Consider the following 135,153-nt stretch of genomic DNA (forward strand, 5'->3'; position numbering starts at 1 on the left):
GCCTGTAGTCCCAGCTACTCGAGAGGCTGAGGCAGAAGGATCGCTTGAACCCAGGAGTTTGAGGTTGCTGTGAGCTAGGCTGACGCCACGGCACCCACTCTAACCGGGGCAACAAAGTGAGACTCTGTCTCAAAATAAATAAAATAAAATGAAATATTAGTATTGAACTCGTTAGCATTAGCTAATATTTTTTGCTTTTTATTCCTTGGTTTAAAATCTGTAAGGAACAGAAATGGGATGATTGATTTTTGGGTCCCTTTACTACCCGCCTGGGGGTAGGTGCTGCTCAGCGGTACCTGTGACCGTGTTTTGACTCAGAGGTTATTACTCAGGGAGACCCTTTTGTGTTTTAGTAGATGACTCAGAAGGAAAGGCTGTGGCCACAAACCATCCCTACACACACACACACACACACACACACACACGCCCTGTGCTCCCGAGAGGGGCACCATTATATTCTTCCTTTATTGGCTGTCCTTGTATAATACAAATCTGCAAGTTTAGATACAAAAAAAATCTGGAAATAAAAGATAGAAAAGTACCCAGCAGGCACCCCTTCCCCTTCTTCCCGGACCCCTCCCCAGGGGGCACCACGTGAGGTAACTGAGCATCTTCTTCCCCTCCCCCACCTCCTGGGCCCCCAACTCGGACCCTGCCCCCCCTGAGACGTGGGCCCCAGAGTGGGGGAGGCGATGGGGGTGAGCACAGCATTGGCAGTGAACGCAGCAGTGGGCAGAGGGGAGCCCTTAGCTTGTGCTGTGTATGGGGGGAGGAGACGATCAGACTTGGGGTGGGCACGCGTGTGGGGGCCAGGAGAGCCCCTAAATAGGCATCCCTCCTCCATCCTGCCCAACACTGGAAGGTGGAAGGTCAACAACAGAAACTGGGAAATGTGGCGTGAGCCGAGGGCATTCAGAGGGACTGTGGCCCTCCCCTGGGTCTGGGGTGGGAGAGGGCATTGCCAGCCGAAGTCCGGCAGTGAAATGGCTCCCTTAGCCAGGCTGGGTGCGTCCCTGAATTCCATCCCGTTGCAACCAGGGCGTCACAATGTTGGTTCTGTAGTGTTGGGGGTAGCTGAGAGAAGGGGTGTTGAGGGGGTGCTGAGAGGCAGAGCCCCAGGGAGCAGGAGTAGGGGAGAGGTTGTGCCTCCACTCCCAGGCATGGGGCACCTGGAGATGATGGGGTGGACAGGGCAGCTCGCGCTACAGTTCAATCTCGAAGGTCTTCTGCAGGTCGCCAGAAAAGGGATTGGAAGGCTTCTCTACAGCAGGTTTGCCTTCTAACGCTGCCCACTGGGCCTCAAAGGGGTCCAACTCAGGGGCCGGGGCGGGTGCTGGCTCTGGGGGCCAGGGGGCCCCGTTGGGGCGTGGGTGGGCCTGGCCCCCAGGGGCACTGGGTGCAGCAGGGGGCAGGAAGGCCCCAGCTTTCCCAAGCAGGGTGGCAGGCTGAGGCTGGAGCTGGGCGGCTGAGCAGAAGGCGTTGGCCACCATCTGCGAGGGTGTGATGCCCACCACGGGCACCCGGGGCATGGGCGGGTAGCCCAAGCCTGGGTAGGCGGGCACGAAAGGGGGCTGCATGTGTGGGGGCGGCAGGAACACGGCCACCTGGGCAGGTGCCGTGTCAAAGGGCCCCACGGGGGCGGGGAAAGGCTGTAGGGCAGGGGGCATGGTGGGCACTGGGGGCACCGAGGCTGCTTGCTGCTGCTGCTGCTGCTGCTGCTGCTGGGCCTTGGCCACCTGGGACACCTCCTCCAGCCATCGCTCAGCCTCCGAAGGTGTCCGCTTGTGCCCGGGCTGGAAGGCAGTTGCAGGGGGCACAGAGGGCTCCCCCCAGGCAGAAGTCCCTGGAGAGAGGAGAGGGGCAGGTGAGGGGCCAGGGCTTCAGTGAAAGCAGCGTGGGCTGGGATCAGGAAGGCGTGGGGATTGGAACACAGACTCGAGGGCCAGGCCGCCTGCCTCTGCATCCCTGTTCTGCTCCTTGCTAGCTGTGTTGACTTTGGGCAAGTGACTTAACCATCCGGGACCACGTAATGTGACACTCTAAGGCCCTATGATGAAAAAGGCTAAGTAGGGCCTGGCGCGGTGGCTCATGCCTGTAATCCTAGCACTCTGGGAGGCCAAGTCAGGTGGATTACTCGAGATCAGGAGTTCGAAATCAGCACTGAGCAAGAGCGAGACCCCATCTCTACTATAAATAGAAAGAAATTAATTGGCCAACTAATATATATAGAAAAAATTAGCCGAGCATGGTGGCACATGCCTGTAGTCCCAGCTACTTGGGAGGCTGAGGCAGGAGGATCGCTTGAGCCCAGGAGTTTGAGGTTGCTGTGAGCTAGGCTGACGCCATGGCACTCACTCTAGCCTGGGCAACAAAGCGAGACTCTGTCTCAAAAAAAAAAAAAAAAAAAAGAAAGAAAGAAAGAAAGAAAAGGCTAAGTAGGACTGACATCCACCCAGTCCCACTGCACTCCTGACTGGTCAGTGCCAAACTTGGCAGCAAATATTTTGAATATTACACTTGATTCTAATACTTTCAGAATGTGTTGTTTTAGGAAGCCAAGATTCTAAGAGTGCATGGATCCTTCTCAGAGTGTATTAGTCTAACACACTGAGAAAGTTCAACAGTTCTAAGTATTGTTTTCTAGGATTCTAGAGTTCTACATTTACATTGTTTGACACTCTGAGGTGCTCCTGTGGTTCTAGGATAAGCCCCCGGCTCTAAGAAGATCCATGGTTCTAAAGTGATGAAATGTTTCTAAAATGATCTCTTGGCTCTAAGGTGATCCCATAATTCTAGGATAAACTGATGCCTGTGAAATGGCCCCATGTTTCTAAGATGTTCCATGGTTCTAGGATGATCCCAGGGTTCTAAGACAATCGAAGGTTCTGAGGGAATCCCTGGGCTGGGTGTGGTGGCTCAGGCTTATAATCCTACCTAGCACTCTGGGAGGCTGAGGTGGGAGGATCATTTGAAGTCAGGATTTCAAGACCAGCCTCAAGAAGAATGAGACCCATGTCTTTACTAAAAATAAAAAGAAATTAGCCAGACAACTAAAAACAGAAAAAATTAGCTGGGCACAGTGGTGCATGCCTATAGTCCCAGCTACTCAGGAGGCTGAGGCAGGAGGATTGCTTGAGTCCAGGAGTTTGAGGTTGCTGTGAGCTAGGCTGATGCCACAGCACTCTAGCCCAGGTGACAGAATGAGACTGTCTCAAAAAAAAAATAATAAGGTAATCCCATGGCTCTAAAATGATCCATGGTTCTAAACTGATCCCAAGATTCTAAGCCTGTGGAATCCCAAGATTAACCCTGAACGGAGAAGGGGAACTCGGGAGGGGCACTGCAGGTGTCTGCCCGGTGGAAGGGCGGGGTTCACCTGTTGTGGCAGATGGTGGCCCTGCTGCTGGTGCGCCAGCACTGGCAAAGGACGAGCTGATCTGTGTGCACAGAGCATTGATGCCATCGCTGTCACTGGTACCAGGAGGCTCCATCTCAGGCACTGGGAAGGCAGGGAAGGATGGAGGTCAGAAACAGGCCAGGGCCCTGCCCCTTACCCCTGCACCCTCAGGTGGCCCTCTCTTACGACCATGGTCCTTTCCGTCCCATAGTGCAGTAGTGCAGGCCAGCAGGTCCACCCTATAGGAACTAAGTGGCCATGGCCACAAAAATAACTGTCCCTATGTTTGTGTGACATCTGAGTGGTACAACAGCCAAGTTGGTGTGTGACATTTGATGGCTGAAATCCAGGTGTGTGGCATCCTGACGTGTGATTCCCAAGTGCGAGTGAATCCGCCCGTGGGACGCACCAGTGTGTTTGCAAGTATGCGTGACTCTGCGTGTATGGCTTCCAAGTTGGTGTGAATCTGAGTGTGTGACTTCTGAGTGTGTGTGACACGTGCGTGAGGGTGTGACATCCGTGTGAGTCTGGGAAATTTCTGTGTAAATAGCCAACCAGATCCACGCGAGTGTGCAGCTGGTCGCAGGAGTATGAGGTTTCCAAATAAAGCCTGGGGAGCCTGCCACCTCTCAGGGAGTGCCTGCGCAGTCCCGGGTGTGTGCGGCCCTCAGTGTCAGGCTGCATGAGGACAGCGAGTGTGAAGGGGTGTGACGGCCACGAGACGCTGCAGGCGTGCAGCGCGTGTGCGTCACTCTCGGCAAGCACTGGCATCTGCTCAGCAGTTACCTTTTAGAGCAGCTCTGCCTCCTGGATATAGACCAACACCCTCCCACACCAATCCCCGAGGCCAGGAGGGGTGGGTGTCACAGATCTGGCAAATAGAAGCAGGAAGGTGGCCAGACCACATGGCTTCACGGGCTGCTGGGAGGAAGACGGCCCTTCTGCCTGTCTGCCCCAGGCAAAAACTTGGTACTGGGCCACCTCTCTCTTCTCCCTTTCCCTCGGCAGATGTTACTTTTAGGTTGTAACCACTCTCCTATCCTTGGCCTGTGGCAGGCATTAGTAATCAAACGTGATGCTTTTTCCTCCACTGAGCTCTTTGCTCACTCTACCCCTCACCTGGCCAGACCTCATGGCCAAATGCCAGAAGGGACAGGTCCTTGTAATTCTATCTTCCCTCCAAGCACAGCAGGACAGTTATACCACCTCTCTCCTAACATTACCTGTAGCAGACATTGCTAATCAATCATTATCTGCCACCTCCTTCCTCCATACGATGGGTACTGTCTCTGCCCAACGCTGTGCCCACAGCTGACGTCACTGACCCATCTCTATGCTCCCTGACCCCTGGATCTCTGTGTGCACTTGTGCCCTTCACTTCATGTTTCCACTGACCAAATTCTGGGAGTCTCCCCTTTGGGCAAAACATTGCACTCCTGCTGCTCTCTCTTCTCCCTTGCCCGTGGCAAACTTTGCTAATTAAGCGTGAGGTGCGCCCCCTCTCCTTTTCTTGCTCATGGCAGACACTGTTAAAAGATCATGATGAATGTCATCCCTAGGCAGATATCATTAATCCCTCACAATACTTTCCTCTGAGCCTGAGGAATACACCTGTGTCTTCACCTGGCCAGATCTCAGGGCTCTACTGGCCTAATGCTTGCAGGGAGTATTAACCTAGCGTGCTGGAGTCTACTCCTGAGCAAAAACAGGCAGCTGTGCTGCTTCTCGTCTTTCCCACACTCAAGGCAGACTTCTTTACCCACAGCAGACTTTGCTAACCCATCATGATGTGTGCCATCTTTCTCCTTTTCCCTCACCACAGCAGACATTGCTAATGGATCATGACTTGTGATGCCTGTCTGCCACCCCAGACCCAGACCAGACATGGCTAATCAAACATGTTTCGTGCCTCCTCTCTCCTCTCCCTTCCCATGGCAGACAGTGCTAATCAATCAGCGTGTCCCACCGCTCCTCTATCCCTTGCCCACATCAGGCAGCGCTACTTGATTCTGACTGACACCACTTCCCACTGGGCCCAGGGCTCACCTGTGCCCTTCACCTGGAAGTCAGTGCGCCGCTGCAGCGTGGACGGCAGCTCATTCAGCCGGAGGCTCAGCTGCCGTTTGAAAGGCGAGTTCTTCTGGCTCAGCGCTGGGAACCCGCGGAAGGAGCCCTGGCGAACCAGCTGCTCCAGAGGGGCATGGCGCCGGGGGATGGCAGCTGCAGTGGTGCCTGCAGCCACCGGGGTGCCGGCCTCACCCTTCTCACCAGGGGATGTGGTGGCTGGTGTCGGGGACACGTGCCCCGGCTGGGCAGGGCCGGGAGCCGCAGTGGGAGCAGCAGCTGCCTCTGCTGGAGACATGGGGGAGACGGGGTTAGACAGCTCACCTTGGCACTCGAGGCCTCTTGGTCACTCCCCAAGGCTGCCAATTATGTCCTGCCCTCCAGACAAGCTGGTCAGAGCCCTGACGCAGCCCTCACCCCCACCCGAGCCAAGATCACCTTCGCTAGGAGGCCCTTGGGAAATTGTCCCCCCGCCTGACCCTCTGTGTTGCCCTAGCTTTCTGCCCTGATCCGACTTGCTCTGCTGCTGTCCCATTCTTCCCCCTGAGACCCTCTGTCTCCCTTTCTGATCATTTGACAAATACTTACTTGGTGCATGAGCAATGTGTCACGCATTGCTCCAGGTGCTTTGCAAGTATCAACTCATTCAATCCACACAACCACCCAGGAGGCTGATTCTATTCCTATTTTACAGATGTGGAAACTGAGGCCCAGCAAAGGTCAGTGATTTGCCCATGTCACACTGCTAGCAAGGGGCAGCTGACTCGAGTCTGTGTGCCAAACAACCGCCCTGACCTGTCTCTCCCTCTAGCGTGGTCTCCCCCGATCATGCTCTTTCTCTGCTCTCTGCTCCCTCTCTGTCTCCCTACCTCTCACAATCCTGCCCGCCTCGGGTACCTCCTCCCTTCCTCCAGCTGTTCCCAGTCATTGCAGACCTGGGCTGGCACGCTTCATCCTCTGAGAGGCTTTCCAGATTGTTCTAGTCCCTCAGCCTGGGATTCCCCCCACTGGACTGTCCTCCTAGTAGGAAACCTGGCCTCCCCACTCAGCACAAGAGGCAGGTTCTTTAAGGGCAGGGCACCCCGCCACCCCCAATCCACACACACACCCCCAACCCATCATCCAGGGTGAGGCCAGGAAGAACCCACCCAGGCCTGGCCCAGAGCAATGGAAAAACAGCCCAGGACAGGTTGGGACCAGGAAACCACCTCTGTCCCCACCTCACTCTGTGACCTCAGGAAGTCCCCTCCCCTCTCCGGGCTCCAGCTTCCCAACTAGAAACCTGAAATAAACATCCCTATGCTACCTGCCAAGGCCTCTGAGTCAGTTCAGGTAGTGAATGTTAAATGCTTTGGAATCCAACAAAGTGTGGTAAACAACTTTTGGAAAGCGCATTGCTCCCTGACTCCTACACCGGGAAGAGCCTGGAGTTAAAATGCAGCGCCTGGAGACTGATCTAGCGCATCCACGTGTTGGGCAAATCAGACCTCACTTTGTAAACCTGTGTTTGGCTGTGCAAATAATAGTGCTTTCTGTACTGCAAAGCCCCTGGAAATTAGACTATCCTTTGAAAACAGCAAAACCCTTTGAAACTCGTGCTTTGCATGTGACAGCATTCTTTATAAATTCTGATATCCTTTGTAAACAGCAAAGAAATATGTGTCAGTTGTGAAGGACTGCATAATCAATCGGGGTGTTCTTTATAAACAATAACACATCATAAACTCTATCATTCCCCTTGTCAACTTCACTCTGTAATTGACTTTGTCCATGGTAAAATTCTTTACAAATTCTAAAGAAAATGTAAACAGCAAAATACTTCAGAAACTGCGAAGAACTTTGTAAAGAGGTTTGTAGGCCGGGTGCGGTGGCTCATGCCTATAATCCTAGCACTCTGGGTGGCCAAGGCGGGAGGATTGCTCAAGGTCAGGAGTTTGAGACCAGCCTGAGCAAGAGCAAGACCCCGTCTCTACTATAAATAGAAAGAAATTAATTGGCTAACTATATATATATATATATATATATATATATATATATATATATATATATAATTAGCCGGGCATGGTGGCACATGCCTGTAGTCCCAGCTACTCAGGAGGCTGAGGCAGGAGGATTGCTTGAGCCCAGGAGTTTGAACTTGCTGTGAGCTAAGCTGACGCCGTGGCACTCTAGCCTGGGCAACAGAAGTGAGACTCTGTCTCAAAAAAAAAAAAAAAAAAAAAGAGGTTTGTAAATGGTCATGTAATTTACAAATAAAAAACCTACTTTGTAAACTCTAATATCCTAGTAAGTTATAAAAACTTAGGTTTTCCTAACTTTTTATTTAGAAATATTTTAAATTTACAGAAAAATCGTAATAATGGAACAATGAACAAACACGTTCTCTTAATCTGTGGTCCCTGTTGTTAACATTTATCCTATTTGCATGCTCATTTGCTCGCTCTCTATTTTTTTTCTATACCATCAAGCTTGTAGCCTTCACTATGTGCCTCCTAAGAACAAGGATATTCTCCTACAGCATAATTTATCCACAGTATAATTTCTCACTGGGGACATATAACAAAGATAAGTACTATTATCCAATCAACATTCTATATTTCGATTTTCCTAATTGTCCGATTCATGTCCTTTATAGATATTCTTTTATTTTCTTCTTACAATGCAGGATCCAATTCAGGATCACACATTGCATCTATTAATACTTGTCCAGTTTCTTTAGTCTCCTTTAATCTGGCTCAGTTCCCAATGGTAAATTCTTTGTAAACTCTAAGCATTATTTTCTAAAATTTTTAAAACTGGAATCCACAGTAAAAAAAAAAAAGTAAAAATTAAATCACATTGTAATTCAACACATACATACAATTATATTTTTAAAAAATCACATTGTTTGAGAACTTACAAAGTATTTACCATTTACCTAGAATGTTCGAGTTTTACCAGGTATTTTTTAAACTTTCTGATCACAGTAAGATATACTTTTTACATGGCAACACCTTACATAGACATACACGTATGCTCAAATAAACGTATCATTAAACTATATTTAACATGTACTATATTCAATGTACTTTGATATATCTTCTCTTTCTTTCTCTCTCTCTCTTTCTCTCTTTTTTTTTAAGAGATGGGATCTTGCTCTGTTGCCCAGGCTAGAGTGCAGTGGCGCAGTTGTAGCTAACAACAGCCTCTAACTCCTGGGCAAAAGCGATCCTCCTACCTCAGCCTCCCGAGTAGCTGGGACTACAGGAGAACTACCATGCCCATTAATTTTTAAAGTCTTTGTAGAGAGGGGGTCTGTCTATGTTGCTCAGGCTGGTCTTCAACTCCTGGTCTCAAGTCATCCTCCTGCCTCTCAGCCCCCCAAGTAGCTACGATTACGGGCACCAGCCACCAGCCTGTATTTCTACTTCATTTTTTAAAATGCCAGGCACAATCCAGCAAACTAACCTCAGAGGCCTTGATACACATCTTGAAAAGCTCTGGGAGCCCCCGAATGTGGCGGAGAGTAAACTGCTTGGAGCCCCCACCTGATTTGTTGCCCAAAGAACTCCTTAAACTGACATATACTTTGTGAACTGTAACCAAACTTGGGGGTTGCTGCCCTGCCTGGTAAACTGAGCTCCTTGGACCTCTGCAGCTCTCCCCCAAAACTGGGTTCCCGGCCCCACCTCTCCCGACTCTGCCCGGCCGGCCCTGGGCAGCACCCACCTTTCTTCTTGTCCGCGGCCTCGCGCTCGGCGGGCCGCCCGCCCCCCGACAGGCGGAAGGAGCCTTCGCGGGCGAAGCTGGTGCGGCTGGCGTCGAAGGCAGCCGTGACCCCACATTCCTTCTCGCGGCGCTGTTTCCGCTCCAGGCAGGCGGCGAAAGCACAGCCCACGGCGTGGCTCAGCCTCTCACCCTGGGGAGGGGGGTTGGGGCGGGGGTCAGAGGCGCGTCTCTGGGGACCCGACGCCAGGGGCGCTGGGTGGCCCCAGATGCGTCCCTTCACTTCTCTGGGCGCCAGTGCTCCAGGAAGAGCTGCGAACGACAGCCCCGAGCGAAAGAAGCAGGGAGCAAACGAGTGCCTGCTGCACAGCTCCACTTACCTGAAATTCTAGAAGAGGCAAAGTAATCTATAGTGAAAAAAGTCAGAACAGTGGTCGCTTCTTGGGGGGCAGGGGGGGGACCATTACTGGAAAGGGGCATAAGGGGACATCTGTGCTGCTGGCAATGTTCTAAATCTTGATAAGAGTTTGGTTACACACGTCTTGTGTTGTCAAAATGCATCTGACGTACACCGAAGGTTATGCAGTAGCATTGCTACGCACCGAATGTTCGAGTCTCCCCCTGCCTGTTCCTACGGTGAAGCCCTAATCCTACGGTGATGGGGTTTGGGAGGTGGGGCCTTTGGGAGATCATTAGGGTTATGTTAGGTCATGAGGTGGGGTCCTCATGATGGGATTAATGTCCTTATAAAGGAGAGAGAGATAGGAGGTGTCTCCCCTCCCCTCCCCATGGGAGGCTCCAGCAGGAAGGCACCCGCCCATCTGCAAACCACGAAGGGAGAACCTGCACCCTGAACTGGACCATGCTGGCACCTGATCTCAGGCTGCCAGCCTCTGGAATGGTGAGAAAGAAATGATTGTCATTTAAGCCACCCAGTCTACAGTATTTGGCTACAGCAGCCTGAACAAAGATATGCACGTATTTCACTTCAAAAGAAAAAGATCTGGAAACAAATATGAATTCTACTTAGTGGTGTGCATGCTGAAGTGTTGAGGGGGAGGTAGTCTGATGTCTGCAACTTTGAAATGCATAAAGAAAAATCAGATGGGTAGATAGGTGAAAAAGTAAGCACAGGGCAATGCTAACCGTGGGGTCTGGTTGGGGGTGTACAGGTAACTGGGTACTGTATGAGTCTTTCAACTTTGCAGCATGCTTGAGAAAGCTTTATGACGATGTTGGAGTAGAAAACAACAGCCCTTGTTTCTTGAGTGCTTCCTTGGGAGCCCCCAAGGCCAGCCAGCTTGGGATTGATGCTGGCTTCCCAGTTCCTAACTGTATGTTCTCAAAAATGTCACTGTCAATGTCTCAGGCACTGTCACAGTGCTTGAGTCTCCTCACCTGTAAAGTGAGGTTCTCAAGAATACATACTTTACAGGGTTGTAGCAATAATCAGGTGAACTACGATAGGCAAGGCATACGCATAGAGCCACACACAGGAATTACCACGTACGTGTCAGTGGAAATCTGTCCAGTCCTGGGCTGAGCCCTGACTGGCATCCTCTCACAGAATCCTCGCAGCAGTGCCAAGAGATGGACGCTCTTATGAACCCATTTTACAGGTGAAGAAACTGAGGTTCAGGTGACACATCAACACACCTATTATAACAAGTGACAGCTGGGATTCAGAGATGTATCTGACTTCTGTTTCCCAACCAAGTTGCTCAGCTACCACTTAAAGTTAAACTTGAGGACAAAAATCCTCCACAAAATATTGGCAAATCAAACCTAGCAGCGTATTAAAAGGACTATGTACCATGACCAAGTAAGATTTATCCCAGGAATGCAAGGTTGGTTCAACATATGAAAAACAGCCAGTGTAATAGGGGAAAACATTAATAGGAAAAAAAACCACATGAAGGGGAAAAAAATAACTATATCAATTGGTGCAGAAAAAGCATTTAACAAAGTCCAATACCCTTTTATGATAAAAACACTCAACAAACTAGGAATAGAAGACAACTTCCTTAACCTGATAAGGGACTTTTATGAAAACCCCACAACTAACATCATAATCAATGGGGAAAAAATGAAAACTTTCCCCCTACGATCAGAAACAAGACAAGGATATTCATTTTCCTCACTTCTTTTCAATGTTGTACAAGAAATTTTAGCCAGAATAATTAGACGAGAAAAAGAAATAAAAGGCATCCAAATTGGAAATAGAGAAGTAAAAAAAAAATTTTCACCTCAAAAAGAAAGAAAAAGTTAAAGTTGAGGAATCCTGGGAATTCTACTGCTTTAATGCTTAAAACTTCCTACTTCCCCAGAAGTGAGGAGGAATTCACCCAACATCACACTGTTTACTCAGAGGATGGTCCTGTTCTTTTTCAGCTTTGATTTTCTTCTCCAGATGGTTTACAAATTATAGCAACTATTCCTATTTGTTGAACACTTATTACAGGACTCTGTTTACAACTCTCTGTGGACGATCACAATGAACGCTTCCCCACAAACTTGTGTGAAGCCACTACTATTCCCAGAGAGGAGAAGCTCGGGTCCCACAGTGGTATACTTTGACACTGCATCTACACTAGCCAACTACTAACCATTTGGCAGTGTTTTTTCCAAAATTAGCCACAACTAATTTCTGGCCCCACAGGTTCTTCTAGAACCTCGTGACTCTCCCATTAGTGGTGGAGTCTATGTCCTCTGCCCTTAGCCAGGGAAGACCTGGGAAGATCTCTGTGACTGCCTGGACAAATAAAGTACCACGGAAGCCATGCTGTCTGACTTCCAAGACTAAGTCCAAAATGCCAACAATATAGCTCCTCCTGGCTTGTGAGTGTGTTTGCTCTCTCTTATACTCACATGCTCATGCTCACACTCACTCTCTCTCTCTGTCCACTCGCTTTGGACCCCTGAGCTATCCTGAAGCCTCCATGCTGGAAAGACCCTGTGGAGAGGTCCTGAGACTACAGGAAGAAAGAGAGTGTCCAGCTATCCTCCTGGTGTTACAGCTGCAGACACCATCTGATGGCAACAGCATGAGAGAACCTGGAGCCAGAACCGCCCAGCTGAGCCCTTCCCAAATTCCTAACCCACAGAAACTATGAGAGATAAGAAATGACTATAACTTTAAGCCACAAAGTTTTGGAGCAATTTGTTACGCAGCAAGAGATTACTGATATGACTACTATCCGCTATGCCATGCTCAGGAAACAGAAGTTGCTACGGGTTCTGGGGTTCCTAATACCTCCACGCCAGCCTCTGGCAGGTACTAATCAACAGTGACTAACGGGCTGGGCGTGGTGGCTCATGCCTGTAATCCTAGCACTCTGGGAAGCCGAGGCAAGCAGATTGCTCCAGATCAGGAGTTCTAAACCAGCCTGAGCAAGAGCAAGATCCCGTCTCTACTATAAATAGAAAGAAATTAATTGGCCAACTAATATACATAGAAAAAATGAGCCAGGCATGGTGGCACATGCCTGTAGTCCCAGCTACTCGGGAGGCTGAGGCAGGAGGATTGCTTGAGCCCAGGAGTTTGAGGTTGCTGTGAGCTAGGCTGACACCACGGCACTCACTCTAGCCTGGGCAACAAAGCGAGACTGTCTTAAAAAAATAGTGACTAACCAACACTGCCATTCTCAAATTTATTTTCCACGTCTGCTATCTGGTTTCTGTTCTGAATTGTGTGCGTGGGGAGGTTGGGGATACTGATTAGTTTTGGAGGCTCAGAGCTATTTGGAGTGGAGATTTCTGAAAAATGAAGGGGAAGACGGGAAATGCTTGAGTAGAGGCTGTTAGGGCCTGTGATGGACAGGTCTTATTTGTTCTGGCCAGCATCCAGTCCTCCCGCTTTTGATAACAGCACCCCAGTTTCCCTGTGGGGAATTCCTCTTCAACACTGTATAAGTCAGTCTGGGTGCTCCACCCTGCTCTGGCCAACGGGAAGACACTGACTCAAGCTAGGCTAATCCCATACCCTCTGGCTGGAATTTGAACCCAGAGTGTTGCAGAATTTCTTCTGCAGCAGTGCCCTAAAGAAACTGCCCAGCTGTGCAGTGTGCAAGGCTGCTGTGCTCTCTGCCCTTTCTGAGACTCAATGGTCCCATCTGTCCTTCAATTTTGTGAGATCCCTCAGGTCCTTCCATTAATCTCATTCTGGGTTTAAGTTAGCCAGATTAATTTCTATTGCTAGTAATCAAACACTGGCTAATGTCGGGAACAGAGACTATGGCTTCCTGCCAGTGTTTTGTGGAGTCTGAGGTCAGGGACCAGAGCACAGGGCAGAATAAAGCCTACATTTTCCACCATCTTTTGCAACCAGGAATGTCCATGTGACTAGGTTCTGGCCAATAGGATGTAAATAAATGGCTATGTGCCTCCTGAAGAGGAAAGGATATGCCCTTCTCCATGCCTCCCTACTTGGCGTTGGCTGGAATGGAGACGTGAAGGCTGGAGCATACGTATCCATCTTGAATCATAGAGTGGAAGCCCTACTCTGGAGGAGCAAAAAGTTGAAAGGAACTGCAGCTCCTGATGAACAGAGGTGCCACACCAATGCCACACCAACTGCCTTAGGTTTCCTTCACATGAAACAGAGACAAACTTCTATTTCACTGAAACCGCTGGTATGGGGGGTGGTTCTGACACAAGCCTCAGTACCTTAACTGCACGAATGCTTCTCAGAAGATGGTCCATATGTCACTTTCATCAGATTCTCAGAGGGGCCCCTGATTCCCCTAAGTTATTAAGAACCACAGGCAAAATGAATTGAGGCTGAAGGAACAGTGGGTGCTGTGTGGGGTGTTGTTTGAGAAGGACCCCAGGGAGCCTTCGGGGGTCAGGATATTTAATTTGACTTGGGTGGGTTTTTTTTTTTGAGACAGAATCTCATTTGTTGCCCAGGCTAGAATGAGTGCCGTGGCGTCAGCCTAGCTCACAGCAACCTCAAACTCCTGGGCTCAAGCAATCCCTCTGCCTCAGTCTCCCGAGTAGCTGGGACTGACTATAGGCATGCGCCACCATGCCCGGCTAATTTTTTGTATATATGTTTTTTTTTGTTTGTTTTTTTTTTTTTTTTTTTTTTTTGAGACAAAGTCTCGCTTTCTTGCCTAGGCTAGAGTGAGTGCCGTGGCGTCAGCCTAGCTCACAGCAACCTCAAACTCCTGGGCTCAAGCGATCCTCCTGCCTCAGCCTCCCGAGTAGCTGGGACTACAGGCACAAGCCACCATGCCCGGCTGATTTTTATATATATATATATATTAGTTGGCCAATTAATTTCTTTCTATTTTTATGGTAGAGACGGGGTCTCGCTCAGGCTGGTTTTGAACTCCTGACCTTGAACAATCCGCCCGCCTCGGCCTCCCAGAGTGCTAGGATTACAGGTGTATATATGTTTTTAGTTGGTCAATTAATTTCTTTCTATGTTTAGGAGAGATAGGGTCTCACTCAGGCTGGTTTCGAACTCCTGACCTCGAGCAATCCTCCCGCCTTGGCCTCCCAGAGTGCTAGGATTACAGGCATGAGCCACCGCGCCCGGCCGACCTGGGTGGGGTTTTTACTTATGCGAAAATCCATGGCGCTGCACCCTGACAGTCTGTATGTTCCTGTCTGCTGTCGCCACTGCTGCATGATTCAGATGTGCTAGGCATTGTTCTAAACACCCTGTATTAACCCACTCAAGTCTCACAATAATTGTCTGAGTTAGGAACTTCGAGTACACCCCCATCTCCAGATGAGGAAACTGGGCACAGAGAGGTGAGTGACTTGCCTGGATCCACACAGCCTGCGGGGTGGGGCTGGGACACCAAGGCAGAGCTGGGATGGGAGAGAAGGGCTGGCCGGCTGTGGCAATACTCACAGAGTCCTTGAGCGCCAGGAAACAGTGGCAGATCCAGCGGCGGGTAGTCCCGTCCCGACAGATGTAGGAGAAGGCTTTGTCCAGGTTGCGGTCAGGAGCACAGAAGGAGACCTTCTCGATGGTCTGGTCCACCAGCAGGTCCTAGAAGTGGACAGGGAGGCCAGGAGAGGAGCATGAACTGTCTTTCATGTATTCATTCAACATTCCCTTAGTGTCTGGTGAAATCCGGTCCTGCATGGGGTGGGGACCCGGGAGTCATGGAGACGGGCATGGTCCCTCCTGCAGGGAGCTCCCAGTTCTCCGGGGAAGTCAGACCCATCATGAGTTGGAGACTACCCAGAGTCACAGCTGGGCTGTAATGGGGGAGGCGTGGACAGAGGACTCGGGACCAGGATGGAGGGACACAGGCGGAGGGGTCAGGGCTGGGATGGAGAAAGCCAACATGGGTGCAGTCAGGCAAAGCTTCCCAAAGGTTAAATTAGGCAAAAAGGCAGGGAACAGTATCTCAGGCTGAGGGAACCGCCTGCAAATATGGTGATCCTGTTCTGTCATTAACCCAGCTCCCAGCATTCCTGGCACCTCCTGGGGCAGTCTCTGGGCAGGGGACTCAGTGGTGGGCAAACAGATATCCAGATCCCGGCCTTGGGGCGCTTCCATCTGGCTGTGCGGAACGACCAAAAACATGGAACAACTAACATTCCATGATCTGAGTGCTTACCATGTGCCAGGCACCATCTTAAGCCATTTGCACCTACTTTCCCATGTAATGGTAGGGGCTGTTATTGTTCCCCTATTTTAGATGACATAACAAGGCCCAGATCTTATGCCCAGGGTCCCCCAAGCTGGGATCAGGCAGCTGCTCCAGTCTGTTCTCACCCACCATCCATACTAGCTCACAAACCACCACAGCACTCGGTCTCCAACTGTGAATGAAATGAGCACATGGCATAGTCTAGACGGTCCCTGAGGGAGGGATATCCCAGACGGGGTGGGAAGCTGTCCTTGGTCCCAATTCAAGCAGAGCGAAGAGAGGGGCCCCCTGGGGTCCAGCTCCACCCCCATTGGCCTCCTACCTTGGTCTTGTCATCCACCACTCGGAGCCCATCGGCCGACACCCACAGGACAGACTTCACGGACTTTCGGCCCATCTGGGGTGAGAGATGGGGACAGAGGGACCTGGTCAGGTCGGGGCTGCCTTGTCCTCTCTGTCCTCGCCCCTCCCTCGCTCCGGCCTCACTCACCGCCTTCAGCTTCTTCACAGCCTCTTCACACACGTGCATCCCTCGGGACTCCTCCACCTCCACGTGGCCCAGGTACTTGGGTGAGGGACGGGAGGATATGAAACAGCACAGTAACCAACAACCCCAGTGTCCACCGAGCATGTGCCACGTGTCGGACAATAATCTAAGCACCTAGTATGTATTCATTTATTCTGTACCTCAACTCTGCAAGGGGGACACCCCCATTCCTAGTACCCATGTGCAGATGAGAAGACTAAAGCGTGGCATGTCGCAGCAGTTTTTGTCTGGCTATATCCCTGGGCCTTAACACTGCACTCTGGTCCTTCTGAACGCCAGTGTTTGCAAGTCTGTGCCTGAGGACTGGCCCCAGGCCACCAAAAGCTGCTCTGCTCACCCTAAAGCAGGGAGGAGCGTGGGCCAGCGCCCTGCAATGACTGGCGGGAGGGGGGTACTCCAGCCCCAGCCCCCTCACCTATAGAGGGATGACTCCCCCGTGGGAAGCTCAGCTGCCCACAGCAGCAGTTTTGTAACACACCCTCTGTTGGCTGCCTTCCCTTCCTCACTCCCACTAGCGCTTCCTGCGCCTCCCTAAGGAGCCCCTCACACTCAGGGTCTGCTTCCGGAGGAAGGGACAGTAAGGTGGAGGGGCTGTGATCACCGCCAGCTGTTGCCCAGCCAGGAAGAGCTGAGCTCCACAGCCCTTGCCCCGAATCCTGCTGTCTCCCTCCCATCGTAGGGTGGTGTTTGTCTAGACCTGAAAGCCCCTGACAGTAGAGCGCTTTGCAAATGCCACACAATTCATGTGACCTCCCAGCAGAGGGTTCACCATTGGAAACTGTGAACCCCCATACAATAGGGTGACCCTTGACATGATGTCCCCTATGTAGTAATAGTTTCCTGGTACAGAGAATGTCTTGGTTTTAATACCAAGTTCGAAGGAGCCCCCACAGGCTGCAGGTCTTTGAGAACGTGAAGTCTCTTGCCATAGCAATCTTGCGGAGAGCCGACCGCCACCGTGCGCCCCGCCCACTCACCCTGACCGGGAAGCTGCACGTGCCCTTGCGCACCGCGTCCTCGTCCGCCTGCCACTGGTGCGGGCGCGACGCCTCCGGCACGTACGCTGGCTTCCTCCGCCGCAGGCTCTGCCGTAACTTGTTCATGGTGCCCGCCCCGTCTGGTGACACAGGACAGGGGTGGGGGTCAAGGGCGGAAGTCAGAAGGTATGGAGCTCAACGGGAAGGGACACCGTGCTTGGGGAGGTTAGGGTCAGATAACATGAGCGTGGGGTCACTGGGTCAGAGGACATGGGATCAGCAGCTGGACTGAGGGACACAGGGAAAGGAGACAGCACGTGGCAGGGGAACGGGAGAGTTGGGCAGTGGGGATTCAGAAACGTGGGGCTAAGGGGCGTGGAGGTCTGCGGTGGCGGGTTATGGATCGCAGGATTTCGGGGCTTGGGGGCTGGGGATGTGATGGCCAAGAGCCACACGGATCCAAAGGATGCCAAGTCGGGCATTGGAGGGCATGGGGGTTAGAGTGCACAGGGGTCAGAGGTCACCAGGTCAGGAGTTTAGGGGCATGAGGGTCAGGCAATGAGGGGATCAGAGGGCACAGAAGCTGGGAACTGCATGGGTCATGGTGCATGGGGGGGGTGTGAGTGTGAGGGATGGTGGCTTGTCTCTGTCACTTTGTGACAACTGTGTCTAGTCTGATGCCAGGCTTGTGTGTCCGTACACCGTGATGCATCTGTGAGAGTGTGCAAGAACACGAGGTCGTTGTCTTTGGGAGTGTTGTCTGTGACCGTGTGACTGTCGTCAGTGCTGAGTGTTCTTTGTGAGGCTGTGCAGAAGTGTAGCCCTTTGTGAGAGGCTGGCACCACAGGTGCCGTCTGGGAGGCTGTGTCTGTGTGTGAAAGTGCGGCTGTTGCCTGGGAACGTGTGGGTCTGTGTGTGTCGTCTGGTGGGGTGTGTGCAAGAACGGGTCTCTTGAGAGTGTGTATCTGGTGGGCACCTGCGATCACCTGTGTGAGTCTGGGTGTTGTCTGGGAATGGGTCTCTGTATTTGTGTGCGTGGATCGATCCATCCACATGAACATGCAGGTGCGTGTGCATGTTGGCGTGAATGAACCTCTACTTACGCACATCTTTAAGGGTGTCTGTCACTGGGTTAATAAGTGTGTGTAGGGCTGGACAAGGTGGCTCACGCCTGTAATCCTAGCGCTCTGGGAGGCCGAGGCGGGTGGATTGCTCAAGGTCAGGAGTTCAAAACCAGCCTGAGCAAGAGCGAGACCCCATCTCTACTATAAATAGAAAGAAATTAATTGGCCAACTAATATATATAGACAAAATCAGCCGAGCATGGTGGCGCATGCCTGTAATCCCAGCTACCCGGGAGGCTGAGGCAGGAGTATCGCTTGAGCCCAGGAGTTTGAGGTTGCTGTGAGCTAGGCTGACGCTACGGCACTCACTCTAGCCTGGGCAACAAAGTGAGACTCTGTCTCAAAAAAATAAAAAATAAAATAAGTGTGTGTGGATCTGAAAGAGATCGTCATCCGTGTGTGTGTCCGCAGACGTGCGAGGGTCTGAGTGTGTGTGACCCTGCGTCTGTGAGCGTGAGGCTGGCGGGGGTACGGTGTCTGGGAACCAGCAGGGTTGGCGGTCGCTGAGGGTGCGGGGAGATGTTTGAGGACATGCACTCATGAACATCATGAAGCTGGGGTAGCTGTGGGTACATTTCCCCTGGTCATGCTAAGCACACCCTCCTACCCACTCAGCCCCTGCCATGTCCCAAGCTGGCCACTAACCTGGCTCCGTCCTGGAGGTTTCAAGGGGCCCCGGGGCCCCACAAGGGGCTGGGGGCAGATGCTGCTCAGGCCTCCTGGGTCCGCCCTGCCCAAGGGAGGGAGGAGAAGTTGAGAAGTTTGTTTGGGGTGGGGCTCCATCCCCTACCACACTACACCTTTGGACTTCAGCCAGCCCCCTCCATCCAGGCTCCCAGATGAGAGCCCTAGTTGCCATGGCAACTGTTACCAAGGAGATCAGCCACCTGGTTCCAAGGGCCCAGAAATGAGTAGGTGTGTTGGGGGGAAATTTGTTTGGGATGTGCTGGCCTCAAGAGACCCTCAGTACCAAGGGGATGGTGTGAGGACAGTGGCCTTGCTCTCTAGACACATGTCCAGGGCTATAGAATACAGTCACCTATATGTAGCCAACTCATGTCTACAGCTGTCCCTAGCACCTGGTTAAAGCTCTTCACTCTTGGTTACACACAGACACTATCACTACATACCTCAGATTGCACAGAGACACAGAAATGGTCACAAACACAGAAAGCTGCCACTATAAACATCTGGCCACATGTTCACGTTCACAGACACACACAGTCTGTACTACAGACATTTGCCCACATACTTGTAAGAGTGTCCCAGCCCGCTGTGGCCCCACCACACACCTGGTCACACCAGCTACTAATATTTGGTCACTTCCATTTTCTTAGCCACATACAAAGAACTGGGCCCAGCCACACACACCAGAGCAACAAGAGTACAACCACACCCCATGACAATCGTGTTTCCTCAGGCACCCACCCAAGGTACCCACGTCACAGGCCCACCCAGACAGAATCACACCCAATAATGCCAATAATGACACAATCATAGCTACACACACTCGCCACATGTATCTCCACTGTCGCACACTGACATCATGGTACTAGATGACACAGGCGGACCACAGACCACACACAGCCACAGCTGCACGTGGACCTTCAGCCTCAAGTGCATCAGTCACACCAGCACAGCTTTCATGGGGTCATATGCTGTCACACGTTCCCAGTCGTACATACTCACATTTGGTTGCAGCACCAGTGAGTCTCCGGTGACAGCCACACTTACAAGGACAGTCTTCAATACACACTCACTGAGATACTGATGGCCGTAGCCCTGTGCATCATACACACACAAGGCACAGCATGTCACCACCCAGAAACCACGATCCCCAAGGACGGCTACCCTCAGACATATCCAGAAACATTCCAGAAGTGGTCCTGCAAGCACAGTCTCACAGCACCAGTGCGCACATTCCCCAGCCATCTATGCTGGTCATAATATCGTCACCACGTGTCCCCCACACAGCCGTACCATGTCACACCATCACAGAGAAACATACGTTTTTTTCTTCATGCAGATACACAAGTCACATAGGCAAGTATGTGGCCACATATAATCACAGCCCTGTGTGGACAGGTGCACAAAGTCACAGCCCCACCTACACACAGAATATCTCACACACCGAGACATAAGCACACAGTTTTAATTTTCCATATCACAAGGACACAGTTGGGTGTATACACACAAATGCTGTAGCCCAGACATGCCATTTAGTGCCGGGTTTATAAGAAGACCTGGTCCCTGACAAAGCCACGTGTGCAACCAGGGTCCAGTCCTCTCAGCACCAAATCACACAAGTTCAAACACAGGTAATCCAGCACATACACACACAGACAAAAACAGCCACACTCTCACAGACTATGACACAGATATAGGCACAGTCACCCAGGGTCACACACAGGAATATGGAAGCCACAGTCACATACACACCCCCACAAACACACACAGTTACCTGGCATCAGCACACATAGACATGTCCATAGCTTGAGTGACACACAATTAAATAACCCCTTAAAGTAGCCAGTGTTTCGGACACCAACTCAAATTTATAACCCAAATCACACATACAAGACTATAAATACACAGAATCACTTGGTATTACACACGACACAGCTAGATATAAAGTCATTTATACAACCTCAGTCACACACACAGACATGGTTAAGCATATACAACCTCTGTCATACACAACCCCAGTCCCATAGATGTAACTTCAGATACAATGGCAGTCACACACTCAGAGCTGCAGACAGTTGTATGTCACTCATATATATGAAATCAGTTATAGATACAACCACAAACATTCTCAGTCACTGGGAGAGTCACACGCAGACGTGGAGTCATAGACACAATTCCACTTACACACACAGTCACAACTCCGCCTACACCCTGTCAGTCACACACATGCCCAACCCCAGACTCAACACATATACTGTCACATATCCAGTTATAGTTACCAAAGCACACAAACAGGTCACAAAAGACAATCACAGACATAACCACACAGTCACAACCATGCAGACTAAAAAGTACAGGGGACTGCACAGTGAGCGGCTGTCATACACACATACAGTCACACAAATACTGAGGTCACACACAAACACAATCACAGACACCACCACATACAACCACAAGCACGCACACAGACACACGACACAGGATTCCTCACAGTCACCAGCTGCAGCGCATGCACACATGAACACAGCCAGTCACAAACACAGGGTCACACTCCTAGCCACCTCCCGATCACTTGCTTTCCCCCTTCCCCCCAGGTACCACACACAAAGCCGCTAACACCACGGATGCTGCACGCTGCACGGCTGCACGGGGTCCCTGGGGAGCCGCCCCCAGCCGGGCCTGGATCCTGGAGCTTGGGGGGCCAGGGCTGGGAGGGGGAGGTGGCGCATTGTCTGCGGGTGGGGCCTCTCTCTCGGACAGCTGAGCAGCCCTGGGGACAAAGGGGGTGGCCTAGGGACCTGTGCCCTGGGACCCTTGACCAAGCCTGGGGTGGGGGGGACAGGAGGTTGCCTTAAATTCTTATTTTATTCAGGCTGGGGTTGGATAGAGTCCCAGGCACGGGGACCTTGTTTTGAGAAGGGGCTATACCTGGGACGCCGCCCAAGGTTTGGGGGGGTGGAATGCTGTGCCCAGGATGCCCCTGAGGCTTGGGGGCAGACTGTGCCTGGAATTCCCCCAGGCCTTGGCTTGGTGGGAAAGCTGCACCCAGGGACCCCATCCTTATAGACCTTGCCTAGGGGGCTGCTGGGCTTAGAGATCCTCTCAGGCAGGGATTGCCTCCTGGAGGCCTTCATATGGAGGCTGTGTCTTGGATCCCATCCCCAAAACCTTGCCTAGAGAGTTGTACCTAGAATCTCTGTAGCCCTGTCCTTGATATTCTGGGGGGAGTCTGTCCAGGATCCCTATTTCCAGGGCCTTGGTAAGGGACGGCCTCGAGGTCTGTACTCGGGAACCCCGTCTCCCGGGCTTTGGCTTGGTGGGGGCCTGTTCCTGGACGCCCACCCAGGACCACCCTCCTCAGCCTTGGCACTGTCTCTCCATCCGGGCGCCGCGGCCGCCTTCCACCCTCCGCCACATCAGCAGCGGCGCCGCCCCCGACCCGAGCCCCCCTCTCCCGCCCTTCTCACGCTGGCCGCCGCGCTGCGAGACATCCAGGGCCCGGGCGCCCCCGCCTCCCGCGGCCCCTGCTGGGCCCGGCTCCCCGAGTGCTGCTGCTGCTGTGGCGGCGGCGGCTCGCTCTGACGCGGGCCAGGGCCCGCGGCCGGGGGATGGTGCGGGATGCACGCGCGAGCCTGCTCGGCTCCCCGGAGGATTCCGTTCCGGGGGCGGGGGATCGTCCCTCCAGCCTCGGCTCTCCGCCCCAGCCCCGCCCATTGGCCCGCAGCCGGCTGGATATGCAAAAAGACCCCGCCCCGTCCCGGCGCCTCGCCGGCCCCAGCCCCGCCCCTTGGCCCGCAGGCCACGCCCGTACGCAAATATAACCCCGCCTTCTCCAGTGCGGCCACCGCCCCGCCACGCCCATTGGCCAGTCGCGGGCTGAGCATGCACATGAGCCTCGCGGAGTCCTTACCCCAGGTCTTCCCGGCGAGGGCTCCCTTCCCTTCCGTGACCCCTGACCTCAGATCCCCTCCAGTTCCGCGTCGGAAAGAGTTGCTGCAGAAGGCGCCTTGCCGCCCCACATCCCCAAATCTTCCGGCTAACCCCACGGTTCTCCCAGCCCGGCGGGGGCGGGCAGAAGCGGTGACGAGGCACTTTTTGCAAGGAGGGGGAGGGGGAATGAACAGACCCCGACATCCTGGTACCCGAACGGTTCGGCTTTGAGGGCGGGGGCGCCGGGCTGGAACCAGGGCGCGGTCGTGGCCGCTACGGCGCCCCCGCTCCTCCCCCAGTCCTGTGGGTTTGGCAAGGCAGCTGGCAGGGGCATTAGGGCCCATTAGCAAAGGCGAGGTTGCCGGGAGCTAGGGGAGGGAGCCTGAAGCCGGGAAGCCGGGAAGCCGGGAGGCTGAGAGGCAGTGTGTGGGGGAGGCCTTCTCAGCTGCCACAGCCTTTCGAGCAGGTGGTCAGCACTGGCAGGGGGAGGTTCCTGGCAACAGATGGCCCAGGCAGGGCTGGGGCTTCCAAACAAGGGGGTTGGGAGGGGCTAGCCATCTGCACCTGGAGGCCGCCGGGGAGTTCCTCTCCCCCACCCCGAGCACAGAAAAGAGCTGGGGGAAGGGGAGGGTCGCTTTTATTCCCACTGAAGGTTCACCACCCCCCAACCCCTCCAACACACAGAGAGGTTGGAACCCGGGTGAAGACAGCTGGTGGAAGAGTGAGGGAGGCAAAGGTGAGAGCTGAATCCACTGGCCACCATCTCTCTTTCGGAGACCAGGAGACCCCAGGCAGAGGTGAGGGGCTCCCCCGCTCAGAGTCCGGTTCTCAATAATGGCACGCAGAAGGCCTGAGGGCTCCCTCACATGTTGGCAGAAATAAGTTAACCGCTTCCCTGGCTTAGAATTCCTGGACACTCACTTTGGAGTGGGGAGCAGCAGGATACAGGCCATGAACTTGGAAGTTCCCTAGCCCTGGGCTTCCTGAGCTCCTGGGCCAAGGAGGGGAGCTAGGCAAGGCTGGGAAACCCAAGGGGGCCCCCTGGTCCCAGAGCAGAGAGGGCAGGGACAGGAGGAACCACAGCGGGGGGTGGCCCAGCTCTGGGGCTGGACCTGGGATCTCCCGCAGAGGCTGTCAGGAGGGATCCGCCCTGAGGTCCCCTCTGGTCAGTGGCTGTGTCTGGCGATTGGCCCAGTATCGGTTGTAGGTGTCCTGGAAGAGGTCCCTGCAGGCAATGTGGGCGCGGAGGCGGGCGCAGGCCAGAAAAGCGCCAGCCAGCTTGCGGTGCAGGGCGTAGGTCTCCTCAGGTGGGGGACGCAGGCGGTGCTGCAGCAGCACGGGGATGAGGCCTTGTATGCGGCGGGCAGTGTCCCCTGCCCCAAAGTCGTAGGGGCCCTGGGTGGCGAAGGGCTCCCCCAGGATCATTACTGCCTCCACGTGGGCGTCAGAAAATGCCTAGGGGTGGGGACAGCAGATGCACCCGGTATGGACATAGAACCCTGCACTTAACCCGGAAGCAGCTCTCAGCTTCCTCACGTATAAACACAAGCCCCCACTCCCCCAAGAGTAACAAGTAGCCTCCACTCTTTCTGAGCCTCCAGTAGCATGCAGTTCCTATTTCCCCCAAAATAAACAGCTCCTCGCTTTCTCTCAGAGCCTTCTACAGACAAGTAGCCTTCTACTGTCCACAGATAAGCAGCCTCTGCTCCCACCCCCAGAACCCATGAGCAGCCACCGACCCTCTAGAACCCATAAGTGGTGGCCACTTTCCCAGGGATCCTTAGTAGTCAAGCAGTGTGTCCCGCCACCCCTGCCCGGAGCCCCCATTATAGCTAGAGTTCCCTACTCCCTGCATTGACACACAACCTCCACTCGCCCCAGTGGAGACAAGCCCCATCCTTCACCAGAGTCCCTCAGCAGAGATGACAGCTCCTGACTCCCCACCCAATAGACACCGGCCCCCAACTCCCCCAGTGTCTCCCAACCTTGGTTTCAAAGCCTGTGAGGAATTTGAGGTCTCGGGATTTCTGCAGGACCCGGTCTCTGTCTCCCTCGGCTGCAGCCTTCACCACCTGGGGAGAGGGTGTGGGTGGGAGAGACAGAGGCCCAAAGGCCAAGCGAGGGTTCAAGGGGGCTTCTGGAGAAAAGGAGCTAGAAGCCTGGCCACCCCTCCACCCAATACCCACCTCCATTCTCATCTACCAGGGCCCTCCCTTTCACCTGGAAGCTTCTTCCTCCACACTCTGCCCCTGTGACACCCTCAAGACTGTTCCAGAGCTGGGGAGGAGGTGGTCAGGGGTCCCGCCCTGGAAACTGCCCCCATGGAAGGGCACCGAGAGTCACGCGTCTCTCCAGCAGTGAGCTCATGCAGGGAGGGCAGCAGTTATGGGCATGGAAGCGCCAGGCTGGAGCCAGCTTGCCTGGGCCCCATCCCAGCTCTGCTGCTCGCTGGCTGAGAGACTCTGGGCAAGTCACTTTGCCTCTTGGGCCCCCACTTTCCCATCTGTGAAGCAGGGATGACGAAAGTATCTTCCTCATGGGGTTGTTGGGAGGATGAAGTTGAAGGGTGCGGAGTGCCTAACACTGTGTCTGCGAGTCGGAAGCGCCCTGAACACCACGCTCTGTTACGACTGAGACGTGGATGCAAGGGTCTCTACTGCACAGAAAAGGAAACGGGCTCCGAGTGTGGAGTGGAACCGGGTCCAACCCTTAGCCACTGCCTTGCCCTTTCTTGCGAGGAAGGGGATACAGGATTAATCTGGCAGTCTGTTCTGTCTCTGCTCCCTCCTGCCCCAGCCTGTCTGGCCATCTGTCAGGCCTGTGGTCCTCAGGGGGCAGTGTGACAGGACTTTTTAAACTGGCAAAGGCTGCAGGCCTGGGTGGGAAGGGTGGGAGGCAGGATGTCCCAGCTGCCCAGAGGGCCCTTGGCTTTGTGCCTCAAGTGGCCTGCAGAGGGCCCCAAGAGGCCTGTGTGTGCAGGGGGTGGGCGGTCACCAGCTCCTCCTTCCTGTTCCTTCTCAGAGCCCTAGGCCTTGTCCTGGATACCTCCCTCCTCTGATTCCCCGCCTGTCAGCTCCCATGAACTGTCCACAAGGCATCTCTCCCAACTGTCCCCTCCTCCTCTCTCCAGCCCTCCCTGGGCTCTCAGCCCCTAGTCTTAGAGCCCACTTGTTATTCAGTGGAGTTTTCTAAATCTGACTGTGTCCCTCCCCTGCTCAAATCCTTTCCAGCTTCCCCAGGGCACCTGGATGAAGTACAAGCTGCAAAGCGTGGCCTCTAAGACCCAGGGTGATTTGGTTCCAGCCTCATCACTGGCTCCTGCTCTGCCCCCACCTGTCCTCCTAGTCACATAAGAGCTTCTTTTTAGTGCTCTAGGGCCTTACTCCTCAAATACTCAAAGTGTGGTCCCCCTATGGGTAGCACTAGCGTCATCCTGGCATCATCTGGGAGCAAATGACAAATGCAGTATCTAACGCCTAACTCTGGATCTGAATCTGCACTTTCTCGGGATAGCCACCGGTTTGAGAAGCACTGCTTCAATAGGAATAGTCTTTGTTGTCTCTCGGCCTTTGCACATGTTGTTATTTGCAATACCCTCCTAGCCTTTTCCTGATTGGTCCTCCTCATCCCTCAGTTCTCAACTCTGACATCTCTTCCCCGGGAAGTCCCCCCTGACTCCCCAGGCTGGCTCAGGCTCCTCCCCTGGGCTCTCTCAGTCCCCTGTGCTTACCCCATCCCAGTCCTGTCCACTCTGGGTCCTCACTGTCTCTCCTCCCACTGTAAAGGCAGGATCTGAGTTGGACCTAGGTCACTGCTGTGTCCCTGGTATTGCCCAGAATAGAGCCGGGCACAGAGGAGGTATCAGAGAATGTGCGGACTGATGGCTAAATGATTAGAAGACCCAAGTCAAATGTCCAATCTTGCCAAATTAATGAGATGGGATCTCTGCAGACTCTGAGACAAAGTGACCTGGTAGGTGGGAGGCACAGGCAAAGGAGGTAACAAAGTGCTTCCTACGGACAGAGTTGCCCCTAGGGAGCAGATTGCAGGGGGTACATAAGCACAGGCTAGACAACAGGCCTGGACAGTGGGCCTGGGGAGGTGACAACATAGCCATTGTGGGCCTTTCTCTTAGCAGGGTGCTTAGCAGGGTGCTCAGGGGTTGGAGCATGGGCTCTGGACCCAGACCGTGAGTTTGAATCCCAGGTCCGCTGTGATCTTAGGCAAACAGCTCAGCCTCTTTAAGCCCCAGTTACTTCATCTGTAAAATAGGGCTAAAAATGGTTCTTACCTCATAGAGTTGCCAATGGTTGAAATTAGTTACTCTATGTAAAGCACTTAAAACAGTGCCTGACATAATATTCAGTGCTTAGTCTTTGTGAGCTGCTACTAATATTATTATTATTTATTACTTAATTCCAGATACTGTATTTCTCCTTCTTACCCATCTGCCCTAGTATCTGGCTTGAGCCTCAGCCCTTCAGAGGCCCCAGGGTTGGGGGGACTCACCTCGATGTAATGGTCTGTGAACTCCGTCCCAAATTCTCGGCTTGCACCAAAGTCCAGCAGGGTCACCTGGGAATGAGCAATGGTGGAAGGAATGCTGGGAGCCACTAACATTCCCCTGTTGTCTCTCAGGCCAGCCAGGATCTGTCTCTCCCTCCCCTCAACCCTGTACCCTGCCCGCTCCAGCCAGAGTCCCTGCCGCTGCCTCCCTGGGCTCCTGGCCTGCAGTCCCCACTTCCAGTCTGCCTCATAGGGCAGCTGAAGGCATCTGGCTTTTATTTATTCATTTACTTTTGGTCCCAATTGTTTATATAATAATAAATTTTAGACACAGAAAAAAACCCAGAGAATAAAATATTAGTATATGGAAAAGTAAAATGAATACCCACAAATTCTACCATCCAGCTTAAAATATAAAATACCATCAATCCAGGTAGAGCCTCCTGTGTATCCTGTCCTGATGAACCTCCCCCATGTCCCCAAGGTCTTTTCCAGAGTTACTACGTTCTTGAACTTGTTATTATATCCTGAAATTCCCATGCATGTATTTCTACATTTTCTGCATGTGTGTATCCATAAACAATGTATCATGATGATCTGCATATTTTAAAACTTCATATAAATGGTATTTACTGTGGTTATCCTGCACCTTGTGTTTTTTTGCCCAAAATGATTTTGCACTTTATCCCCATTGCTATGTGCAGCTCTAGCTCATCCATTCATTTTCCATGCTATATAAGGATTTCATTGCATGATTATATCACAAAGCACTTACTGGCTGACGGACATTGTGGTTCTTTCTGATTTTTGTGCTCGAGGAACATGTGTGTAAGAGTTTCTCTAGGGCAGTGAAGTTGGAACTGACTACAACCCACAGTAAGAAAGAAAGCTTGTACTGGGTGTCGGTGCATATGCACCCATAAATATAAACATTAAACAAGTGTCCCCAATAACATGGATCCCTCCCATCTGTGATACACTGATGTTTTCTATTCTAGTCCATTAAAATAAAAAATGCTGTTGGAACTCAAATAAATTGATGTCAGGGCTCGTATCACCTCCTGGTGTTTGATAAACACTTCCATGGGGTGTGAGCCTAGGAGAGGCCACAGGGTGCATGCTGGGAGAGGGGGGACAAAGGACTGAGGCTGGACACTCTGGGACAGAGGATGCTTAGCAAAGGGCTCACACTTGATTCTGAAGGTGCTGGGAGCTGCAGAAGGGGTATCTTGACCAGATTTGTGTTTTAGAAAGATCTCTCTGGGGACAAAATGGGGACAGACCACTTTGGAGAGCCACTTAGCAACCTCTGCTAAAGGTGAAGATGTGTCCACAGACAACAGAAGTCTGCAAGTGCAAACCTTCGCCTCTGGGTTTTTGGACACCCTGGGAACACTCCACTCTGCCTTCTGGGTGCTGTCTCCTTCTCTTCTCTCTGGTCTCAGCTTTACTTGGTTTACCCTGCCCCAGGCCCGGTCAGCCAAATTTCCTATGCCTCCCCCATCCCAACCCTGACCCCTCTGCCTGTGCCTCCTTGTCATGGTGCTAACTACTTTCGGTCACAGTTGTGTGGTGAGGTCCCCCACTGGACAGGGAACCCTGAGAAGGCAAGGGCAGGGATGTCTTGTCATCCTGTCAAGAGGCAGAGAGTGGGGGCATAAATACAGCAGGTGTTGGCTAACTGCCTTCCAAAAGCACTTTCTCTTCTATATTGTCACATGACACTAGGAAACCACTGCCTAGCCAGGGACTCCATTTCCAGCATCCCTTGGACCTAGACAGGCGGTATGCCAGTTCTCACTGCTGGAATGGTAAAGGAAATGATGTGTCATTTCTGGCCAAAGCAGTTAGGCAGGGGGTTAGCCTCCCAACTTCTCTTTCCCCTTCCAGCGGAAGCAGAGCATTGCAAGGCCCTAGGGGGGACAGCACAATCGCAAAAGGGAAGGAGCCTGGGTCCCTGAATCACCACATGGAGAAGGGCCTGTTGTGTGGTTAATAAACTGCTATTGTGTTGAGCTACTGAAATATCAAGGAACATTTTCAGCTAACATACCCTGACACACATATCACAAGGAACCAACCTGGTGGCTGGAGGCGTCATACAGAAAGTTGGCCCAGTTGGGGTCTGTCTGCATGAATCGGAACTCAAACAGCTCCCGCAGACATAGCCTCAGGAGCTGGAAGCAAATCTGGGGTGGGAACAAGGAGTAAAGGACATCTCAGCACAATATGCCCCTGTAGAGCCCTCACCGGCCTAGAAAGAGACTGTGGGCCCGGCCCTCTGTGCCAGCCCCACCCTGGGGCAGTGCCCTCCCTACCGGGCCATGAGACCACGTACCTGGTTCCGGATGTCCTGGCTCAGGCCCTGGCACTGGTCCAGGGGGACCCCTCCGGCCAGCTCCATGCCCAGCACCCTTGTTGTGCACAGCTCCTTAACCACAGCTGGCACCCGGAAGAACGGGTCGTCTGCCAGCAGCTGCCTGGGGCAGGAGGGAAGGGAGGGAAGGGGCTTTGTGTTTCAGGCGCCTGTGACCCAGCTTGAGGCCTCCACCTTCTCCTCCAAGAAGTCCTTCCTGAACAGCCCATGTCTTCCCTTCCTTCCTGCCCTTCTCTTGCCTCTGTCTGCCCTGGGTGATGGCCAATACCTGGCAGGACTGACATTTAACAAATATCCCCAAGGTGCCTACTCTGTCCCTGCCCCTAAACTGGGTCTGATATAGCCACGGATATAAAAAAATCTGTGAAGTTTATAGTGACACTCACAGGTCACTCCTTGGAGTCACTACGCTGAACAAGAGTAAAGCAAAGGGCCGGGCGCGGTGGCTCACGCCTGTAATCCTAGCACTCTGGGAGGCTGAGGCAGGCGGACTGCTCAAGATCAGGAGTTCGAAACCAGCCTGAGCAAGAGCGAGACCCTGTCTCTACTATAAATAGAAAGAAATTAATTGGCCAACTAATATATATAGAAAAAATTAGCCAGGCATGGTGGCACGTGCCTGTAGTCCCAGCTACTTGGGAGGCTGAGGCAGGAGGATTGCTTGAGCCCGGAAGTTTGAGGTTGCTGTGAGCTAGGCTGACGCCACGGCACTCACTCTAGCCTGGGCAACAAAGCGAGACTCTGTCTCCAAAAAAAAAAAAAAAAAAGAGTAAAGCAAAGGATTTCTTCTATGTGCCTGTGCCTGTGCTGGACAGTGCTGGGGACAGAGCAGTGAATGAACCAGTCCCTGGACCTGTGCCCACACCAGGAGACTATACTCTAACAAGCCAACACACCAATCACAGACTGACATAAGTATGTCAACGTAAGACTTGGGAGGTGAAGCACATGAGCAAGCCTCTGGCTGAGGACCTGTGGGGAGCAGGGGAAGGATGGGGGTTCTATCCTAAGGGCACTGGGACATCCCGTGGGGGAGGAGGTCTCCCCAGATCCCACACGGGAGTGCTCTGGCCCATCATCCCACTTCACGCCCCTCTCAAGGTCTTGCTTGTATTTTTGTCCTTGTTTATAAACTATCTGATGTTTGAAGCGCTCCTCGTGGCCAGGCCCTGTGCTGAGCATGTATTAATAATTGGGACAATTCCCTTGTATCCTCGCCCCACCGTGAGGACACTCCCCTGAGGCCACTGCACAGATTCGGGCTATGCAGCCTGTTAAGGGCTGACCTGGGGTCCATGCCTAACCACTGCCTTCTGCTGACTTTCCTCTTACTCTCTGTCCACAGAGCTTTGCACATTATAGATCCTTAAGAAATGTGTGAGCCACACTGGGGAGGATCCCACTGAGGTGTCATTTTTTTTTTTTTTTTTTTTTTTTGAGACAGAGTCTCGTTTTGTTGTCCAGGCTAGAGTGAGTGCCATGGCGTCAGCCTAGCTCACAGCAACCTCAAACTCCTGGGCTCGAGCGATCCTTCTGCCTCAGCCTCCCGAGTAGCTGGGACTACAGGCATGCGCCACCATGCCCGGCTAATTTTTTATATATATATCAGTTGGCCAATTAATTTCTTTCTATTTATAGTAGAGACGGGGTCTCGCTCTTGCTCAGGCTGGTTTTGAACTCCTGACCTTGAGCAATCCGCCCGCCTCGGCCTCCCAGAGAGCTAGGATTACAGGCGTGAGCCACCGCGCCCGGCCTGAGGTGTCATTAATTGTCGCATATCATGCTTCCAAGAATAAACACACTATTCCACATAGCTACAGGCCATTTTCACTGGTGTGTAATATTCCACTGATGAATACACTATAACTTATTTATCCACCTTGCTGGATAAAATCGGATAGGTTTGGGTAGTTTCTTGCAAACAATGCTGCTTTGAGCATTCTAGAAAAGTCTCATGGTGTATACTGGCATAAAGGTCCCCAGAGTATTTAGCAAGAAGGACAATTATTGGGCCATAGGGTATGTGAATATAAAGGCTTATTCCATGATGCCCAACCAGTCTCCAAAGTGCTTATATCAATTTCTCCTCCTCCCCCCGCCACCCCAGTGCACAAAGGAAGCCCTAGAGCCCCCTTCTCCCCAGCTCCTGGTGTTGTCGGACTGCTCTGCTCCCTCTGTCAGTCCAGTGTGTGTAACAGTGTCACATCGTGTGATTAAGTGCCCATGTCAGACCACAGTGGATACGAGTCCCATCCCATAGAGGAGAAAACTGACACTCAGGGAGAAGTGACCTGTGGAAGCTTACAGAGGACATGGGTAAGTGAAGTAATGAGTGAATGGACAGACAGATGAACACATGATTGAAAGAAAGAGAAAAAGAGTTTGTCAGCCCCGCCCCGGGCTCCAGCTGCCAGAGGCTGGGGGCATCCACTTCCCACCCAGCCTGGGAGGGAGGGAAAGTGGGAAGCTGGGGGAAAGGGGCGCCCAGGGCCGGCAAAGGACTCAGCTCACCTGAAGCTCTGGGCACAAGCTGCCTCGCGACGGTAGTCACACTCCCAGGCCAGCTCCTGCTGTAGGGCCTGCAGGCTCTGCTCAGCAAACAGGCCTGGGGCGGGCAGCCATGTCAGGCGAGGAAGGGGTCCCTGGGCCCCCACCCATAGCTGTCTTCTCTCGCCAGTGCTCTCTCTCTCTCTGCCCCTCACAGCCCTTGCTCCAGGCCTTTTACCACACTGTCTGTCCACAGTTTCCCTCTGTTCTTCATACAACTGTGGTCTCTTCTGAGGGCTCTCTCCTGGGCTCCCGCACCCCAGTTCCCAGGCGTGCCCCTTTTCCATCTCTCTTTCCTACTGATGCTCTCCTGTCGCTGTCAGCCTCTGGATCTCACTTCTGGGCCTGTCCCTCCCTCCCTCCCTCTCACACAGACACAGCCCGCTCCCCCTTCTCCAGGCGCCTTCTCACGTGCTCTGACACAAACAAGCTGTCCCACTAACACCCCTTCTGCTTCTGTGGCTCTTTTTCCACCCCCAGTCCCTTTCCTGGCGCTGCACAAGCTCTGCTGCCTGTTTCTGGATTTTGGCCTGGGCCCCTGTCTCTCTGTAGCTGTTTGAATCTGTAAGGTTTTGTCCCCCACACACACTCCTGCTCTCTGGGCTCTCCTGGCCTCAGTGTCCTTCTTTCTGTTACACACACAGCGACATAAACACTCCCTTCTGCTCACGTCCCGCACACCCTGCTGCGCTTTCCCTCCGCCCAGCCCCGCCTCCTCTCCCAAGCATCCTCCTCAGTCGGGGGAAACAGGCACCTCACCCTCCGGCAGGGCCACGCTCATCTTCAGCACCGCCAGCAGGTTCTGGACGTCGCTCTGGATGCTCTGGGCGACACCTGGGTACTGCGAGGAGAGGCGAGACAGAGGGCAAGGGTCACTGTCTGGACCAGCAGGGTGCCCACCCCACCCTGCCCGGCCTCCCCCCCTCACCTGGATCTTCACGGCCACCTCCGTGCCGTCCCTCAGCACGCCCTGGTGCACCTGCCCGATTGAGGCCGCGGCAAAGGGCACCTCCTCCAAGGAGGCCACCTTGGCCTGCCAGTCCGTGCCAAGCTCCTCTTCGAGAACTCTCTGGGGGAGGTCACAACAGTTATCATGATGGATCTGGGCAGCTGAGTTCATCCCTGGACTCTGAGTGCTGAGTTCAACCCCAGCACTCTCCATGTGCTGGGCCCTGGGCTAAGCTCTTGGCTGCCACCCCACCTTACACACAGGGAAACTGAGGCTCAGAGAGAGATCCCTTGCCTACGGTGACCAGCCAGGCATTGGTGGAATGGAATGGCAGGCTCAGCCCAACGTGTTTCCCAAGCCTGCACCCCCTAGGTCGTGCGGGCTGTTGTGGGGATTACTATTATTTATGGTTAAGATGGAGAACAATCCTGTCTTATAATCCTATATTGAATTATGATCTCAAAGTCAATGGGATAAAGAGGAGCTAAACTGTACAAGGGCTTTCTTGGGCCGGAGCCTACTTGGAGTGGCTCAGAGAGAGGTAGAGCCACCTGCGGTCGCATGGCAAGTGAGCAGAGCAAAGACAGGAGGGCAGGCAGGTGGCTGGATTCTGGACTCCAAGCCCTTACCAAGTTATTAGAAGAACAGCTTATGTCTTGGAGACTTACTCAGTGCCAGGCACTGTGCCAACCTATTCACAGACACTCTCCTTTAATGAAAAGAACAGTAATAATCACAGCTAAAACCTGCATGTCACTCTTGGTGTGTCAAGGGCTGTTCTAAGTGCTCTACACAGACTAATTTACGTAACCCTAGGATGTGGGTGTAGATATCACTGTCCCCATTTCCCAGACAAGGTAACTGAGGCACAGAGAGGTCAAGCCACATGTCTGAGATCACACAGGTAGTGAGTGGCAGAGATAGGGCTGGAATCCATGAAGTCTGGTCCCTGACTACTGCACTTGGCTGCCTTGACGGAGTATGACTCTGTGCCCAGGACTGGACGAGGCACTCTTCACCGTCCTCTCATTTGATCATGACAGCAATGCTATGAGGTGTGTGCTTTGGTGATCCCCATTTTACAGAAGGGGAAACTGAGGCTCGGAGTCAGACAGGGAGTAGAGCTATGAAGCCAGGAGGGTCAGGCGGGCCAGGGGAGATGGGAGCTCGCCTCTCCCAAGCTGGCCCTCCCTCACCGGGCACTCACCAGCATCTGCCAGCGGGGCATGAAGTCGGCGCTCTGGCGGACCCGCTCAAAGATGCGCTGCAGCTGGGGGCTGATGAAGCTGTTGTCTTGGGAGACAGCGGGATGAGGGGAGCAGTGAGGGAGGAGGAAAGGGGGAGCCCTGTGTGAGTATCTCAAGTTGAGTCTTGTTGATGGGTAGGAGTGGGGCGAAAGTGAGGTCAGGGGTCAGGCGTTGAGGGTCATGTTGTACCCTGGATGCTGAGCATTTGGCCAACCTTGAGGGCGGCCCCCCGAACTGTACATAAGGTCTGCACAATCCGCTCGGCGTTGGCCTCCGAGAGGAAGGGGCTGGAGCCCAGCCGGGAGCTGCCCTCTGGGAAGGAGAGAATAACCATCAGTATGACAATCGCAGAAATCATTCCTGCACAGCAACCAGAATGGTTAAAACAAAAATAGCAATATCAAGAGTTGGCAAAGTTGGGCAGCAACCTGAGCTCAGACGCTGCTGATGAGAGCATTCTGGCACAAGCCCTTTGGAAAACAGCTGAGAAGTTTCTAGTAAAGCACACACCGATGCCCAGTGCAGTTCCTCTCCTATTCCTCTTATACCCAAGAGACATGCATCAATATGTCCATCAACAGAGAGTAGTACAAGGATGTTCACAGCAGCACTATTTATAACAGTCCCAAACTGGAAACAACCCAAATGACTACAGCTTGGGGAACAGTCACAGAGTGACTACTGCAGTACTGAATAAACAAGCTACAACCACATAAAATAACACGGACGCAGCTCACAAACTTAACCTTGAGTAAAAGAAGCCAGATGCGTAAGGGACTATACAGTCCAATTACATGAACAGGCAAAACTAATCTAGTATGTCAGAAGCCAAGACAGTGGTCATCTTTGGTGAGGGGACTGACAAGGTGGGGACATGAGAGGAGCTTCTGGAAACTCAGGGCAGCGATTCTCAAAATGACCCTGAGACCCTGAGAGTCTCTGACACCTTTTAAGGGGGTCTGTGAGATCAAACTATTTTCACCATATTAAGATGTTATTTGCCTTTTTTTTCACTCCCATGCTCCAAAAAGCATCCAGTGGAATCTTCCAGAGGCTCCAGGACATGTGAGGACATCATCATTTTGACAGCTGATGGAATGTGTTTGTGTGTGTTCTTGTGTTTTAAAAATTTCTCAGTTTTAACCTCTAATACAGTAAACAGTGATAAATACAACCCACATAAACAAGCTCTTTAGGGTCCTCATTCTATTTTTAACAGATTTATAGTAAAATAATTTGCATACTATATAATTCCCCATTTAAAGCATCCAATTCAATGGCTTTTAGTATATTCACAGAGTTATACAAACATCGCCATAATCAATTTTAGGACATTATCATCACCCCAAAAAGAAGCCCTATACCCTTCAGGAATGTATCTACCTCTGAAAAAAACTTTAGAAATATAGGCCGGGCGCGGTGGCTCACACCTGTAATCCTAGCACTCTGGGAGGCCGAGGCGGGCGGATTGCTCGAGGTCAGGAGTTCTAAACCAGCCTGAGCAAGAGCGAGACCCCGTCTCTACTATAAATAGAAACAAATTAATTGGCCAACTGATATGTATATAAAAAATTAGCTGGGCATGGTGGCGCATGCCTGTAGTCCCAGCTACTCGGGAGGCTGAGGCAGAAGGATCGCTCGAGCCCAGGAGTTTGAGGTTGCTGTGAGCTAGGCTGACGCCACGGCACTCACTCTAGCCTGGGCAACAAAGCGAGACTCTGTCTCAAAAAAAAAAACTTTAGAAATAAAAAAGGAAGAAAGAAGAAAAGAAACCCATCGTGGTTTCGGCACTGAAAAACCAACCAACAAATACCCTATATGCATTATCAGTTACTCCCCATTTCCCCCTTCTCCCCCGACCTTGATAGCCACTAATCTACTTTCTGTCTCTACAGATCTTCTGTTCTGTACATTTCATATTAATGGAATCATTCAATATGTGGCCTTTCTGAGTGTGGCTGCTTTCACTTAGCATAATGTTTTCGAGATTCCTCCACATTGCAGCATGTGTCAGGAATTCATTCCTATTTATGGCCGAATAATATTCCATCGTATGCATATAACACATTTTATTTATCCATTCATCAGTTTTAAGGGTGTGTAGGAATCCTGAAACCAAGCAGTTTGAGAACTGCTGTTCTAGGGCTTCTTAATTTGGGTTCAGATGTGTCAACTTTGTGAAAATGTACCAAGCTGTATACTTACAGGTATGTGTGCATGGTTTTATATACAAATTACATTATTCTTTTTTTTTTTCCTTGGGACAGAGTCTCACTCTGTTGCCCGGGCAGAGTGCCGTGGTGTCAGACCAGCTCACAGCAACCTCAAACTCCTGGACTCAAGCAATCCTCTTGCCTCAGCCTCCCGGGTAGCTGGGACTACAGGCATGTGCCACCATGCCCGGCTAATTTTTTCTATATATTTTTAGTTGGCCAATTAATCTTTCTATTTTTGGTAGAGACTGGGTCTCACTCTTGCTCAGGCTCATTTTGAACTCCTGACCTTGAGCGATCCACCCACTTCGGCCTCCCAGAATGCTAGGATTACAGGCGTGAGCCACCGCCTGGCCTACATTATTCTTTAGTAAAGCATTTCATAAGCTTTTGTTAATTTTATAAAAATGTTATAAGGGGGCAAATGGCTCACACCTGTAATCCTAGCACACTGGGAGGTAGAGGTGGGATGATCGCTTGAGGTCAGGAGTTTGAGAGCAGTCTGAGCAAGAGTGAGACCTGTCTCTACTAAAAATAGAAAATATTAGCCGGGCATGGTGGCGCATGCCTGTAGTCCCAGCTACTTGGAAGGCTAAGGCAGGAGGATCACTTGAGCCCAGGAGTTGGGGTTGCAGTGAGCTATGAAGACACCACTGTACTCTACCTACAGTGACAGAACAAGACTCTGTCTCAAAAATGTTATTGAGCTCAATTTTATTGAGTGCTCACTGTTTTCCAGGCCAAATACTAAATGTCTTTGTGGACTCTCTGGCTGAATGCCCACAATCACCCCAGGAAGTAAAAACCATCAATACTTTAATTTTCAGGGCGAGGAAGCAAATGATTCAGAGAGGTGCAGCACCTGGCCCTGGGTCGCACAGCATGGAAATGGTAGAGCAATGTACAGACTCAGGCTGGCCTTACCCAAAGCCTAATCCTCCGCCTACCCTTAACTTTTTACTGAAAAACATCCAAATAAGACAGAAAAGCTGCATACATAATATCATGAACACTGCACACCCTCCACCTCGATTCAACATGGTAACATTCTGCTTCATCTGTTTTATCTGTGTGTACTCACACACTTACTATTATTACTTTTTGCTGACCCACTTGCATGTAGTTGCACTTAAGCTTTGCTAAGAATAAGGATATTCCAACACAATCACAATACCACAATTACATGTAGGAAAATGAACACTAATTCCCTAACATCTATTCTGTCCATATGCAGATTTTCCGACTGTCCCTAAAGAGTCTTTCATAGTAATTCTTTTTTTCAAACTAACATCCAATCATGGTTCACATATTCCATTTGTAAATTTTTTTTTGTTTAGTCCTACCAAACACTAATCCATTTGTAAATTAATGTCTCTTTTGTCTCTGTTTAATCTAGAATATCAACCCCCACTTTCATTTCAAAACATTGGTTGAGGACTCTTACCCACAAATGCTACACATCTAATTCCACCTGTGTTGTACACATACCGCCCACTAGCACACTGATTTTCAGCTTTCTTCTCCTGGTCAGAGTTAGGAATTCCCAATGGCTTACATTTTTTCTCAGATAATATGCTTCTGTTAATCACAACCCTGATAGTGGTTTAGCCCTGTTCTGAGCACGTCACAAAAACTCTAAGAGCTGGACATGTTATCATCACCTCCATCTTCCAGATGGGAAACTGGGACTCAGAGACATGAAGCCACCTGCCCCAGGTCACACAGCAAGGCCAGGATCTGAAACCCGGCAGTAAGACTCACTCACCTGGCTGCAGTTGTCCTCCTGGCAGGGACTTCTTGGCTATTTCGGCCAGCGCACCCAGCCCCAAGCCCACAGCCAGTCCTGGAGAACAAGAGAGAAGCCTGAGTGCTGCTTGACTGGGGTGTCCTCCCCTGACCCTCTCTCCTCTCTCAGTTTCTCTCTAGGCATGCTTGTCTCTGTATATCTCTGTCTCTAAATCACTCTCTGACTCTCTTCCTGCTTGGAGTTCCCTTCAAGGTGAGTTACCTCTTTCTTTGTTCTTCTCTCCACATCTGTCTCCCTCCAATCAGTTCTTAGCCTTGGCTGCACACTCATCCCCAGAGGAGCTTTTGTAAATACGATGCACAGACCCCACGTCCGATTCTGATTAAAGTGGCCTGAGGTGAGGCCTGGGAATTTTTACTTTGTTTTTAGTATCCCAGATGATTCTAGGGTGCAGCCAAGGTTAAGGCAGCCTTGAGGGCCGGGTGCAGTGGCTCATGTCTGTAACCTTGCACTCTGGGAAGTGGAGATAGGAGGATTGCTTCAGTCTAGGAGTGCAAGATCATCCTGAGCAAGAGCTTTCTACATGCTACGTACTGTTCCCAGTGCCTTATATGCATTAACTTATTTTGTCCTCAGATAAGGTGTCCTCACCTTTGTGAAATGTTTTACAGAAAAACTTCCATTTTATACAAAAGGAAATTGAGGCTTAGAGAAGTAATTACCCACAGTCTCAAAGTGAGGGCACAGCAGAGTAACCCTTTGAACCCTAGGTAGCCTGGTGCCAAAGCTCCAAACAGTGCACTGGACTGCCTTTTAATTTTTTTTAATTTTTAATTTTTTTGAAACAGAGTCTCTCTCTGTTGCCCCTAGCAAGAGAGGACGGGAGTGCCCAGCAACGGGGGTGGTGTGTTTCAGAAAAGTGGAGCGGTAGCCCCGGAGGATCTGTGGATGTCTAGTAACGAGGGAGGACCCTAGCAACGGCGAGGGGTGGGAGAAGGGGAAAGTGGGTTTTGGGAGGCGCGCAGTGGTGCAGTGGTGTCATCGTAGCTCACTGCAACCTCAAACTCCTGGGCTCAAGTGATTCTCCTGCATCAGCCTCCTGTATAGCTGGGATTGCAGGCCTGCACCACCACGCCCAGCTAATTTTTTCTATTTGTTGTAGAGATGGGGTCTTGCTCTTGCTCAGGCTGGTCTCAAACTCATGAGCTCAAGCGATCCTCCCTCCTCAGCCTCCCAGAGCGCCAGGATTGCCAGCATGAGCCATTGTGCCTGGTCACAACTGCCTCTTTAGACTGTGAATATCTGTACCTTTAAAACTTGAACCACGGTCAGGCGCGGTGGCTCACGCCTGTAATCCTACCTCTCTGGGAGGCCGAGGCGGGCGTATTGCTCAAGGTCAGGAGTTCGAAACCAGCCTGAGCAAGAGCAAGACCCCGTCTCTACTATAAATAGAAAGAAATTAATTGGCCAACTAATATATATATATAGAAAAAATTAGCTGGGCATGGTGGCGCAGGCCTGTAGTCCCAGCTACGCGGGAGGCTGAGGCAGGAGGATCGCCTGAGCCCAGGAGTTTGAGGTTGCTGTGAGCTAGACTGACGCCACAGCACTCACTCTAGCCTAGGCAACAGAGTGAGACTCTGTCTCAAAAAAAAAAACAAACAAAAAAACAACTTGAACCATGATCCACAGTAAAGAAGACGGTTCCATTATAACTGGCACAGATCAAGGTTCATGAAACAAGGTTCATGAAACAAGACTTTCCCTTGCTGTACAGGTATACTGATATTTTGTATTTTCTTCTTCATTAATGCTGGTTGCAATCCACTAAATTATTTCATGCAAGTTGTGAAATTTGAATCGTCCAGCTGCATAATCCAGAGTCAAGTTGCCTCACCTTTCTTAGTTTCTATTTCCTCATCTACAGAATGGAAATAAACATTCATTTATTTGGTGCAGCCAGTGCATGCATGTATGGGGCCAGGACCATTGTAGGTTCTCAGGGTCTTCATCTCTTTTTCGATGTCTCTCCTTCCTGTCTCTGTCTCTAATTCATCCTCTCTCTTGCTTCATTTTGTAAGTGTTGCCTCCTCTAATCTGAGTTACATCTAGATCCTCCAAAGTCACACCTACCCCCAAAGTTGGCCAAGCGGCTGATGCGGGAGGCAGGTACCTTGCGTTCTCGAGAACGGTCACTCAGCTGGGAAACAGGGAGAAGGTTTGAGGGCAGGAAGGTGGGCATAGTGCTCAGGGAGTCCAACCAACCTGCCACCCCTCCCTTCCCCAAGCTCTGGGGGCCAGCAGCCTTCAAGGGGTGTTGCTGGGTAGGTGAGGGCAATGATACCTGGGGCCGGGGTGTCTTGCTGAGACGGGTCTCCCGTGCCCTGCGAATATCCTCCTCACCCAGGCCTCTTCCAGGCCCATCCTGATGAAACTTTTGGGCCCAAGAACCCCCACACGGCCCCTGCAAGAGACATGGACTCTGGTAAGGAGTGGAGAACATAGGGTTTGCCTAGTCCTTTTGGATCCTTCCCTGTCCTTTTACCCCTTGCAGTCACCCCAACCTCTTACCCACCAGTGGGCCCCAGGCCCCAGGGTCCCACAAGGCAGTCCAACAATCTGGCCCTGCTGTCCACGGGTCCCCCGCAGTAGGCCCCCCACCTTCAGCCACATCGCCTGGGGGAGAAGAGGAGGGATTATTTAGGTAGGAGTTGCAGGACTGGCCTCCCTGCTTTCCTCTTCTTCTTTGCGGGGCCCACACATTTCCCTGTGTCCACTCTCTAAGCTTTACCACCCACTAAAGACTTCATCCCCTGTTAATAGACTCCTGCAGTGTCTCTTGGTTCCCACCTCGTTGCTAGGAACACACAGCTCTTCCTGCGCGCCTCCCAAAACCCACTTTCCCCTTCTCCCACCCTCGCCGTTGCTAGGGTCCTCCCTCGTTACTAGACACCCACAGATCCTCCGGGGCTACCGCTCCACTTTTCTGAAACACACCACCCCCGTTGCTGGGCACTCCCGTCCTCTCTTGCTAGGCACTCATAATTCCTCCTGGTGTCCCCCAATCCCGTTACTGGGCACCTCCTCTCGTTGCTAAGCACCAACTGCTCTCGAGCTCCGAGTCCCAACGCGCGGGGGCCTCCGGTGTTTCCGGGAGCCTCTGCATACCCGCCCCCTCCGGTCAGCTAGCCAATGGTGGAGCAGCGCTCCGCTGACTGGCACGAAGCGCGCCCCGCTGTGTGCGGGGGGCGGGGCCAGGGGCGGGGCCGAGGTGCTGGATCTGGGCACAAGGGCGGGAGTCCGGGAATGCTGGGTACCGTGGAAGCTCACGCGTGCCCACTATACCCTTTCACTCACCTCAAAGTGCCTTGTACGCGGCAGGCCTTTCTGTTCTCCACACTGTCCTTACTAACATCAATCCCTTACGAACTTCACACCTCTCATCTGCACCAACATCTTGCCAACCTTCCTTCCTATTTTTACCCCTGGTAGGCCCAACATCTCTCCTTTGAACACACATTCTTCCCAGCAAACATTTCCCTTGCACATGGGCTCCCCCGCTTTGCACAAACACTCACATCTATGCACGCAACCTCCTTCCTTGTGCCTATAAACCCCTTGCTCTGCTCCCCGACTGTCTCCTGCTCACACCTTCAACTCTCCCGTGTACACAAACCCCCCTCACTTGCACACAGAGCCTCTCTGTTCCCTCACTCACCCTGCTCTCTCTGCTCCCCACCCACCTGCGGGATGGCGGGAGTGGGAGCCCTCAGTTTCCTGTAAGCCTGACATTTCCCAGAACACACCCAGCCAAGATTCCCAGTGCTGAGTCAGGAAACTTGGCAACCCAGAAAACTAGCTCCCAGCCCATCTGTGTGTGTATGTATGTGTTGGAACAGGCTGACTCACCCCTCTTCTCACAGTCTGGAATAGAAGCAGCTGGTTGGGGCACCTCTCCCACCACTGGGAGAGGGAGTGATGAAGATGCTTCCCCCACAGAACCCCGCTGCCCCCGTCCTATCCCCCTTGTCGGGAATCAGGCCTTTCTGTCTCTATCCCTGTACTGTGTTACCTCAGAAGAGCCCTCGTCCCTCACTCAAATGGACCTCTGCTTACCAACCTACATGATGTACCAGGTGGGCCCCTGCCTCTGATTTCTCATTGGTATGTAAAGAGATGACTCATTTTAGAGCCTTGGACCTATGCCCAGTGTCCCTCCACCAGGTGACTCAATATCAAGATAGAAACCACCCCCGATGCCCCTCCAGACGTGAAGGTCTGACTCAGGAGCTGGGTGGCAGCTCACCCTCGGGGGCAAAACATATAAAAAGCACCTATGACGATAACTAAAGCTACAGGGCTACGGCTAACAATGCCAGGCCTGGTGTCACACACTTCACATATCATGAGGTCATATCAAACAGCCCCCTGGCTACAGTCAAGAGGTAGAGGCTGGCAGACTTCTGAGCCTCAGTGTCCTCATGTGTAAACGGGGCCATGGCATCCCTTATCGCTCAGCGTTAGTGAGAAAGTGAAGCATTGAAACGGTGTCAGGGCCTGGTCCGGAACAAGTGCTCTATGTATGAGAGATTTCTTATGGAAACTTCAATGCAGCGGAAGTCCTTCTCTCAAGGTAACTCAGCTGCGATGCGGCAGACACAGGTCTTGAACCCACACCTGTGGGATTTCCAAGTCTTTCAAAGTCTGTCCCGCCCCTGGGTAAAGAATGGGCGCGGGCTGAACTCGTCACTGGGAGTTTTAGGGAGGCTGAAATGGTCACTTGAGGGTAAAGGAAGGTTGGATTAGTCACAGGGGGAGTAAGGAGGGGCCCCACTGGTGCGCCATCAGGAGCACAGCGCTCCCGACCCAACGCGTCGGAGTTTCCGGCGCTCGGGGGATGCCCGCTGCCACGGCGAGGGGCGGAGTCAGACAGGGACCGGTCCGGCTCCGCCCCGTTACGTCACGTCCTGTGTGGGCGGGCCTTCGGGGCTGTCCCGGGGAGGTGGGGAGAGTATCGGTTAACCCTTGCCTGGCGGGGCCGGCTGGAGCTCGGCTGGCCGGAACCCGGGAGTTGGGGCTGGCCAGCCACACCCCTCGCAGGATTTAAAGGGGTAGGAGAGGCCGGGTCGGCCGAAGCCTGAACCGAAGGAGCGGGCATGAGGCGCTGCCCGTGCCGGGGGAGCCTGAGTGAGGCGGAGGCCCGGGCGCTGCCCGTGGCAGCCCGCATGGGGTTGGAGGCGCCGCGAGGAGGGCGGCGGCGGCAGCCGGGACAGCAGCGACCTGGGCCCGGCGCAGGGGGCCTGGCGGGGCGGCCGGAGTGGGGCGGGCCCTGGGCCCGGACTGCGGGGTCCAGCCTCCACACCGAGCCCGAGAAGGCCGGCCTCGGGCCTGATCCGTGGACAGATGGTCCACAGACAGAATTCTGGACAGACGGACAGACTGAGCCCGAAGCAGCTGGCCTCGGAGCAGAGACGGAGAGGCCCAGTCAAAAGACGGACCCAGACAGGTCCAACCTCCAGATACATCCAGAAAGGAGCTGGTCACAGTTGGAGACGACCAGTCGCTGGACGGAGACTGAGACAGATGGCTTTGGGACTGATCTGCACAGGTCAGACCTCCAGTCGCAGCTAGAGAGGGCCAGCCTCTGGACACAGCCGGGAATTGATGGGCCCTGGATAGAGCTACAAACACATGGGTCACAAACTCAGCCAGAATGGGTCAAGCCCTGGGTCAATAACCTCTGGACCCGCCAGAGCAGGTCCAACCTCCGGACTCACCCAGAGGGAGCCTGTCCCTCAACAGAGCCAAGTGCGGATGGCTCTTGGAAAGAATTGTACACTGATGGCTCCAGGACACAACAGGATACTGAAGATCCCTGGACTGAGGTACACATTGATGGCTCCAAGACACGACAGGATACTGAAACAGCCAGGAAACAGCCTGACACAAGTAGTTTCCCAATACAAGATACTGATGGCTCCCGGACACAGCCTGGCACTGATGGTCCCCACACAGCACCTGGGACAGACTGCCTTTTGGGAGAGCCTGATGATGGCCAATTAGAGGAACCAGAACCTGAGGAGTTGTTGACTCATCTGTCCTCTCACCTGAAGTGTAGCCCCCTGTGCCCCGTGCCCCGCCTCATCATCACCCCTGAGACTCCTGAGCCTGAGGCCCAGCCAGTGGGACTCCCCTCCAGGGTCGAGGGAGGCAGTGGTGGCTTTTCCTCTGCCTCCTCTTTCGACGAGTCGGAGGATGATGTGGTGGCCGGGGGCGGAGGTGCCAGCGATCCTGAGGACAGGTCTGGGGTGAGTGGGACCCATCCTGCCCTTGAGCCACACCCCCCAAACCCCTTAGCCCCCTGACTCTGCTTGAGAAGTTGTCTACCAGTGTCCTGGGAGTTACCGACCAGCAATGTCATCTCCAGGCACCTCTTCCATCCACTGGCCCCTTCCCTCCGACAGTAGCCGGGTTACTAACCCACTCCAGGCAGCCCCTCCTAATTCTCCCCGTTCCCCTTCTGCCTCTGCCTCCAGTCCTGGGGTCTATAATGGAAGGCCACTGACCGACTTGATGGGGCCCAGGAACCCCTGAAATTGTACAGCTGAGTGAGTCTGTGCGTGTGTACCCACATATTCTTGTAGCAAAGGTCTATGACTTCTTTTGAACCCCTGGAGAGTCTGTGACCGCAGAGTCTGAGGACCACTGGACAGGAAAGGTGCACTTTCTACCCCAAATTTCTTAGTCTGGGGCCTGTGGCTGCCTTAAAGGGTCATGAACCTTCACCACCCTTTAGGCCGTTTGTACATTCTTTTAGGGAGTGAAGTGAGCCCCCAGCTTTCGTCAGATTGCTAAAGGGCTGTGGGAACCCCAAACGCTAAAGGATCCTCGGCCTAGCAAGGGGTCCGCCTGGTCTCCCCTCTGTCCCTCAGGTCCCCAAAGGGCTTCCTGCAGACTCTTGTTTACATTGTCCACCCTCAGCCCCAGCTTGGGTGCGGTTCTCCCCTGGTGAATCAGGAGGGCTGGCAGGGCAGGTTCAGGGAGGGAGGGTCAGAGCAGAGGCAGGTGTGAAACCAGAGACCTCACGTGGGGCTGGGAGCGGAGTCCATCAGCCAGGGAGTGGGGGTGGCTGGCTGGAATCTGTTCTGAGACTGTTCCGTTCCCTCACCCCACATGCCTTTCTTAGGGACGTGTTCACACATGTGGCCACAGCTGTGAGAGGCAGACCTGCCTCGACGTGCCTGTGCCCGTGCAAAGGAGCTGACCTTCCAGCACCTTCTGCCATTGCTTCTCTCTCTGCCTGCTCTGCACCTCCTTGGCATCTCAGAACGGCTGAGCTGGAAGTGGGTGAATAATAATAATAACAACAGCTAGCACACACTCATGTCCAGCCCTGTGTTAAGTAAGCTCTTTGCTCTTATTAGCCCATTTACTCCTCATAGCAGCCCTGTGAGGTCAGTTACTATTTTTTAAATTTATTTTTATTTCTTTTAGAGACAGGATCTTGCTCTGTTACCCAGGCTGGAGTGCAGAGGTGGGATCATAGCTCACTGCACCCTCCAACTCCTGGGCTCAAGGGATCCTCCTGCCTCAGCCTCCCAAGTAGCTGGGAGTACAAGTGCATGCCACCACACCCTGCTATTTTTTAAACTTTTTGTAGAGATAGGGTCTCACTATGTTGCCTCCAACTCCTGGTCTTAAGCGATCCTCCTGCCTCGGCCTCCCAAAGTGATGAGCTTACAGGCATGAGCCACTGTGCGCGGCCAAGGTAGATATTATTATTATCCTCTTTTACAGATGAGAAGACTGAGGCACAGAGAGGCCAAGTCACTTGTCCAAGGTCACACACCTTGGAAAACACAGAGATGCAAACCGTTACTGTATGCTGGGCACTATTCTAAGGGCTTTAAAAGTGTTAATTCTTTGAATCCTTAGAACAGCACTATGAGATTGGGCTTATTATTATCTCCATTTTACAGATGAGGAAACTGAGGCATAGAGAGGTGAGGTCACTGGGGTTGGCCAAGTCAAGTCAGAGCAAGGGTTCTAACTCAGTGCTGGCTGAGTTCCAAACCCATCCTTTTCCCCCTGTGGTGCGTGGATCCGTCCCTACCTTGCCTCCCTCCCAGGCCTCCCTAGCTCCAGTTATCCTCAGCGGCCCAGCTCTGATCAGACGCTTTCCCTGCTCAGGTGCCTTCCATGGCTTCCCAGGGCCTCCCCAACAGCGATCAGGAGTCGGTGCTGCTTTCAGAGCTTCCTGCCTTCAGGCCTCTTCCCGGGTTTGGCTTCCTTCTCTCTGTGTGACCCTCTGCCGTAACCGAGCCTGAGTACATGCCGTTCCTTGAATACCCTGCTGTCGTCCGGCCGCCACACGGTGCTCAAGCTGTTCCCACTGCCTGGAATACCCTTGCGTCCTCCTCCCTTAATTCCAAATCCCACTTGACCTTAAAGGCTGCACTTCCCTCCTTCCTTTCCTCCTTCCTTCCTTCCTCCCACCATCCTGTTCTGATCAGACAACAGTCAGTCCCTGAGTTCCTACTATTTATCTGGCGCTGTGTCGGCTCTGCTGGGAACACAGCAGTGACCAGGACACTAATGGGGCTCCTAGACCAGTGGGGGAGCTCTGAGTGGTCAGGGCTAGGCAAGACAGTGACAGCTTGGAGTGGTCAGAGCTGGGATAGGGGAACCCCAGCAGGTTGTAGAACGCAGACAGGCGACTGGCCAGACTTGGGGTATCAAAGAGGGCTTCCTGGAGGAGAGGGCATGAGAGCTGAGAACATCATGAAACCATGAGAAAGCCCAGATGAACTTTTGGATCTAATATAAAGGAGAGAGAGAGAGAAAAAATAATAATAAATCTATTTATGATTAAAAAAAAAAAAGTCTCGGCTGGGCGTGGTGGCTCACGCCTATAATCCTAGCACTCTGGGAGGCCGAGGCAGGTGGATTGCTTGAAGTCAGGAGTTCGAAACCAGCCTGAGCAAGAGCGAGACCCCGTCTCTACTATAAATAGAAAGAAATTAATTGGCCAACTAATATATATGGAAAAAATTAACTGGGCGTGGTGGCGCGTGCCTGCAGTCCCAGCTACTCGGGAGGCTGAGGCAGCAGGATTGCTTGAGCCCAGGAGTTTGAGGTTGCTGTGAGCTAGGCTGACGCCACGGCACTCACTCTAGCCTGGGCAACAAAGCGAGACTCTGTCTCAAAAAAAAAAAAAGTCTCAACTAACTTCCTTCAATCCAGGAAACATTTTTGGAGCTCTTATTGTGTGTGCCCGGCCATGTTCTGGGGACAGAGTTGTGACCATGACAGCCCCAGTCCCTGCCCTCATAAGCTTGTAGTCTAGCAGGAGTATAGTGGGTAAGCCCCAAGGCAGTGGGATCAGACCAGAGCTAGAACCCCAGCACTGTGCTGTGTGATGTTAAGCAAGTGGGTTCACCTCTCTGAGCCCATTTCCTCCTCTGTAACACAGAGACAACAATTTTCCTGGGGTTGTGGTTTTCAGATTAAGTAGGTTATGGCACACTGAGACTTTGTCATTGTGCCTGGAATGTTCCAGGTGATTAGTAAACAGGAACTTTTATTAATCACCTCTTCCCCACGTCTGGCAGCTGTGACAGGGACGGACTAGCCTTTCCTGAATCCTGAATTCTAATACTCTGACTCCCTGTTAGCCTTCCCAGTGTCAGATGTCTGCTAGGTAGCAGGGCTCTGAGGGGGTAGGAAAGAATGTGCCCTTGACCCTGGGTGGGAGAGGGATGAGCCACACAGCTTCCTTCTCTGGCAGTGACCCACTCTCCCAATACTTGCTATACTTGTGTGTGCTGTGTGTTTGTGTGTTCATGAATCAAACACTAACCATGTCTTAAGCTCTTGGTTGAGTCAGCATGGGGCAACTAAATCTCTGTTTTCTGTTTGCTTCTCTGGTATTCTATTGCTTTCTCTCTCTCTCTTTCTCTGCCTCTATTCATCTTTTTGTTTTGTCATTACCTTTTATCTATGTCTCTCTTTCTGTCTTCTTTTTGTTTTTTTTTTTTTTTTTTGAGACAGAGTCTCGCTTTGTTGCCCAGGCTAGAGTGAGTGCTATGGCGTCAGCCTAGCTCACAGCAACCTCAAACTCCTGGGCTCAAGCAATCCTCCTGCCTCAGCCTCCCAAGTAGCTGGGACTACAGGCATGCGCCACCATGCCCGGCTAATTTTTTCTATATATATTAGTTAGCCAATTAATTTGTTTCTATTTATAGTAGAGATGGGGTCTCACTCTTGCTCAGGCTGGTTTCGAACTCCTGACCTCGAGCAATCCACCTGCCTCGGCCTCCCAGAGTGCTAGGATTACAGGCGTGAGGCACCGCGCCGGGCCTCTGTCTTTCTTTTTTAGCAACTCTATGCCTATCTCTATTAGTCAGGGTAGGCTAGGATTTGCTGTGGTAACAAGCAACCTCCAGATCTTAGAGACTTACAACACAAAGAATTACTTTGGTTCCCACTACACATTGGCCATAGGTCAGTGGTGGGTGAGGGTCTCTGCTCCAGGCTGCCTTTACGCAGGGCCCAGGCTGCGGGAGCTTCCGTTTCTCCTCACACTCCCACCTATGGAAGGTGGAGGAGTTGGAGCCATGTGCTGAACAGCTCTCATCACTGCCACAGTCTCTGTCTCTGTTCCTGCCTTTGTTGTCACTTTGCCATATGTCTCTGTTTGTTTCTCTCTCTGTGGTCAGCCTTCATCCATCATTTTCCCCAGAAGATCTGACCTGGGTTGGGGGCACAGATCGGGACTCCAAGTTTGGGGAGTGTGTATGTGCGGGGGAACTTTGGGGGGTGTTACCACAACCAAACCTGGCCTGTCCTTACCTGTAAGGGAAAGCCAGAGAGACACATACCAAGGAAGTGATGATGGAGAAAGAGAGGGAGAAATGGACAGAGATCTTCCCCACCTGTGCTGAGGCCTTTGGGGGCTCTCATGATTGCTGAAGTGAGTGGGGCTCTCTCACCCAAACCAGCTTGGGAACAGTGATCCCAGGCAGCCCCCCTGGCCCTGGAAAGACCCCAGTTCCACCTTCATTTCCTTTCATGGCAGCACCCCCGTCTCCTTCCCTCCCTGGCCTTGGCTCTGACCCCACCCTGCTCTGCCCCACACAGAGCAAACCATGGAAGAAGCTGAAGACTGTTCTGAAGTATTCGCCCTTCGTGGTCTCCTTCCGAAAACACTACCCTTGGGTCCAGCTCTCTGGACACGCCGGTGAGAGTGGGGCTCGTGGTGGACGGGGCTGGGCAGAGAAACCAGGGCTAGGAAAAGGGCTGCTCTCTGTAGTTTAGTTTCCCCACCCGTAAGATGCTTGGTGACAGTCCCTACCTTAGAGTGCTGTGATGGACAGTGCCCAGGCCTGGCCGTTCGTATTTCAGGGCGGAGGGCTATTCCCTGTTATTCTGGTGGAGAGGGGGGAGCTTCAACTGTGGGGACAGACAGGTCTCAACCGCCCCATCTGTTAATATGGAGACAATCTCATCTCCCTTGCAGGGTTAACTAAAGAGTTAAAATCAAAATGTATATTGAAACTGAGACACTGGCCCCGTATAAATGGAAATTATCGTTCCCTGTCCTCACTCTGTGTCCAGAGCAAAGTAGGCCCTCAATAAATAGCAGCTATAATGGCTTTTCCCTAGGAGATAGCAAATGTCTCCAGCACATGGTAGCATAATGCCTAGCACACTACTGGCTCCTCCATGTAGTTGCTTGGGCTTCCTTGCAGTATGGTGGCCTTAGACTAATCAGATTTCATACATGGCAGCTCAGGACTGCACGGGCAAGTGTCTCTGCCAACAAAGAAGAAGCTATATTGTCTTCTATGACCTAGACTTTGAAGTCACACAGTGTCACTTCTGCCATAAGCCCTCCAAAATCCAAAGACAGAGAAATTAGACTCTACTTCTTGGTGGGAAAATTCTAAAAGAGCATGTGGGACAGGAAATACAGTAGACATCTTTGGAAAATATACTCTGAGAATACAGTCTGCCACAATAAGAAATTGGAATTCTAATCTACACTAATTATCTGCATGGTCCAGGAAGTGCGAGATTTATAAATTCACTTAAATAGGCCGTGGTTGTTAGCACTTGGGGACTTTAGGCAGAAGCAAATGCAGATCCTCTCTGGAGAGTCCTGCTGTCCACTCAGATCTCACGAAGTTCTCACAGGCGATCATGAGCGCACAATCCCAAATTATAAATCCCTGTGCTATGAACAGGGCTTCGGTTAAGCAGCAGAGCACAGAAAGAGGTCCTTTCCTCTCCACCCCTGGCCACAATTTTGAGAGTCGCAGGGAGGGACTGCAGGAGGGTGAGGCAAGGTGATGGTGGCCAGGGTCTGATGCATACAGGGAGACGGGGACGATTCTCTTTCTGATCCAGTTTCTGATTGTCGCATTGATCCTGCTGCCCATAGGGAACTTCCAGGCAGGAGAGGATGGTCGGATTCTGAAACGCTTCTGTCAGTGTGAGCAGCGCAGCCTGGAACAGCTGATGAAAGACCCCTTGCGGCCTTTTGTGCCCGCCTACTATGGCGTGGTGCAGCAGGATGGCCAGACCTTCAACCAGATGGAAGATCTCCTGGCAGACTTCGAGGGCCCCTCCATTATGGACTGCAAGATGGGCAGCAGGTGGGGTCGGGGGCAGCCGTGAGGCAGGGGTGGAGGGTAGGGGGTGAGTACTTTAGAAAATAGTCAATTTTCAAAGTCTTACCAGTGTGCATTCCCACCAGCTGTGTATGAGAGTTCAGTTGTTCCATATTCTCACTAGTACGTGGTATTATCTGTTTTATTAGTTTAAACCATTCTGGTAGGTTTGTAGGGGTATTTCACTGTGATTCTAATTTCTGTTTCTCTGATGACTGAAGAAATTGAGCTTCTTTCCATATGTTGATTGGCCATTGGAAATTCTCTTTTAAAAAGGGCCTGTTTGAATCTTTTGCCCATTTTTCTGTTGGGCTTTTCCTTTTAAATCTATACTCCTTTATGTATTCTGGATATAAGTCCTTTGTTGGATATATATACACACACACACAAAAAAAAATGTATGTATATATTCTCCTCCAATTCTCCCATTCCACTCCTTTTTTTTTTTTTTTTTTTAGACAGGCTCTTGCTCTACTGCCCAGGCTAGATTGCAATGGTATCCTCCTAGCTCACTGCAACCTCAAACTCCTGGGCTCAAGTGATCTTCCTGCCTCCTGAGTAGCTGGGACTACAGAAGCACGCCACCACACCCAGCTAATTTTTCTATTTTGAGTAGAGACAGGGTCTCACTCTTGCTCAGGATGGTCTTGAACTCCTGAGCTCTAGCGATCCTCCCGTCTTAGCCTCCCTGAGTGCTAGGATCACAGGCTTGAGCCACCGCGCCTGGCCATTCCACTGTTTTAATAGTGTCTTTTGGTGAACAAAAGTACTTTTAATTTAGTCCAGTTTGTCAATTTTTTCATTATGATCAGTGGGTTTATGTTTAAGAAATCTTGTCTGCTCCAAGATCAAGAAGATATTCTCCTACGTTCCCTTCTCCAAGCTTTACTGTTATAACTTTCACATTTAGACCCGTGATCCATCTAGAATTAATTTTTGTGTGTGGTAGGAGGTAGGGACAGGGGTTCATTGTTTCCCATACGGATGTCCTACTGACCCAGTACCATTTACTTAAAAACTTCCCCTTCCCCGCTAACGTGCAGCGCCTTCCTTGTCATAGCTGGGTGGACATCCATGTGTATCTGTTTGTGGACTCTCGTATTACGTCGATGTATTTGTCCACTCTTGGGCTGCGTGGTAGCTTTATGGTATGTCTTGACATCGGGAAATAGAAGCCCTCCAGCTGTGTCATTCATAGTTTGCTTTGTCGCGTCCTCTGTGTGCTCAGGACCTACCTGGAGGAGGAGCTGGTGAAGGCACGGGAACGGCCGAGGCCCCGGAAGGACATGTACGAGAAGATGGTGGCTGTGGACCCCGGGGCGCCCACCCCTGAGGAGCATGCCCAGGGTGCGGTCACCAAGCCCCGCTACATGCAGTGGAGGGAAACCATGAGCTCGACCTCCACCCTGGGCTTCCGGATCGAGGGCATCAAGGTGAGGGCCGGGAGCTGGCCCGTCATAGGAGGGCCCAGAACTGGGTCTGAGGTTTCTCGGGGAACATGGGCATCAGGGAAGGCTGGAAAGCAGCAAGATATGGAGAGGGTACAGGAGACCGCAGAGCGTGAAAAAGCCAGGGCTAGGGAGGTCGCACTTCTCTGTCTTGCCCACATCCATCAGAGCCCACGTTTTGCTTTTCCATCTGCTCGAGCATCTCCCGATTCCATCTTCTCTCTCTCCCCGTGGCCATGTCCCAGTCCAGCCCCGTCTTCTCCTACCCCAGCTTCTCGGGGCTCCCGGGACCTGGTCTCCCCACAACACAAGAGCAATATAAGTGTTTGACTAGCTAGTCACACACTTGACAAGTCAAAATAATATTATAAGAAGGTATACAGTGAGAAATTTCCCTCCCAACTCTGCTGCTTCCCTTCCCATTCCGTCTCTCCACCCTCCTGCCAGCTTGCAGGGAACCACTTTATCAGTTTCTTGCATTTCTTCCTGAAAATACAAATGAATGCAATTGCATATCCTAAATTTTCCTCAGTATTACACACTGATTGGCACTCTCTTTTTTTCACTTACCAGTAATATCCTGGAGAGTTTTCCAGAATATTCCATAGAGAGCGTCCGCTTTCCTTTTTTTTTTTTTTTTTTGTTTACAGCTGTTTAATACCCTCTTGGTGAAGGTGCCACAGTCCCCAATAGATGGACACATGGGTTGTTTCCATTTTTTGCCATTACAATGCCTCAGTGAATCACTTTGTACATAAGACATTTTGCAAGTGTGTAGGTTCAGCTGTGGCCTGGATTTCCAGCAGTAGGACTACTGGGCCAAAGATGAAATGCCCTGGTGATTTACTAGGGATGACCAAGCTTCTTTATTGTACATCCCACCCGCAATGCACGAGATGCTGTTTCCCCATGGCCTCGCCTAAGCCATCTAAGTTGCAAATCGACTATGACCTTCTCCTGTTCAAAACCCTTCCATGGCTCCCTAGCACCCTGAGGAGAAGTGTCATGGCCTAGAGGGCCGTCCAGGGTCTAGCTTCAGCTCTCACTCCTCTTCCTTCCTGTCTACCTGCAGGCCCAGTGAAGCACTTTCACTTCCTGGAAGTGGGCCTGTGTTTTCCTGCCACAGGGCTTCTGCACGTGCTGGTCCCTCTGCCACATTCCCTCTGCCGTTGCCCTGGTCAACTCTCATTTTCCTCTCACCTTTCATATTTCGCTTCCTCAGGGAAGCTCTCCCTGATTTCCATCCTCCTCGATCAGGGCTCTCTCTTTGCCTCCTGTTAGCCCCCTGTCCCCTTTCGTTATTCACACCTTCCTTTGTGACCATCTTATTTGACGTCTGCCTCCCTCAGACATTGTCAGGCTGTGTCTGTCCTGGTACCGCCATAGTACCAATGCCTATGTAGCACCTGGCACAGTGTGGCCAAATGACTTAGGTGGCTTCTCTCAAACATGAAAAATAACATTAGTCCATTTCCTGAGTGCTGACTGTGTGCCAGGCACCGTGCTCTGCATCCTACACACCCGCTCTCCTAATCCTACACCAGCATTAGGAAGTAGAGAGCAACACGATCCCCATTTTCCAGATGAGGAAACTGAGGCTGAGGCAGGTGAAGTGACTTGCTTAAGACTGCCCAGCTAGAAAGTAGCTGAGTCACTACTCAAACCCAGCTCTGTGCCCTTCCAAAGTCCACTTTGCTAGACTGGCTCGACCTGGAGCTTCAAGGTTGGAAGAATCTGGAAGGCTGGTTGCTGAGGATCGTGGCTTGGGACTGGGTTGAGCTGGACTGGGCAGGTGGGGTGGCTTCCTCTGAACAGCAAGCAAGCGTGGAGGCAGGCAGGTGGCCCCGGGAGGTGCCTGAGCTTGCTGGATATTGGGGCTGGGAAAGAAAAGGCATGACACTGCCCCTTCGCCCCTTGCCCCACAGAAAGCTGATGGGACCTGCAACACCAACTTCAAGAAGACGCAGGCGCTGGAACAGGTGACAAAGGTGTTGGAGGACTTTGTGGACGGGGACTATGGAATCCTGGTGAGTGGGATACCCCATGGGCCAACATGTAGCAGCTTAAGACAATCAGCATTTATCGCTGCCCCCCGAGCCAATGGTCTTGTGCTATGGGTGGGGCTTGGCTAACACTAGCTGGCTTTGCTCACACAATCTGCAGTCAGCTGGTGGCTTGGCCAAGGCCGGCTGGTCTGTAGTGGCCTCTCTCATGTGTCTGCCAGTTGGCACACCATTTTGGCTCATGATCTGAGCGTACATGTCTCATGATCCAGCAGCCTAGCCTGGGCTCGTTCTCACGTGGAAACAGAGGACCAAGAGAGCAAGTGCAAATGCAAGGCATCTTGATGGCCAGGCTCAGAATGGTCACTGTCCTTTCTCCCACATTCTTTTGGCCAGAGCGGGTCATACGAGGAAGCCTGGATTAAAGGGACAGGGAGACAGACTCCACCTGTCCATGGGATTGGGTATTCGTGTAATCCACTGTCTGTACCTTCTGGGTAAATCCTCACTCGCCTTGCCCCCAATTTCGCCAGGATGGCTCCCCGATCCCATCCTGGCTGGAGTCTGCCCACTCCTTTGGGGGCCCGGGATGAGGCCAGAGGTCAAGGGGGACAAGGGCCCATGCAGTGTCCCTGCTAACCGGGGAACCCTCCCTCTCCCATGCAGAGACAGTACGTGGCACGCCTGGAAGAACTTCGTGATGCTCTGGAGAACTCCCCCTTCTTCAGGACCCACGAGGTGTGAACTGCGGCCACCATGGGCGTATGTGGGGGGGGATTCAGGGCCCTGGGGGTCACGCAGGGGAGGCCGCTGACAAAGTTATGGGCCAAAGCTATGAAAAGGAGGCCTCATATTTTGGGGTCCAGCAAAGGGAATTTCAGGCAGCTGTGATAGTTGGGAGCATAGACTCAAGTCCAGGCGGCCTGGGAGTGAAGGCTGGCTTACCTAACTCTTGTGCCTCAGTTTCCCCCTCTTGAACATGGGAGGAACATTAGTACTTTACTCATAGGGCTGCTGAGGTGTGAGACCGTAGAGCGACGTTTGGCACCTAGAGCGTGTTTAACTCCTACCTCTTACAATTATTGTACAGTTATTTATAATTATTGTTATGCATTGCCCCTTGTTTGGTGGCTTTTGCCCTTCCCTTTCCCCCACGCTACCAGCCTGTCTCTTGTGAAACATTCATCTCTCCGAGGCTGTGTGGGACAATCTGTGCAGTGGTGGCATCCTCTCCTCTCTCTGGGCTGTCTTCCCTTCAAGCCCATCACCCCTTCTTCCTGATAGTGCTGACTTTTCTGAAAGGGCATGGATCTGGGAGCCAGGCCAACCTGGGTTCCAACCTCAGCTCTGCCACTCCCTAGTCCATCCTGGGCAGCCATCCTAGGAGGCCTCAGTCTCCCGACCTATGGAGTCGGGTAACAGCAACATCTGCTTTAGTTAAAGCCTGGCCCATAGCAAACCATGGGTTTGTGACAGCTGTTACTGTCACGTTTGTTTTTATCAAATGTCACCCTTGTCATCCTTGTCACTCATTTCAGGCTTTATGTAGAAGTCAAAAAGAGGTAGTCTGGGGACTCCATCTCTTCTGTCCTTGTGTTTGGTTTCACCTATTTGGTGACTTAACATTTTAAAAACTTGAGTTGCCACCATTTAAAATGTGAGGCTTAACACCTAAATCGGGCTTCCAGTTTCCTCTGACGATGTGGGAGACATGGCAACGCTCTTGCCAAATGCCAACAGCCATCGAGAGCTGGGCAGTGTCCATCTCTTCTGACAGGTGCCTGCTGACCTGCTCGGTAATCGGGGTTTTCTAGGAGCAGTGATGTTTGCAAACTGACTTAGAAAAAGGGAGGGACCAACAATCCTGGACTTAGATGAAAATAAAAACAGCATCCACTGAAGGCTCACCGTGTGCCAAGCACCACGAGGCACTTTTGGAGTGTGTGGATCACGGAGCGCTGCCAGCCAGTTAGAATGGTGCACAGCTTAACACATTAACTGCCCTGTGAGTTATATTTAACTCACGTTAGTTCTGAGCCCGGGGCCTCGTGAAACATATGTAACTCAGTTGTCTCTTTATCTTGGGAGCCACATGGTGTGCAGACAACTCAGGCTGCCATGCTACAGCACACGTATTATGTCATGGGTGGCCCCTAGGCAAAACCCTGTAGTTGGTTCATGAAAATCTTCCTTGTTGATGTTCTTATTGTTACAGTTAATACTGACAATTTGGCCGGGCGCGGTGGCTCACGCCTGTAATCCTAGCACTTTGGGAGGCCGAGGCGGACGGATTGCTCAAGGTCAGGAGTTCGAAACCAGCCTGAGCGAGACCCTGTCTCTACCAAAAATAGAAAAAAATTAATTGACCAACTAAAAATATATATACAAAAAATTAGCTGGGCATGGTGGCGCATGCCTGTAGTCCCAGCTACTCGGGAGGCTGAGGCAGGAGGATCGCTGAGCCCAGGAGATTGAGGTTGCTGTGAGCCAGGCTGATGCCACGGCACTCACTCTAGCCTGGGCAACAAAGTGAGACTCTGTCTCAAAAAAAAAAAAAAATACTGACAATTTAGTTGCATATTAAGTCATGCACAAAAAACAAGAAAAAAATAACAAATTTTTCATTAAATTAGAAAGGATAGTTTTGTTTTTGAAGTTTTTATTCTATTTTTGTAATAAAACACCATGGCCTTAAGAGAAAAAAGTTTTTTTTCTAGTGTGGCAGTCAATGTGTTAAAACTTATGAATTGTAGGCCCGGCGAGGTGGTTCACCTGTAATCTTAGCACTCTGGGAGTCTGAGGCGGGAGGATCGTTTGAGCTCAGGAGTTTGAGACCAGCCTGAGCAAGAGCGAGACCCTGTCTCTACTAAAAAAATAGAAAGAAATTAGCTGGACAACTAAAAATATATAGAAAAAATTAGCCGGGCATGGTGACACATGCCTGTGGTCCCAGCTACTTGGGAGGCTGAGGCAGTAGGATCGCTTGAGCCCAGGGGTTTGAGGTTGCTGTGAGCTAGCCTGACGCCACAGCCCTCTAGCCCAGGCAACAGAGTAAGACTCTGTCTCAAAAAAACACAAACACTTATGAATTGTTTATTTCTGGAATTTTCCATTCCACATTTTTGGACTGTGGTTGACCAAGGGCAGCTGAAGCTGCGGAAAGTAAACCCACAGATTGGGGGAATGACTGCATTATTCTCACTTTGTTTATGAGGAAGCAGACCCATAGAGAGGTTAAGACACTTGCCAAGGCCGGGCGCGGTGGCTCACGCCTGTAATCCTAGCACTCTGGGAGGCCGAGGGGGGCGGATTGCTTGAGATCAGGAGTTCAAAACCAGCCTGAGCAAGAGCAAGACCCCGTCTCTACTATAAATAGAAAGAAATTAATTGGCCAACTAATATATATATAGAAAAAATTAGCCGGGCATGGTGGTGCATGCCTGTAGTCCCTGCTACTCGGGAGGCTGAGGCAGGAGAATTGCTTGAGCCCGGAAGTTTGAGGTTGCTGTGAGCTAGGCTGACGCCACGGCACTCACTCTAGCCTGGGCAACAAAGCAAGACTCTGTCTCAAAAAAAAAAAAAAAAAAAAAAAAGACTGCACAGCCAGTCAGTGGCCAGCCGGGATTTGAACTCAGGCAGCCTGGCTGTCAGCCACACTGTTCCTCCCCCTCACCTCTGGTCTCTCCCCCTGCAGGTGGTGGGCAGCTCCCTCCTGTTTGTGCACGACCACACCGGCCTGGCCAACGTCTGGATGATCGACTTTGGCAAGACGGTGGCCCTGCCTGACCACCAGACGCTCAGCCACAGGCTGCCCTGGGCTGAGGGCAACCGTGAAGACGGCTACCTCTGGGGCTTGGACAACATGATCCGCCTCCTTCAGGGTCTGGCCCAGAGTTGACCCACTCAGCCGTCTCCAGGTTTATCAGATGGTACCAGTGCGCTGGAGGAGCCCTGAAATGCCATGGGGGCCTGAGGTTGGCAACGGGGAAGCTGACCCCCAAGGATGGGAGAGGTTGTGTCGTATGCCAACGTACAAAGGCCTTGGGAGACCAGGTAGCATCTGGTCCCTTTGTGATACAGGGACTGGAAGGACCAGGGAGGGGGCATGATGAGGCTTATACAGTGAGACAGCAGAATCATAACAGGTCCCCAAGGTTTCTCAAGGGCTGCTGGAGGCCACAGCCAAACCACACTGCCCTGAGAGGAAATAGTTCAGAATTCACGCGGTCAGGTGTGCCACGGTGCCTGCGGCTGTGTAACCTGCCTCCTTGTCAGCCCCTCCCAGCAGCAAGCTGGCTCCCCAAGGCCAGGGCCTGGGTCAGGTTCCCCTCTGGTGCCCCAGAGAATGAGGCATTGTTTGTGAACAAATGCAGGAGCCACTTGTCCACCTGGGGAGAGTGACAGCCCAACTCTTCATCTGGGAGCCATTCAAGGGTTTGACACCTTGGGAGGGCTGATGGCGCTGGGTGGGGCACAGTGCCCTGTTGTTCTGCCCTGCCATGGCCTTCTGATCCTCCCTACTCCTCGGGGGACTCTGCTGACCTCCTGCAGATCCAGAGCACAGCCACATCCCAGCACTGTGATGGTATCACCTGGCTCCTCAGTACCGCAGGTCTAGCCTCAAGACTTCCTCCTTCTGCCCTGCCCTGGGCTTTTCTGTCTCCTTCCTCCTAGCAAATTGCATGGCAGAAAGGAGGCTGGGGGAAGGAGAGCAGGTGTCCTCCTGTGACTCACAGTTGCCTTGCTCAGGGGGGCCCCCAGTCCATCACGGGCCCCCGTGAAACGTGTCAGGCGTGGGCCCAAGGCACAGGGTGACCGGGTGGGCTGCTGGCCGTGACCCAGGCTTACAGCTTGGTCCAAACCAAAGACTCCAGAACTCTGAGGTGTGGTCAAAGGCCCATCTGTCCCACTAGTAGCTTTGGCTTCCTGGCCCACAAGAGCAGGCTTGGGAAAGACAGACACCTACCTCTTCCCTAAGCTAAAGCTCGAACACTGTCTTCCAGGGCTGAGGAGACGTACTCCTTTTCTACTGACCATCTTTATACTTATTTATACAAGAGGTAGTTGTTAGGTGGGGGGTGTGGGGAAGCAGGAGGCACATGGCATTGCTGTGCCTCCTGCCCATGATGACACCCAATAAACATGACACTCTAAGTCAGCATTGTGGAGTCTTTTTCTTTCACATCTGGCGTGTACAGGCTCAAATCTGTTGTTCAAGCATTAGTGTTGGGGGGGTGTTGGAATAATGATCAGTATGGCAGAGAGCGGCAGGCTCAGAGTTGGCTGGTTCATTCATTCACCACTGAGCGGCTAGTCTTGTGCCTGGCTCTGTGTTGGACAGTGCAGGGGACACAGTGGTGACAGCTCCAAGCCCTGTCCTCAGGGCTCCCAGGACAGTGTACCAGATGGGTACTGCCACCAAAGTACCAGGGTTTTGGGATAGGGGACGTGCTTATTCCTTACCTCATTCATGGGTTAGAAGCACTACACAGTAGTTTCCCTAAATGAGATCCTTTGCGGGCACTGGCGACACAGCAGTGATCAAGACAGACCTGTTCTCCTATTTCAGAGTGGAGGTGACAGGTACTCATTAAACTAATAATCACACACATCAGCACCATAAGGAACTTCAGGGAGCTAGGAGATAGCCCGGCTGATGGTTAGACACTAACTCCCAGTTTAAATCCTGATTCTGGGCTGGGCACGGTGGCTCATGCCTGTAACCCTAGCACTCTGGGAGGCCAAGGTGGAAGATTGCTTGAGCTCAGGAGTGTAAGACCTAGTCTCTACTAAAAAAAAAAAAAATAGAAAAAAAATTAGCTGGACAACTAAAAATAGAAAAAATTATCCAGGCATGGTGGTGCATGTCTGAAGTCCCAGCTACTGGGGAGGCTAAGGCAGGAGGATTGCTTGAGCCCAGGAGTTTGAGGTTGCTGTGAGCTAGGCTGATGTCACGGCACTCTAGCCCGGGCAATAGAGTGAGACTCTGTCTCAAAAAAAAAAATCCTGACTCTGCCACTTGCCAGCTGCATGACCTCAGGCCAGTGACTCCACTTCCCCAGGCCTCAGTCTTGCCAGCTGTCAAATGCAGGGATTCTAGTTCCCCCCTTAAACGGCTGGAGAATCTGATGAGTTAACACAGGTGGAGGGTAGCTCACACAACTGCTCTCAGACGAGCTTTAAAAATCTGAGAAGACGCAAGGTTGGGGAAGGGGTGCCTGGACAGGCTGAGGGTCCCTGAGGAAGTGATACCTGAGCCAAGGTGGAGAAGTTGGAAAGTGATCTTTAGCGGAGGGCTGAGCGTGAGGGACGCTCTAGGGACCCGAAAGGCCAGCAATGCCGGCAGGCAGAGTGGAAGACCAGCCGGGGCTAAGGAGAGAGAAGCTGGGCCTCGGAGAGCTCAGGCCCTGTCCTGTGAACAAACTGGAGGAGCAGCAGAGAGCCCAGGCAGGAGGTTCCCGCAGATGTCTAGCAAGGTGACTGTGGAAAAGGTGATTCCCAGTGAGAGGTAGATGGATGTGACATAGGTGAGGTGGACAAGTTGTGGGGTCTTAGTTGTCAGTCTCTCCTTGGAGAGAGGGATCGGTGGGTGCTCAGTACTGGAGGGGATGGGCTTGGGGAGTTGAGACGACGCCCAGGCTTGAGACGAGATGGACGGGGACCACCCTGATGAACAGTCTCTGGGCTGGAGGCCCTCAGGTCCCAACCTATGGCCTGTCCCACATAGGGAGAAGCTGGGGCACTCTTCAAATGGTGATGGAGCCAGGCAGGTGGTTGGAGTCCCGTGGCCAGAGCAGCAGGGCCTGGCCGCAGAGGCCAGCCCGCACCCCACCAGTGGGCACCACATACGTCTGACCGTTGGCGGCCCGTGACGGGGAGAAGTCTGTCAGCTGCAGGTTGCTATCCCGGACCTGGTCGTAGTCCCACAGCTGGTAGTGCCAACTCTTGCCCTGCTTGGAAAGAAGGTAGACAGCTCCCGGGGAGCCTTCCTCTGGCAGGGATGGTGGCTGGCAGGGCATGCCGGGCACTGGGTGGAACAGGCCTGGCAACTCAGGGTCCTCCGCGTAGCCGAGGCTTGGCACAGCCTGCACACCCAGCAGGACTCCTGGGGGAGAGGAGGAGGGAGTGAGCGGCAGGTGGCTGAGCCATGACTATGTGCTGGGGCCACTGAACTCCACCCCTCCCCGTCCTCTGGGGGCTGGGGCCGCGGGCTGCCTCTATCCCCAAGTTACAGAGAAGTTAGCAGCAGCCAGTGAGCCAGTGAGCACGGGGCTGGCCGGGGATGTGGACCCAGGGCATCTGGCTCCAGAGCTGCAGTTAGTTTCAGTTCTGTCTCCTCTGGCCTGTCAGCACAGGGGAGGCGGAGAGGCAGCATTAGATGGAGCACATGCTGTCACTGGGTCATCTCTGGCTGTCTAAGGAACAGAGGCTCCAAGAAGAGCCCTCAAGGACTCACAGGAAAGCCTCCACTCAGGCCTCCTGACGTGCAAACCTGGATTCCTTCAGGCAGGAGGAATGATGACGACGATGTCAATCATGCTCATGGAGACACGCCACATGCTGAGCACTGCTCTGAGAGGTCTACATGCTCTGCCTATAAGGCAGCCTTGTAGGCGGGTACTACTGTCACCCTGGATTTCAGATGGGGAAACGGAGGCCCAAAGAGGTGAGGAAACTTGCCCAGAGTCACAGAGCCCGCAAGTGGCTGGGCTGGGCCTGGAGCCCAGACTGTCTGATCCTGAAGTCTGTGCTCTGAGCTTCTGTCTGTGCAAACACCTGAGGCACCTGCTGTCTGCCAGGTTCTGTGCTAAGAACCCTGCGGGGACAAGGATGACTCAGCTCTGGTCCCTGGCTGGAGAGTGCACAGCCTGGCTGGGGAGACCCAGAGTGAGGGGCACAGGGACAAAGGAAAAAGGACCCACCTGCACTCACTGCCCAGTGGGCCTTGTGTCCCTTCCTCTGACACGGCTCGTGGTTAAAGTCCTCATCGTAGCTGGTGCTGGTGTTAAGGCCAAAACTGTGGCACGGCCCTGGGACCCACCCTCTGCCAACCCTGCCCTACTCCCTCATGGGCCCTGAGATACGGGATGAGCAGGGGGTGTCCAGTGACAAGGTGCTGCAGGACAAGGTCTCTGTTGGGACCACCTAGGCCACCGCAGAGCAGCTGGGTCTGGCAGCCAAGCACCTCCTGGGCCAGCCTGCCCATGTCGGCCACTGCAGGGTGACAGCACACACAGTGGGCTTGCTCTGTGCCTGACACCATCCAAGGGCTTGCCAGGCAAGGATCAATGCCTCCAACCCCTACCACAACCATCTCGGTACACTGCTCGGTACACAAGCAGAGGGTCAGCTGCTTGTCCACGGCCACAGTGAGGAGGCAGCAGAGCTTGATTTGGAACCCAGGTAGCTGGCTCGAGTCTGCCAGCACCCAACCTGGCCTCTCTGGCCACCCCCAGTGAAGGGCTAACAGAGCACCTGGCATGAGCCCCTTCCCCACCCAACTCACCGCAGAACATCTCTCCCTGGGCTGTGTAGCCTCTCTCCATGGCCACCTGCACAAGTCTCTCCAGGGGGATGCCGCTGGGGGGCAACAGGAGAGTGCCTGCCATCCACAAGGCCACCAGCCCACACCTGGGGACAGACAGGCCCAGTCCCTCAATCCTTAGGTCAGGGGCCCCCCTTACCCTAGAAGCTGGAGTAGGGGAACTGACTTGCTACCCTGGGGGAGTTCTCCTCCCCTCCCCCAGGCCAGGTGGGGAGCCCAGACTCCCATTTGTGGGAGACAACTGCCAGGGCCTGAGCCCAGGGCTGGAGGGCTGGTGGCAGGGTGGGGAGAGGTCACCTGGGCTTGCTGGGAGTAGGTGCCAGAGGGGAGTCAGACAGATGGGCCAGGTTCATTTGTTCACTCGCTGGAGTTTACTTGCTCACTCATTAGTTCCAACTGTTTACCACACCTGCACCCAGGCCCCTGATGTGGGAAGTTTACTCTTTCCTTCCCTGTCCTCCTCCCCAGGCTGCCTGGGATGCACCCACTCCCCGCGTCCTCCCAGGTCCGTCCTCAGGAGGCCCAGCAAAGGCAGAGCCAATGGGGTGCGGGTCCCACATGAGGGCACATACTGAGGGCCTTCTTGGATGAGGGATGGCAGGTCAGCACAGAAGAGGATCCACTGCAGGTCACTTCGGAACCTGAAGAAAAGCCACAGTCGGGTCACAAGGGAACTAGCTCCAACAGTCCCCCCTTGAGCTCTGGCTGGGGGCAGGGTGTCCAGGGACAGTGAAAGGAACACAGGCCTGGCTGTCCTAAGGTCAGAGGGCTGCTCCTGGCTCAGTCACTGACTTCCCCTCCTCGAGCCTCAGTTTCCTCATCTGGTCAGTGGGGATCATCCTTCTGCCTGCCTGCGCCCTGCTCCTTCTCTGTTACTGAAGGGTGAAGAACAGGTAGATGTGCAGACTTTGCAACTGGGAGCCAAAAAAGCTTATGTGGGAAATTTCTCAAAGGAGTACCTCTATACCCAAACTCTTCCTGTGACCTTTTCTTTTCTCAAGTCTTTCTCATGCTGTTAAACAGGGTAAAGATCTCTTAACTCAGCCTTGAGTAAAACCAGGTATTAATAACATGATTACAATCTAAGAGATCACCTTGATAATAAATCTTTGCACCCTGCGGAGGCCACCCAGACAGTTTTGGTGATTCCGATCCCCCAGGCCTCAGGAGGGATCGTGCTTTTATTCCTATTCCAAGACTAGACAGAGGACAAGGCTGGGGGGATGACCCAGAGCTTTTGGTTCCCAGTTTGGGGTACCCTCCTGACGAAAGGAAATGATACCATAGAACTGCGGTTAAAAGCACAGAACTTTGCTTACAGAGTTCAAACTGGATTCTTCCTTTTCTTTTCACTGTGGCTAAGTATTTCATCTCTGTGAGCCTCAGTTTTCTCACAGGCAAAATAAGACAATAATAACTTCTACCTCATGGGGTTGCTGAAAGTATTCAATAAATTAATACTTAAAAACATTTACAATACTTCCTGACATAGGTTAGGCATGCAATAACAGTGGCTCCTATTTGCATTAAATTTGCCTTACTTTGGTTGGTGCATTTAGGGCAGATTATAAATGTGTCTGGAGAGCGTGGAGTTTCATTATGAGTCTGGGTACATTACTGCTCTCTCTTCCCTTCAGCCAGGCAATCATTAAACCTTGTCCCCATGGCCCCAGCAGGAGTCTAGAACCCTCCTCTCCTCTCCTGCTTGGGTCCCTGGGTGCTTCAGCTCCCTCTCTGGGCCTGTGGATTCCCATCTGATGACTGCCACTTTCCACAGGTAGCTTCCCTCCCTGTGCAAAGCCCTTCCATGGCTCCCCAGTGCCCTGAGGACAGCCCCACTGCCTTCACATGGCCCAGCATGTCCTATGTGAGCTGGTTCGTGTCCACTTTTGCCGCCCCATCTTTGCCACTTCCTCATGTTAAGGAAATATTTGCAGTTCCTTGAATAGAACATGTCCTCATTTCACTCCGCACAAGCTGTTTACTCTGATCACACATCCCTTGCCTGACTTGCTCAACAGCACTCAGGGTTCCCCTTCTCCAAGAAGCCCCCCAGGCTGGTCAGATACCCCACCCCCACCCCCACCCCCACCCCCGGGCTCTGTTACAACAGTCCTGAACCACTCTTGGCTGTCACTGTGTGGTGGGGTGGAGGGTCTGCTTCCCCCACTGGACTAGGCACTTGTGACGGCAGCTCTCATTGCTGGAGGAATGCCACCACTGAAGGGGACCAGGTAGGGGACTGAAGCAGTCAACCTGTTTGACCTTGAGGAAACAAGAAACTCCAAGAGATGGCTTGAGTGATCTAGGGAGAGGTGACTGGGTGAGACCCTGGGTGGATGGGGTGGGTAATGGAAACCCTACCGGTCCTTGTGCAGCTTCAGGAGCCTCTTCACATCTTCTTTGCCCCTGGGGACTGGGCCAGCCTTCTCCAAAGCCTCCTTCAGGAGCTGGCTCTTCTCCAGGCCGAAGACATGAGGGGGAGCTGTCCCCTTGGCAGGGGGTAGAGGCAGCGGTGGAGGGGGTGGGGGAATAGGGGCCTGGAGACTCCAGGGAGAGGGTGGAAAACCTGAGTCTGGAGGGCTTAGGGGTAGGGGAGGAGGTGGAATGATGGGGGCTTTGGGTGCAGGAGCTCTATGAGGAGAGATTGGTGGTTCTAGGGGAGAGCATGGAGAAGTCATTTTGAAGTCTACAGGAGGAACTGAAGGGTTGAGAATGGGAGAGGGAAGGATCCTTCAAATGGGGTTGGTCTCAGGGATGGAGATTTTAAAGGTTTTAGGGCTGAGTTCCAGAATTTGGCGGCTAAGCAGTGGGTGTGAAAGAGCCAGTGCTAAAATTTGAAACCATGGATGCAGGCAATGGGACTGACTCAAGTCATGCAGGATCAAAGAGTTAGTTCACAGGGTGGAGTCCTAAAATTCGGAATCACATTTGTGGTATTAACTTGGGGTGCGTTGGGAGGTTTACAGAGGGAAATGTAGTAGGACTTACTAGAAGTTAACTCATTATCTGGGGCTAGATTTGGGAACTTGTGGGTCAATTTGTGGATATGAAGATCTGGAGTGAGGGACCTAAAGGGTGAGACTTAGGGGCCCATGGCTAAAGATTTAGGGAATTCAGGTTTTGTATCCCCTGACATCCCAAGCCCCAGTTTGGAACCTTTGAGCTGACCTTTGAGTCAGAGGTCAAAAATGACAACCGGCAGGGAAATGGCCTAGTTGTGGAGAAGATCCTGGAATCACAGAACAGGAAAAGTCTGGTGGTTGTAGAAAACTCTGATATCCGAGGCTGGAGGGAGCCGCGATAAGCGCTGGAAAAGAGAGAAAAGAGTCAGGAAATAAGACGCGCCTCCCTGTCCCGCAAAATGGCGGCCCACACACACCACCTTTCTCATGTCACGTGGTAGCACTCGCAACACGTGCCCGCCCCCTTAGCCATCACGTGACAGAAATGCTGGGCGGCGGGGAAGAGGTGTGGCTTCCAAAGGACTGCCTCCGGAAGAGACGGCAGTACGAGCTGCATCCCGATTGGCAAGAAACTCGTGACCATCACTGATTGGTCCGTAGGTCTGGGAGTGGCTGTAGGAGGGTGCTTGCAGGAAGTGGGGCGGGTTTTTCTGCTTAGGCGGGAGCCCAAGTGTCGTTTTGATTGGCCAGATCTGAGCCCAGGAACGAAATTTGCTCCGATTGGTCAAACTATTCATTTTCCGCGCGGGGATTGGCTTGCAGAAAAGCAAAGGTGAGGCTAGGAGAGAAAGCTTTGTGGTCTGGTCTCCAGAAGGAAGCAGGAGCAGCTTTCGTGAACTGTGGCGCCGTTCGTTAGTGACCTCGGGTGCAGGCGACCGTCGGCGTCGGGCGGTGGGTGCGCTTGACATCCGAGCCTTCCCGCCCCTCGTCTGGAGAAACTCGCTGCGCGAGGCCAGGGCACCCGAAACTTGTCCCACCTTCTTTAACTGGTTCTTACATCCGGGTTTTTTCTCCCTTTGGGCGTGTGGGCCAATGGGACTCGCCATTCAGGACGCTCCGCCTTCGGAGTTGCGTAGAGCATTCTGGGGCTCGTAGTAAACCTCTCGAGATTTCCCTCGGCACGCGCGCGGGGGAAGCGGGGTCTTACGCACGCTTTGTTGCCCGAGCGGTGCCTGCGTTCTTTTCCTCGGTCCCGTCTTACCTGACTTCCTCTTGCGGGGGAAGATCTTTGAGCAGCCCTTTAAGCCAGGTTGAGACAAAGGATTTGGAGAAACCTAGGGCTAAAGTCACCTTTTTCTTTCTTTAAGCCCTACCTCGGCACTTCGCTCCATGGCAGTTCCTGAGACCCGTCCCAACCACTCTATTTATATCAACAACCTCAATGAGAAGATCAAGAAGGATGGTGAGTGCTCAGGATAGTAGAAGACTCCAGGCTTTCCCGCACGAGCTGGCCCCTTTTCCACCCGCTGCATCCGTCTCACTTTCTCGGCCTTTTCATCCAGCCGGACTGTTTTAGTTAACCCCTTGACCTTTGCACATGCTGCTCCCTCGGTCTTCAACATTCCCCTAGTTCATCTTACACTGTGCACTTTAACGTGGTCACTGTAGCTCATCCTTCCAGGTTTCCGCTCACAGGACCCCCTCCTCCAGGGAGCCTTCCCCATTCCCTCTTCCCTCAAGTGGCTGCCTCTGGCTAACCATAGGCCGTGGGCATTCCTCATCAAGCCCTGATCTCTGGGCTCTCACGGGTCCCTCTCCACCCAGTGGCCTGTGAGGTCTATGAGGAACTGGGGCTTTCTTGATCATTGGCGTTCTCAGTGATAAGCCCACAATGAAAATGTCCAATAATGATGACGAACACTCTGTACCCTGGGCTGATCTATGCATTTTTATATAAATTTCGGTTACATTTAATTCTCACAAGAAGTCTGTAGGAAGCAGCTATTGTAATTCCCACTTCTCAGGAAATTGAGACTCAAGGTGATGGGACTTGCCCAAGGTCACATAGCAAGGAAAGTGGTTGATGCCACTGGTATGGAATTCTGCTTAAGAACTGAATTGTTGAAATCTTAAAGGCTCTTCCATTTCTTGAGTAAATTATCACGTTTGTTGAATCTCATTTTCTGTATCTGAAAACTGGGCTAAATCATAATACCTTCTTTGCATGGACCTTGTGGGGGGATTAAATTATTGAAACCTCCATGCAGTGCTTTTTATGGTACCTGCCATTTAGTAAGGGGTAGGTAAATATTAGCTTTTGTTACCATCTCAAGAAAATTCTCAGGAGAACTAAAAGAGCTTGCTGGGATTAAGTTTGTAGTTATCGATAAAGTTGCTGGTGAGGAAAACAGAACTAGGAATGTAACTTTTACATATGATTTTAGAGTATGGTGCCTGGCCAGTACTGGGCAGTGCTCGGGACACACTGGTAACTGAGAACTCTGGTTCTGTCTGACAGTGACAGCCTACAGTGGTCAGGGCTGGGACTGGGAACTTAGAAGGACAGGGATTCATTCAGCTTCATGGAAAAGAAGACATTTTGGAAAGCCATGTGGAGGAAGCAATATGTATCTTACAGTGAGGGTGAAGAGCATTCCTAACTTGGGCCAACATGTGCAAAGATTTAGGATCAAAAGAGCCTGGGACAGGCCGGGCGCGGTGGGTGCGGTGGCCCACACCTGTAATCCTAGCACTCTGGGAGGCCGAGGCGGGCGGATTGCTCGAGGTCAGGAGTTCGAAACCAGCCTGAGCAAGAGCGAGACCCATCTCTACTATAAATAGAAAGAAATTAATTGGCCAACTAATATATATAGAAAAAATTAGCCGGGCATGGTGGCACATGCCTGTAGTCCCAGCTACTGGGGAGGCTGAGGCAGGAGGATTGCTTGAGCCCAGGAGTTTGAGGTTGCTGTGAGCAAGGCTGACGCCACGGCACTCACTCTAGCCTGGGCAACAGAGTGAGACTCTGTCTCAAAAAAAATAAATAAATAAATAAATAAAAATAAAAAAGAGCTTGGGGCAGTCTGAACATTATAAGTAGTTTTGTGGGCCTGAGGCCTAGTGCCTTGTGAATCATAAAGTAGCTTCCAGTGAGTGGTGGTTTGTGGCCATGAGGCATTGGACTTCATCCTGGGGGTGCTCCGGGTAGAGGGAGCAGCCAGTGCAAAGGCCCTGGGGCAGGATTGTGTTGGGCCTGAGAGGGCTGGGAGGCCAGTGTGGCTGGAGACTCAGGAGTGTGGGCAGAGATAAGGTCAGGGAAGTCTGCCACGGTCACATTACACAGGCCTGTGTCGAGGTGCTGGTGGCAATGAAAAGAGGCACTTAGTGTTTACTATGTGCCAGGTGCCGTTCCTGAGCCCTTTGCACATAAGTACTGATGATCTTTGTATGGCAACTCTGTGGGGTAGGTACTGTTACCGTCCTTACCTTACAGAAGAGTATACTTGGCAACTTGAGTGGTTCTTGGCTGGTGCTATTGTTAGGTCTTGAGAGATTACTGACCCAGTGCAGCATTCTGGATACTCTGTCAAGTGGCTGATGGTCTCCCTCTGGGCCGCACATCCTCTGAGATGGGGTGTTTAAGCCCCAGGACATGATGGCAAGGCCTCTGGTCACCTGTCAGTCTTTTCTTCCTCCCCTGCAGAGCTGAAGAAGTCCCTGTATGCCATATTCTCCCAGTTTGGCCAGATCCTGGATATCCTGGTGTCACGGAGCCTGAAGATGAGGGGCCAGGCTTTCGTCATCTTCAAGGAGGTCAGCAGTGCCACTAATGCCCTGCGCTCCATGCAGGGTTTCCCCTTTTACGACAAACCCATGGTGAGCATTGTGGGTGCGGAGGTTGTGCATGTGTGCAAAATGCCATAGGAGACTGGGTGGGCCTGGCTTAGGGGGTTGGGGTTTAGGGTCCAGTCACCAAGGTATGCCTGGATCAGGCTCCCAGGTGGGGGAGGGGTTGGGCCAATGGCCAGGTGCAGATGTTCAATAGCCCAAGGGGACTGTAGTCTGTGGGAAATGAGGAGTGGCTTAAAGATCCACTTTAAGTGGCTTAAAGATCAGGGGGCTCTAGATCCCCCTGATCTAGAGTTCCTATCATATCACTGGCCAGCATCTTTGGTTCTTTATGTGGTTCTTCTCTCTTACTTCCCTACTCAGTTTTTGAGTTTTACCTGATTGGAATATACTTCCCTGACCCAGCTCTCTGGGGGAGATGACAGCAAGTCTCAGTCTGTGCAGGTCCCAGGCAGGTCACTTCCACATGGAGGCAAATCATGTAGGAGGCAGTGGGCCCCAGGGACAGTTGAGCTACCTAGAGAGGACAGTGTTGACTCCAGCCTGTTGTCACCTCTGGGTATACAAGCTCAGGATTGCCTCATCTTCCAGTTGACTTTCTGGGATATCTTAGCAATTGGCTTTTAGGAATGATGACCATACAACTTTCTGTGTTGTCCCTTTCCCTTGCTTTTCCCCCACTCTCTTAACTCTTCTGTTCTCTTTTTGGTAGCGCATCCAGTATGCCAAGACTGACTCGGATATCATTGCTAAGATGAAGGGCACCTTCGTGGAACGGGACCGGAAGCGGGAGAAGAGGAAGCCCAAGAGCCAGGAGACCCCAGCAGCCAAGAAGGCCGTGCAGGGTGGGGCAGCTGCCCCCGTGGTGGGGGCTGTCCAGGGGCCTGTCCCGGTAAGCCAGGGCCCAGAGCCCGCCCCTCTTACCAGCAGGCCTTCCTCAGCCATGTGGCCTGGCTTGAGGATTTGGGGATTCAGACTCTTTCCCATTCCATCCTTTCTCTCTCTTGAGTGGGTTGATCACCTGGATGATGGTGTTTCCTCTTGAAATACCTGTTCTTGTCTGCCTGTTTCTCTAGGGCTTTGTTTTCCCATGTCTGTCTCTTGGTTTCTCTTTCTCTGTTTTTTTTTTTTTTTTTTGTCTGTCTCTGTTTTAAGTCAATGGCTATGTAGAAAACCCAGGAGAATTTACTTAACCAACTGTTAGGATTAGTAAGTAAATGCAGTTTAGAAAGGTCACTTGATGTAAGGTCAATATGGAAAAAAATCAGCTTTATTTCTGTATATTGGTAACAAACAAGTAGACGTCACATTGAAAAATAGCACCGAGGAATAAGTCCAACAAAAAAGGGGGGAGGATGAAGAGTCTAGAAACAGTTACACACATACAGTTACTTAATGTGTGATGAAGGCACCACTCCTTCCGTCCCAAGCCTCCATGTCTCTGGCTCTCATGAGTCTTGTGGCTCTCTGACTGGGTCATGCTGTATCTGATGCCACTCACACTTTGTCTGCAGTCAGTGAGGGTGTCTGGGCTTCTTTCTGCTCTCCCCATCATTAACGGTCCTCCCCGGCACTATTGCTCCTCCTTGGCACGCAGCTTTCCGCCCACTTTCCTTTCTTCAGATTGTGGTTCCAGCCCCATCTTTGCTGCCTGCCACTGGGCTGTCTTCCCTCCTTCACTGCCACCCATTTCCTTCTGTACCTGCCTTGACTGTCCCTTTCCATCTCCGCCCTCCAGTCTTGCTTTTTTTCTCCGTAGCTCTCTGAGTCTCTTTTTGATTTTTGGTTTTTTCCTTCAAGTTTATTTTTAGAAGCAAAAGTACAGCATGCTCATTACAGTGTGTATTTCCACCCCTTGGATTAACAGTTATTAACATTTTGACTTTTTTTCCTTTAGTCTTTATATTTTGTGTTCATGTATCTATAAACAAATTTGGGTCACACTTTAAATTTTATATTTTTAATTTTTTTTTCTTTCTGATTTAATGTCCCCCTTGACCCTGGGTTTGTTCTGCTCCATTTGGCTCTCGTTGGGTGCCTTTTTCATCTCTTCCTGAGTCTGAGTCTTTCCTTCTTGTGTTTCTCAAGCCCTGGGTTTCCTTTAGTGGCTTCTTCTCCTCTGCCTGCTGTCTACATCATCATCACGCCCTCTCCTTTTTGCAGCGAGTCAGGCCTGCTTTCCTTCTCCACAGGGCATGCCTCCGATGACTCAGGCACCCCGGATCATGCACCACATGCCAGGCCAGCCGCCGTACATGCCGCCCCCTGGCATGATCCCGCCGCCGGGCCTCGCACCTGGCCAGATCCCACCAGGGGCCATGCCCCCACAGCAGCTTATGCCTGGACAGATGCCACCTGCCCAGCCTGTAAGATCCCCCCCCCCCCCAGTCTCACATAAATAGTGAATACAGGACTAAGGTTGCAAGCAGTGGCTCATGCCTGTGATATAGCACTTTGGGAGGCCAAGGTGGGAGGATTGTTTGAGGTTAGGAGTTTGAGACCAGCTTGCACAACAGCGAGATCTCGTCTCTATAAAAAATAAAAAAATTAGCTGGGCAAAATGGCGCAAGCCTGTAGTCCCAGCCAATCTGAAGGCTGAGAGGCAGAAGGATCGCTTGAGCCCAGGAATGTGAGGTTGCAGTGAGCTGTGGTGATGCTAGCCGATTAGGGGGCTGTTTTAGATTGGGTGGTCTGGGCAGGCTCCCCTGGGGTGGTTTTGGAGCAGAGCTCCTTGAATGATTGAGGATTTAGCAATGGGGTTGGGCCCTGGGGCAGAGAGGTACTGGCATGTTTGTTTGAAGGATCTGGAAGGTTAGGGTGGGCTGGAGCCAGGTGTCCCCCACCTACATTCATTCATTGAACAACTGCCAAGCTCCTGCTTGGGCACCAGGCCCTGTTTAGGTATATAGTAGTGACCCAAACAGGAAAGTCTCTGCTGTCTTGTGGCCTACAGTCTGTAGGGGCAAAGGTGTGGGGGGGTAGACAGGCAGCAGCATAGGTGTGTCAGGTGGAGGTGCTAGAGTGCATTCAAGCAGGGCGAAGGATGGGGAGCAGGGGCAGTACTTGGGGATCCCCCACTATACTCAGGGCCCCCACGCTCATGGGCTCCCCTCCCTCCCCGGCAGCTTTCCGAGAATCCACCGAATCACATCTTGTTCCTCACCAACCTGCCAGAGGAGACCAACGAGCTCATGCTGTCCATGCTTTTCAACCAGTAAGTGGCGCCTGTGGCTGGGCGGGGACTGGAGGGTGACAGGTAGGAGAGATCACCAAGGGCATAGCCCTCGGAGTTCTGCTGGTGGAGCCCTGAGCCAGCTCAGGGTTTGCAGAAGGGCCAGTGACCGAAACTGTGGAAGCAAAGGCTGAGGCTGGGCCTGTGACCTGCGAGGGTTGCAGGGGTGGTGAGGTTGGAGAGGTCACCGTGGCCAGGGCATGCTGGCCTTTGTTGGGGGTTGAGAGGAGTCCAGGTTCTAAGCCTTGTTTTCCCAGTTTCTGAAATGGAGAAATGCAACGCAAGGTGTGTGTTACATTGAGGCATCATTGAACGTGAGCTAGGCTGGCAAAAATCAGATGCTCAAATATAGCCAGTGAGAGAGGTGGGCATATGTGAACCCTCGTGCCCTGTTGATAGGACTGTTTACTGTTGAGTGAAGTTAGGGGTGTGGGTGTGGGTTTGTTTGCTTGGTGCTTCTGCTTCTGGTTGTACATCCTATAGAAATTTGGAACATGAATCTTAAAGGGCTATAAATGGAGTATTCATCACAGTGTTTGTGGGGGGGGAGTTGGAGGCAGTCGGGGAGAAGGGTTGGCTTAAATGCAGATGCTCACCGTGGTGTACTGTGCACCAGTTAGAAGGAACAGAAAGAGCAATGTGGATGATCTTTATAATAGTACCGAGAGAAAATTTTGAGTAACTTAATAAAATAGAAAAATAAGACCACGTGTATAGCATATCTACAAAACAATGCATGTTTTATAAGAATAGTAATGGAGGCCGGGTGTGGTGGCTCATGCCTGTAATCCTAGCTCTCTGGGAGGCTGAGGCAGAAGGATTGCTCAAGGTCAGGAGTTTGAAATCAGCCTGATCAAGAGTGAGACCCCGTCTCTACTATAAATAGAAAGAAATTGATTGACTAACTAAAAATATACATACAAAAAATTAGCCGGGCATGGTGGCACATGCCTATAGTTCCAGCTACTCGAGAGGCTGAGGCAGGAGAATCGCTTGAGCTCAGGAGTTGGAGGTTGCTGTGAGCGAGGCTGATGCCACAGCACTCTAGCCTGGGCAAGAAAAAAGAATAGTAATGGAAAAAAGACATCCAGTAGACATGGTTGCCTAACATATACAGTAGTAAGGAATCAGAAGAGGGAAACCAAAAAAGAATGTCATAAAAGTGAGGGTAAGGGTTATTACTTGAGTAGGAGGTAGGTTCTCATTGGAGAAGGATGCAGTGGGGCTGCAGTGTACTGTTTGTTGATTTAGGTTGTGGTTGCATGGCTGTTTGTGTTAAAATTTTTTTTTTTTTAATCTTATATATTTTTTTTATTTTGGCATATTATGGGGGTACAGATTTTAAGGTTTCAATAAATGCCCATTTCCCCCCCCCCAAAAGTCTGAGTCTCCATCATGACCATCCCCCAGATGGTGCACATCTCACTCATTATGTATGTATATACCCGCCCCCCTCCCCCCTCCCCCCTGCCCAATACTCTATTACTGTAGCACCTATGTGTCCACTTAGGTGCTACTCAGTTAATACCAGTTTGCTGGAGAATATATCTGGTGCTTGTTTTTCCATTCTTGGGATACTTCACTTAGTAGTATGGGTTCCAGCTCTAACCAGGAAAATATAAGATGTGCTATATCACCATTGTTTCTTAGAGCTGAATAGTACTCCATGGTATACATATACCACATTTTATTAATCCATTCTTGGATTGATGGGCACTTGGGCTGTTTCCACAGCCTTGCAATTATGAATTGTGCTGCTATAAACATTCGAGTGCAGGTGTCTTTATTTGTAGAGTGTCACTGGATCATTTGGGTAGATGCCCAGCAATGGGATTGCTGGATCAAATGGTAGATTCACTTGTATCGCTTTAAGGTATCTCCATATTGCTTTCCACAGAGGTTGAACTAGTTTGCAGTCCCACCAGCAGTGTAGGAGTGTTCCTCTCTCTCCGCAACCACGCCAGCATTTATTGTTTGGAGATTTTTTGATAAAGGCCATTCTCACTGGGGTTAAGTGATATCTCATTGTGGTTTTGATTTGCATTTCCCTGATGATTAGAGATGTTGAGCATTTCTTCATATGTTTGTTGGCCATTCTTCTGTCTTCTTTAGAAAAATTTCTGTTCAAGTCCTTTGCCCACTTTTTAATGGGGTTATTTGATTTTTTCTTCCTAATTTTCGTGAGTTCTAAGTATATTCTAGTTATCAGTCCCTTATCGGATGTATAGGATGCAAAGATTTTCTCCCATTCTGTAGGTTGTCTGTTTACTTTCATGACTATTTCTTTGGCTGTGCAGAAGCTTTGTAGTTTGATCATGTCCCATTTATTTATTTTTGTTGCTGCTGTGATTGCCTTTGGGGACTTCTTCATAAACTCTTTGCCCAGGCCGATGTCTAGGAGAGTGTTTCCAACTTTTTCCTCTAGAGTTCTAATAGTTTCATATCTTAGGTTTAAGTCTGTTATCCAGCGTGAGTTGGTTTTTGTGAGAGGTGAAAGGTGTGGGTCCTGTTTTAGCCTTCTACAGGTGGCTATCCAGTTTTCCCAGCACCATTTATTGAAGAGAGATTCTTTTCCCCAGCGTATGTTTTTGTCTGCTTTGTCAAAGATGAGATGGCTATAAGAGGATGGTTTTATATCAGGATTCTCACATCTGTTCCACTGGTCAATATTCCTGTTTTTGTGCCAATACCATATTGTTTTAATTACTACAGCTTTGTAGTATAGTTTGATATCTGGCATATTAATGCCTCCCATTTTGTTTTTGTTGCCTAGAATTGCTCTTGATATTCGGGGTCTTCTTTGGTTCCATATGAAGCGTAAAATTATTTTTTCTATATCTGTGAAGAATGCTGATGGGATTTTAATAGGTATTGCATTGAATCTGTAGATCAGTTTGGGTAGTATAGACATTTTGATGATATTGAGTCTGCCGATCCACGAGCATGGTATGGATTTCCATCTGTTTACATCCTCTGCTATTTCCTTCCTCAGTGTTTCATAGTTCTCCCTGTAGAGGTCTTTTACCTCTTTGGTTAAATATATTCCTAGGTACTTTAATTTCTTTGTTGCTATTGTGATGTGTTAAAATTTTTCATTAAAGCCAGCACAGTGGATCGTGCCTGTAGTCCCACCTACTTGGGAGGTTGAGGCGGGAGGATCACTTGAGTCTAAGAGTTTAAGTCCAGCCTGGGCAACACAGCAAGACCCTATCTCTTTAAATAAAATTTATTAAATAGTATGTTTACATTAGGGTTTTTCGACTTAACTTTATATATTAATACATTGGGGGCCAGATAATTCTTTGTTATGGAGGACTGTCCAGTGCATTGTAGGATGTTTGGCATCATGCCTGGCCTCCATACACTATATACCAAAATGTTAGGGGGAAATGCTGGGTCCCTGAAGTCTGTTATTCCTTCTTTCAGGTTCCCTGGCTTCAAGGAGGTCCGTCTGGTTCCCGGGCGGCACGATATCGCCTTTGTGGAGTTTGACAATGAGGTGCAGGCAGGGGCAGCTCGTGACGCCCTGCAGGGCTTCAAGATCACCCAGAACAACGCCATGAAGATCTCATTTGCCAAGAAGTAGCACCTTTTCCTTATGCCTGGCCCTGCCCCCATTCTGGGGCCACCCCTTTCCCCCTTGGCTCAGCCCCTTGAAGGTAAGTCCCCCCTTGGGGGCCTTCCCGGAGCCGTGTGTGAGTGAGTGGTCGCCACACAGCATTGTACCCAGAGTCTGTCCCCAGACATTGTACCTGGCGCTGTTAGGCTGGAATTAAAGTGGTTTTTTGAGGTTTGGTTTTTCACAAGCATTTGTCTGTCTCATTTTCTTGCCCTCCGCCCTCCATGGTTCCCCTCCCCCTGCATCAGCATATCCTGGGATTTTGGACTCGGCATTTTGGAGTTTGCAACCTTGGGAAAACAAAGGATGGTGTAGTAATAATTGTCCAAACTTAAGTTATACTTACTGCTTTGGCGATTTTCTATATTGTCTAAATTGGCATTCAGGGCAAGAAATGGAAACCCAGGGCTGCAATGTACAGTTAGGCAGGTTGTTTATCACACAAGGATGCCACATTTAAGGGCACACCATTCACTCTGTTTCAACAATTTCCAACAGGTGACATGAGTGTTAAGAAAGAGACGTTTCAAGGCCGGGCGCAGTGGCTCACGCCTGTAATCCCAGCACTCTGGGGACCGAGCTGGGTGGATTGCTCGAGGTCAGGAGTTCAAAACCACCCTGAGCAAGAGCGAGACCCCGTCTCTACTATAAATAGAAAGAAATTAATTGGCCAACTAATATATATAGAAAAAATTAGCCGGGCATGGTGGCACATACCTGTAATCCCAGCTACTCGGGAGGCTGAGGCAGCAGGATTGCTTGAGCCCAGGAGACTGAGGTTGCTGTGAGCTAGGCTGACGCCATGGCACTCACTCTAGCCTGGGCAACAAAGTGAGACTCTTTCTCAAAAAAAAAAAAAAGGTAGAGACGTTTCTTTACCTTTTTCTAATATGCACAATGGTGCCATCTGTCATAACAATAGTTCCACAGAAACCACTGTAGGTACTTAGGCAGAAAGGGATTTAATATAGAAAACTTGATGTGCCTGAAATCACTGGAAGGGTGGTAGGAATGGCAGTCTGGGTTTGAGACTTCAAATTTGCAGCCCTGATTGAGCTCCAGTCTAGAGTTCGGGATGATGCCACTGTTGCTTCCCAAACTCACTTGGTCACACGGGAAGCTGCTGACCAGATGCTGATACAAGGGTGTGGCCACCTCAAACAGCTGATCTGCCTTGGTGGTCAGCTGCCAGCCAGTAGCCTTGGGCAGGTTCCCGACCCAGATTTCTCCTGTAGTGCCTTAGCTGCGGGCAAGTCTGGCTGGGCAGCCATGTGCCCAGCTGAAGCTATAGATAAAAAGGGGGAGATTGAATAGGAGGGGCCCTCCTTAATTGAAAAAATATATATAAAGACCCAGTCTCAAACCATATAAATGGAAAAATGAGATCATTTGGCAGAAGTAGAAAATTCACAAAAATAAATATAATTCTATCTGGGTATTGTTTTCTTGTCAAGGCTCTAAACCCAATCCTGTTCCTGCCCTCCCTTCCCTGTTAAAAGAGGCACATCAATGTTAAAAGTGATGAAGACATGGAGCACCCAGTGCAGACTTTCTCCCAGTATGGTCTGGAAGGAGAAAGGGATTGCCATATTCACTAAGTGACAGTGTTATTGCAGACGAGTGAATGGAAATGTCTTGGCAACCACAGTGGCTATTAAATACATGGGTTCTGTGGTCAGCTGGTCATGGTTTCTACTCTGGGGACTCCTTAGCTGTTATCCTGTGGGCAACTAATATCCCCACTCTGAGTTTCATTTTCCTTCTGTGTAAAGAGGAATCCTATATTGATATCATGATGATGTTTGTACTCACGATCCCCAACCCAAACACACTACCAGGCACAGAGTGCCTATCATGTACTAAATGTGTGTGTCCAGCCTTTTCGCCCTAAAATAAGTTTGGACTTGCCAGCCCAGAGCCTAGGATGCCTGCGAGAGAGGTGGACACTCTGGAGAATGATGCTTGGCCTGTTGACCTCTATTAACCACTTCAGTACGAGCGTCGACTGTAGTCATCTATACAGCCATAGATATAGATATAGTCACAGCCATATGACTATGTAGATATAGCCATAGACTGTAGTCATCTATACAGCCATAGATGAAACGCACAGCTGAGCGTCAACTGTAGTGGATAGTCACAGATGAACTTGCACAGTCCAGCGTCAACTGTAGTGGATAGCCACAGATGAACGTGCACAGCCCAGCATTGACTATAGTCGATAGTCACAGATAAACATGCACAGCCGTGATGTGAAGGCGCATAGCCAAGCGTTAACTTTAGCCGACAGCTGTGATAAGACTTTTCTAATTTTTCATTTATCAAAATAAAATTGTAAACATTTAAAAACAATGTAATAAAAACATATGTATAAGTTACCTATTCTGATTTACATTACAAATAAAGCTGCCTGTAAAGTAAAACAAGCTTCAGTGCTTTAAAGCTGTCCTCATCACACAAGAGCAAAACGGATCGTGGTGAATGCACAGCACAGACTGTCGTGCGGGCCATGAGTGCCGGCTGTGGGCAAGGTTTTGCGGCCGGTGAGTGCCTTACCAAAGTCGTTAAAAGCAGTTTGGAGGTGAGACCTGAGTTATCATTCTTCACCACCTCATCATTCTGACCTTGAGCGAGTGACTGAACTCCAGGCCTCAGTTTTCTTTTTCTCAATATGGAAATGAAAGCTGAATGGGAAGCACTGCGGAGCATGGCCAGTAAAGTCCGGAGCTGAAGTGATCCTTGGGCTAAGCCCCAAATGATGTGGAACAGCCTACCACGTGAAGATCTGAAAGAAATGCAAAGATCTGGGGGTGGGAGAGAGCTCAGTGTTTGAGGGAAGGGAAGACTCCCAAGGGATTCCATGTGTACTGTGTTCAATAGAATTGCTTCTCAGTGCCTCTGCTTGTGTGGCTGGGATGCAGAGGGAGAGAGGGATACAACAGCCAGGGCAGTTGCTGTGGCTGCCTTGCGGATCATTTATGAAATCTGGATGTGGTGTAGGCAGCCTCTAAGAAGGCTCCTAATAATCAACACCTGGCATTCACAGTCTTGTGAAATCTTTAATGTGACCTATGTCAAATGAATGCAGCAAAACTGATGGGATGTTCCTTCCAAAATAAGATTACAAAATTAGCCAGGCATGATGGGGCACTTCTATAGTCCCAGCTGCTTGGGAGGCAGAGGCAGGTGGATCTGATCCTGCCACTGCACTCCAGCCTGGATGACACAGCAAGACCGTGTCTCTTAAAAAGAAAAAATTACAAAGACTGCCTCCATCTTACTTGCTTTTGGGGAAACCACCTGCTGTGTGAGCTCTCTGGAGAGACGCATGTGGCAAGGAACTGAGGGAAGCCAACAGCCAGTGAGGACAGAGGCTCTCAGTCCAGTTTCCACAAGCAACTGAATCCTTCCAGCAGCTGGTTGAATGTGGAAGTGGATCCTCCCCCAGTCCAGCCTTCAGATGAAACTGCATTCCAGGCCAACAAGTTTATTGCAGCCTTACAGGAGACCTTGCACTGGAGGCACACAGCTAAAGCCATGCCCAAATTTCTGACACAGAAACAGTGATACTAATGTTGGTTTTAAGCTACTATGTATGTTTTGGAGTAATTATGCAACAATAGATAAATGCATTGGCCTTTGGGATATGAAGTCACTTCTGCCATTTTGTACCTTTATCAATAATATGTATGAGGGTCTGATGACTGATTGTGTTCACCTTTTTAAATATCCTAATACTTCACACACACTTATAAACCCGATCTGTGTTCACTGGTTGTCTTCCTCACCAGAGGCTGTCAATTTTCTTTCCTCGATGTCTCTCAAGGGCCTGGATCAGGGCCCAGTATATACTGATCTAATCAGGTCAGGTCCAGATTAAACCAGCCAAAACAGGCCATGAGTGACTGGCACCAGTCTAAACTAACCACAACAGGCTAGAACGAGCCTAAATCCGCCACAACTGACCCAATTCAGTTGAAACTGATCTAAACTGGTCAAATCCTGTTGAAACTGGTTGAAGCTAGCTGAAACCAGTTTTAACTAGTCTAAATTGGTCAGAGCTGGCCAAGACCAGCCATTACTGGCTGAGATTGATCCAAACTGGTCAAATCCAGATTAAAACAGCCAGGAATGCCTGGAACCAGTCTAAACCATCCCTGACAGGCTGGAACCAGTCTAAATCAGCCATGCTGGCCCAATTCAGTAAAAGCTGATCTAAACTGATCAAATACAGTTGAAACTGGTCAAGAACAGCTAAAAACAGTCCAAATCAGCCAGAGCTGGCCCAAGCCAGCCATGGCCCGCTGAGATTGGCCCAAACTGTTCTAATTTGGTTAAATTCAGATGAAACCAGCCACGATTGGCCAAGACAAGTTGAAACTGGACATTACTGGCTGGAACAGGTCGAAATTGGTCTAAACCAGTCTAAACAGGTTGGAAAGAGTCCAAACTGGTCAAAACCAGTAATTTAAAAAGTATTTTAAAGTAGGAAAGTTCAGACATGCATATAAAAGAAGAAAAAATAGTATATGAATTCCCAGAAGCTTCTACCAGCTTCACCTATTTTCAGCTTGTGGCCAAATTGAGTTTAAACCAGGATTCCACTCACTTTTTGCCCTTCTCAAATTGTTTTGAAGCAAATCTCAGACATCTTATTCGCTCACTATCAGTTAATATTTAAGTACTGATGGTTCTCATCTTATGATGGTTTGACTTAACAATTTTTTAACTTTACAATGAGCTAGTTTGGGGTATTAGATGCATTGAATGATATTAAGTTACATTGACATATGATGAGTCTTTTAAAGAAACATCTGTGTCTCTTTAAAAGATAACAACCACAAGGCCACACGATGGCTCACCCCTGTATTCCTACCACTTTGGGAGGCAGAGGCAGGAGGATTGTTTTTTTTTTTTTTTTTTTGGAGACAGAGTCTCGCTTTGTTGCCCAGGCTAGAGTGAGTGCCGTGGCGTCAGCCTAGCTCACAGCAACCTCAAACTCCTGGGCTCGAGTGATCCTTCTGCCTCAGCCTCCCGGGTAGCTGGGACTACAGGCATGCGCCACCATGCCCGGCTAATTTTTTTATATATATATCAGTTGGCCAATTAATTTCTTTCTATTTATAGTAGAGACAGGGTCTCGCTCTTGCTCAGGCTGGTTTTGAACTCCTGACCTTGAGCAATCCGCCCGCCTCGGCCTCCCAAGAGCTAGGATTACAGGCGTGAGCCACAGCGCCCGGCCTAGGAGGATTGTTTTAAGGCCAGGAATTTGAGACCAGCCTGAGCAAAATAGCAAGGACCCATCTCTACAAAAAATGGGGAAAAAATAATTAGCTGGGTGTGGTGGTGCGCATTTGTTCTGCTGGCTACTTGCGCGGCTGAGGCAGGAGGATCACCTGAGCCAAGGAGTTTGAGATTGCAGTGAGCTATGATGAAGCTACTGCACTCCAGCATGGGCAACAGGCTCAGACCCTGTCTCAAAAAAATCAAAAGAGGAAAAAAATATCCCCAGTTATGAAACATCACTAGATATCTGGTTAGTGTTCAGATTTTCCATATTTTTATACATATATCTGTATACACTTTGATTCCGAATCCAAGTGAGATCCATATGTTGTGCTGGTGACAGGCCTCTGAAGTCTTTTCAAATCTAGGCCACCCCTTGGTCTCATTTTTTTCCTTCTCTGGCAGTTTATTACTTGTCTTGAGATACTTATGTCTGGATTTTATTGATTGCATTCTTGTGAGGTCACTTCACATGCTCCGTGCCCTGCACATCTGTTGTTTTACATTTAACCCTTACTCGAGCCCCCGTGAGGTGGGGTGGCATAACGATGGCGATGGCAGGGGCCTGGCTAAGACAAGTCTTAGCCCCTCCGCTTAGGGCTGTGTAGCTACATTTCCATTTTCATGTAAAATGGACTTATAATAGCCCTTCCTGAGGGGCTGCAGAGTATCCATTCGAGTTCAAATAAAAGCATACTTGGTGAATGCTCTTTAACTTTTGGTTAGTTGTTATCGTCCCCATTTAACATATAAGGAAGGTGAGGCTCTGAGAAGAGAAATAGCTTAGCCCAGGTCATCAGCCAGGAAGCGGCTGGCGAGGAGTGGTGAGCATGATGGGATGTTGCCTAGCACGAGGCCCAACACACAATATTCACTCAGTACTTGGAGCTGAGGCTGTTCCTGCTAATCAATGGGCTGCCTTGTTCTGCCTCTCAGCACAGGAAATTCCAAGGTGGTTTTCCATACAGACGCCTCTGGTTCTGTTTCTGTCCCTGGAGGGGACATAGAGGAGCCCAGGTACCTAAACATTCAAGTGAAGATGGAATTGAATATCTCAACCTGCCTGTCTGGGCCTCTCTGATTGCTGAGGGGGGCTGTCACTTGGAGTGGCCTGGGCTGCTCTGGGCCTTAATCTGGGTATTTCCTTGGGCTGGCAGTCCTCACCCTGTCTTTCAAATGGTTCTGGCTGGGCAGCAGCCTCTAGGTGGGTGAAATTGGGGATGGGTTTAGGGCGGAGACAGGACTGAGAACACAAGTTTCCTTGTGCTGCTGGAGGGGGTGGGGGCAGAGGGAAATTGGAGTCCCTATTCTCTCCTTGGTCACTCTCTTGCTCGTAGTCCACGATGGTGATGGCTTGGTCCCCAGTGTTCCTTGGTGTCATCGTCTTGCTGTCTGCCTTCCCAGGGCCTTGTGATGGGGGCCACCCCATGCCCAAGCTGGCTGACCGGAAGCTGTGTGCTGATGAGGAATGCAGCCGTAAGAGTGGGGAGGGGAGGACTGGGGGCTTGGATTTTTGGCCTGTGTGTGTGCGGTGTTGTCATTCCCTTCTATTCCTTCCCCAGACCCCATCTCTATGGCTGTGGCCCTTCAGGACTACGTGGCCCCTGACTGCCGTTTCCTGACCATACACAGGGGTCAAGTTGTGTATGTCTTCTCCAAGCTGAAGGGCCGTGGGCGGCTCTTCTGGGGAGGCAGTGTGAGTCTTGGGAGAAAAGGGGGAAAGGAACAGGGAAAGAGGGAAGGGAACAGGCCTGGAGTGGGAGTAAACTGGTTTTCCACATGAAAGGAAAATTTAAGGGGGAGAAATGAAATGGAGATGTTGGTGGGGGCGGGGGGGGGGGTACTGTGACCTACTTTTTTCACTTTGGTTAGCAATTTTAGGGCATCTACTGTGGCACCAAGTTCTGTTCTAGACTCTGAAGATATAATAGAACAATGAGCAATCCCTTTTATTCTAATAGAGGGAACAAGCAATAAGCAAGCCATCAAAAATACCAGCAAGTATGTGCTGCTGTGAGAATTAATATAGAGCGACTGGGTGGCTACTTTATATCAGGTGGTCAGAAAGGGCCTTTGAGCAGGCGGGGTGGTGGTGGTGGTGGTGGGATATTTAAGCTGAGATTCGGATGACAAAGATGGAGCCAGCTATGTGGAGATCAGGGAGAAGGGAGAGTGCCAAGGCTTTCAGGACAAATGAACTTGCACCTTTCCAGACCTTGGCTTCTAACTCCTCTTCCCCAGGTTCAGGGAGATTACTATGGAGATGTGGCTGCTCGCCTGGGCTATTTCCCCAGTAGCATTGTCCGAGAGGACCAGACCCTGAAACCTGGCAAGATCGATTTGAAGACAGACGTGAGTGTCATCAGGTCTGGCAAGAATTTGGAGGGAGGACCCTTGGGTTGTGGTAATGGGCAAAGATGCTCCTACCCTTGGCTTCCTAGGTGTATGGAAGGGACAAAGTCTCTCCCTACCTCAATTTTATTACTACCTGTAAAATGGGTCCAGTTTGGAGGCGCAAAGATTAAAGGGCTTCCGGCTAATTTGCATAGACAGCACTTGTGTGGGCAAACCTTGCCCCTGCGGCTACAGTCTTTGCTAAATAAAAGCCACTAGGTCCTTTGTGGTGTAACCGTTGGTTTTTTCCTCCACTGTTTCCCCTTTCTCTTTTTCAGAAATGGGATTTCTACTGCCAGTGAGCTAAGCCTACCGCTGTCCCTGCCGTTTTCCCTCCCTGGCTTTATGCAAATACATCAACCGAGTGCAAACTGCTCCTGGCTGTGGTCTTTTTGGGGTGGGAGGGTGGGGAATGTACAAAGGAAATAATTCTCCAGGTTCCTGAATCGAGCCAATCAACCCACTGAATGTGGTAACGTCAGTGGTTGCTAGGCAGAAGTGTTACTGATAAAAGCCTTCGCTCCAAGCCGGGTACCGGAGGTACAGGAGACGGGCTCCTTCAGCTTAGATCTTAGACACAGCAAAGGAGAACCTGAACAGCACAACCGGGGGACTGTTCCTCCCGTTAGTCTAGAGACGACACTACAATGAGCATGAGCCAATCGGACCATGAAGAGGACACACATCGCAGAGCAAAGGTTTCCTTGAAAGATTATCTGCAAAGGGAGGTGGGAAGTAAACTGTACGTATTCCCACCCCGCCGCTCCCCAATTTTCCTCCTTCCTGCCTTTGAGGCCAGTAATCGCTCTCACCTGCTCAAGATCCGCCGCTCTTCTAGGCTCTGTCAATCCTGCCCCTGCCCCCTGCTTTGCATTCGTATCCCCGCCCCCTTGTCCTCTCCTACCCAATCCGGACACTCGGCTCTGTCCGCGTACTCTCTACCAAATCCGTTCCTCCGCTCCGCGAAGCATCTCTGCACACTCCCTTCCTACTTGCTCAGCCAATCGCTCGTCTTGGTCCCGCCCCTTTTGACTCAGCCCCTCTCTCGCCACCAATCGGCGCCTCTTGTCCCGCCCCCCTCCCGCGAGTCCGCCAATCCCTCCCTTTGGTAAGCGTGGCCTGGTATCCCGCAGCCTTAGCGGGTCGCGCCGGAGGGGGGTGGAGACGGAAGTGGCGGCGCCCGGCCCGGGGAGTAGGAAGGAGCCGGGGCTGCAGCCGGAGTGGAGCGGCTGCCAGCCGAGGAGAAGGCGCGGCCGCGGCGCCATATTGCGGCCCTCAGCGGCCGCGACCGAGTCATGGCCGAGACCTACGGTGAGGGTGGTGGGTCGAAGCTAGGGTCTGGGGTCTGGGCCCAGAGAGGATGCGGCCTGCGGAAACGGGGCGGGGCTTTATATACCAGGGGGCGGGGTCTGGTGTTGGGGGCAGGGCCTAAGTGGATGCTGGGAGGGGTCTAGTAGGTCTGGGGCTGAGCTTAATCGATTTGGGTGGAGCCTGAGGGTCTGGTGCATGGGTTCAATAGATCTGGGATGGGATTTGAGGGAACCGGTTTTCAGGGGTTCAGGGTAGGTCTTGAGGGAAGAGGTGGGCCTTAATGTATTGGGGCGGAGCCTGAGTGAATGGGGCGGGGCTGGCTGTGAATGGCAGAGGTCAACCTTGAATGGATGGATGCTCTTGGAGTCTGGACCCTGGGGTGGATCTGGCTTGAGAGGTCTGGAATGAGGTTGGGAATGGATTGTCCTCGAATTAGTGGTGGTACTTGGTGGCAGGGAGTGGGACTTAAGAATAGGGGCAAGGTCCTGGGCAGAGAGAGGGAAGGAGAGGTTGAGAATTGGAAAATCAGTGTCAAATCATGAAAAATCATGTACAAAACGAGGTCGTAGTTGTGGGGAAGTTCTGATTTAGGTGTCATGAGGAGCTCCCTTAATCAAACGAATATACAAAAGCGGAGGGAACAAGGACAAAGACCTTGAGGTGAGAACGAGCTTGTCATTTTCAGGGAATAGGCTGAAGGCCAAGGGCTGTAGTGGAATGAATGAGTTAGAGGATGGTAGGGGGTAAAGTCAAGAGGGGCAGGGGCTAGGCTGTAGTCTTTGATTAAATGGGTTTGAAGAACTGTTAAATATAATAGCTAAGAATTGGACTCTGGAACTCCTTGGCCTGGGTTTGAACCTAAGCTCTGCCTAACTATGTGACTTTGAGCAAGTCAGTTAATCTCTTTGCTCTCAGTTTCCTGGCCTGGAAAATGGGTATAATTTTTAGTTTACCTTCCTCATAGAGTTTTCCTGAGGTTTAAGTGAGCTGTTAATATAAGTAAAGACTTGCCTGGCCCATGGTAAGCACTATATAACAGTTATCTGTTACTTTTGTCTGTTGTTTTATTTCTGCCTGTGTCTGTTTCTCTCCCTTTAACTGCGATGGCCTTTCCATCTTTTTTCCTATCATTCTCTCCCTGATTTTGGCTTCATCTGGTCAGACTTCCTCTTCAAATTCCTGGTGATCGGCAGTGCTGGAACTGGCAAATCATGTCTCCTTCATCAGTTCATTGAGAATAAGTGTGAGTTTCTGGTGGTGGTCCCGGGAGCACTGAGCTGTGGTGATGGGCATGGTGTGGGCAGGTGGGCAGCTGGTGGGGTGGGCAGGGCTGGCCATACGTACAACTCCAGTGCTGGCTTCTTGGTCCTTGCCGTGGTGTGTGCTTCTTGCTGGGTTCTCCTTGACCTCAGTCACCTCAGCACGGGGAATGGGTTCGTAGAGACTGAGAAGGCCTTGGAGGATGGGGGATCCTCTGAGCCCCTGCTTTGCCTCTTTTCTCCCTCCCATTCCCAGTCAAACAGGACTCTAACCACACAATTGGCGTGGAGTTTGGATCCCGGGTGGTCAACGTGGGTGGGAAGACTGTGAAGCTACAGATTTGGGACACAGCTGGCCAGGAGCGGTTTCGGTAGGTGGGCTGGGCTCCTAAGGAGGGTGGGAAGGGGGCGAGAGGGAGATACGTGGAGAGTCACTCAGAGACACTGAGTGAGAGGGCAGGCAAGGCAGAGGGAGAGAAACAGAGACCATGGTTGTCAGGTATGTCTAGCCAAAGATAGAGGGGGTCTTGGAGAGATAAGGAAAAAGACAGAGAAAAAGAGAGCAAGTGAGGCTTGGCATGGGGTGAGTGGTAGAGATTGAGAGACACTAAAACAGAAAGAAAAGGGGAAACTTGAAAGAGAGGCACACACTCATAAAGGGAATGAGAAAGAGAGACAGAGTGAGAGAGATGAAGGGAATCATAAAGGAGGTGAGGAGATGCAAAAAGAAACAGAAGTTAGAGGCAGAGAGACAGGGAGAGTCGGACAGGTATATCCAGAGTCATGGAGAAATGGACATATTGTGGAGAGAGAGAGAGAGATGCGTGGGTCTTCAGGAAATGTCTGCAGAAAAGTTGATAGACACAAAGAAACTTTGAGAGAGGGAGTTTGAGAAACAGAGACAGAGAGCAGGAGAAACAAATAGAGAATGGAATCCATGGAGAAGTGTGATTCCTGGGCAGCACTTAGTAGCTGCTAAATTAATGCTCATGTGTTGGTTTCCTGCATGAGGTGCATAGAGCCCAGAGACAGAGAGAGAGGGTGAAAGAGAGACAAGAGTGTGACATGGGCCGGGTCCACAGTAAGTGCACAATAAATGCATGTGGAGTGACTGCATGAGTTCCAGAGGGACTCAGACTGGTGAGACGGGGAAATGCAGAGAGTTGGCTACGCTGGGAAGGGGCCTGCACCCCACACAGCAGGAGAGGGACTGGCAGATGCTGCACAGCGCTTGGCCAGGCAAAGGGGAAATGCTCAGAAAATGTTGAATGAATGAGCGCATGAATGAATAGGAAGGCAAGGGTGAGGACAAGAGAGCCAGAGCCAGAGTGACAGAACTGAAAAAGAGACAGAGCGGAACGGAGAATAAAGACATACACATAAAAAAGACACAAAGAAAGAAACCAGTGAAGAGATATAGAAAGACAGGGACACAGAGACAAGGGCAGGGAGACTCACAGAGGCAGATAGACAACTAAGAGACTGTAAGGCAGAGAGAGGAATTGTGTGGCAGCTAAACCAAGGCCAGGTTTGGGGGGATGGGCCGGCAGGGAAGGGGGGCCTCCGAACCACCAGTCTCTCTCCGCAGAGGGGGGCAGTCTCGGGGCAGACCCCAGCCTTGGGGGTGACTGGGTCCCCCTGGCCCCACAGGTCGGTGACACGGAGTTATTACCGAGGGGCAGCCGGAGCCCTGCTGGTGTACGACATTACCAGGTGGGTGTGCGGAGGGGATGGGACCGGGCGGGGCATGGTGGCCGCTCTCCCGTGCTGCCTCCCTCCTGTCTCCTCTCTCCACAGCCGGGAGACGTATAACTCACTGGCTGCCTGGCTGACCGACGCCCGCACACTGGCCAGCCCCAACATCGTGGTCATCCTCTGTGGCAACAAGAAGGACCTGGACCCTGAGCGGGAGGTCACTTTCCTGGAGGCGTCCCGATTTGCCCAGGAGAACGGTGAGAACTGTGCAGTGAGCCAGGTGGAAGAGGGGGCAGGCGGTCCACAGGGACTGTGGGTCTCCTGGCTCTCAGTGGCTGTGCCCAGTAGGGGGACACGGAGGTTCAGAGGTCTGGGTTCAGATCCTAGTGTTGCTACACATAAGCTGTGTGACTACTCTGGTCCTCAGTTTCCTCGCCTGAAAAGTGGGATCATAATATTTCTGCCTCACAGCGAGCTATGATGGTGAAGGGACATGTCCGTGGAAAGCCTTCCATACCCTGATAGGAAGTGAGGGCTAGATTTGCATTGGCTTCTAAGAAGGTTTCCATAACCATGAGGAGGCAGCTCAGGGCATTGGTTTAACGTGGAGATTGTAAACTCAGATTAGCCTTGGTGGAAGGCACAGTTTGTGAATATGGGAGATAGGATGGGGCTGATCCCAGGATAACAGGCACCGTTGCTAAGGGAGGTGTACTGACAGCCCATGCCAAAAGGTTTGCAAGAATCAACTCATTTGAAAACATTGCGTTGGCCAAACCAGTCATATCTGCTGGCTGGGATCTGCCTCCTCCGTTTAGGAAACTCCAGGTTTAGAGGAAGTTTTGCCATCAGAGACATGTGGGTTTGGATCCTGGCTCTAATTTACTTACTGTGAGGCCCTGTCATGTAACTGATGAGTAGACTGTGGTGGGCCTGTGCTAGATGGAGCTGGGGACACAGTGGTGGAGACAGCCCTAGGCCTGCGTGGCCCGAGTGGGGCTCACAGTTCGGCAGGTGGGCGTGGAGAGTCAGACCCGTTTCCAGATAGTGACAGCCCAGTATGGTCAGGGCTGGATGGAGAAGCACAGGGAGAGAGGTCAGAGCCAGGATAGGGGAGGCCCAGGTGGAAGGGGAGGGGTGGCATGGTGGGGCATGGCAGAGGGGTTAGGGCAGGATGGGGGCACAGGTGGGGGGGTTGGAGGTATGGGGGACACGGTAGAGGGGTAAGGGTGGGATGGTGAGGCATGGCAGAGGGGTGGGGAGTGGGGAGATGGGGGACACAGTGAGGGGGGTCAGGGTGGGATGGTGAACATGGGCAGTGGGGTAGGTACAAGATGGGGGCACTGGAAGGGGCAGGGGACAGGAGGCTGTGGGAACTCAGTGGAGGCACCTGGTCAGCTCCCCACAGGCGAGCTGACCCAGCCTGGGAGATCAGGGAGGACTCTTCTGGAGGAGGAGCTCCGTGGACATATGGGGAGGGGGACATTCGTGGCAGGGGAACAGCATGTGGGGAGGCCTGAGGTGAGGGCGAGGCTGGGTGGAACACTTGAGGAACAGAAAGAGAGCCAGCAGCTGAGAGCTGGAGTGGAGGACCGGCCTGAGCAAGGCCCTGACCCCTGGAGCGTCTGCCCCTCCAGAGCTGATGTTCCTGGAGACCAGCGCGCTCACGGGCGAGAACGTGGAGGAGGCCTTCCTCAAGTGCGCCCGCACCATCCTCAACAAGATCGACTCAGGTGAGGCCCCGGTGGACCAGAGTGGGGGTGGAAGGCAGGCCTGGGGGTCTCCAAGGGACCAGTCACGACCTCTCCCCTTCCCCACAGGCGAGCTAGACCCCGAGAGGATGGGCTCAGGCATTCAGTACGGCGACGCTTCCCTGCGCCAGCTCCGGCAGCCTCGGAGTGCCCAGGCTGTGGCCCCTCAGCCGTGTGGCTGCTGAGACCTGCGGAGTCAGGTGGGACCCTGGGGGCTCCGGGAGGCGGGTGGGAAGGGGGAACACGGAGCGGAAACAGACACACAGAAAATGTGATGACAAGAGAAGCCGAGTCAGAGAGAAAGATGCAAAAACCCCTGAGTTAGAGTGAGCCATCTTGCCGGCCACAGGGAATCCACCTGTGCCCCCAGCCGCAGGCCACCGCCAGCTCTGCTCCCTGGGGCTCATCTGCCGATTGATAGTTCTTCACCTATTTACCAGGTGTCTCTGTGCCAGGCCCTGCTCAAGGCCCTGGGGTTACGGCGGTGGCTAAAGTAGACAGAAAGAACCCTGCCTGCAGGGAGGCGATGTTCTCTTGCGGGAAGACAGACGATACACAAGATATTTAAGTAACTTACATAGTAGTGAGGGAGGTAAGAGCTATGGGGAAAAATGAAGCTGGCTAGGAGGGCTGGGGAGGGTGGAGGAGTGCGATTTTAAACATGGGGGACATCTGAGCAAAGGAGGGAGGGAGGGAGGCCTGTCAGGGTCTGGGGCAAGAGCGTGCTAGGCAGAGAGCACAGCAAGTCCAGTGCCCTGGCCCTGCGGTAGGGTCATGCCTGGCTTGGAGGAAGCCCAAGGAAGCCAGTGAGGCTGGAGCAGTGGATGTGTGTATTTGGCAGGGGATGAGGTCAGGTGGAGGGAAGCAGATCAGTTAGGGTTCATGGGCCCTGGAGAAGGCTCTGGCTTATACCCTGAGTGGGGTGGGAGCTACAGGGAGCTTATGAGCAGAGGAGGGACCGCATCTGACTCAGGTGTTCACAAGGTCCCTCTGGCTGCATATGGGGAAGAGACTGGGGGCAGGGGTGGTTGCTGGACATCGGTGAGGAGGCTGCTGCAAAGTCGAGGTGGACAGGACGTGGGGGCAGGCAGAGGAGAGGCTGAGAAGTGGATAGGTCTGTATCCTCCCTGCCGTTTCTGTCTCTAGTCTTGGCTCCTCTTGATGTAGCCACTGGGTCTTTCTAACATGCACAGCTGGTCCTGTCCCTCCCCTGTTTAAAACCATCCATGGCTCCCAGGGTCCGTGGGACACAGCTGAAGCTCCTCAGCCTGGTGTTTGAGCCTCTGCAGAGACTGGACCCTGCCAGCCTCAGCTCCTGCACTCTCCCTACCTCTCAGGCTGCTCCAGCCATGCTGAAGTTCTTTTCCATTCCTCTGAGTCTTTGCTTATGCTTTGCTTCTGCCTGGAACACCATTCCTACTCTCTTCTCCCTGATAACCTCCTCTCCTCCTCCAAAAAGCCTTGCTTGTTCCTTTACGCTTAGTCCAAACCCCTTGACAGGCTTGCAAGACCCTGCAGGATTCGGTCTCATCCCTCCCCCCACCCGGGTGTGTGTCTGCCTTGCCAATTCTCCCCTCTGGACTTCATGCTGAACCTCCTCCCAGCCTTGGCAGCTCCAGGGAGGCTGTGGGGAAAGGTGTTTAGACTTAGAAGGTAGTTAGACTTTGGATCTACTTTGAAGGCAGAGCCAACGTGATTTCCTGATGGAATGGATGTGGAATTTGAAAGAAACGGAGAAGAGGGAAGGATGAGTTCTTTGGATAGCGCTCTCTTGTCCTCCCAGGCCTTTGCACCTGCTGTGTCTGGGGGCTTTATTTTCTTCATCTCTACAATGGGGCCAATAACAGTGGCTACCTCCTATGGGTGTTGAGAAGATTAAATAAGTTATTCATGTAAAGTGCGCAGAATGGGGCCTGACAGTAAAGACTTGATAAATGGGGGCTGTTTTTTAAAAATTAGAAAGATTTTTTTTTTTTTTTTTTTTTGTAGAGACAGGGTCTTAACTATGTTGCCCAAGCTGGTCTTGAACTCCTGGCTTCAAGTGATCCTCCCACCTTGGCCTCCCAGAGTGCTGGGATTACAGGCGAGAGCCATCAAGCTTCTTATCCATCTAAAAGACTCTAGGCTGTGCAGAAGTGAGTGGGTGTGTACTTGTCACTTTAGGGCTTAGTAGATGGAGTGTGTTTTAGGGTTTGACCTCAGTGGGTCAAAGGTCAGAAGTCAGTGCTTTTTCAAACTTTGTTGACATCAAACCATAGAAGGAAATATATTTTAACTGTTGATCTAATACAGTCATACCCACATATAAAACTCAAACACGTTTTCCTACCACTAATATTCTTTTTTATTTATTGAGGTGAAATTCACTAACACTAATTTAGCCATTTCAAAGTGTGCAATTCAGTGGCATTCAGTACATTCACAAGGCTGTCCAACCAACACTTCTATTTAGTTCCTGAACATTTCATTACCCTAGAAAGAAACCCCACAGCCCCTGGCAACCACTGATTAGCTTTCTGTTTCTATGGACCAATACAATATTCTTATTACATACAATAAATGCTGATATTTTCTATTCTATTTTATTCTATTTGAATAAAAAAATGGTCAAGGCTCACTAAACTGATTCTCCCACTCACGAATGCAGTGCTGCACATTGGAATCACTGGAGAACTTTAAAAGATACTGATGCCCAGACCTCTCCCCAGAGATTCTGAAGTGATTTCAGGATTTCTAGAAGCTCCCAGGTAATGCTATGTGCAGCCAAAGTGAGAACTGAGAACCATTAACCTACTGTGTCTCCCCAGCTTGGAAGACACTGGAATGAGACTTAGAGTCAGGGCGATCCAGGAACATAAAGGGACACAGAGATACAAAGGTAGGGACATGATATTTAGACTTTGAAGTGTCCCTTTATATACTCAGATGGTCTCTAAGGAAAACAAGGAGTTGCAGGTACAGAGAGAGAGAGAGAGACCCCAAAATTACCTGCAGAGGAGAAACGGAAAGTCAGACAGACAATGAAGAAACTCTGAGAGAAAGAGAAGGGTATGGACAGATGGACACAGATCAGAGGGCAGGAAGATACCCCAAAACGAGACTAAGACACCAGCAGAACAGACCCAGGGTCCCTCCAGGTCACCATACCCTTCTCTTTCAGCTCACCTGTTCTCCAGGACCAGCCCTGCCCTTCCCGCTGGGGCCCAGACCAGGCCCTGGGAAGCCGTGTCCCAACCTGCCCTGGCCCCGGAGAAGCTGCCCCACCACCTGTCCCCCTTCCCTGGCCTGGTGGGGCCTGGCTTTGGGGCAAGACTGAGCCATGGGGGAAGGGGGAACCCATACCTGCTGCTGCTTCCTCTGTCTTGGCTAACCTCTGTCCCCCCTGAACCCTTAACCATACCCCAAGAGATCCCAAAGCCTAAGACCAGGGTCATTTGGCCCCAACTCCCTGCCTGGCCCTGCTGTTGCGAGTACGTGTTATTTATTACCTGGAGGCCTGTCCTGTCCCTGCCCTTCCCCATAAAGCATTGTTTACACCTGTGCCTTGGCCTCCATCATTTTGGGATGTCGGGAGACAAATAGAGGTCCCTGATGGAAAAATCATGTGTCGTGGTGTTTGGGAGACTTGTTTCTGGGTTGGACATGGTGTGGGGTATACTGTGAGTACACCATGACTCAGGTGCTTATTGCGGTGGGACAGAGGTTGTCACCATGTGGGCACTTTGTGACAATGCATGCTCAAGGCTCACTGTGTAATACTGATGTCCCTTGGTTTGTGAAGTGTATGAAAGAGTGTTTCCAATACCTGTGTGTGGGACAGTGTCTCTAGGGATATGTGCTGTTTGTGTGTGATACTGTGACATGTAACTGCTCTGTGTCCTTGGCGATTATGTTGGTGAGACTGGTGTTGTTTGGGATATCAAGGCCAGGGGATGGGAATGTGGGCCCATGGGTGGGCACTGGGTGTGTGCCTGCCTGGTTCTACCTATGCATGTCTGAAGCCTGAAAGTCGCAGGCGGTGACTTACTATTCTGTGCGTGCCTGTGTTTGTGTGACCGTGAGGTCTGTGTGTGTTTTGGTCCCTGTGTGTGACCGTGAACTCTGTGTGTGCCCCTGAAAACTGGTGGCCTTTGTACAACTCGACCCATGTGCATACTTGATACCAGTGTGCCTCTCCTTGAGCCCAGGTGAACCACCCTACCCCCTCATGTGGCCAGCCAGGGACTGGTGTAGCCTTGGGGACACTCCCAACTGCCAACTCCTCGAGAGGCCTGAACCTCACCCCCCTCCTCCTGAGCGATCAAAGATGGGACAGGGGAATTCAAAATGACCTTATCTGCATAGTCCACCGAGCCCGGGTGGCCTAAAATGTTCATAATGAGACGTGGCTTGTCACGCATTTGCGTGTCTTCTATACGTAGCTTTTTTTGGTTCTTTATTCTGACTTCCACAATTGTCCCGAGGGAGCAGGGCGGAGCGGGTCATGCAAATATGATACATTTGCACCTCCCTTCTAGTCCACTTTCCCTTTTCTCAAGGACGTCCCGCATTCTTTTTCCTCCGTTATAACATGTACTTATGTAAATTACTTGCTGGCGTGAGAATTTGCATATATTTCTCAACTAACTGCGTAGCCATTTCTCAGCATCTCACGCCCGTTCCTAGGCTGCCCATGTAAATGAAATCCTTTGCATGCTACTCCCCAACCTGGCTACTCGTCCCTCCCCAGCGTTCTCGGCTTGAGGGGGTGGACCTGTCCACGTAAATCATGTCATTTGCATGCCACGCCCACTCGGCTAAGTCTAACACGCACAGGAACGCCCCGCCCCCGATCCAGCCCATCTCACTGCGCTCCTCCTCCCGCGAAGGAGGGGCGGAGTGGAGAATGCAAATGAGCCTTGCGTCGGCGGCGGTCCCACGTCTCTCTCTCGAGAGGGGAGTTCAGAACCTCCTCGCCCCGCCCCGCCCCGCCCCGTGCGGCTCGCGCCTGCGCATGCACCTTCTCCTCGGCACGGCGCGGTCACGTGCCCAGCGGGCGAGGCGGGGGCGGGGCGTCACGGGAGGTGGGGGCGGGGTATGGCGCGCTGTGAGGCGCAGGGCGGCTGGCACAAACGGCGGCGCCGGGGCCGGAGGAAAAAGCTCGGTGAGGGGTCGCGGGGAGAGAAGGGAGTGAGAGGGACAAGGAGCCCCAGGCGGGGCGCCGGTGCGGACCGGGCGGGGCGTGGGGGTGTGCGTCGGGGCAGGCCGTGGAAGGCCGTGGCGACCCCGAGGACGGAGGGTGGGGGTGGGGCGTGGGGGAGGGAACGCGCGCCGGGCACGTTGGGTGCGGGCCGTTGGGGGGGTGGGGTGGGGTGGGGTGGGGGCGGGGAACGCGCGCGGCGCGGAGGCCGAGGGCACGGGCACAGGGTCCGAGCCCCTCGGCCCTGTCTGCGTCGCCTACTAGCTCAGAGGGGGGCCTCCCGCAGCGAAGGGGGTTGGGAAGGGAGTGCTTTTTCCCCTTGTCCTGTCTCCGAGTGCGCGAACCCTCCGCCCTTCCCTCTGTCGTTGTCGACCCTTTTCCCGAGGCTTCCTTCCTTCCTTTCCCGAGGTCCTCTGTTCCAGGACCTCCCGTCCGGGTGTGTGTCCGCCCCCAGCAGGCCTCCTCCCGTTGGGCTCAGGGCGACCCCACCACCGGTGCTGTCTGGCCCTCTCAGGCCCTCCCTCCCAGCTTCCCTCCGGTCTGTTTTTCTGTCTCTGGGTCCCCCAGTTTCCTCTGTCTGTTGGCCTTCCTAACTCTCACTCTGTGGATCCCCTACATTTCTCTGTGTCTCTCTGGAACACCCAGGCAGGTACCTTCTGTTTCCAACCCTCCTCTCCCCACCCGTCCACCGTTCCTTTTCTACTTCAGGCTCACTCCCTGTGACTGTCGGTACTCCGTCCCACAGCCCCAATCAGTCCTCTGTCTTTGTGTCTTCTACCCAGCCTCTCCTCCAGCTCATCCCCCTCGCTGCCCCTTGTCTGCCAGCTATTTCCCCCCCCAACAAAGTCTCAGGCTTCTCCCCTCCACTCAGGTTGTGGGGGTCTCTGTAGCCAAGTCTGCCCTGGTCATCTTCCTCCCTACTGCCCATACCTTCCCCCATCGTTCTCCCAGCCTGCCTCTAGCTCCTCTTACATCCCTTGTTCTCTTTCTCCCTCCAGCCACCCTGAAGGGTCCCTTCCCAAGCTCCTAGGGACAGCAGAGGACTTGGGGACCAGCAAGCACCTTCAGGGCACGAGAAGAGCCCCTACTGCCTGCCCTGCCTCACCCTGCCCCACGCCAGGCCCAGTGGCCCCCAGCTGCATCAAGTGGAGGAGGTGGAGGAGGGTGGCACCATGGGCCCGGGCGGTGCCCTCCATGCCCGGGGGATGAAGACACTGCTGCCATGGACAGCCCGTGCCAGCCACAGCCCCTGAGTCAGGCTCTCCCTCAGTTATCAGGGTCTGTGTCAGAGCCCTTGGAGCCTGGCCGGGCCAGGATGGGGGTGGAGAGTTACCTGCCCTGTCCCCTGCTACCCTCTTACCACTGTCCAGGAGTGCCTGGTGAGGCCTCAGCAGGGAGTGGGACCCCCAGAGTCACAACCACCTCTACCACTGTCGGCCCCCTGCGGGAGGGCTTTGGTGGACAGGATGGCGGTGAGCTGCGGCCACTGCAGAGTGAAGGTGCCGCGGCGCTGGTAACCAAGGGGTGCCAGCGATTGGCAGCCCAGGGTGCCCGGCCTGAGGCCCCCAAACGGAAATGGGCCGAGGATGGTGGGGATGCCCCTTCACCTGGCAAGCGTCCCTGGGCCAGGCAAGAGAACCAGGAGGCAGAGGGGGAGGGTGGCATGGGCTGTGGCTGCAGCAGGGGCAGTGGTGAGGCGAGTGCTGGGCTGATAGAGGAGGCGCTGCCCTCTGCGCCTGAGCGCCTGGCCCTGGACTACATCGTGCCCTGCATGCGGTACTATGGCATCTGCGTCAAGGACAGCTTCCTGGGGGCTGCGCTGGGTGGCCGCGTGCTGGCGGAGGTGGAGGCCCTGAAGCGGGGTGGGCGCCTGCGTGACGGGCAGCTAGTGAGCCAGCGGGCTATCCCGCCGCGCAGCATCCGTGGAGACCAGATTGCCTGGGTGGAAGGCCATGAGCCTGGCTGCCGGAGCATAGGTGCCCTCATGGCCCACGTGGACTCTGTAATCCGCCACTGCGCCGGGCGGCTGGGCAGCTACGTCATCAACGGGCGCACCAAGGTAAGGCTGGGCGGGGGCCTTCTGTGGAGGGGCTTCACCACATCTTGTTTATCGGATGCCAAGTGCTCTGGGCACGAGTGGGTTTAGAGACAGGTTCTGGGGTCACAAAAGGGTTTAGGCCGTTCCAGTGGAGGGGGTGCACTCACTTCTGGGGACTCAGGCTCTATAGCCGCCCTGTGGGCCTTAGTGTGTGCACCTGTAAGCCAGGGGTTTGGTGTTGAGCCACAGTGGACCTTGCCAGGAATCCCCTTGAACCTGATGAGAGCTGCCGACATTCACAGCCCCACATGTGTGAGCCATGGTGGGGTTCACAGTCCCTTTGTGGTTTATGGGCCCCAGACCAAGAACGGTCAACAAAGACAGGCACACATTTCTGCCTCTGTCCCTTTTCCCTGTCTGTCTATCCATCTATCCATTCATTCATCCCTATGTGCTGGCCTGTCTAGTCTGTCCTGTCTCCCAGGCAGGAGAGCTGGGAGGGGAGGGTTGCAGTGATGAGTAGGCCCCCCGGGCTGAGGGAAGTGTTGCTGGACGCCTGGCCTTGGCCTCATCATGCCCTGTGTGCCTGCTGTGGCATTTTCCCGGCTGTGGCATTGAGGACAGCTTCCGGGGGTGGCACTGGGTGGCTGCATGCTAGCCTGGCTCGTTAGAGCTCTTGTCCCCATCGTTCCCACCCTTCCCTACTCCCTGTCCTCTATCCCTTCTGTCCTGTTTGTCAGTTCATCCCTGTCTGTCTCTTTTCCCTTGACCCTCTGTCTTTATGTGTCTGTCCTTGGTTCCTTTTTCTTTTTTTTTGCTTTAGGGTAGTAGTACTCAAGTGTTTTTTTGAAGCCTTTTGGGGGGCTTTTTGAGACTCTTCCAGAGGCCATAGACTCTCTCTCAGGAAAAATGCTCATTTGATTGGAGTTTACCTGCAGTGTTCAGGGCCTCGTGGTCCTCCAGCTGCCCATTCAGGAACCTGGAGTCAGGAGTTCTGCACAAGACAATGGTCCATAGGGCCTTTCCTGCTTGCTGACACGATACTTCGCTCCCTAGAAGAGTGTGGGGGCCCTGGTCTTGAGTCCAGGGCATGGTGTCCTTTGGAGAAGGCCCTATAGGGAGTGCCTCCTGCTCCACACCAGTGGTGCCTGGCTGATGGCACGGGCTGTGTTCTGCCCTGTAGGTGTGAAACTGAGCTGATGTCCCCTCCCTCCTCTCTCAAATCCCATCTTGGGTTCTGCCTCTGTGGCTTTCCTCTCAGGCTGAAACTGGCTCAGGGACCAGGGCTCCCCGGGGGCTGAGGCCTGTTTCCTCCCCACCCCAGCTGGAACTTGTTCTACTTCCCTCTTCCTCCCGTTACTTGATAGCTGGAGCCAGAGCCGGCCCCTCCCTGGGCTTGGCTCTTGTGGAGGCGAGGCCATTGTGGCCTCCCTGGCTCAGCATCTTCACCCCTGGGTTGGCCATCCTTGTCAGGGGGTGGCCAAGGGTGGGATGCTGCTCTGAGCCTCAGTTTGCTGGTCCACAGGATAGGAAAACCAAGTTAGATCCCCAGCTAGTCAGTAGCAGTTTGGGGAGAGAAGGGTAGAGGAGCAGATCTTTTCTCCCTCAGTGCCTCCTTTGGTGGCTCTCACCTTGGATGTGGTTGAGGACAGGGCCTTGACTAGCATTGGGAATGGGGGAGTTGTTGGGATGTTTTTAGTCTTCAATGGCCCTTCCTGCTCTGGGGAGGTAAGAACAGGCCTGGCTGGACTGGGAAGGGAGGAGAGGAGCCAGCCCCCAGTCACCAGAGTCCCTCTCTGACCCTCTCCTGCCTAGGGAGATAGCAACTCCAGGCTTCCCCTCCTTCACAGAGGGCCACATCTGGACTCCCCTCCCAGGCTGCGGAGTAAGGCTGTGGGGTGCTGAGGTGGGCTGCCGCGGTTAGGGTGGGGCATGGATCTCCAGGGCTGGGGCTAGCAGTAACCTGCTCCTTGGTCGTTCCTGAGTTGAGCTTCTGTGTTGTCCAGCTTTCCCTCCTCTACCTGGTCCCTGTGCTCAGTTGACTTGCAGGTGGGAGAAAAGTAGGCTCCCACTGGCAAAAAGGGCTGCCAGAGGGGACCCCCAGGGAAGGCCCAGCTGGCTTGGTTTGCCCCTTTAAGAGCAGCTTGCAGGTGGGGCCACCTGTCATTGGCTCAGTCACAGGCTTCTGACTGGATGTGTGTGTATGTATGTAGTGGTGGTGGGCTCTTGGCACATGTCATCAATAACCTTAGACTCTTTAGTCTCTGGGCTCTGATCCCATCTGCCCCTTCCTGAGATGGGAAGAGCGATTTCTCCTTGTCACTCTCCTGCTGTCCCTGAGGGCTGAGGCTTTCCTTTGTGGGGACAGGAGAGCCCGGGGGCCAAAGGATTTTTCCACCCCCCAAGGTGTGTGTATGTGGTGGAAGGGGGTGCCTCAAAGGGCAGGTTCCTGTTTCTGTGTCCAGCCTTCATGTGCGTGGTGGGAGAACCTGTGAGAGTGCACAGGGCAGGGCGGAGTGGAGGGGTGGGGTTCTGAGTCGGCAGATACTGCACTGGGCGCTGGGGAGGCAGGCCTGGCCCCAGGGGCTTCCATGCATCTGCTTTTCAGACCAGTAATAGGTAAACAGGTACCTGTGCTGATTTCATGTTCACAGGAGTGGAATGGACAATCAGCTAGAGAACTCCAGTTGACCCTTGACCTGAGTCCTGAAGTACAGGGTGGGTCAGGGGGAAGAGTGTCCCAGGCAGGTGCAAAGGCCTTGTGGTGGGATGCAGAGTGATGGGGTTGGGGACCTTGGTGACTGTGATCAGGAATTTGTATTTTCTCTGGATGCAATGGAGAGCTTAAAAAAAAGGGTCTGTGGCTGCTGTGTGCGATGGATTATGGAAGAAGAGGGTGCAGCCCTGGACCCCTTCGCTCACCCATGCTTGTGCAGAATCAGCACAATTGGATTCCTAACAGGGAAGGCCTTGCCTATCTCTAATCAGTGACTCACTGGTTCCAAGCCTCCTGTACCATGGCCACATTCTTTTCTCCCAGGGATGTGGTTGCTCAAAGTGCTGACCCATCTACAGGGAGTGTGCAGTGCAAAGAAGGCTCTTCCCTCTGAACCTTGGGGTGTAGGTCCAGGGTTTTCCCTGGGGCCTTCTCACGAACCATACCCTGGTGCTGCCGGAGAGAAAGTCTTCAGTTCTCCACTGCTGTGAGGCTGGAGATGGTGGCAGCCCACCAGGCCTCTCTTTCCCAGGGCAGGCTCTGTGGTGGCCAGGTGCACGTGCTTAAGGCAGAGCAGGCTAACTTCCGCACTAGGGCGAGCCCTGGGGTACTGTGTTGGGAGGAATATGAGAGATTGAATCAGCCTTGTCTGCTGAGGTGTGCTTGGCAAGCCTCCTGTGTTGGCAGCACTGATCTGTTTGATCCTGAAGGTTTATCATGATCTTGATAACTGTCTTGCTGGGCGGGCCTGTTGGTGTAGCTGAGCATTGGTGGGGAGCAGAAGCCAGCAGTTGTACCTGGGTGGAGGGGTCAGGACAAATGGTCCCCCCAACTGGAGAAAAGTGGAAGGGCCATTGTGCCACTCTTCTCCTGTTTGCCACCTACCTCATCCAGAGCCCCAAGTGGCTTTGGGCAGAAGTTTTAAATGGCATTTCAGCCTGTGCTTTGGTTCTCGGTCATGTGGTAGGCACTGTGCTGTGCTGGCTGACTTCCCAGACGTTTGTTATCTTGTTGAATTTCCACAACAACCTGTGGAGTAGCTGTCTGCTCTATTTCATGGATGAGAAATCTGAGACAGGGAAGTTAAGTCACCTGCCTGATGTCACAGCTCATGTGGTGGCACTGAGACTTGAACCAGGGAATTGGGTCTGCAGAAGTGGCTCGGCCTTTTGCTTTACCCTACAGCCACCTTTCTGTCAGCTCCCTGATGGCAAACATCTGTCAGCCCTGGCCACAGCGTGGTGGGGGCTGGGCCAGGGGAGTGGCAGCTGTCTGAGACAAGAACCCTGTAGCTAGACACACAGAAACTAAAGCCTGGAATGAGTCTGGTTAGGTCTTTTGGGGCCTGGAACTTCCAAAGTTAATGCTCTCAGAGGGATTAATTGCTACTGCTGTAAACAGAGAACATGTTTATTACCCCCATTTTACAGATGAGGCAGTTGAGGTCCATTCAGGTAATGGGACTGTCCAGGGTTACCCAGCAAGTTATCCCTAGAGTTGGAATTAGATCTCATTTTCTATTCAGACTCTAGGTTTTGGTACCTGTTCAGATGTGTCTGGAACAGATAATTTAGTGAGGATTCTTTGTAGTCCAGGGCAGCAGTTTCAACATTGCTGCACATTAGAATTACCTGGAGAAGGCTGGGCGCGGTGGCTCACGCCTGTAAACCTAGCACTGTGGGAGGCCAAGGCGGGCGGATAGCTCAAGGTCAGGAGTTCGAAACCAGCCTGACCAAGACCCCGTCTCTACTATAAACAGAAAGAAATTAATTGGCTAACTAATATATATAGAAAAAATTAGCTGGGCATGGTGGCGCATGCCTGTAGTCCCAGCTACTGGGGAGGCTGAGGCAGCAGGATTGCTTGAGCCCAGGAGTCTGAGATTGCTGTGAGCTAGGCTGACGCCACGGCACTCACTCTAGCCTGGGCAACAAAGCGAGACTCTGTCTTAAAAAAAAAAAAATTACCTGAAGAATGTTAAAAAATTCTAGGCCCTACCTTAGAACCAAGTACATCAGAACCGCTGGGGTGAGCCTGGGTATTGGGGTCGCAAAGCTTCCCAGGTGATTCCACTCTGCAGCAGGGGTGAGAACCCCTGGTCTAGGGCTGTGAGGTCCCGTCCCTGCACAGCAGGAAATGTACACATCGGTTTATGGAAATGTCTGAGGTGGGGTTGGGTATCTTTTAAAAAATCAAACCCTCAGCTGTTTATTGAGCCCATCTGGGTACCAAGGAATCAAGGGAAATACAAGGGGCTGGGAAGGGTGAGAAAGGAGGTAATGGCTGCTCCCTCAAATGTGCCTGCGTAGCCCCAGTAAACCCACCTCCCTCCATCTCTGCCAGGCCATGGTGGCGTGTTACCCAGGCAACGGGCTGGGGTACGTGAGGCACGTTGACAATCCCCACGGCGATGGGCGCTGCATCACCTGTATCTATTACCTGAATCAGAACTGGGACGTTAAGGTAGGGGGTGGGGTGGGGGTGGGGCTGGGGCGGTGTGCATCCACTCCATTTTCCGCTCCCTGCTCAGGTCCTGGCATTTTCCTGTTCTTTTCTCAACCCACAGGGGGGCGGTGCAGTTTGCCGGCCCTTCCTGGGAAATGGCACCTCCTCTCTGGCCGACTGTGGTGGGAACTCCCCCCTTTCCGGCAATGGTGCTGTCTGCCCAGCCCCACCCGGCCTTGTAATGAACACTCTCCCCCTTTTCCTGTCTTTAGTAGCTTCCTGCCCATCTCCATGGTGATGCAGACTCTGGGTTGTCATTCATTTTAAGAGCCTGAGTGGTGGGAGGGAGTGATGCCTGCCGACACTGCGCCCCCTGGTGGGCTCCTGGGGGGCAGTGCTAGGCAGAGGCTCCAGGCAGGACCATCCGATCCGGCCTCATCGTCTGGCGCGCCCCCAGGTGCATGGCGGCCTGCTGCAGATCTTCCCCGAGGGCCGGCCTGTGGTAGCCAACATCGAACCACTCTTTGACCGGTTGCTCATTTTCTGGTCTGACCGGCGGAACCCCCACGAGGTGAAGCCAGCCTATGCTACCAGGTAGGACCCATAGTTCTGGGGATGGGCCCAGGTGCTCCCTCTGCCAACAGAGTTCTGTCAGACCCTCAGAGTGATGAGGAGTGATGAAGTGCTGAGAGGGGGTCTAGGTGGGAACAGAACCAGGTGGCTCCAAAAGGTGGCCTCTAGTGGCACCATGGATATGTGGCTAGAATTGCAGAAAACTGATCTCTAACCTCCCTGGTCCCCAGGTACGCCATCACTGTCTGGTATTTTGATGCCAAGGAGAGGGCAGCAGCCAAAGACAAGTATCAGCTAGGTACCTGTCCCACCTCTTTAGCCCTTCCTATTCCATGTATCCCACCAGGCCTCAAGCCACCCCTTCCACCTCATCAGTCTTTTATTAAATCTCACCACGCATCTTTCCTCATCTCTGCCCACCTTCCCTAGACACCCCACTCTCCTGGTACCTGCAACATGAGCTTCATTTTTTTCCTGGGCCTCTCCCCATCTTCCCAGGTTTCCCTTGGCCTTTTTGTCCCTTGATGACTCACTATCTTCTGTCCCCTTCTCATCCCCAGCATCGGGACAGAAAGGTGTCCAAGTACCTGTATCACAGCAGACTACGCCCACCTAGTGGCCAGCCCCAGAGCTCCATGGACAGATGACTGGCCCTGACTGCAGAAGAGCCCTGGGCCCTGAGCTGGCAGCCCACCAGTCTCTGGTGCCTGCTCCTTCCCTGCCATCACTGCTGCTTCTGACTTGGCCTCTGTCCTGCCTGGTGTGGAGGGCTCTGTCCATCGCTGAGGACAAAGGAGAGACCTCTGCTGCCCCATGATGGGGTCTGGGGTTGTGACCTGGGCAGGAGCCAGCATTTGGGGGATACCCTTCCTGAAACTGGGGGGTCTGTGTCCTGCCCTGTCTGGTCACACCCCCGTGAGGTGTGGAGAGCTGGGAGGAGGCATTGTCACCTCCCACCAGGATGCAGGATTTGGGCTTGGGGTGAGTCATGGCCTCTGCTGGCAAAAGTTTGTGGGGGGAATATCCCCAAGTCCCCTCACTCTTGCAGCCTGGAATGTGAAGTGACTCCCCAACCCCATTGGCCATGGCACCTTGTGGATTGGGTTGCCACTCCTTGGGCAGGGTAGAAGGTGCCTGGAGGAGCATGGGTGTGGAAGTCCTGTCAGCCAAGAAATAAAAGTTTACCTCAGAGCTGCACACACGAGTCTTCCTTTCTGTAATGAGACCTCCATCTGCAGTGCAGGGCTTTTATTGACCAAGGAGGGTTAAGATGTGTGAGTGACAGTGAGCCCAGGTGGCAGAGCCTGACCTCAGCGGGCCACTAGGCGAAGCTGGAAGGCTGGGGGGACGTTGCCCAGGCCAGTGTAGTGCGGGGTGAGGTCGATGTTGGCGGGATTCCCGACGGGGAGCAGGCAGAACTTCTGTAGGATGGCCGTGAGGAAGAGGAAGATTTCCGAGCGGGCCAGGCCTGCGCCCAGGCACATGCGCTTTCCTAGGTACACGGGTGCAGAGTGAGCAGCTGTGTACCCTAGAACCGGTCCAGCTTGTCCCCTCCCTCTCTGGCCCAGACCTGGGGCAAAGGGCATGAAAGCGTCATTGCTCTGGAACTCGCCCTTGTCGTCTAGAAAGTTGGTGGGGTTGAAGCAGTCTGGGTCCTTGAATTGGGTCGGGTCCCGGTGCGCAGACACAAGCAGGGGAATCACGTAGGTACCCTGGGGGTATGCACAACTCGGGTTAACCGCAGGATTGGCGAGCATGCGAGCCTCTTCCAATTTAGGCCGTTTTTAAATGCCCTCGGGAGGTGGGAGGGCCTGCCTTCCTCCTCCCAGGGTCACTGATCGTGCAGCACTGCGCACGCCCATTCCGGCTGATTTCAGCCAATAGGCGCTCATGCCCCTGGGCCCCGCATAGAATCCTCGGACTCTCGGCACCTTGGGCAGAAAGTGGCCGTGCAGGTGGGCGTCGCGGGTGAGGGCGCGCGGCAGTCCCAGCGGCAGCACGCTGATGAAGCGCTGGATCTCGTGCAGCACGGAGTTGGTGTAGGGTAGGCGCACGCGGTCCTCCAGTCTGGGGGCGCGCGCCTGACCTACCACGGCGTCCAGCTCCGCCTGCACCTTGGCTGGGGCCGGCGGAAATTGTGAGTCACACACTTCCCCGAACCCTCCAGCCATCCCCAAACCCCTGCACCTCATCCTGGACCTCTCCGGCTTGCAGACCTGCCACCTCAGGGTACTTGAGCAGAATGAGAAGCCCGTAACGCAGAGTGGTGCTCGTGGTCTCAGTGCCGCCAAAAAAAAGGTTGTGCGTCGTCATCACCAACGTTTCCTCCTGGAAATGGCTGTCTGGGTCCTGCTGTTCCTGTGGGCAGAGAGGACAGACGCTGCCACTGTGTCGGGCACCTGTTGGTGGGCAGCATGGATAGGGTTTAGGGCAGCAAGGAACTGCACCTTATCCATCTGGTCAAGGAAGCAATCGATGAAATCGCGGGGCTCCCCGGGCTGCCGCGTCTGCTGGTGCCGCTGGATTTGCTCAGAGATGAAGACCCGGAGTTCCGCAAAATTTCGGAAGATTCGGTGATGCGGGCCCGGGAGCCAGTCCAGGAGGGAGGGGAAAATGTTGTACATCTGGGGAGACAGGGTCTCAACAGGATCTTGGACAAAGCCACTAGGACTTAGTTTCCCTACGGGGAGATTGGACCAGGACTTTTTTTTTTTTTTTTTTGAGACAGAGTCTCGCTTTGTTGCCCATGCTAGAGTGCCGGCGTCAGCCTAGCTCACAGCAACCTCAAACTCCTGGGCTCAGGCGATCCTTCTGCCTCAGCTTCCTGAGTAGCTGGGACTACAGGCATGCGCTACCATGCCCGGCTAATTTTTTTTCTATATATATTAGTTGGTAGTTGGCCAATTAATTTCTTTCTATTTTTAGTAGAGACGGGGTCTCGCTCTTGCTCAGGCTGGTTTCGAACTCCTGACCTCGAGTAATCTGCCCGACTGCGCCTCCCAGAGTGCTAGGATTACAGGCGTGAGCCACCGCGCCAGGCCTGGACCAGGACTTTGATATTGTAGGTTCTAGAACTCTTCCATTCCAGTAAACTAAGACTGTCTCGTTCTAATGATCCATTATAGCCATGTGCTGAGGGTTTGGGCCTATGAGGGATTGTGGCCGGCCCTCTCACCTCGCCCCATCTGGAACTCATTATGCGGAAGTTGTCATTGAAGAGGTCCAGGAGCCTCAGGAACTCGGGGTCTCCGTAGCCATAGCGTTTTCCGAAGACCACAGAACAGATAACATTGGATACAGCGTTATCCAGTAGCCGCCGGGGGTCGAACGGGGTTCCTGAGGGGGGTCGGGGTGGCAACAGGGCGGGGTCGTAACGCTGTGGCCAGGTCCCCAGCTAGCTCCTTGGGCTTGCTGGTTTTGTTCCACCCAAACGCCTCCCGCCGCCCCTCCTCGGCAGGCCCTTAGCCACACCCACACCAGCCCTCCTGCTTTCCAGGCCAGGCCGCACCAGCGGTGGCTTGAACTTCTCTAAGCAGACAAGTCGCCTCCTCCAGGACTCGCTCCTCGATGGTCCGCGTGCCCAACCCGAACTCCTTCAGCGCTCCAAGTGCAAAACTGCGCAGGGTTCGCCAGCGTGGCCCGTTAGAAAACACGATGCCTGCGGTGGGGAGAGAAAAGGAGGCGGGCCAGGGAGTTGGAAGCGCCCAGTCACTGTCTACAGCCCTTTCGGGGCCTCCAACTCCTGGTGCTGACTTTGCTCCTTTGACCACTTGGCTGCCAACCTCCTCGGCCTGCGCACACGTGCACACCGCCCCCGCCCCCGCCCCCACTCCGCCTTCGCTGGTGCGGCCCGGGCCTGCGCTTGCTCCCTTTGGCGTCGACTCCTCCGATTCCGCCTACTCTTTAGCTCTGCCCCGCCCTCCAAGCCAGTTGCCCCCGTTAGCTTGAGCCTCTGTTAGGCCCTGCCCCGCCTGCCCGGCTCCGCCTTTATCCGCCCAACCTGGGTGGCTCAGGCGCTCGCTTCCAGCTCCTGGGCCTCACCGTTTCCGCGCGTGAAGCGTTCGAAGACTGCCATGGCCCCGCGGCCCGAGAACGCGTCCGCCTGCAGCACCAGCGCGTCCCGCAGCGCCGCGTAGCCGCACAGCACCACTGCCGGGCGCGGGCCCAGTCGCACGGTGAACACCGAGCCCCAGCGGCGGGAGAGCTGCGGGGAGCCAGCCGGCGCTCAGCGGTCCAGTCCGGGCTCCGGAGCCCAGACCCCGACCCCAGCGTCCTCCACCTCCAGACTCAGGAGTCCCCGGCTCAGCCCCTCGTTCCTCTGGTCCAGGAGTTCGATCCCCAGCTCCTTCCTCCTTCAGATCCAGGAGTCCAGGCCCGCACTTCCCTCGGGGCCTAGAAGTCCAGGTCCGCAGTCTCCTGCACCCTCATAACTAACTAGGCGTCCCAGCCCTCAGTGCTCGCTCCCTCCTTGAACCAGGCCAACAGACACTCTGCTCCCCCACCCCAGGCTCCTCCTCGCAACCTAGGTGTCCAGGCCCCAAGCTCCCCATGCCCCAGTCTCCTTCTTTCCTGGAACTCGGGAGTCACTGAGTCCGAGCCCTCAGCTGTCTTCGTTCAGGCAGCCAAGCGCTCTAGCCCCCAGCCCCACCTCCACGAATGGGGGTGAATACAGAATTCAGCTCTCCCACCCACTGTCCGGCTCACCTCCATGAGCGCACGGTCCAGGCGTCCGGACTGCAGCTGCAGCAAGTTCCCCAGCAACGGGAGAGGCCTGGGCCCGGGAGGTAGAGCGCCCCCCATCTGAGCCCGGCGCGCACCCCAACCCCACCACGCTAGTGCCAGCACCAGCAGCGGGAACAGCAGCCCTGCCAAGGCCGTGATCATCATGCCTGCGCTCCTGATGCCTGTGTGCCTTCCCCTCTATTTGATTTACCCCGGGTCTTGGGTGGAGCAAGGGTGGAGACCCGATGTGGGAGGGGCGGACATCTTCGGACTGCTCACTCTAGAGATTTCCCAGCCCAAGGTCTCTACCCTGCCCCCCAGCCCTAGCACTGCTGTGTCCTGGCTCAGCCTGCTCCGTTTGGCAGCTTTCCTACACCGGCATTTTCATGTCAATGCACCTGGCCAACAGGTGCACCCTCCTAAGCCCCTAGCACCCTTGGGTCCATCTTACTTGGCCTGTAGGTGTGTACTCCTCAATCTCCCAGCAACCTCTGGGCCCCCTGAATGCCGTACCCTGTACCTCTGATTCCTAAATACACTCCTCACTTCTAAGTACACTTTTTTGTTTGAAAATTTTTTTAATTTCAAAATATTAGGGGAGGGTGCAAGTGTTTTTGTTACATGGGTGCATTGTTCAATGCTGAAGTTATGGCTTTTAGTGTGCCTGCCACCAGAATAGTGTTCATTGTACCTGATGGGTAAGTTTTTAGCTCTCACTCCTGTACCCCCCCTTCTTGGTTTCCAGTGTCCTTAACACCTCTTCTTACCCATCATTTAGCTCCCACTTATTAGTGAGAACATGTGCTGTTTGTTTCCATTCCTGAGATAATTCACCTAGAATAATGATCTCTAGTTCTATCCACGTTGCTGCAAAAGACATTGTTTCATTCCTCTTTATGTCCGAGTAGTACTCGTGGTACATGCACGCCACATCTTCTTTATCCACTCATCAATTGGTGGGCACTTAGGTTATTTCCATATCTTTTCAATTGTGATTGTGCTGCGATAAACATTTGAGTGTAAGTGTTTTTTTGCTAAAATGAATTCCTTTCCTTTGGGTAAATCCCCATTAGTGGGATTGCTGGACCAAAGGTTTACTTTTATTTCTTTGAGGAATCTCCTATGCACGCTTCTGAAAACACCCCTGGCACTCTTATGCCCTGTGCCTGTGATTCTCTGGGACTCACACCTGAGCCTTTGTCACTTCCATTGCTCTTGGAACCTTGTATACTGGACTGTCCCCCAAATCCTCCCTGGAATCCTTTAGCTTCCTGGTGCCCATGATCCTGGCACTTCTGTGCCTATCCTTATGACATCTGGGTCTCCTCCCATGTGTCCCCTGCACCTCCATACTTATGCCCTGTCCTGAACTCCTACCATCTCTGTTCCCAAGGCTCTGTTTCCTAGATGCCCCCGCACGTCCTATGCCCATGCTGCCATACCCCCGGTATCCAGTCCCCCAAGCCCCTCAGTGCACACTCCTATCTGAAGCTGCACCATCACAGCAGACAAATGTATCCCTCATTCTCCCCCACCCCATCCTGGGACATCCCAGGGCTGGAGTGGACAGACTCAGGCCTGGATGAGCCAGGGGAGGGGGAGGGTTGTGGAAGTATCGAGAGTGGCGCTAAGTTAGTACTTGGGACAGACTGCTCAGGAGTGTGGCCCATCCTCCTCTGGCCCTGCCTTGCCATTTCAGCCTTCCTCTAAGTGCCTGGCATGGGGCCAGGGCCCAGACCTGGGGAAGAGGTGTGGGAACCGTGTAGAGTCTTGGACTAGAATTTTCTCTGGGTGTATCTCTCAGTGTCTCCCTCACTCTCAATCTCTGTGTTTCTCTGTTCATCTCTCTTTTTGTCTCTCTGGCTGTGTCTCTGTTCCTGTCTTTCTGTCTCTCTTTTTTCTTTCTTTCTATCTTTTCCAGTCTGTGTTTCCCTGTCTCGCTGTCTCCGTCTCGGCCAAGAGTCTTCCTACCTGTCAGCCTTTCTCTGTGCAGTAAGGCATGCCCTCCCTGGCCCTGCCCACCCCTTTGTACCAGGCTCTCTGATGGAGCCTCTGTGTTAGGGTCTTCGGCTTCCTCTCTGACTCCTGGCTCTTTCTCCCTTTTGCTCTGTCACGCTCCTCTGAAATGCCAGCCCTTCAAGAGTAGGGATCTGGGCCAGGCCCGGTGGCTCACGCCTGTAATCCTAGCATTCTTGGAGGCCGAGGTGGGCAGATTGCTCGAGATCAGGAGTTCAAAACCAGCCTGAGCAAGAGCGAGACTCCGTCTCTACTATAAATAGAAAGAAATTAATTGGCCAACTAATACATATATAGAAAAAAGTTAGCCAGGCATGGTGGCGCATGCCTGTAGTCCCAGCTACTAGGGAGGCTGAGGCAGGAGGATCACTTGAGCCCAGGAGTCTGAGGTTGCTGTGAGCTAGGCTGACGCCACGGCACTCACTCTAGCCTGGGCAGCAAAGTGAGACTCTGTCTCAAAAAAAAAAATAAAAAAAAAAGAGTAGGGATCTTTGTTCCCTTCTCTTCTGTATCCCCACACTTAAAATAGTGCTTGGAACACAGTAGGCATGCAGTAAGTGTTAGTTGAATGAATGCACAACACCCTGCTTCCCTATTTATGTCTGTTTCTCTCTGTCTCTAATTCAGACTTAATTTTTCTGTTTCTGTTAGTCTCTCTCTCTCTCTCTCTCTCTCTCTCTGGTTTCTCTTCTTCTCTGTTCCTCACTTAATTTCTGTCTCTGTTTTAGAATCTCCTTGTTGTCCCTCTCCCTGGGTATCCCTGTCCTTCCCTTGTCTCAGTGCTCCTCTTTCTCCTCCTCTGTCTCTTTCTTTCTGTCTCAATACTGGTCTTTGTCAAGACCTCTCTCTGCCATCTCTGTGCATCTCTCTGTCTCTCCCTGTCTCGCTCCATCTCTTTTTCGGTGTCTCCATGCGTTTTTCTTTACCATCCCTCCTCTCGTCTTTCTCAGGACGTCTGAATCTCTCCCTCCACCTCTGGGGCCCTGGCTGGGCCCTTGGGCGAGACGCTGTGCTAAGCTGCGGTGGGAACAGCGTGGAGATTAGAGAGCTGACTCCTTAATCCCTATGTGGGGACCGCCTATAAGCCACATCTCAGCCAGCCCGGGCTCAGCAGAGCATGCCCCAGCTGCTGGATGGCCTTGGGGAGACCCTGTTCAGGGTAGGGCCACCCAGGCCACCTCTGCCTGTGACTGAGGGGCCAGCCCCACTCTGCCTACATCTGGCTTAATGCAGCTTGGGATACCTGCCAATAAGAAAAGCTACCGTCAGCAGGTTATGACGTTAGGTCTGGGCCCATGTTGGGCGTCTCCATGCCTGGAATGGCTACCCCCACCCCAAAGGGAGGATTGTGGGGCAAAGGAATAGTCCAGAAAGAGCGGTCGGGAGTGAGGGAAAGAGTCTGAGTCCCCTGTAGCTCATATTCATTGCCCATTCTCTCTCTCTTTGGTCATTTCTGTTCCTTTCTCTTCTCTCTGTCTCCCCATTTCTCAGTCTCTGCATCTCTCTGCTCTTCTCTGTGTCTGACCGTGTCTTCCTTTGTCTCTCTGGCTCTCTCTGACTTGTGAATGGAAAGAGGCGGTTAGAAGTGCAGTGTCTGGGCTCAGGGAGCCTCTTCAGATTCCAGTTCTGCCCGTTTCTGTGTGATTCGGGGCCAGTCACTTCACCCCTCTGAGCCTCAGTTTGCTCATCTGTAAAAAATGTGATACTGATATTGCTTTGCCTCATAGGAAGAATTGAGGCAGTTACCGTGTTTCTCTGAAAATAAGACAGGGTCTTATATTTATTTTTCCTCAAGAAAACACCCTAGGGCTTATTTTCAGGGGATGTGTTACTTTTTTAAAGTACGGTACAACAATCTACATTTATTCAAATATAGCTAAGTCGTCTTTTTCTGGAACATCATCATAACTCTCCAAAGCCCGAATTTCATCCTGAATGTCTTGCGACTCTATGTCCTTTAGAACCATTGGCCCCAATCTCTCATGTGGAGCTCTAGAGCTCTCACGGGGCAGATGAGAAGGGCTGCTTGTCTTCTTTACCGCTCTGCGACAAAATGCATGGGCTGTGCAGATGCGCTGCGGAGCCACGCCCATCACTAGGTCTTATTTTGGGGTAGGGCTTCCATTGCACAAATGCTTAGAAATCCTGCTAGGGCTTATTTTATGGGTAGGCCTTATTTTCGAGGAAGCACAGTAGAACAGTGAGCACCACGTGAGTGTTAGTGATGGCTATTACTCAGTCTCTCACTTTCTCCCTGCTTACACTTCGCTTACAGACCCCCCTCTGTTGGCTATCTCTCTGCGCAGCTGTCTTTTTCTCTGTCTTGGTTTCTCCACCTCTCTGTCCTTGGGCTGTCTCCAGGAAACCACTTCTCCTACCTTAGCCGCCCCAAGGGAGACGGTGGAACTAGGCCCAAGGAGGGTCTCTCTGCAGCCAGAGTTCCCTTCTTCCCCATCCTCAGGGACTGTCCTCCTCCCTTTAATTCAGCCAAGACAAATGTGAATGTATTATAAAGATAATTTACTAAGAAATGATACAAAAAGCCCAGACAAGGGTGTGTCACAGATCAAGTTCTAGGGGTACAACAAGACACACACTTCCCCATCCCCTGGTCTTTCTCTGCCCTGCAGACCGGGGACAGCTGGGAAGGGTGGGGCATGGCATGCACGCAGCAGGCGAGAGGGAGGGGGCAGACAGTGGACGGAGGAGAGGGACAGAGCAAACCGCTAGCGGCGGGCGAACCTGCAAAGGTTGGACATCAGCGCGCGCGCAGGGACAGCTGGAAGGGCCGCGGCAAATTGCCCAGCCCGGAGCTGAGCGGGCTCAGGTCGATGTCCTCGGGCGCCCCCAGCGGCTGCAGCGAGAAGCTCTGCAGGATGGCGGTGAGGTAGAGGAAGAGCTCCATGCGCGCCAGCGACTCGCCCAGGCACAGTCGGCGCCCTGCAGGGGAGGCGGAGAGGGGAGCAGCGGTGAGATAAGACGCGACGAAGGGCTGCCAGCCCAAATTCCCAGAGGAAAACAGAACATGAAGACAACAGCTGGGGACGCCCCAGACCCGGCCATGGAAAGGTCTGGGAAAGCTGCTTTAAGTAAATCGTGGAGCAGAATGGCCTGGCTGATGATGCAAGTGTGACTGCTTGGGTTCGAATCCCGGCTTTGTCACTACTAGTTTTGAGATCTTGGGCAAGCCACAATTTCAGGTATTTAAAATGGGCATGGTAATAGTGCCTCATGAGGCGGCGGTGCATGGTCAATACACGGAAAGCAATGAGAACATAATGCTTATGCAGCTCTTACTATGTGCCATGTGCTACTCTTACCCTATGTCACTATTTTTTTTTTTTTTTTTTTTTTTGAGACAGTGTCTCGCCCTGTTGGCCAGGCTAGAGAGTGAGTGCCGTGGCGTCAGCCTCGCTCACAGCAACCTCAAATTCCTGGGCTCAAGCAATCCTGCTGCCTCAGCCTCCCGAGTAGCTGGGACTACAGGCATGCGCCACCATGCCCGGCTAATTTTTTTCTATATATATTTTTAGCTGGCCAATTAATTTCTTTCTATTTATAGTAGAGATGGGGGTCTCGTTCTTGCTCAGGCTGGTTTCGAACTCCTGACCTTGAGCAATCTGCCTGCCTAGGCCTCCCAGAGTGCTAGGATTACAGGCACCTATATCACTATTAATTTAATCTTCCTAACAGCTCCAACTCCAAGAGGTAGGCCTTAGTATTGTCTCCCTCTTACAAATATGGATTTTTGGGGTTTTTTTTGAGAACAGGGTGTTGCCCAATCTGGAGAGCAGTGGCACGATCATAGCTCACTGCAGCCTCAAACTCCTGGGCTCAAGCAATCCTCCTGCCTCAGCCTCCTGAGTAGCTGGGACTACAGGTGTGGGCCATGACGATGCCTGGATAGTACTTCCTACTTTCTTTTTTTAGAGGAGGTCTGGCTGCCCAGGCTGGTCTTGAACTCTGGGCCTCAAGCGATCCTCCTGCCTCAGCCTTCAGAGTTACTGGGGTTACAGGTGTGAGCCACCACATCTGGCTAGATGTGGAAAATGGAGGCACGAGAAGTGAAGTAACATATCCAAAGTCACACAGGAGGTGACAGAGCTGGGGTACAACCTCCTGGGCTCCTGCTTCAGAGCCCAGTTCTTAGCAACTACCCTTATAGCTCTTCCCAGAGGCATTGCTGGGTACACGGTAGGCAATATGGTAAGTTACCTATGGTTATGCTGTTTTTTCCCTGCTACTGAGTAAACAGAGAACATTTTTTTCAACAGGGGAAAGAGGAAAGCCAACAAAAACTACCATGTCAACTGCACTGCTGAATGGAGAGGCTGACAATGACCATGACCAAGTTCAATTATCAATCTGCCTCCCCACCTCCCTCCACAAGGGTTTAGTCACTATTTGCCTATAGGAGCAGAATTGGGGTGGGGGATGAGTGTCTCTGTGCATCCATAGCTGAGGATTGACTGGGCGCGGCGGCTCACGCCTGTAATCCTAGCACTCTGGGAGGCCGAGGTGGGCGGATGGCTCAAGGTCAGGAGTTCAAAACCAGCCCGAGCAAGAGCGAGACCCCGTCTCTACTAAAACATAGAAAGAAATTAATTGGCCAACTAAAAATATATAGAAAACATTAGCCAGGCATGGTGGCGCATGCCTCTAGTCCCAGCTACTTGGGAGGCTGAGGCAGGAGGATCCCTTGAGCCCAGGAGTTTGAGGTTGCTGTGAGTGAGGCTGACGCCACGACACTCACTCTAGCCTGGGCAACAGAGTGAGATTCTGTCTCAAAAAAAAAACAAACAAAAAAAACAAAACATTGCATTCCTCTTCTTGTACAAAAAAAGAAAAAAATAAAAATTAAAAAAAAAAAAAACAAAAAAAACAAAACAAAGCTGAGGATGGGCGAAGTGAGAGGATTTGGAGTGGAATTAGGATGGGGAATGTAGGGAAGAATATGGGGCCAGAAAGACTCTGATCCCCACCCTCACCAGCTGAGAAGGGCATGAAGGCTGGGCTCTTCTTGAAGGACTGATTGGCATCCAAAAAATGCTCCGGGTTGAACTCCTGAGGCGTCCGGAACTGGCTGGGGTCGTAGTGGACGGTGTTGAGCAGTGTGATGATATCCGTGCCCTGGGTGGTGAGGGGGCACAGTTAGTGGTCGAGTGCTGGGAGGCCCCTGAGCTAGGGTTTGCATTTTACAGGGCTGGGGGTCCCGGGGACTTGATAAGGGGGGCGGGTGGGGGGTGTCAGACTGGATCAGGGGTCCAGGAAATGCGTGTGGGGTCTCGGGTTCTGAGTGATGGGTGCTGGAAGTTGCGTTGTTGGGGTCTGAGGCAGGGATGTGGGGTACACTCTCCCCTCCGCCTTGTGGGAGCAGATGTGTGGGTTCAGGGAGTGAGGGAGGTCTCTGAGAAGAGTGTTTAGGTACAAGGGATCCTTAGGGGTGGGGAGGATTCCAGAGAGGGGTCCTAAGAAGGGGACTTGTCATGGAGAAGGGGTCTGGGGTCTGGACAGGCTGCAGTCCACTGAGGTATGGTGTGGGGGCCTAGGAAAGGGCTGAGGTTTCACATTTAAGGGCTCCAGATGTGTGTCCAGGGCTGGGGTTGACGGTTGCTAAGGCCCAGGAGTTGAGCTGGTGCCTGGGATACCCCTTGCGGGTTGCAAGAGCCTGAGATGTCTCTTTGCAGGTTGCCTGATTTCGTTTGCCAGGGGCCTAGCGCACCTTGGGTAGCAGGAAGCCGCGAAAGGCTGTGTCCCGAATGACGCGGTGCGGCAAGTTCATGGGGATGACGTCTGCGAACCGCTGCACCTCGTGGATCACCGCGTCCGTGTAAGGCATCGCCGCGCGGTCCTCCAGCGCGGGCAGCCGCGCCCGTCCCACCACGTGGTCAATCTCCTCCTGCACGCGGGCTGGAGGGGGGGACGCAGTGTGACCAGTGCCTCTGTGGCACTACCAGGCCTAAGAGGTGCGTACTTGTGTGTGGGAGGCGTCTAGTCAAAGCCTCCCCCTGGGGCGGCACTGCCTGGGGGCGTGTTAGCAGTGGCTAGAGCCTGGGGGGGGGCGTCCCTAGACGTAAGTGGGGGCAAAAGGGCAGTTTGCACAAGAGCTCCTAAGGGGGGGGCGGGGCTTCAGGGGGACCTGGAGTCTAGGCCCCCCGACGGGACTTAGCGAGGAGTTTGGGGTCCCACCTGTTGGACTGGGGATGGAGTGGACGGGCGGTGCTGGGGAAGAGGGCAACCAGAGGTGGAGCTTGGGGGAGTGGGGTGGCAGGCAGTGCCGCGTGGAGGGCCAGGCTGTGTGGGAGAGGTTGGGCTCCCCGGTAGGCCCCGTAGTGGCTGGGGCTCTGAGGCCAGAGGCGGTCGCCTGCAGGGTGAGCAGGGTGGCGGTGGGCCGCAAAGGAAGGCAAAGCGTGCAAACTTCGGGACTGGATTTGGGGAGGTTGTGTGGGCCTCGTGGGCCATGGCGGGTGGGGTCAGCCTCCGCGTGGGTGTGTGGGTTTGGCAGTGGGACCCAAGCCTCAGCAGAAGGCTCTATCAGAAGTGCTAAGACTGGCTTGGTGCAGTGGCTCAAGCCTGTAATCCCAGCACTCTGGGAGGCCGAGGTGCTGGAGGATTGCTCGAGGTCAGGAGTTCTAGACCAGCCTGAGCAAGAGCGAGATCCAGTCTCTACTAAAAATAGAAAGAAATTAGTTGGACAACTAAAAATATATAGAAAAAATTAGCTGGGCATGGTGGCGCATGCCTGTAGTCCCAGCTACTCAGGAGGCTGAGGCAGAAGGATTGCTTGAGCCCAGGAGTTTGAGGTTGCTGTGAGCTAGGCTGACGCCATGGCACTCTAGCCAGGGCAACAGAGTAAGACTCTGTCTCAAAAAAAAAAAAGAAGCTGGGCTGGGCTGGAGGTGGGGCCGTGGCTCCTTGTTTTGGGGGGCAAGGCTGGAATGCGTGGGCTGTCGTGGGCTGTCGCGTGGGTGGCGCTGCGTGGGCGGCTCCCAGGGCCAGGCCTAGTCTGGCTCACCCTGCACTTTGGGGTACTTCATGAGCACGAGGAAGGCGTGGCGCAGCGTGGTGCCCACGGTCTCGGTGCCGCCGAAGAGCAGGTTATGTGTGGTCATCAGCAGAGTATCCATGTGGAAGTGGCTCAGTGGGTCCTGCTTCTCCTGTCGGGTACAGGGGTCGGGGTATGAGCCAGGGCCCTAAAGGGTGCGACCCACTTACCCCCGACCTGCACAGCTGCTGCTGGGTGCCAGCTCATCCCTCCTGTCTAACTTCCTTTTTCAGCAGCAGGGCCCACAATTGATGTCCTGCACAGAGCTTTAACAGCTTCTTAATTAGCTGTCAATTGGTGGCTGCCTGGAGTGGCTTGGGCTTTAGTGGCTCGGGCGTGGCCACATGCCCCAGCTTCTCGCCCTGGAGGAGGTCTCCCAACCCCGCCCAATCCCTGTGGCTTTGAGGGGGGGGCAGCAGGAGGGCTTCAGGCCAGACTAGAGGTGGGATTTCCAGGCAGGGCTTACCTGGGCCATCTTGGTGAGGAAGCAATCGATGAAGTCCCGGGGAGATGTGGGGTCCAGGGAGGCCTGGTGGTCGCGGACGATGCGAGCAATGAGGTCTTTCATGTCCCCGAAGTTCTGGAAGACTCGTCGGTGCGGCCCGGGCATCCAACCCAGGAGGCTTGGGAAGATGTTGTACATCTGGGAACCGAGCAGAGTAGGAGGGGTTTGGAGGAGCAGGCAGGGTGTGTGTGCAGGGGCAACTGGGGCCAGGGAGGACCAGGTAGGCAGGGGTGGGGTCTTGAAGGGCAGCCAGGTTCTGGAGAGGCGGGAGTGGGGAGCGAGGGGTGGGAGGGGTGAGAGGGAAAGGAGGCAGTAAGTGCACGTGAAGACATGTGGATGGGAATGGGCGTGGCCAGGCAACTCAGGGGCGGGGTCAGAAGGGAGGGGGCGGGGCCAGGCAGGGCCAGTCGCAGTCCCTTCTCCGCCTCTCCTTTCCTCTCTTTCCTTGGACTCTGTGGAGCCCCCACCCGGTCTCCCGCTGAACTCAGTCTCCTGACCTCGCCCCAGGGGCTGCTCATGATTTGGAAGTTGTCATTGATGAGGCGGATAATGGTGAGCAGACGCTCGTCGTCGTAGTCGAAGCGGCTGCCGAAGAGCACGGAACAGATAATGTTGGAAACTGAGCGGCTCAGCACAAATGTGGGGTCAAAGGGCTCTCCTGAGGGTGAGGGGTGGAATGGGTCAGGGGGTGAGGCTTGGGAGACAGCGTGCACACGGAAGACCTCACGCAACAGCAACGTCAGTTTGCACATCTGTCCTAGCCGTGACAATGTGTCTTGCAACACAGAGTGCGTGCACATGGCCACAACGTGCAGTATACCAACACCCCAAAAGTATTTGTTTTTGTTTTTTTTTTGAGACAGAGTCTCTCTTTGTTGCCCAGGCTAGAGTGAGTGCCGTGGCGTCAGCCTAGCTCACAGCAACCTCAAACTCCTGGGCTCAAGCAATCCTCCTGCCTCAGCCTCCCGAGTAGCTGGGACTACAGGCATGCACCACCATGCTCAGCTGATTTTTTTCTATATATATTAGTTGGCCAATTAATTCTTTCTATTTATAGTAGAGACGGGGTCTCGCTCTTGTTCAGGCTGGTTTCGAACTCCTGACCTCGAGCAATCCGCCCGCCTCGGCCTCCCAGAGTGCTAGGATTACAGGCGTGAGCCATCACGCCTGTCCCCCCCCCCAAAGTATTTGGCAATGCAATAGACAGAACAGAACTCACAGCTTCCTGCAGTACATCAATGACAGCAATACCCAGCAGCAGAACTGGCTATTCTTGGCAACACAACACACAGCACTCAACATAGCACATGGCAGTCATCAAGTATTACAGAGCACATAACACCCAACAAATATGACCACAATACATGCCAACACACACAACCACACACAGTGACCTAGCAGGCAGCCCAGAAACAACTCGAGACGCGATAACAATACACTAACACATAACACCAGCATATAGCTACACTATCCTGCAACAAAACACACAACAGTGATACACAGCAACTCATCAGGCAGCACAGAATGCACCGTGTGACATTACAGCCCATACGAGCAAAGCCGCAGAACAGATGACACACAATATACAACACAACATTAGCACAGCAAATGACACGGTGCAATACCACATGCAGTACCTGGCAACACTACAATTTCACCCAGAAATGACCACAACACTTAACATCTGGTGATCTAAAAGCTGAACAGATAACTTAGCCCAGAAAACCAGATCTGGGATTAGGCGGACATCATTTGAATTCTGGCTTGGCCCCTTAGTCTTGGTGTGACCTGGGCTAACTGACTTCTCTAAGCCTCTGAGCCTCAGCCTTCTCATCTGTCAAATGGGTTTGATGAGGGTCCTCACCTTGTGGGGCTATTATAAAGAGTCAGTGAGTGTGTGGCTGGAAAGTGCTTAGCCAAGAGTCTGATCTGTTGTGAGGCTGTTGCAAACCACGGCGTTGTGGTAGGCGGAATAATGGCCCCCCCCCCCAAAGATGTCTATGTCCTTAACCCTAGAACCTCTGAATCTATTACCTTACGTGGTTAAAAGGGACCTTGCAGATGGAATTAGGTTTGGGATTTTGATTACTCTAGCTGATCTGGCTGGGCCTAAGGGTCTGTATCTGAGGAAAGCTGGAGGGTCTGAGTAAGAAAAGGTGTGATGTGATGATGGCATGGGGGGAGAGAAGGAGAGAAAGATAGACAGATATTGGAAATGCCATTTTGCTGGCTTTGAAGATGGAGGAAGGGGCCACAAGCCAAGTGATACAGGTGGTCCCTAGAACCTAGAGAAGGCAAGGAAAGGAACTGTCCCCTAGAGCCTCCTGAAGGAACACAGCCCTGCCAACCCATTTCAGTTTTTGGACCTCGAGACTACAAGAGAATAATTTTGGGTTGTTTTAAGCCACCAAGTTGATGGCAATTTGTTACAGCAGCAATGAGAAATTAATACAGTTATTACTTACATCACATCATTGTGTCATCTGCCACATGATTATTTTTGTCCAAAGCCAGCAAACTTTGGAGATCAAGGAAGAGGGCTGTTTAGCATTCTGTGCCTCAGTTTCCTCTCCTATAGAATGGGGCTTATAATGGGACCTATTTCCTAGAGTTGGGTGGTTTCTAAAAGAAGATAATACACATAAAGTTCTTGGAACAGTTCGGCATATGGTAGGCAACCTGTAAATGTTGATTATTTTTATTAAGTTTTTTTTTTTTTTTTTTCAGGAGTCAGCAGCTTCGACCTGGGTTTATATCCCAGCTGTGCCACTTCTTGGGTATGTGACTTAACCTTTCTGGGCCTCAGCTGCCTCACCGGTAATAACATCACTTCCTAGGGTTGCTGGAGGGGGAACCTAGTTCGCATACGTGGAGAGTTTAGGGCTTGGTGTCCAGTAAGCAATCAATAAATGGACGGTAGTGTGTTGACTGTGGATTCTGGTGTCAGACCTGGGTTTGAGTCCTGGCTCCTCCCCTTCCTAGCTGTGTTACGTCAAGCCAGTTGCTTGACTTCTCTGAGTCTCCGTTTCCTCATTGGCAAAATGCATTGTTCCCAGGGTTTACGCGTGAAAATGTGCTTAGCACAGGGTCCCACATGGGAGGCACATTCTCAAGAATGTCATCGTCATCCACCACAATTACACAAGCTGGGCTCAGAATACCACACAGAGACAGAGCAACAGAGTGACCAGCACACAACAAATCCTGCCACCGTGCCTCAAGGAAACACAGTACTGCAAGGTGATCCACCTCCAGGAGTGCCATCCTTATTCTGGGCTAAGTAAAAGGCCTCCAGGAGTTTTTTGTTTTGTTTTGTTTTGTTTTGACAGAGTCTCACTCTGTCACCCCGGCTAGAGAGCAGTGGCATCATCATAGCTCACTGCAACCTCAAACTCCTGGGCTCAAGCGATCCTCCTGCCTCAGCCTCCTGAGTAGCTGGGACTACAGGTGCACACCACCACACCTGGCTCATTTTTCTATTTTCAGTAGAAATGGGGTCTTGCTCTTGCTCAGGCTGGCCTCGAACTCCTGAGCTCAAGCGATCCTCCCACCTCGACCTCTCAGAGTACTAGGACTACAGGCGAGAGCCACTGTGCTCAGGCCCCTCCAGGAGTCTCAAGTTCACACCCATGCTGTGGGACCTGGCAGCCCTGACCTCTAAGTAGGATGGATGTGAATTAGGGGTACGGACTGCACTCGAGGACCCTGACCTTCAGTTTTCCGCAGCTCTTCCAGCAAGAAGCCACCTTCCTCCAAGATCCGCTCCTCAATGCTCCTCTTCCCCATCCCGAAATTCCGTAGGATCTGGACAGAGAACCTCCTCAGGACCTTCCATCGATCCCCGTTGGAGAAGGCGATGCCTGCGGAGAAGAGGAGGGGGCCAACTCGACCTGCAACTCACCCCCTAGACCACTGCTATCTGAGTCCCCTTTCCTGATGTTTGCTGGGAGAGAGACTGAGTTTGGAATCTCCCTGGCCCCTTCCAGTCAGCCCTCCCTGCTCCCCCAGACTGGGTTAGGTGCCTCCTTTGAGCTTCCATAAAACTGTGGACTTTCCTCATCTCACTCTACCTCTCTTTCCCCAGTAAGGACCTGATCACTCTGGCCTGCCACTGTCCAGTGATGAAGCTGTCCCCTTCGCTGAGCTGTGAAGGTGGGGTAGGAGCCTGTCTTAGTCACCACCATGTCCTTAGCACCATCGTATAGGACTTGTCACATAGGAGATGCTGCCGATTGCTTATTGATATTGAATGCATGAATAACAGAAATGAGCGAGAGAAATAAACACCGGGGCACTGGGAATTCATGTAGGAATAAGACAGACTCTGTTCTCTTCTCTACCTGGACTTAGGGTCTTTGCACAGGCTGGTCCTTCTTCCTAGCACATGTTTCACCCCTTGCCTTCTATTGACTACTCTTCTTCATCTTTTAGGTCTCAGCTTAGAGGTCCCCTCCTCCAGGCAGCCTTCCCTGGCTTCTCCCTCCTTGGCTGGGTCAAGTCTTTTGTTTGGGCTCCCACAGCTCTCCAAGCTTCCCCCATCCCAACCCTGACCACTCCACTATCTGGTGATGGGCCGTGTCTCCCACTGGACTGGGAGCTACGATAGGGTAAGGTCTCAGATGTGTCTATCTCCGATTCCTCTGGACCTAGCAGAGAACTAGATACTAAAGAAGAAAAAAACCTATAGTGTGTTCTCTTACATTATATACATTATCTCATTGACTCCTTATAACAACCCTCTCATGGTAGCAGACCGAGGGGCAGAGAGGGGAGGTCCCCCTGGTCTGGGGTACACAGCTAGTGAGTGGCAGAACCCTGCTGTGAGCCCCTGTGCTGTGGGACTGGGAGAGGGGTCATAATGGGAACAGAGGTTGGGATGAGATTATTCAGTGTGGTGAAGAGGCGTGGAGCTGAGGTTGAGATGGTGAACATGGGAGTGGGTTGATGGGCTTGGGTTTGGGTCAAGGTAGACAGTGGGGACCGGGCCAGATAACTTGGCCACTTGACCGAGTTGGAAATTTGATGCCATGGTTGGGATAGAGATGGGGATTGGGATGACAATGGGGCTGGGGTTGGAGAGAGATGGGGATTGGTGTGAAAGCGAGATTCAAGCTGGTGGTGGCGTTTGGGTGGGGAAGGTGGGACAGACGTCACCCTAGACCAGGACTGCCTGGCTTCATCACCTCGGGTGTCATCAGTGAGATCAGCAGCCCCGAGTGTCAACAAGATTGGGAGAATAGTCTCCCACCCTCATCCCCTCCCTCAATATGGGCAAAGTTGAGGGTGGAGGAGATGAAGAGCAGGCTTACCATTGCCCTTGGTAAAGTTGAAAAAGATGGGGTAGTCGCCGCGGCCACTAAACTCCTCCCCCTGGTCCACCAGGGCCTCCTTCACGGCTTGGTACCCACTGAGGACCACTACCCGCCTGGGCCCCAGATGCACTGTGTACACGGGACCGTACTCCTTGCTCAGCTGGGGGTGGGAAGACAGAGGTTACAAGGGTCCTGGGGCCACGGAACCCCTGCCCCTTATCCTTGCACCCCCAGCCGAGCCCTTGCACCTTGGTGAGGGAGGTCAACATGTCTTGGGAGTGAAGCTGCAGCAGGTTTCCCAGGAGTGGGAAGGGTCTGGGTCCTGGGGGCAGCCGGCCCTTGTCCCTGGAGCTGAGTGTCAGGAACAGACAGACGAGAGCCAGGAGCACGAGGAGGATGGCTGTGCTCACACTGTCCATGGTGAGGGCAGCTGCCAGCGTCTGGAGGGCAAAGTGGGAGAGGACATTGCTGGGCAGAGAGTGGGACCCCTCCATTCCTCATCTCTCTCTGGAACTGGCTTTCCCCAGACCCTGGAAGCAGGGGGCAGTGGACAGAAGCAGAGACAAGGAGAGACCAGAGGATGCACGAAGGAGGAAGGGAGGGAGAGAGAGAGAGAGGCAGAGATAGACAAAGTACATACTGACAATGACAGAGACAGAAACATAGACAGAGATCGAGAGAGACAAGTGATTAGAGACACAGACCAAGAGAGATCGAGAGATACACATAGGGATAATGAAGAATGCAGAAAAACAGAGCGAGGTAGCTATCTTCAGAGCTCACTCTCTCAGTTATCTACCTATCAATCAGTGTTAAGGAGAAATAGAGCGGTAGCTCACGCCTGTAATCCTAGCACTCTGGTAGGCTGAGGCGGGTGGATTGCTCGAGGTCAGGAGTTCGAAACCAGCCTGAGCAAGAGCGAGACCCCTTCTCTACAATAAACAGAAAGAAATTAATTGGCCAACTAACATATATATAGAAAAAATTAGCCAGGCATGGTGGCGCATGCCGGTAGTCCCAGCTACTCGGGAGGCTGAGGCAGCAGGATTGCTTGAGGCCAGGAGATTGAGGTTGCTGTGAGCTAGGCTGACGCCACGGCACTCACTCTAGCCTGGGCAACAAAACGAGGCTCTGTCTCAAAAAAAAAAAAAAAAAAAGGAGAAATAGAGACACACAGGGACAGAGACAGACAGATCAAGACCCGGAGATAGGGAGAGCCAGACAGAGAGACCAGCACAGAGATATGCTGGCATATACTAGAGCAAGAAAGAGACAAAACTAGAGAGACACAGAGCTAGAGAAAGACAGAAGACAGATCAAGTGGAGAGACAGGGATGGAACACTGAAAAATGGAGAGAAAGAGGGTGAGAGAAGAGAGAGAGGAAGAGACAGACACAGTCCCTGTGTCCCCTTAGACACAGGGACTGAAGGAGAAGAGAGAAAGTGACAGAGACAGAAAGAGGTAGAGGGAGACAGACAGGCACACAGATGGGGGAGGGGAGAGAGACTATAAGAGACAAGAAATGTTAGAGACATCAAAAGACAGAGACCAAGAGAGACTGAGACAGGGAGGGAGGGCAGAAGGAGAAACAGTAACGGGAAAGAGGCAAGTGCTGTGAACCAAGGGGTCACATTCCAGAGAGAGTTGCCACCTGCAGGGTGAAGCCTCAGGACAGGGAACCCAGTGCCCAGAACAGAGTTCCAGGGAGATCCAGAGACCTCAGAGCTCTCAGAGGAGACAGCAGAAGAGATCCCAGCCAGTCTTGGAGACAGAGAGATTGAGCCAGAGACCCCCCTCCCTTGGGAGCCACCCACTCCTCTTGCGTCCCCCACTTGGGCCCTTTACCTGCAGAGCTGTGGAGGCAGCTGCGGTGTGTCCCGGAGCAGACTGGCTGTGGCGGTGGCCCTGCAGCTCTGGCGTGCTTGGTGGGCAGGGACTGTCCTTATCTGGCCCTAGTCACCTACCCCTTGGCCAAATCAGAAGGGCAGATTGCAAAACCCGGAGCGGGGGCCAGGGCTCCTAGGCCGGGTTGGGGAGAGAGCTCCTGAGGTTAAGGATCTGGAAGACCAGATTGGGGGGGGTGCCCCCGGAGGCTGGGGGTGTGCACCATGTTCCTGTGGGCGAGGGAGGAAGTGCTTGGAGGTCCTGGGGAATTTGACACCCCAGATCCCACGCACATGGTGGGACAGAGGTGGGGCTGATGCTGTTGTTCAAGTCCTGGAAAGGCTGGTTGGGGCAAGTCCTGAAAGAGAGTTGAAGGCTTGATTACGGGATTATGCATCTCCAGTTTCCTTGGCATCTACCCTTACTTCTGGGGGAGGGTGTGATGCTGGGTTCACTCCAATCCCATAAGGGACTTTCTCTGACCCTAGAACTTGGTTGAGAGGGGCCAAATGGGATTGCCCAACCGGGGAACTGGGGACTCATGAGACGAGGAGTTTTAAGAAGCTTCAAGTTCTTCTTTGGTCTGACTTGCTGCTCTACTACAGAGGGAACCCGGGGCAAGGGAGGGACGTAAGCTGAGTGTTTCTCAACTTGTCATTATTGATACACACACACACACACACACACACACACACACACACACACACACACATATACATATATATATATATATATTTTTTTTTTTAGTCAGAGTCTCACTCTGTTGCCTGGGCTAGAGTGCCGCCATGGTGTCAGCCTAGCTCACAGCAACCTCAAACTCCCGGGCTCAAGCAGTCCTTCTGCCTCAGCCTCCCGAGTAGCTGGGACTACAGGCATGCAGCACCGTGCCCGGCTAATTTTTTCTCTATATATTTTTAGTTGGCCAATTAGTTTCTTTCTATTTTTAGTAAAGACAGGGTCTTGCTCTTGCTCAGGCTGGTTTTGAACTCCTGACCTTGAGCGATCCGCCCGCCTCGGCCTCTCAGAGTGCTAGGACTACAGGCGTGAGCCACCGTGCCCGGCCCATTATTGATATCTTGAGGCTGATAATTCTTTGTGTGGGGGGTGTCCTTTGTGTGTAGGAGGTTTAGCATCATCTTTGCTTTCTATTTACTAGATACCAGAAACCTACCTGCACCCCAGGTGTGACAAACAAAAGTGACTCCAGACATTATTGAATGTCCCTGTGGAGGGGAAAATCAACCCAGTTGAGAACCACTGATGTAATGAAGAAAACCAAAACACGCCCAGTGGTGGTGGGCCCCTCCCCTCTAACTGTCCTCTCTTTGACCCCTTCCTCCCAATTCTTATACTTTTTTCCTTCCTCCTCAAACCTACAAGACCCTTTCCTCTCACCTCACTCTTTGTTGATGGTCCCATTTTCTTCTATCACAGAGAGAACAGCAGTAATAACTTTTTTTTTTTTTTGAGACAGAATCTCACTTTGTTGCCCAGGCTAGAGTGAGTGCTGTGGCATCAGCCTAGCTCACAGCAACCTCAATCTCCTGGGCTCAGGCGATCCTCCTGTCTCAGCCTCCTGAGTAGCTGGGACTACAGGCATGCGCCACCATGCCCAGCTAATTTTTTTGAATATATATTTTTAGTTGTCCAATTAATTTCTTTCTATTTTTAGTAGAGATGAGGTCTTGCTCAGAGTGGTTTTGAACTCCTGACCTCAAGCAACCCGCCCGCCTCGGCCTCCCAGAGTGCTAGGATTACAGGCGTGAGCCACCGCGCCCGGCCAGTAATAACTTTTATTGTAAGAGAAGTCTACATTTCAACTTCACTCCCCCCACTGTTTTGAATTTTATGTAACAGTTTTCAACTTTTTTATATTGTATGTCCCTTAAGAAATTATTGTAGTTATTATTTTTAATAGTTTTGTCTTTTAAACTTCATACCAAAATAGTTGTCATTTACGGATCACCATTACATTATTAGAATATCCTGAATTTGACTGTGTATTTACTGTTACCGGGGAGTTTTGTACTTTCAGATATTTTTGTGTTTATTCATTAGGGTCTTTTTCTTTCAGCTTGAAGAATTCTCTCTGCATTTCTTGTAAGACAGGCCTGATGGTGATGAACTCTCTCAGCTTTTGTTTGTCTGGGAAAGTCTTTACCTCTATTTCGTTTCTGAAGGACAGCTTTGCTAGTTACAGTATTCTTGGTTGGCAGTTTTTTTTTTAATCTATCAGCACTTAGAATATATTATCCCTTCTCTCCTGAACTGTAAGGGGTATTCTGAGAAGTCTGCTGCTGGGCATATTGAACCCCCTCATCTGTGATTTTCTTTTCTGCTGCTTTCAGGACCCTCTCTTTGTTTTTGATCTTTGACAGTTTGATTATAATATGTCATGGGGTAGTCTTACTTGGATTGAGACCTTTGAACTTCCTTTACTTGAATATTTATATCTTTCTCCAGCTTTGGAAAGCCCAGTAATGCTGTGGCTCTCACAGACTCCTGGTGGTACTGCCTTAGGACCACTGTCGTATATGAGGTCCATCATTGACCGAAATGTCACAGTGCATAACTGTACTTCTAGTGTTTCTCTCTGAGTCCTGATAGCTTTCCTCCCACCTCCATGGGATCAGCAGAAAACAACATAAAGACAAAGAGGTTTGATAAAATGCTGGCCTTGCTAATCCATGAATTACAAAGACTGCCAACTAATTTGAATGTAATTTCCCAGGATTTTAAGGTCCTCACTCTCTGACTTTCCTTAAAACAAAGGCTGACTCACAGATGAAATCTGGTAGAATTGCTGAGACTCTCAAGTGCAGGCAAAGTAAAAAAAAAAGAGGCCAAACTCTTTGAGAGCACCTGAAGCCATCCTGTCCTCAAAAATGAGTGCATAATTTATTGAAGGATTAAAATTACATGAATGTTGTCCTAAGCATATTGATTTTACTCACAGCAGCAGCATGTTCTCATTCCTCTTAGTATTTCCAACAGCTTACCTGGTAGACTACAATATTGTGTAGTGATTAAGAGATGTAGCAATTGCTGACCTCATTTTCTTCATTTGTAAACTATAGTTAATAACATCACCTATCTTAAGAGCTCATGGGAAAACTAAATAAAATAATGCATGCAGATCACTCAGCATAGTGCTTGGCACAAGCATAATAATCATTAGCTATAATAATAAATGTAGTCATTATCATCAGCTAGGTTGTCAGAAGATGCCATTTATTTCCTTCTTGCTTCTATGTTTCCCAAAATAGGATCCTGGGAAGAATGTTCTTTTACTTCCAACACACATTCACAATGTAAGCTTCATGGGATCAGGATTGGAATGCTTTGTTGACTGCTAATCCCCAGCACTTGAACAGTGCTTGGCACATAGTAGATGTTCTCTTACTATTTGTTTAATAAATAAACCACTTGTCCAAACTTTCCCTCCATTTCCCAATCTTACTCAGAATAGGTTGTTCTCCCAAGAGCACAGCCTTCCCTAACATCATCTCCAGTGAAGTTTGTTCATTCGGCAAAGTCCCATGAACTTCAGGGTCAGAAGATAGGGTCGATACTTCTTGCTCCTCAATATCACTTCTATACCCTAGAGTATAGATGTAACAGGTGACTTTAAAACCTTGTCAATATAAAGGATCAACAAAACAAAAAGGTGACTTTTTTTTTTTTACAAAAAATAAGCAAAATTGATAAACTGCAAGCTAGATTAACCAAGAAAAAAAAAGAGAGAAGACTCAAATAAATAAAATCAGAAACAAGAAAGGACACATTACAAATCGCACCACAGAAATACAAAAGGATCATTCGAGAATGTTATGAACAGCTATACACCAACAAATTGTAAAACCTAGAGGAAATTCCTAGACACATAAAACCTACCAAGGTTGCATAAGGAAGAAATATTAAGGTGTTATCTTGATATTTGCTTACTAAATAAACCACTTGTCCTAACTTTCCCTCCATTTCCCAATCTTACTCAGAATAGGTTCTTCTCCCAAGAGCACAGCCTTCCCTACCATCATCTCCAGTGAAGGTTGCTCAATCTGCCTCCTCTGTTGCATTTCAGGGTCAGAAGGAAATGAACAGACCAATACAAGTAACAAGACTGAACCAGTAATAAAATGTCTCCTAACAAAGAAAAGCCCAGAAACAAATATCTTTCCTACTTAATTCTACCAAACTTATAAAGGAAAACTAACACCAGTTCTTCTCAAACTATTCCAAAAAATTGAACAGGAGGGAAGCTTCCAAACTCACTCTATAAGGTCAGCATTACCTTACCCTGATGCCAAAACCAGACAAGAACCCAACAAAAGGGAAAACTACAGCTTAATATCCCTGATGATCATAGATGCAAAGGTGCTGGATAAAATACCAACCAACAAAATCCAACAACACAGCAAAAAGGTAACACACATGGTCAAGTGGGATGTATCCCAGGAAGCAAGGATGGTCCAACATACAAAGGCAATAAATGTCATACGCTGCATCAACAGAATGAAGGAAAAAATCCATATAATCATCACAGTGGATACAGAGTATTTGATAAAATTCAACATCCCTTCACGAATAAACAATGCTCAACAAGTTAGGCATAGAAGAAACATACCACAACATAATAAAAGCTGTATATGAGAAACCCACAAATAACATCACACTTGAATGGGGAAAAAGATGAAACCCTTTCCTCTGACATCTAGAACGAGGTTGCCCATTTTCAACACAGTACTGGAAGTACTAATCAGAGCACTCAGGCAAAAGAAAGAAATAAAAAGCATCCAAGCTGGGAAAGAGGAAATCAAATTGTCCCTCTCTGCAGATGACATGATCCTATATATAGAAAATCTGAACGACTCTACCAAGAAAACATTTAAAATTGATAAATAAATTCAATAAAGTTGCAGGATATAGAATCAAAGTACAAAATCAATAGCGTTTCTATACACCAATAATTAAAGGCTGAAAAAGAAATCAAGAAAGCAGTCAAACTTAAAATAGCTATAAAAATATACCTAGGATATTTAATCAAGGAGGTGAAAGACTTTTACAGTAAAAACTACAAAACACTAATGAGAGAAACTGAAGAGGAGAGAAACATATGGAAAGACATCCCATGCTTATGGATCAGAAAAATTAATATTGTTAAAATGACCATACTATCCAAGCAAGCTATAGACTCAATGCAATCACTATTAAAATATAATCCTAAAATTCATATGGAACTACAAAGTTCCCAAATAGCCAAAGCAATATAGAGCAAAAAGAACCAAGCTGGACTACCTCACTTCATACTACCTGACTTCAAAATATACTACAAAGCTGTAGTAACCAAAATAGCATGGTATTGATATGAAAACATACATAGACCAATGGAATAGAATAGAGAAACCAGAAATAATTCAATATATTTACAGGCAGATACACTGATTTTTGACAAAAGTGCCAAGAACATACATTGGGGAAAGGACACTCTCTTCAATAAATGGCGGTGGAAAACTGGATATCCATATGCAGAACAATGATAATAGACCCTAATTTCTTACCATATATAAAAATCAACACAAAATAGATTAAAGACTTAAAAGTAAGATCTGAAGCTATAAAACTATTATGAGAAAACATAGGGGAAATACTTTAGGACACTGGTCTAGGCAAAGATTTTGTGGCTAAGACTTAAAAAGCACAGGCAACAAAACCAAAAATGGACAAATGGCACTATATCAAACTAAAAACATTTTGCATAGCAAAGGAAACAATCAACAGGGTGAAAAAACAACTTGTAGAATGTGAGAAAATACTTGCAAACTAGTCATGTGACAAGGGACTAATATCCAGAATACAAAAGGAACTCAAACAACTCAACAGCAAAAAAAAAACAAACAAAAAAACCAAACAACTCCGTTAAAAAGTAGACAAAGGATCTGAATAAACATTTCTCAAAAGGAGACATACAAATAGCCAATAGGTATATAGAAAAATTTTCAACATTACTAATTATCAGGGAAATGCAAATCATCTCACCCCAGTTAGAATGGCTATTATCAAAACAACAAAAAATAACAAATGCTGGTGGGGATATGCAGAAAAGGGAATACTTTACACTGTTGGTGCAAATGTAAATTAGTACAGCCATTATGGAAAATAGCATGGTGGTTTCTCAAAAGACTAAAAATTAGGCCAGGTGCGGTGGCTCACGCCTGTAATCCTAGCACTCTGGGAGGCCAAGGCAGGAGGGTTGCTTGAGCTCAGGAGTTCAAGACCAGCCTGAGCAAGAGCGAGATCCCATCTCTACTAAAAATAGAAAGAAATTAATTAGCCAACTAAAAATATATAGAAAAAACTAGCGGGGCATGGTGGTGCATGCCTGTAGTTCCAGCTACTCGGGAGGCTGAGGCAGAAAGATCGCTTGAGCCCAGGAGTTTGAGGTTGCTGTGAGCCAGGCTGACGCCAGGCTGCACTCTAGTCTGGGAAACAGAGTGAGACTCTGTCTCAAAAACAAAACAAAACAAAACAAAACAAAACAAAACAAAACACCTTGTCATCCAAAGGTCAGCCTCTGTCAGTTGCCTTTTCTCTTGAGTATGGGTCACATTTTCCTGTATCTTCATATGACTATTAATTTTCAACTTTATCTGTATATTACTAGTGATACATTGTAGACACTTTGGACTCTGTTATGTTCTGTTCAAAAATATTGATTTTGTTTGTTTGTTTTAATTCAGAAACCAGTTAACTTGGCTAAGTTCAAATGCACAGGTCTGAAATCTCACTTCCATTCTTTTAGCCTTTTCTGGATACCTGGAGTTTTCTAGCATGAGGAGTTCAACAACCAGCAGAAATTTGGACGGAGTTTATACACAGAATTTGGGGTGGCAGTTCCACCATGATTATCGGTAGGTGCTGTAATCATTCTGAACTCCGTCCCCTTGTACTGAAGTCAGGAAAACCGTAATGTTTCTATCTGGGATTTTATGAACTCCACAAGGTGCTGTCCAATGCCTACCTTCAGGCTGCAAGCTATTGAAAAACAAAACAAACCAACAACAGCAAATCTTCTTACAACTCCCTTCAGTCTCTGCTGCTTTTGTTCACCCTCCAGTGATTTCGGGGAATTGGGTTTTTTTTAATGTTTTATTTGGGGTTGATCGTTGTCATTTGCAGGATGCTTGATCCATCAGGAGCTACACCACTATTACGAAAAGCAGAAACCCTTCACTGCACTTGTACACTATGACACCTTCACCCTTTTATTTAAAAACTCCCTTCTCCTGTCTCCTTCATCCCTGTCATCCATCGAACTCCTTCCCCCTCTCTCTAGTCCAGGGGTCCTCAAACTTTTTAAACAGGGGGCGAGTTCACTGTCCCTCAGACCGGTGGAGGGCCGTTGGAGAGTGCGGTGCACATTCCACACATGCGCACTGCGGCCCGGGAGGAGCCGGCTGCTAAGCAGGACAGGCAGCGGCGGCAAAAACACCCGGTGGGCCGCATGTGGCCCACGGGCCGTAGTTTGAGGACCCCTGCTCTAGTCTATGTCCTGCTATTTTCCTGGTAGGGGGGCACTTCAGGGGCCAGGCCCTGAGGTGTTCAAACAACCAGAAAGAAAGAACCTTGACCTTCTTCGTTTCCTTGGCCTTCTTCACTCTACAACAGCCAACAGTCCTCCAGCCCCATCCCAATCCTTCTCATCACTCTGAAATCTGAAACACCAACGTCTCACTCTCTGATACAACTACTCGTTGTCCAGACTCCTCCTCTGCCAGAGGCCTGAGTGGGACACTGGTTGGCCACATTGCTGGCCAAGGTTCCAAAGAATGCAAGAATTATGGAAGGTCAAGACTCCCTCCTAGTAAAAGACTTATTTTTCTTTTCTAACATTTTAGAGTCTTTTGTTGCACACTTATGGAAAAGTTTTTCAAGAACCGCAGCAGATTAGGGGTGGCTTTCTAGTGTTTCATAAAGAAGAGCAGGTAGGGCTTGGTAGTCCGCAGTGGTGGTTAAGAGCATGGAATTTATAGCCACACAAGGCCATACCCAGGCTCTGCCCTCAGTATCTGTGGAACCCAGAGCAAGTAACTTCTAACTTTTGGGGCCTCACCTAACTCATTTGCCAAATGGAGATGATAAAACCAGCCTCACAGGCTTGCTGTGAGGAGTTGAATGAAGATCGTGCTCATGAAAAGCTAAGCACAGATTTTCTTTGTAAGAAGAGGAACAGGGTTGGGCCAGGGCTGTGCCTGAGTCCAAGCACAGACAGGCACAGGCAGATATCAGATGTCAGAGTGTACACAACATGGCCCGTGGGAATGCACACACACACACACAGAAACATCCATGCCCTTACATGTAGTCACCCAGGACTGCACATGCACACACATGTGAATGCACAGCCATTCATCGGCACGAGCTCTGGACAGTCCCCAGCCAGAACATCCCAGAGCAGGTGTGCATGCACAGACGCAGAGACTGGAGGGCCCTCGGGCACAGGGACACAGACACACACACTTGTCAGGCGCTCACGCAGGTGTGCACGCGCAGACATAAGCTGGCATGGACATCCACTTGTAAAGCTCAAACACACCCCACAAGCACTGGAGCATACATAAATCCATCTATCAACATGCACACATTGCAACATACATGCGTGCAGACACCCCAAGTGGGAGGCAGCCTAGGATCAATTTCCTATGCACAGCTCCAGTGGGGAGGGCTTGGCTGTCCTGAGGAAGGGCTGGAGAGGGAGGTTTCCAAAACACTCTCTCTCCTTCTCCCACTTTCCCAAAGGAAAAGCTCTGGGAACTTTAGACCAGGGAATGTAAAACCAGGCGGGGGATCAGAGACCTTCATGCTACAGATTAATGACAAGAGCAGCTACTATTCATGAAGCACTTACTGCCAGGTACCTCCCATGCTTTAGCCCAAACACTCCTAACCTAAACAGCCCAAGAGGCAGGTGTTCTACAAGGCTCAGAGAGGTGAAGTCAGCTGTTCAAGGTCGCATAACCAGGAAGGGACAAGGTTAGGATTCCAATCTGTGCCTTAACCTTGTTCTTAACCACTGTTCCAATCCATCTAGAAGGGGGAAACTGAGGCCCAGCAAAGGGAAGGCATTGTCCCAGGTTCACCCCTAGGTCGCTCTGGAAGCCTCTGCCCAAGCCACTGCCCACTGGGGTGTGTCCCTCCCATGTGACTTCAGACACAGATCTCTCACGCCACACTCCATGATAATCAATACGGTCAAATTCACTGACCTCTCAATCTCCTAGTTCTCCCAGTCTGACCACTGCCAGCCCCTCCCAGGTCAGCCCATGGCAGCCTTTCTCAACACTCAGTGCACTTCCCAGTGCCAACCTCAATGAGAAACAAACACACTCCTCAAGCTTCTACCTCCTTCCTTTTTAAGAAACAAGGGGGAAGAGGAGGGGACCCAGGCTTGCGGCCAGCGCAGGTGCAGGTTGGTGATGAGGATTAAGGAGACTAATACCTGCCCAGCTGGTGTTAATCCTCTTCCCACCTCTACCCTCTCCAAAACCAACAAACAACTTTCCTCTCTGTTTGTTCTCTACCCTTTATTCCCTCCTCACAGGTTGAACACTCTGAGCAGGATGCCAGCCCTGGGAGTGCCAACCTCAACCACCATGACTTGTCCCAAGTTCAAGGCCCTGAGGCTGGGTGCAAGCCTGGACAGCCCAACCATCACAGTCTGCCCAATGCCCATCTGGAGCACCTTTCAGGGTCTAACTGAGGTGAAATTCAGGCCCACATGGGACCATCTCAATACCAACTTATGCTCATGTCACAGCCGGCTGAAGTCAACCTCCTAGGTCAACCTCCTAGGTCAACCCTCAGAGCCCTCTTTGTACCAGAGGTGGCTCTACTAATATTCTCCTTGTATCAAGTCCAGTGTCAATTTGTTTCTCATCCTAGTACACACCTGGGGAAAGCTCAGTGTCAACATGATGCCCCTTCCTCCCTGGCCTGCCTGGTGCTGACATCAGAACCTGCCCGTGTGGCCCTGCGTCCACTGCTGACGCCCATCCAGCACCTGCTGCTGAGCTTGGTCTCCACTCGACTCCCAGATGAACCAGGCCAGTCGATGACGGGA

The 135,153-nt window shown here is 51.9% G+C and overlaps 10 protein-coding genes across 23 annotated transcripts; 5 read left to right on the forward strand and 5 right to left on the reverse strand.

Annotated features, from left to right (window-relative positions):
• Positions 1-433: 433 nt before the first annotated feature.
• NUMBL (NUMB like endocytic adaptor protein) lies at positions 434-22,822 on the reverse strand. 2 transcript variants are annotated; one of them, XM_012774538.3, is made up of 10 exons: positions 22,583-22,819; positions 19,074-19,158; positions 17,305-17,444; positions 16,271-16,345; positions 16,103-16,177; positions 15,030-15,170; positions 9,170-9,359; positions 5,444-5,749; positions 3,377-3,499; positions 434-1,843 (listed from the first exon to the last, which is right to left on the reverse strand). In XM_012774538.3, exons 1-10 carry the CDS (start codon positions 22,604-22,606, stop codon positions 1,203-1,205), a joined length of 1,800 nt encoding a protein of 599 aa, XP_012629992.2. In that variant the 5' UTR covers positions 22,607-22,819; the 3' UTR covers positions 434-1,202. The 2 variants fall into 2 exon arrangements, with proteins under 2 accessions (XP_012629992.2, XP_020138834.2); XM_020283245.2 differs by having other exon boundaries at positions 16,103-16,345; positions 22,583-22,822.
• An 843-nt stretch (positions 22,823-23,665) lies between these two features.
• On the reverse strand, positions 23,666-42,389 carry COQ8B (coenzyme Q8B). Of its 4 annotated transcripts, none has more exons than XM_012774548.3 (15): positions 41,989-42,389; positions 41,203-41,307; positions 40,976-41,095; positions 40,765-40,831; positions 38,650-38,727; positions 34,861-34,983; positions 34,632-34,717; positions 33,404-33,544; positions 33,235-33,316; positions 32,440-32,533; positions 29,890-30,031; positions 29,633-29,740; positions 27,555-27,620; positions 25,031-25,117; positions 23,666-24,500 (listed from the first exon to the last, which is right to left on the reverse strand). In XM_012774548.3, the coding sequence occupies exons 2-15, from the start codon at positions 41,302-41,304 to the stop codon at positions 24,180-24,182; spliced, it is 1,617 nt and encodes a 538-aa protein (XP_012630002.1). In that variant the 5' UTR covers positions 41,305-41,307; positions 41,989-42,389; the 3' UTR covers positions 23,666-24,179. The 4 variants fall into 4 exon arrangements, with proteins under 4 accessions (XP_012630002.1, XP_020138838.1, XP_012629999.1 ...); XM_020283249.2 differs by lacking the exon at positions 41,989-42,389 and adding an exon at positions 41,713-41,793; XM_012774545.2 differs by lacking the exon at positions 41,989-42,389 and adding an exon at positions 41,589-41,745.
• Positions 42,390-43,669: 1,280 nt separating this feature from the next.
• ITPKC (inositol-trisphosphate 3-kinase C) lies at positions 43,670-59,190 on the forward strand. 2 transcript variants are annotated; one of them, XM_012774543.2, is made up of 7 exons: positions 43,671-44,939; positions 49,771-49,870; positions 51,074-51,287; positions 52,531-52,735; positions 54,676-54,777; positions 55,420-55,491; positions 58,448-59,190. In XM_012774543.2, exons 1-7 carry the CDS (start codon positions 43,788-43,790, stop codon positions 58,649-58,651), a joined length of 2,049 nt encoding a protein of 682 aa, XP_012629997.2. In that variant the 5' UTR covers positions 43,671-43,787; the 3' UTR covers positions 58,652-59,190. The 2 variants fall into 2 exon arrangements, with proteins under 2 accessions (XP_075849213.1, XP_012629997.2); XM_075993098.1 differs by lacking the exon at positions 55,420-55,491 and having other exon boundaries at positions 43,670-44,939.
• A 718-nt stretch (positions 59,191-59,908) lies between these two features.
• Positions 59,909-66,705, reverse strand: ACTMAP (actin maturation protease). Of its 3 annotated transcripts, XM_075993099.1 has the most exons (6): positions 65,663-66,704; positions 63,871-63,939; positions 63,260-63,384; positions 62,838-62,967; positions 62,676-62,746; positions 59,909-61,858 (listed from the first exon to the last, which is right to left on the reverse strand). In XM_075993099.1, exons 1-6 carry the CDS (start codon positions 65,977-65,979, stop codon positions 61,500-61,502), a joined length of 1,071 nt encoding a protein of 356 aa, XP_075849214.1. In that variant the 5' UTR covers positions 65,980-66,704; the 3' UTR covers positions 59,909-61,499. The 3 variants fall into 3 exon arrangements, with proteins under 3 accessions (XP_075849214.1, XP_075849215.1, XP_012629981.2); XM_075993100.1 differs by lacking the exons at positions 63,871-63,939; positions 65,663-66,704 and adding an exon at positions 63,596-63,752; XM_012774527.2 differs by lacking the exons at positions 62,676-62,746; positions 62,838-62,967 and having other exon boundaries at positions 65,663-66,705.
• A 321-nt stretch (positions 66,706-67,026) lies between these two features.
• Positions 67,027-77,091, forward strand: SNRPA (small nuclear ribonucleoprotein polypeptide A). 2 transcript variants are annotated; one of them, XM_012774530.3, is made up of 7 exons: positions 67,027-67,155; positions 67,572-67,666; positions 69,908-70,080; positions 70,766-70,945; positions 72,246-72,419; positions 73,179-73,267; positions 76,712-77,091. In XM_012774530.3, exons 2-7 carry the CDS (start codon positions 67,594-67,596, stop codon positions 76,869-76,871), a joined length of 849 nt encoding a protein of 282 aa, XP_012629984.1. In that variant the 5' UTR covers positions 67,027-67,155; positions 67,572-67,593; the 3' UTR covers positions 76,872-77,091. The 2 variants fall into 2 exon arrangements, with proteins under 2 accessions (XP_012629984.1, XP_012629987.1); XM_012774533.2 differs by lacking the exon at positions 67,027-67,155 and having other exon boundaries at positions 67,350-67,666.
• A 6,397-nt stretch (positions 77,092-83,488) lies between these two features.
• On the forward strand, positions 83,489-84,955 carry MIA (MIA SH3 domain containing). Its single transcript, XM_012774537.3, has 4 exons — positions 83,489-83,666; positions 83,753-83,886; positions 84,432-84,542; positions 84,863-84,955. The coding sequence occupies exons 1-4, from the start codon at positions 83,534-83,536 to the stop codon at positions 84,884-84,886; spliced, it is 402 nt and encodes a 133-aa protein (XP_012629991.2). The 5' UTR covers positions 83,489-83,533; the 3' UTR covers positions 84,887-84,955.
• Positions 84,956-85,713: 758 nt separating this feature from the next.
• Positions 85,714-94,141, forward strand: RAB4B (RAB4B, member RAS oncogene family). 2 transcript variants are annotated; one of them, XM_012774536.3, is made up of 8 exons: positions 85,714-85,895; positions 87,058-87,138; positions 87,411-87,525; positions 88,805-88,867; positions 88,952-89,106; positions 90,487-90,582; positions 90,670-90,800; positions 92,590-93,751. In XM_012774536.3, the coding sequence occupies exons 1-7, from the start codon at positions 85,880-85,882 to the stop codon at positions 90,783-90,785; spliced, it is 642 nt and encodes a 213-aa protein (XP_012629990.1). In that variant the 5' UTR covers positions 85,714-85,879; the 3' UTR covers positions 90,786-90,800; positions 92,590-93,751. The 2 variants fall into 2 exon arrangements, with proteins under 2 accessions (XP_012629990.1, XP_012629988.1); XM_012774534.2 differs by lacking the exon at positions 92,590-93,751 and adding an exon at positions 93,761-94,141 and having other exon boundaries at positions 85,715-85,895.
• A 1,506-nt stretch (positions 94,142-95,647) lies between these two features.
• On the forward strand, positions 95,648-104,748 carry EGLN2 (egl-9 family hypoxia inducible factor 2). 5 transcript variants are annotated; one of them, XM_012774516.2, is made up of 6 exons: positions 95,648-95,743; positions 96,778-97,838; positions 102,877-102,996; positions 103,436-103,572; positions 103,782-103,849; positions 104,112-104,748. In XM_012774516.2, the coding sequence occupies exons 2-6, from the start codon at positions 97,002-97,004 to the stop codon at positions 104,165-104,167; spliced, it is 1,218 nt and encodes a 405-aa protein (XP_012629970.1). In that variant the 5' UTR covers positions 95,648-95,743; positions 96,778-97,001; the 3' UTR covers positions 104,168-104,748. The 5 variants fall into 5 exon arrangements, with proteins under 5 accessions (XP_012629970.1, XP_075849216.1, XP_075849217.1 ...); XM_012774518.2 differs by lacking the exon at positions 95,648-95,743 and adding an exon at positions 95,995-96,215; XM_012774517.2 differs by lacking the exon at positions 95,648-95,743 and adding an exon at positions 96,254-96,428.
• Positions 104,749-104,784: 36 nt separating this feature from the next.
• On the reverse strand, positions 104,785-110,583 carry CYP2T1 (cytochrome P450 family 2 subfamily T member 1). The gene is made up of 9 exons (XM_012774520.3): positions 108,256-110,583; positions 107,593-107,755; positions 107,060-107,209; positions 106,727-106,887; positions 105,999-106,175; positions 105,768-105,909; positions 105,483-105,670; positions 105,122-105,263; positions 104,785-105,043 (listed from the first exon to the last, which is right to left on the reverse strand). Exons 1-9 carry the CDS (start codon positions 108,436-108,438, stop codon positions 104,862-104,864), a joined length of 1,488 nt encoding a protein of 495 aa, XP_012629974.2. The 5' UTR covers positions 108,439-110,583; the 3' UTR covers positions 104,785-104,861.
• Positions 110,584-112,792: 2,209 nt separating this feature from the next.
• Positions 112,793-125,378, reverse strand: CYP2F1 (cytochrome P450 family 2 subfamily F member 1). The gene is made up of 10 exons (XM_012774515.2): positions 124,998-125,378; positions 123,400-123,591; positions 123,149-123,311; positions 121,550-121,699; positions 118,337-118,497; positions 117,801-117,977; positions 117,305-117,446; positions 116,012-116,199; positions 115,278-115,419; positions 112,793-113,229 (listed from the first exon to the last, which is right to left on the reverse strand). The coding sequence occupies exons 2-10, from the start codon at positions 123,568-123,570 to the stop codon at positions 113,048-113,050; spliced, it is 1,476 nt and encodes a 491-aa protein (XP_012629969.2). The 5' UTR covers positions 123,571-123,591; positions 124,998-125,378; the 3' UTR covers positions 112,793-113,047.
• Between the last annotated feature and the right edge of the window lie 9,775 nt (positions 125,379-135,153).

The sequence above is a fragment of the Microcebus murinus genome, chromosome 16 (assembly GCF_040939455.1).
Source record: "Microcebus murinus isolate Inina chromosome 16, M.murinus_Inina_mat1.0, whole genome shotgun sequence".
Classification (NCBI taxonomy): Eukaryota; Metazoa; Chordata; class Mammalia; order Primates; family Cheirogaleidae; genus Microcebus; species Microcebus murinus.

Bases quoted from the DNA above. Each gene is read 5' to 3' on its own strand.
- CYP2F1 (XM_012774515.2), bottom strand. From the start codon at position 123,570: ATGGACAGTGTGAGCACAGCCATCCTCCTCGTGCTCCTGGCTCTCGTC. The intron at 117,978-118,336 runs GTCAGGAGACTG...CTCGGTTCCCAG, and splicing joins TGAGCAGCCCCTGGGGCGAG to ATGTACAACATCTTCCCAAG. The intron at 116,200-117,304 runs GTGAGCCAGACT...CCCCCCCTCCAG, and splicing joins GAAGTACCCCAAAGTGCAGG to CCCGCGTGCAGGAGGAGATT.
- ITPKC (XM_012774543.2), top strand. From the start codon at position 43,788: ATGAGGCGCTGCCCGTGCCGGGGGAGCCTGAGTGAGGCGGAGGCCCGG. The intron at 44,940-49,770 runs GTGAGTGGGACC...TGCCCCACACAG, and splicing joins ATCCTGAGGACAGGTCTGGG to AGCAAACCATGGAAGAAGCT. The intron at 52,736-54,675 runs GTGAGGGCCGGG...CTTGCCCCACAG, and splicing joins TCCGGATCGAGGGCATCAAG to AAAGCTGATGGGACCTGCAA.
- CYP2T1 (XM_012774520.3), bottom strand. From the start codon at position 108,438: ATGATGATCACGGCCTTGGCAGGGCTGCTGTTCCCGCTGCTGGTGCTG. The intron at 105,264-105,482 runs GTGCCGAGAGTC...GCATACCCCCAG, and splicing joins ACGGCCACTTTCTGCCCAAG to GGTACCTACGTGATTCCCCT. The intron at 105,044-105,121 runs GTCTGGGCCAGA...CCGTGTACCTAG, and splicing joins TTTCATGCCCTTTGCCCCAG to GAAAGCGCATGTGCCTGGGC.
- MIA (XM_012774537.3), top strand. From the start codon at position 83,534: ATGGTGATGGCTTGGTCCCCAGTGTTCCTTGGTGTCATCGTCTTGCTG. The intron at 83,887-84,431 runs GTGAGTCTTGGG...CCTCTTCCCCAG, and splicing joins GGCTCTTCTGGGGAGGCAGT to GTTCAGGGAGATTACTATGG. The intron at 84,543-84,862 runs GTGAGTGTCATC...TCTCTTTTTCAG, and splicing joins AGATCGATTTGAAGACAGAC to AAATGGGATTTCTACTGCCA.
- ACTMAP (XM_075993099.1), bottom strand. From the start codon at position 65,979: ATGACTTCTCCATGCTCTCCCCTAGAACCACCAATCTCTCCTCATAGA. The intron at 63,940-65,662 runs GTAGGGTTTCCA...GCTTTTCTTCAG, and splicing joins CTGAAGCTGCACAAGGACCG to GTTCCGAAGTGACCTGCAGT. The intron at 63,385-63,870 runs GTATGTGCCCTC...GTCTGTCCCCAG, and splicing joins CTCATCCAAGAAGGCCCTCA to GTGTGGGCTGGTGGCCTTGT.
- COQ8B (XM_012774548.3), bottom strand. From the start codon at position 41,304: ATGTGGCTGAAGGTGGGGGGCCTACTGCGGGGGACCCGTGGACAGCAG. The intron at 41,096-41,202 runs GTAAGAGGTTGG...TGTCTCTTGCAG, and splicing joins GGCCTGGGGCCCACTGGTGG to GGGCCGTGTGGGGGTTCTTG. The intron at 40,832-40,975 runs GTATCATTGCCC...CCTGTTTCCCAG, and splicing joins GCAAGACACCCCGGCCCCAG to CTGAGTGACCGTTCTCGAGA.
- RAB4B (XM_012774536.3), top strand. The intron at 87,139-87,410 runs GTGAGTTTCTGG...TCCCATTCCCAG, and splicing joins TCAGTTCATTGAGAATAAGT to TCAAACAGGACTCTAACCAC. The intron at 88,868-88,951 runs GTGGGTGTGCGG...CTCTCTCCACAG, and splicing joins CTGGTGTACGACATTACCAG to CCGGGAGACGTATAACTCAC.
- NUMBL (XM_020283245.2), bottom strand. From the start codon at position 22,606: ATGTCTCGCAGCGCGGCGGCCAGC. The intron at 19,159-22,582 runs GTGAGAAGGGCG...TCCCTTGGGCAG, and splicing joins CTCGCAGCGCGGCGGCCAGC to GGCGGACCCAGGAGGCCTGA. The intron at 3,500-5,443 runs GTGAGCCCTGGG...CTGCCTTCCCAG, and splicing joins CTTCCAGGTGAAGGGCACAG to TGCCTGAGATGGAGCCTCCT.
- EGLN2 (XM_012774516.2), top strand. From the start codon at position 97,002: ATGGACAGCCCGTGCCAGCCACAGCCCCTGAGTCAGGCTCTCCCTCAG. The intron at 103,573-103,781 runs GTAGGACCCATA...CCTGGTCCCCAG, and splicing joins AAGCCAGCCTATGCTACCAG to GTACGCCATCACTGTCTGGT. The intron at 103,850-104,111 runs GTACCTGTCCCA...TCTCATCCCCAG, and splicing joins CAAAGACAAGTATCAGCTAG to CATCGGGACAGAAAGGTGTC.
- SNRPA (XM_012774530.3), top strand. From the start codon at position 67,594: ATGGCAGTTCCTGAGACCCGTCCCAACCACTCTATTTATATCAACAAC. The intron at 72,420-73,178 runs GTAAGATCCCCC...CCTCCCCGGCAG, and splicing joins AGATGCCACCTGCCCAGCCT to CTTTCCGAGAATCCACCGAA. The intron at 73,268-76,711 runs GTAAGTGGCGCC...TCCTTCTTTCAG, and splicing joins CTGTCCATGCTTTTCAACCA to GTTCCCTGGCTTCAAGGAGG.